Source organism: Eublepharis macularius, chromosome 2 (genome assembly GCF_028583425.1).
Source record: "Eublepharis macularius isolate TG4126 chromosome 2, MPM_Emac_v1.0, whole genome shotgun sequence".
In the NCBI taxonomy this organism is placed as follows: Eukaryota; Metazoa; Chordata; class Lepidosauria; order Squamata; family Eublepharidae; genus Eublepharis; species Eublepharis macularius.
The window spans coordinates 52813041-52919252 of record NC_072791.1 but is presented as its reverse complement, the minus strand read 5'-3'; the positions used below and the strand labels follow the sequence as shown (position 1 = coordinate 52919252).

Here is a 106212-nt window from a genome sequence, read left to right as displayed (position 1 = left end):
CTTACTCATCTGACTGTTGCACAACCCTTATGAGTAAACATAAGGTCATCTTCTGGACTTTCCTAAAGTGTCAGTGTTGGTAATCTTCGACCCTGGCAATCACACATGTAACTCTACATCAGCTGTATAACGGTGTTTACCATATGTCAGTGTGTGCAGTCTGCTGCAGCAAGGACTGGTAAAGGTTGCTTATTAAATTAAATGCTTTAATTAGTCATGCTGATGTGATTGTGTGGGGTTTTTTGTGTTTTTTTTGGTAATATAGTTAGGTATTTTTAAAAGTTTACTATAGTCGTGAACTTTAATAATAAAAGAATTGTTGACAGCTTCAGATTTCTAACTTCCAATTGTATGTAAAAACTAGAGGCTGACGTGGCTTTCAGCTTAGACAATCTAGCTTCCAGGAAAGGCAGCATAGCTTTTCTTAGTCTTCTAAAGGAAGTTGAATTAGGTTGACCATCAGGTCTTGATGCATACATTTCTGCCAAGCTTCTTTGGACATAGCTAAACAGTTTGCCAGCTTACTTCCCCTTGCAAATAGAAGGATGACTGAAGCAACCATTCTGTAGATGCTGCCACCTTGAACTCATGAGTCCAGCAGGCAGGAAGTGAACTCCCTGCTTAAACATCCTGCTTCTCTCTATGACGCTGAGCTAAACTAATTAGGAAGATTTCAGCCTTAGGTTCTAGCCAATCAGAATGCAGGACTTGCAAGAGGATGTCATACTTCTTCTGTTGTTGTTGATCATGTTAAGCATTTGCCCTCCTGTAATCTTTCTGAAGCAAACTTGATTCAGGCTGGTGAACACTTTTTTTCTTCAGTTTTAAATGACTAACCCTAGCCACAAAAGCTCTACATGAATTTATTAGGATTTTTAGCCAGATGGCAGCCTACAGATTCAGAGAAATTTCAGAAATGGGTTGCAATGTGTATGACATGAGATGGGACTGCTGTTTCCAGAGATGGATGGTAGAAAATTTTCCAATGCTTAATTTTTTTGTAGAAAATTTTCCTTTTCTGATATCACCAATGCATGTGAATAATTTATTATGAATAGATGTTCAATTGAATATTGAATATGGCTTTTGAAGAAGCTTTGCAAAATGGGATGGTTTAGTTGCTAGCACACCCGTTGCCAACTCTCCCGGATCACTGCTTCCCATCTGATGAAATCTTGTCCTTCACGACGGTTATTTGCCTGTATAGGAACAAAACATTACATTGTATTGTCGAAGGCTTTCACGGCCGGAGAACGATGGTTGTTGGGGGTTTTCCGGGCTGTATTGCCGTGGTCTTGGCATTGTAGTTCCTGACGTTTCGCCAGCAGCTGTGGCTGGCATCTTCAGAGGTGTAGCACCAAAAGGTCCTTTTGTTTAAAAGGACTATAATATGTTGAATTACTTATATTGTTGAACTTACCTGTTATACTTACCTTATACTGGAGCATTAGTTGAATTGAACATACACGATTAGGGGCTCTCACCCGACTGAGTGGTGGAGTCAGTACAGTCTAATAATTGTATAAATCGCCTTGCACTTACAACATTTACACTTTATAAAATAATTATTGATTATTATATTAGATACTTGTTTGAGTCTCCTTGGAGTGGGCTCCCTGTAGTTTTGTGTGCATATTGGAGACTCCCCCTTTGGTTTTGGTTTTGTGCTAAATTACTACTCATTTCATAGGCTGCTGCCCAGTGAAAAACAAATAAAAGGACACCCATGCACATAAAAGCCTTTGGTCACACTTAAAGAAGCTAACTGGACTGTGTCCTAAAAGGCCAAGCTAGTCATTACAGGGAAACAGGGTTTCCAATCCCAACCCTGTATTTCTTAATAAAGCTGAAATGCATTTGTAAGGCAACATTGGCAGGTGGGACGAAGTATTTTCCTGGGTGTTTAACTATTTTTAACTTTTCTCTGATAACACCTTCTGGCACGGATTTAAATTTATTTTCCCAGTTAGGATTCAAAACAAAATGAACACAGCTTGGAAAACGGCCAGGGTGTTTGCAGGGGAAAATCAGCCAGCAATGGAGCAGTTAAGCAATCCTTCCTCCTGCTTGTCAGCCATTCCCTGGAACAGCTTCTCTTGGCTATATTGTCATCTCAATGCAGTGGGATCTCACATTTACCAAGATAACATGTATTTATTTGATAATTCTGTGCTGCTTCTCCAGGGAACATCTGCTTTGGCCTTTTGTGACAATTGGATATGTGACACAGTTTTTTAGAAACACAACTTTGATGGATGTTATGATCTCATGGTATGCAAGGGACTCATTAACATGGCAAAGCTGAATTGTTTTTGTGTGCACATGCTTAAATTTGTTTGTACCCCAGTCCTAAAACACAGAATTGTAGTTTTCTACTTGAACAATTTCTCAGCATTGGTAAAAAAGAATTGTTCAGGAGGACATTTCTGTTAAAGTATGGATTAGGGCTACAGTAACATCTGTAAAATTTATTTTAGGCAGTTAGTTGCATATATAATACATTTGGGTGGTGGTCTAATTTTTATAATCTGATTTCATTGCATTATTGTATGTATTATACTGTCCTTATTTGCATTTTTTAAACTGATTCTCTGCAAGAACAGTGGAATATAAAATAAATACATACATTTCTGTACATGAAATAATTTTCACAGGTAGCCGTGTTGGTCTGCAGTAGAACAGCAGGACATGAGTCCAGTGGCACATTAGAGACCAACAAGCTTTTCAAAGTGTAAGCTTTCGAGAGTCAGAGCTCCCTTCTTCAGACACGAGTAGGAATGGAGATCCCTGAACCTTTATATCCTAGCCAAAGGTGGGAGAGGTGTTGCAAGGGACGGCAATGCAACTTGATTGGAGCAGAAATTAGCATCTGTAGTGAGATAACAATCCTAAGTCTCTGTTCAGAGTTTGTGTGGGTGATTGCATAAACTCCTTTTCAGCAATTTCACATTGTTATCTCCCCTCCAAGTTTCTCTGAGGACAGCCACTTTTATGTCAGCAATGGAATGTCCTGGAAGATTAAAATGTTCTCCCAGTGCTTTTTGAGTGCTGTGATTTCTAATGTCCATCTGATGTTAGAAATTTGACATTAGATTTCACAATATAATCAACTGTTAGAACATTCACTGAGCGAAGTACAATAATGAACATGAGTCAGGACATTCAGTGAAAGAGATACACAGTGAAATCCTAAGGAGAGTTACTCTAGACTAAGCCCATTGAAATCACTACCCATGATAGCATCAATATTTATGTATTAATATTGTATTTATTAATAAAGTATTAAATTATTAATATGTATTAATATTTATTTACTCACAAGTTTTTTACCCCACCTTTCTGCCCTGATAGACTGGAATATTATATATATTAAAACCTGTTCTTCTCTCTGCAATACTTTTTCTGTATAATTATTGCAAATAATTTTCCTCTCCAGGCTGCTAAGACAGCACAGATGCAACTGCTACCCACAGAATTCAAGTTTTGCTTTTGCTGTTCAAAAATGCTGGGGAGGTCTTATGTAGCCCTTTGTACAAACACAAATGGTTAGTATTAGCAGCACTTTCCCTCTAATCTCACAGCATGTGTCTTTTAAGGCTACATATCACCTCTATTATAGTAGCATTTGGGTAGCAGAGATTAAAACCACCCTTCATCAGCATGGACAAAAGAGGGGGATTCCCTCCCTCATCACATCTGTTTCTCCCTGGGGTCTAGAAAAAAACAATGGAAAAAATGCCCGCAGTATAAATCTGCAAGTTCCAAAAAGGGGTACAGACCCATTTTCAACTGGATGATCTAAGTTTCATTACTATCTTACCATGACTTGTGGTTTGAATGGATTTGGATTAAGCTGAATGTAGCATCTAACACAAATCATATTTATTGCGCCGTTGCCAGTTGAATTCCAGCAACATTGTGAAGGCACAGTAAGCTATATGTTCACCTAAGTATATGGTAAAGCGGAACATGACCTGTTCCCCTTATGTCCAATTTAGTTTGGGTCCATTAATATTTACATAATCTCCATACTCATGAGGTCAAAGGATGACTAATTCACACAACTGTGCTGTCAAGAATATGGATTTTGCTGCCATCAAGCTTCCATTTTTCTGGGCTTTTCCGCTCACCTCCCGTTTTCCACCCCCTGCCACCACTCACCTGGCCTGCAGGGGGGAAAGGCGGGGGAAGAGGCCTCGCAGGTGTGCTCCTGGTGTGGCACAATCCTGTCACTCCCAAAAATGGCATTGCACAAGACTCAAGAGCACTTCTGCGCTTCATATGGGTTGTTTGGGGCTCAAATCGGCCCGGTGCCAAGTGTGGGAGTGCTCCCGGGCCAGATACAACTTGGTGTCATCCGCATCTGTTGCCCATCTGGAGGTTAGCAACTCTACTAACCGTAAACTTCTGCTTTAGAGTCTAGCTCATGTTAGAGCTTTGCTTTCCCCCTTCTCGAATGGAGTACATTGTACAGTGTTTGTTGGTGCTTGAAATATTTAATACGGATAGCAGTGTTGCTGTATGTTTAGTGTTATTGTGACTGCTTCACTTTACCGATTTCTCAGTCCAACTGCTTGAATATTATTTCCGATAATAAACTTTCTCTAATTTTACTCTATTGGAATTTCCAGTAATAATTCTGCACTTTGCTACATGGTCAGCACATCCCTTTATAGCCACCTGTGTGTGTCTACCTAGATAGGGGGTGCTCCTTAAAACAGAATGTAATTCCTTTAGCTTCTTTTGTTTAGGGATGAGGGGCATCAGCACAAGGCTTTTCTTCCTTAAACTCACACTACTCTAGTAAGAATTTATGCTGAATTGACAAGTGAGTCCATTGCCACATTCATGCAGAAACATTTATAGGATATGCATATGACACCACCAGTTATCCTGTGTACCTCAGTGACAGAGGCGCTAGTCTTGAAGGTTTTGCAATGTACTCAAAACATGCTGAGCTAGCTCCTCCGCTTTCTGTGTTTCCCGGTTTGGCATGCGCAAGTAACCATGGGAATGTGTCATAAGCAAACTGATTCCAGTGGTCAAAGAATGGAGTAACTTAACATAGAATTTCACTCTTAAAATACAAAAGTATTGACAGAAGGCATATCAAACGTTCTTTCTACAAAGCATTATTTAATACAAAAGCAATACATTGAGGATATCTGCCAGAAATATTAATTATCCATCTATTGGCTTAAAATAAAAGTGGTAATACCATAAAATCTTTTGTAAGGACTGGATCCTGGGAGGGAGAGAGGGAGGTGGGGGAGAGAGAGAATAAACATAGCAAATAATAAGTACTATTACTTAATTAGGAGTGAAGGTGGCATGGTATAGCCTGATCCCGCCAGATCTCAGAAGCTAAGCAGGGTTACTACTTGGATGGGTAACTACCAAGGAATACTGCAGAAGAAGGTAATGGCAAATCGCCTTTGTTTTTCTGTTGTCTTGAAAGCCCCTTGCTGGGATTGCTGTAAGTCGATTTTGACTTGATGGCACATACACAGCACTTAATTCTCCCAAAGCAAGTACTGTGCATTTGGTGCCCCCATTAGTCCTTCAGGCCAGCAAGGTATGTCATTTACTATCTATCAATGTTAATGATAGGACATTTTGGAGGTCTTTCATTCATAGGGTCACCATAGGTTGGAGGTGACTTGATGGCACATAAAACACACACATTTTCTGATATTGCTCTTTGCTATTAGTCACATTAGTTTACTGGGGAGAAAGTAATTCCCATCATACATACACTCAGCAATGATACATTCATATTCTCAAAAATTTCAGCCACCAATTTCAGCTGTCTGCAATCTCTTCATTTCTGTTCACATAAGATGAGCATTATCTTGATGTGTTGCATATAGGAGCAATTTACATATTGGATCCTATGCCTGGCATTCGTTACTTCAGTCTGTTTCCTCCATCCATGTTGGTGTTCAACGATCAAACAAAGACATTACCAGAGATGCACTGGCATAACAGAAGCAAGGACAGATGGGAGGTCTGGAGTTTCTCAGGAGGACCAGGCAGGCCAGCTCTTTTCAAATATGCTGCTATTATCAGGACTGCCAAAACCGTCTTGCTGTGATGTAAGTAATTGCTGAGACAGTCCAAAAAGCTGGCAGCTTAGTTCAGCTCTGATAGCAAATTGATAGGTCGTGTTCCTCAAATGGAGATTCATGCAATAAACCAAACATCTTTCATCATTAGAGGAAGCATTTCAAGGGCTAGAGCCAAGCAAAAGTGCAATGAAGTAGCACCACATCCTCTTCTACCATTCAGGGTTGAAAGTCTCACCCTATCTTTACTGGTTTGGGAATCGCCATCCTCAAATGTGATGTTTAAACTGTTAAAAAAATTAATCTCCATTTCCTCTGATGTTCAATCAAGGTCCCCTATATGTTACTGCTTTTAAAAAAGAATGTTTCCTTCACTTTTGAATAGCATTTAACTTCTGATCAGAATTAGGTAAGAAAATGTCTTACAGAAGAATTTGAAATATCTACCATATTTTATTAAATTGTTGTGTATGCTGCTATTACTCACCTTGGGTCCTGAGATGCTTGGAAGAAAGGTGGGTATATAAATATTTCAAATAAATAAATAATGTTTTGACTTTGGCTGACGTCAAAACAAGGTTGACTCTGTCATGAAGCCAACTATTGTGATCGCACGCTGGAGCTTGCGATCTTCCTTGCTCCCACTTTAAAACTAGAGATGAGCATCAATTATAAGGGCTTCCAAAACTATCGCAAGATTCCTTTCTTTTTAAAGAGTGTGGCCACAATCTTTACTGCTCGGGCAACACGGAAACAAATATGGTGACCTGTACACATTTTGAAAGACCTATAGAACTCGTGTGGCTTGTTACATTTTTAAACAGGACAAGGGGAGTGAGAAGACAAGGATTAGATGTTCCAACTCCTGGGTAGTGGTGGAGGTGGTGCATTGGATATAAGTAATATCAAAACTAGTTTTTTGCCTCTCTCCCATGACTCAGCAAGGAGAATATCTTCCCAGATCACAAGGGTTGCATTACGCTACAAACAATCATTTGGAGATTCAGATTATCATACTAACATAATTAGTACAAACCATGGTTAACAAACTAGCTTCCAAATGTTTGTATAGTAATGTGCACACTTTTCCTTGGGGAAAGACCTAGGTAGCGAGTGGAAATTGGAGCCACAAGAAAATTGTAAGGTTCAGGAATGAGCCACGAAGATAATAAGTTGTCAAAAGAGGGGAACAAAATAGAGGGCTACGCTTCTATCATCATGTCCTCTAGCCACTGGAAAGAAGAGGATGACATCTTGCCTCCTGAATCAAAACAAAATAAACTGTACTAGTAAGAGTTGAGTACAAATAAGTTTTTGCAGGCGAGTGCTAAATGGGGGGGGGGGAGAGCGGGGAGGGGGCACGGCAACAAGAAACACTCAGACACAGTGCTGGAGGTAAAGAGGCCACAACTTTATTGAGATTACAGCTCAGGGAGCAAAGGCGCGCATAGGGCACAGATCCGGGCATCGGCTGACCCGCCTGCCAAGCCGATGAACCACCCACCCCCTCAGACCCCTGCTGAGGGGGGGGGAACCATGGGATGACAGCCAGTGGGATGCCAGGTGGGTGTACACCCCTGTGTGGATCATCCCCCGTCACCTGGGAGTGAGGCGGACTGACAGCCCCCGTCTGGGCATGCACCGGCCATTCCTCACTCCCCAGACCCCTTATGGGGATCCCCATAATAGGGAAACTGAGCCTGAGGGCCCTGTTTCCCCCCAAACGGATCGGTGCCCAATGCCCCAATCCGCAGCCTGCTCAGTCCAAAGTTGTGACAAAAGGGAGGGCTGGGTGGGATGCCGCCACAGGCCAAGTGCTGAGGGGTGGGGATCAGCCACTTGACCAGGGGCCCACGCCGGATGTGCCTGGGTGGAGTCACCTGGCCCCTGGACACTCCCCACCCCTCCCCAACATGGCGGCCCCCATGCCGCTTCCCCGCTCGCCTCCCCCCGCATCGCCCGCAACTCAGGCCCCCAGGTGAGTCTGGGAGCAGTTATTTATTGCCTGTAGCCAGTTGCATGGAACAGTATTTTGTTGCATTTGCAGATATTATATTGTACCTCATCTCTAATATGAGCTACTGTATGGGAATTTGCTTTTCTACTTACCTTGATGCCGCTGCAGTTCTAGATAACTTGCTTTATAAAATGAACTATTGTGTTGTAATCAGTGTTCATACAACTGAACAGCTAAAGCGTGCCTAACTTTGACAGCAACATAGTAAGATGTTTCCAAGGAATGAGAAAGCAGGAACAATTACAGAATGGAAATTACTTTTTAATTTAATGGTTTGATAAATCCACTTTATACTTGATTTGATGGTATTGTTGTTGACGTTTGTGTGTTGTGTGCGTGAGTTTGAGAGTTGGCATAGGAGGCAACTATTTTCCAAATGGCCTTAATTTGGTGCTTCTTCTAAATGTAAAAACAAAAGAGTATTGTGGGACCTTAAAGCCTAACTGATTTAGTGTGGCAGTACATCTAATGAAGTGTAATTTAATTCATGAAATTTTCTGATGAATCTGTTAGGCTTTAACTCAAGAATCCTTTTAATTGTTGCTGCAACAGCATAAATTACAATAAGTTATATCCTAATGCATGATAAATAGAGGGTAATTAGCATTGAGGAAACACTTCCATTATCAGAGTGGTAGAAACATACAACCCATTATTGGTTAACATTAAATATAAATGGGATATAAGAAGGTTTAATGGCTTCTGACTATTAGGGACCCATTCATACTATCGGAGTTCAGGGAACATTCTGGGCTTGTTGGTAGCCAGGAGGAGGCAGGAAAGAAGCAGCTGGAGCTAGTGCCACAAGTGAGGAATGTGATGTCCCTTCCTCCGCCCCCATGGCGTCCTCAATCCCTTCTTGTTAAAACCAACCTACAATAGCTAAATTGTAGTATAAACTATATTTCTGACGCATGCAGTTTTAAAGACAATCCTAATATACTCAAGTTATTAAAAATAGCAAGAACACAGATATAAGTGAAGAAAATTAGCTTTTATGTAAATTAGAAAATGACATTAGAACTTTGTTCAAATGGTTAATTCTGTACAATTTACAATGTTATGTACAAACTTTATAGTAAAATACAGTACACTCTTCCTGAGTCTCAATTTTGCAGATGATTTTAAAATTCTTTAACAGAAATACTATAATGTCCAAGTGTTTGGTTTACTTTGGGTAATACTGGCAGGATAAACAAGGTAATGGTTGCCAATAGAAGTCCTAAAATAAGTCATAGTTGTTGAAATTAACAACTAGACTTTGATACTGAAATATGATCCATTCTTTAAAAAGTACAATTTTGCTTTGTTTCTTATGACTCAGCCAACTGCACATAACCTCACTTTTCTCTATAATTAATATGTATATGAATAATTATGGTCTATATGGCAATTTGACCCAAATTGAGAACATGAAAAGAGCATGTCAGATAATAAGATGCCTTATGTAGAGACACTGCATCAAAACTTACCCTCTTCTGAACAAGATATGCAAATATTTGATGTCTGCCTAGCATGATAAATATGGAGGCACACATTTATTGAATAGGTGGGGCTTCATAATCAGTAATAAGGCCACAGTGCTGCAATTCTCTCTCTCTCTCTCTCTCTCACACACACACACACACACACACACACACGCACACAGAGGCTTAACATTGTAAATATAAATCCTCCAAATAACTGCATGTAGCAGCTTTAAAATTTACAAGAACATAAAGCTATCAATAATACTTTAAAACATAGTTGGATTTTAGACAGTAATTTTACTCACACTATGGTCTATGAGAACATGTAATAATTTTTCCCTTAATGATATAATTTGCTAAAGTAGCAGCTAGAACCAATTACAATATTGAAGTAAAGTTAGTGTTCTAAAATGACAATTCAAATGTGATAAACATCAGTATTTTTAACAACTATTGCAGCGTAATAATTAAGACTAAAAGGTAATCTGAATGCATCTGAGGCAATATTCCCTTTGTGCCAACTCAGGTGTCTCCTGGAATGGAAACACTATGCCATGTGTCCCTGCAGTGTTTTCAGTGCAGCTAGTCTAGGAATCCCATTCCCCTAGTGTGGGCCAGGGATTGCCCACTCCCAGTATCCACTCCCTTGCCACCATTTATCTGGACAGCGGGGAGGGGGGAGGTATGGAGAACAGGCTTGGGAGCTCCAAAGAACTTCCTTGTCATGCTGGGAATGATGTCATTCCCTGGCATGACAGGGAATGTAGAAATTTGATAGAAATTGGCCCCCAACACTAGTTCGGGGGATGGTTTTTATCAAATTGACCCCGCACAGGGGCCTTCACTTTCTTGTCATGCTGGGAATGACATCATTCCTGGCATGACAAGGAAGTACTCTGGAGTAAGTAAGTTCCCTCTGTGTGTGCCCTCCATGACCCCCCCCCCTCCCCTGGTTTGGGCCCCAGGGGACTTGACTATTCTAAGCTAGTCAGACATTCTGTGCAATGAGAGAAAGGGAGAATTTTCACATCTGTGATTTAAGAAGCACATTCAACACACTCCACGGGAGCCTATAGTGAACATACATGGAATAATTCTTGATAATTTTGTTCTGGAGCAGCTCTCCTTACTAATCTTTAAACTGCTTTATTTACACGAGAGTTGCTACATCAAAAGCAAGAAATCCAGATGCATGCATGATTCTGGGCACGTGTGTGCTGGCTTGTCATTCACATTATTTCTGTCCCATTCATTTGTGCTAACACTGAAGTGCCATATAAGTTTGCAGTTTTATTAATGTAATACTATTTGAGATTCTGACGTATCTAATTAATTCTGTTGCATTTTACTCATAATGCCATTGTGTGTTTAGAAAGAAACATGGAAAAGTGACAGAGTTTTGTTTTGCTTTCTTTTAAAAAATAGAAGTATACGTCCTGTACAAGCAAGAGGCATCTCTTCTTGACTGTGAACTATGAATGCAAATAGGTACTGCATTGTTAGTTCTAATTTCCACATTGAGTACCCATGGCTTCAAGCACAGTAGAATGCCAACCATCTGATCAGTAAGTACTCATGCGCAAGTGCGTGCAAATACTCCTCTGAAGTGGTGCCATCATGTGCTAGTTTTCAACATGGAAAAGTCAGAAACAAATCTTCCAGTTAATGAGAATAACAAGAAATGAAAAAGGACTTTTTGTAGTGTTATCAAAGTGCTTTAGGGTTTAAAAAGTTTCACAGAAAGTTGGTCTTTAACTGAATACTTGAACTTTTACCAGCAGTCTTTGCATGCTTAGATGCTGTCTTGTCTTTCAGGCTTTCCTGGTTGCCCTTTACGGCTAATTCAAGCCTTGCCTTCATTGGTGGAGAAGAAGCCATTAGTTTTTTAAAGACTGAAGAATACTGTGGACCAATCTGCATCAAATACTGCAAAGCAAACTCATGTAGATTCCTTGCTGAACTTGTGGCTGATCCAAGGGCATTCTCATCCAAAAGAAATGAAATTAGCATAGGTAGAAAGCAAGCCACTAGGTCAGTACCTGTGAGAAATAGTTTGCAAATACTAATTAATGCTACTAATTTCACAAATAGAAGTAGTTCAACCATATTATGATTTTAGCTACTTATAGAGGGCATTATTGTTCTGATAGATCTTTCCAAGGCCAGTCTTGCTTTGATTGTGTGCAAAGGAAAGATCTACACTGCAACACCGTAAGCTAGTCTGAAGAAGCTGACAACTCCAGAAACAAGGAGAAAAAAGTTTTAGATCTTCAAGTTGCATTTGTATTAAGAAGTTGCTTCAATTATAAATACCTTAACCAAGTGCTTTCATCTGTTCCAAAGTAAACAAAAATTATTGGTGCAACCTGAAACTCAAGCAGTTGAACTGAACTGGTTAATCAAAATACACTTTCAGAATATGGGTGTGTTCCTCAATTTACAATCTTAAGGGCTGGATCCAGACTAAATTCCCCATCAGTAGAATCTCTCACACACACACACACCAACCAATTGCAGCCCGTTAATCTCCACAAAATGTTGCTCCTGAGGAATAGGAGCCTCTGAGGAATGACATGAGGGGTGTCTGCAGCAGAAAGGGGAAATTGGTCGAAACTGACAATATTGTTTGGTTCCAACTCTAAAAATATTGTGATATATTTTATGAGTATTGCATAGAATTAAACAGCTGAGCAGGGTTGGGATTACGAATTTATAATTATTTACTCTGACTAAACTGAAGTCTATTGTTAACTGAACAATCAACTAAAAGAAACAACTTGATGTTTCAAAATTAATTTTTCAATTACATTTGATCTACATGAATGTTTTTCTGTATTAAAAACAAGCGCTTCAGCTCTGACCCACAGATCCTCATATGTAGCAACAGATTATATGCAGAATGATCTCCCCCACCTAGCAGATCGTTGCTGATGTCAGTTTTTACAATGTTGATCTATTTTTTTTAGATCAGTGGGAGAGAGTGTAGGAAGGATACATCTCGATCAGTCCTTTCTACTCTTAAAAAAGGTGCTACCAGATATGCTGGCCAACTAAACATTCAGAAATATAGGTGGATGCCCTGCCACGCCCCCAGCATTAAGGAGGGTAAATCTGTAAAGATCTCCTGCTCACTGTATTCAGATCACCCTTGCTGGATTGGGCCACTAAAATTTTGTTCTAAATCCAACAAGACAAAAATGAAGCAGCTCTCTTGTACTGAATCAGACCTTTAGTTTATCAAGATCACCATTTTCTACTCGACTGGCCGTGGCTTTCCAAAGGCTCAGGCACATCACCTACTACCTGATCCTTTTAACTGGAGATGCTGAGATTGAACCTAGGACCTTCTGTATGCAAAGCCAATGCCCTACCACCGAGTCTGGGCCTACCCCAGTCAATTAACATTGATATCAGGAGTACTGAATATACTTTTACAAAAGATGTCTTTCACTGAAATCAGCATAAAGATATATTTTAAATGTATATTTATTTATTTTGCTCTATGAATGGTACTTACGATGCTCCTCCTTGGCAATGGCTATAACAGCAGCCACCACTTTTATCCCTTCCTGAATAACTTGGAGTTCAGCAGAATTCTCAGGTTTAGATTTCTCTGCTTCTTGCAATTTGCCCACAATTGACGGTACTAACGAATGAATGTAAGGATATGAGATCGCTTGGTTTGGATACTGAAAAATGGTAAGAAGCAGTTGGTAGCATTTAAGTTGTACCTAAAAAGAATGAGGAAAATCCAGGTTCACAAAGCAAAGTTAACATTTAAAAATTATATATGAGTGTTTGGGCTAAGGATTTGGCTTCAAGACTTTAATCTGCTATGCATGACCATTAAGACAGAGAGAAGCTGGGTTTTATTTTCCCTGCTACCAAAAAAATCCTCCAGTCCAGACCTGCACTGACTTTCTTGTATATTATAAATGCAGTTTATCAGAAGAAAAAAACCTATGTAATATCAGTAGCAACAAACAAAATGAAAATCCGTTGCTGGATACAGCAGGAATGTGTTCCTTCAGAAGAAGGGAAAAATGCAAATCATCACAAGAACAAGAACAAATCCAGACAATCTTTTTCTTCCACTTATACAAGTACAAGGACTTACTTGCTCAAATAACAGTGTTTTACAAACAACAGGAGCTGCTCCGGAAATACAATTGCTCACATACAAAGCAGCTATCCGGAGTAAACAATATATACAAAATATCAAGCTTTTAATAATTCATATAAAGTGCAAAAAAGTGCTTCAGTGCTAACAGTCAATAACATCAATTAGTCCAATTGTTAACATATCCAACTGGTGGAAAAGTACAAAGACAGTTTAATACACTCTTCGGAATGCACGCAGGCATTCAGTGATATATCAAGAGAATTTTAGGTATCAGTCTCCGCAGCATACGCTTGCAACAATCCACGTTTAAGTTCACATTCAAATAAACATGCCACAGTGTAATATCAATATCCCCCAGTCTCTAGGATGCACCACTATTATCAATAGTACTATGGATGGTAGTCTTTGTAGCGTACCCCTACAGAAATCAACGTGTAGCCTTGTACTTTTCCACCAGTTGGATATGTTAACAATTGGACTAATTGATGTCATTGACTGTTAGCACTGAAGCACTTTTTCACACTTTATATGAATTATTAAACGCTTGATATTTTGTATATATTGTTTACTCCGGATAGCTGTTTTGTATGTGAGCAAATAACAGTGTTAACAAATGTAGAAAAATTGATCTCGGTGCATGATATCTTTAATGACCCATAGCACATCCCTGCTAATTCTTGCCACATGGTTAAAAACTACAAATCAAAAGAATGCTAAGTCAAAATAATACCTTTGAATTCAGTTCAGTGGAACAGCTGAACATATAACGTACATTATATGGACATACAACATAAGCAAATATGTAGTACTTACAACAGGATCTTTTGATTCCAGTGCTAATTTAAACTTCTCAATACAAGACATCTGAAGGCACTCCATGGTAGTTACTTCTTGACTTGCAGACAAAATAAATATTGTAATGGCTGTAAGCAGACTGCCTTCATCCAATTCTTGATGAGGACCATCTACCAATTAAAAAAAAAATCTTTAATTTGTGGTTTGAAGCTGAAGCTTTGAACACATCCTGGATTTTTACATGGAATGCTAACCATGTCATTCTTATGCTAAAGCAGTCAGCAAAACAGCATTGCTTGCTTATACTATAATCATAATGTAAAACTGTATGAGTGACAAGCTCCACTGAAAAAACGTGGTGGGAATAAGGGGACTAAGCTGGAAAAGGAACCAAGCAGAGACAAAAGAGCAGAAGACAGTGGTCATGTCACACAAGCAGATAAAGAACAAGCAGAAGAAGCAGGAGAACACTGATTTTTGCCCAGATGCCTGCCTATTAACAAATCCAGTCTTTTAGGTAGTTGCTAAAGAACTTGTTTTTTGCATTTTGACAATGGGATGGATCCACCAGAAGAGTTCATGGAAGGTGCTAGCAGAGTAGATCTTTTCCTACTTTATTTCTGAAGCAACCTGCTGCTTGTCCTTAAAGTCTTTTCTATGAATGCAAACGGGGGGAGGGAAAAAAGTATTTTTTATCCCTCCTCATATCACTTCTGTGCTGCCTCCCACCCCAACGGCTCATTTTGGTTGCAAGACTCCACCAGTCTTCGGAGAGGACTTTCAGAAAAACGACAAGCTGCTTGGAGGAGCAGAAGGCAGGAAAAGATGCCCTCCGTCAACTTTCTCTGCGGACTCTTCTGCTGGATCCAGTGCAATACAGGAACATGTATTATCATACCACCTCAGTTACCTGAATTCCAAAAATCAAGAACAGTAACCAAAGCACTGCAAAGTAATTCATTCCAAGCAGTTCGGCTCTTCTCTGCCCGAGCCATGGGAGAAGAGAGCACTCCCTTAAGAGCCTGCAATGATGCAGCTACAGTCAAGGATAACTGGCCAGTGGGTAACTTCACAGCAGTTTCTCCAAGGACTCCAATAATCAGGTACAAGATAGTAGGGAGAACAGCAACGCTTCCTGTAGATCAGAATAAAGGCAGGAAATGGATATCAATGTTAAGAAAAGATTTTTATTGGTGACAACTGAATAAAACAGATAAGTCATTGCTGGGAGGCGTTTGATCAATGTGTATGGTGTAATTTCATTACTTAAAGTTTGGAGGAAGAATATAGTTCTTTACTGGATGTGTAAATGAAAATCTCTATTTCTCTGCTGCAAATCTATTTAATTACAGCTGTTATAAATTAAGCACTTACAAATGTTAGAATATTGTAGTAATATAATAAGGTACCAGTATAGACACAGTACTACATTATTAAAAGAATGGGATCTTGCCCGAAGGCTTACAATTTAATAAGCACACATAAAAGGCAGTGGAGGGGGGATAAACAAATGAACAAGAACTATTTCAACTAATAGAGAATTCAACAAAATACTGGCAGCCAACCTGCACATACGCATATGTACACACACATGAAACCTGCTCACAACGCTAGTACAAGTTGTGCAATCTTACACAAGTTTGCAGTTCTAGTGAATAACTTATACAAACAGATCACTAATGTGATTAGTTTTTAAAAATACACTGGCTGTTGGTATATGGTTAGAATCAGCTTTTTCCCCGTTGGTTTAGTATATTAATTTTAAAAACCAAAGACAATACAGAAAATCTTGCCTCAATATATTCTAGAAATATAATAGCAAAAGCCATTTATCTCCCCAACACTGGCTCTTCAGTTCCCCTGTTAAAATACACCACACACAAACATTTATGTAGGGACTGGATACTACCTTCTGGTGAGCAGACTGCAGGAACATCAGACAGGATAGCTAATGCTGCTGATACCAGTCTACTTCCATTTTCTGATAACAACTGAGGATTTCCAGCTGTAATTCCAGGACTACCTGTTATCTTAGGGTTAAGTTGAGGCAACTGCCTAACAAGAATGCATACACACATCTCGAGTGTTGCAAAAACTAAGGACTTTCCAGGAATCAATCCTCCTGTGTCTTTGCCTTCTCCAAACTCTGGCAATGTTTCCTTTTCTTCAGCCCCATCATCAACTAAAAAGGAAAGGAAGGACAAGAATATAGCAATCAGCTGTCCTTTAGTTGATCAAAGTTTATTCCTCAAAGCTTTGTAAACAACAGCTGGCTGTATTTCTGTATAATAAAACAAAATATAATCACCAATCCAACAATAATGATCCATATATAGAAACAAGTTTCTGTCTGCAGATCCCCTACTGCATGAAATGCAGGACAGTGTGCTGGGTAGGAAACAAACATCTCCAATTGGGCACATGGGATTGCTGCATCAAAAATGGTTAAGCTGCGCGTTCGAACCCCACAACTGCCATGAACACAGTAGGTGGCCTTGGGTAAGTCACTCCTTTTTGCCCATGCTCCTTAGCTGTGTTGTTTGGATAATAACAACACTAACTTTGTATTGTTGAAGGCTTTCACGGCCGGAGAACGATGGTTGTTGTGGGTTTTCCGGGCTGTATTGCCGTGGTCTTGGCATTGTAGTTCCTGACGTTTCGCCAGCAGCTGTGGCTGGCATCTTCAGAGGTGTAGCACCAAAAGACAGAGATCTCTGTGACACTGAGAGATCTCTGTCTTTTGGTGCTACACCTCTGAAGATGCCAGCCACAGCTGCTGGCGAAACCTCAGGAACTACAATGCCAAGACCACGGCTATACAGCCTGGAAAACCCACAACAACCAACACTAACTTTGTTTGCTACTCTGAGTGGAGCATAACATATTTAGAAGAGCAATATATAAGCACAGATGTTGTTACCACCACCACTGAATGAATGATCCAGTACCATCAAAACTGACCACATATGTTCAGTGAAGAAATCTTTGCATGTGACTCTGAAGAAAAATTGTAACATTAGCCCTTGGCTGCCCTCACAAAGCATATACACAGTATTCCACACTCTGCAACCATTAGGATTAAAGCTTGGGCATAAATGCAGTGGTGATTTCTATGGGCAAAAGGAATTTCCATCTGTGGAGTGCAATTTCCCCACCTCCCCACTCCCTTTGCAATCTAAAATGTCCCCCCTCAGCTGCTGCTGAGAGATAGGCAATCCCCCCCCCCCCCCCAGAACACAATGAGGTAGGAGTTGGAAGTCTCTAATGAGACCTCCCTTTCTGTTCATGGAAATATATTGCTGGATCCAAGACTTGGCGTGTGTGTGTGTGTGTGTGTTTTAGGTAGACTTTGCAAGCTACCTATATGAAATACACATAGATTTAATAATATCGTTTTTCTAAATAAATATTTATAATAATGCACCCAGTTGGTCTGCTCAGCATGAAAGCTAAGAATTGGTTTTTTAAAAAAAGCTCCTTTGGTTTGATAAGAGTTGGAGGTAAGGGATTAATTTACTAATATGTACCTTAGGCATTTTGCTTATGTATCTGTTATAAGGCATACAATTGCAGAAAGTAATTTAACTTGTTTACTTCCCATAAACTAAAAGTAAAAGATCTAAAAAAGGATCTTTTTGCACAACACCTGTCACATATACCATGAAGCTATTTTCTAATTCATTTATGAGTACCATATAATTAATATTATGTATATGTGTGTACACTTGTGGATGTATGTATTACACAATCCCCGATTCACTCTAGCTATATGTACAGTAAAAACCCAGAGTGCTTTTAGATAAGTTTAATGGTTATGCTATCTCCCAAGAAATCCTGGCAATTGTAAATGTGAATATACAACAACAACAACAACAACAACAGGACAACTTAATGCCCACTCAGAGCGGTTTACAAAGTATGCTATTATTACCCCACAACAATCACCCCGTGAGGTGGGTGGGGCTGAGAGAGCTCCAGAGAACTGTGACTCGCCCAAGGTCACCCAGCTGGCTTCAAGTGGAGGAGTGGGGAATCAAACCCGGCTCTCCAGATTAGAGTCCCGTGCTCTTAACCACTACACCAAAGTTCCCTGTTAGACAGCCCTAGCTCCTTTACAAAATTAGAGTTTCTAAAGTTCTTGGGAGGGCAGAAGCAGAAGTTAAACCATTCTGATCTGCAACATAAACATGCCTTTGATTTAAACAATCTGATTCATTCTAGAAAATACATACTATACATAATAACTGCCGTGACCTGGATAGCCCAGACAAGCCTGATCTTGTCAGATCTTGGAAGATAAGCAGTATCTGCTTTGGTTAGTAACTGGATGGAAGACTGCCAACAAAGACCAGGGCTGTCGAGGCAGGCAATGGCAAACCACCTCTGTTAGTCTCTTGCTATGAAAATCCCACCAGGCGTCACCCTATGTCACTACGACTTGATGGCACTCTATACCAGGAAAAAGAGAGATGGCTTACTTACCATCACCACAATGCCCCCCATCACTTCCCCCAGAGAAAAGTTACACTCTAATACAGCAGGAGGAATATGGAAATTAATATGGAGTACAGATTCAAAATTGTATTAATACTATGCAAATGGCAATGAAAACATTTCTCTCCCCATACAATAAGCCACTTTCATAGTTAATTGGAAATTATTATCATGGTAAACTATACCTTCTGCACTTCTCCGTTTTTCCTTGATATGTTCCTGAGCTGCAAAAAGAATCTGCCGAACAACTTCTAGAGCAGCAAGTTGAATGTCAGGGGACTCTCTGGTCAGTGTAAGTCGATGCAAAACATTCAGCAGCTCAACACTCAGTTCCTATTGAAAGAGATACGGGCAAGGCTTTTTCCACTAACACTTATGTTCCATTTCAACCTCACAGTATCTTTGTGAAGTTAAGTCACATTATTTTGATTCATGACTAGGGATGCGTGCCTTGGGATTCGGGTTCAGTTTAAATACCCAAATTGAGCCTGATACGGGTAGATTCGGTATTCCCAAATCGGGGCCAACATGCTGGCCCCGTTTCAGAAATACTGAAGCCGAGCAACCCGAAGTGATTCAGGTCGCTTCGAGTTGCTTTGGGTCAACCGGGAGCACTTTGCTGCCTGTTTGCACATGCAACGAAAACAAGAGAAGCACCCCTAGTAACAGCAAGCAGAATATGCAGTGGAAACCCACAGCTAAGGGATTTAAAGAAACACATACTGTATATAAAGAAATCTTTTCTGTTTATAAACCATATAAAGTGACACAGTGCAATTAAATAGCTTAGTACAAAAACAGATTCTCAGACAGTACATAGGTTATCATTGACAAGTAAAGGCAAACGGCCAAATAGTACGCAGTAAATAAGTACAGATATTATTATTCTTATCACATTCAGCAGAATTAGTCCTTCATAGGTGTGAGGAAACCGGAACGGTAAGAAACAATAACATCCAAAGTGGTATGTCTATTTCTTAATAAAGAAGAAAATTATCTTGGTATTTTTCTTTTATGTCTTTGTCTTTTTGCAGATGAACGTGAACTGAGATAGCAAGCTATCAAGGACCATTTGACCCCTGATGAAGTGTTCTTCTTGGAAACAAGCATCTTTGATGACCGGTTCTTTGTTGGGTCTACGGGCTGCTGTTACTGTTTTAAAATTATTGTTGTTGGGGTTTCATTTTCCAGTTGTTGTTGGTGGGGCTGCTGTTACTGTTTTAAAGTTATTGTTTTTAGGGTCCCAGTTTCCAGTGTTGGGGGGGGGCTGCTGTTACTGTTTTGAAGTTAATTGTTGTTGGGATGCTGTGTGACACCCACCCTGTGCATAAGTGCCCCTGGGAAGAGAAATTTAAAAAGTTCTCATCATAGGGAATAATGGAGAGTGGCTGGCCAGCCAGTTCTGGGAGTGATGGAGGATTTTGGGGTGCGTGTCTTTGCTTCTGTTTTGCTTTCCCAGGGATGAACTTGCATCAGAGGCGCATGCCTGTGCTGTGTGGCACCCACCCTGTGCATAAGTGCCTCTGGGAGCAAAGTCTGAAAAGTTCTCGTCATAGGGAAGAATGAAGAGTGGCTGGCCAGCCAGCTCTGGGGGTGATGGAGGATTTGGGGGGGGTGTCTTTGCTTCTTTTGGGGGGTGGATTGTGAGTAGGACTGTGACTACGGCCACTGGCAGCCACAATCCATGTGTTTCTGCTGTGTGGGAGTTTTCCCCACAGTAGAAATATGGTGTGGGATGGAAACCACCTTTGGGGGGGGCATAAAATGGCTCCCCCAGTCTCCCGGAAAGCCAGGAGCATGTTCCTCATTGAAAATAATGGCTGAATCCTTCCTAATCATACCCGAAGTGAACTGAATTGCTTGATTCCAAATCTTTTTCCCAATTCAGGTAAACTGAATCACCCTAGCACTGCACACCCCTATTCATGACTAAATGAGTTCAAGTCTCCAGCATACCATCTGCTATGCCACTTCACTTTTAAATTAAACAGCTATCTTTTTTAAAAAAATAAATTTTATTAAGAATTTTTAGAACCAGAAGATAAAAACTAACAAAAAAAATTTAAAAAGAAAAGATAGTAATACAACGCAGAACGTAAAAAAAAAGAAAAATATAAAGAAGTGATTTTCGATTTTCTCTATGACAAACGTAAGTAAAACCACAAGCTTAACACTTACAAAATTAAAAAAGAAGGCTATCTTTTACTATTACACAATTCCGCCCCCATCACTGGATCCACAAATCATCAGTTCACTTTTTCCTATTTCATGCAAAAGGTCAATAAGGGTTTCCAGTTAGCAATAAACGCATGTAATGTCTTCTCTCCATTCAAAGAAGTAAGTTTAGTAATCTCTGCAAGTTCCATTATCTTTATCAACCATCCCTCTGCTGTGGATAATGTTGAACTTTTCCATGTTGGGATGTAAAATAATCTTGCAGCCATTGTCATATATAAAAATAAAGTTCCATGACTTTTTTTCTAGCTGTCTATCCATTAGTATCAAAAGAAAAACCTTTGGTTTCATTTGAACATTAGACTTTAAAATTGTCTGGATTAATTAATGTAACTGTAACCAAAAAAAAATTGGTTTTATTACACATCTAAATTAAACAGCTTTCTAACTGTGGGTAAAACTGCTCAACTGCTTAGAAACACATCAGCAACTATCAATAAAGTTTCTCATCCCTGGTTAGAAGGTTTTGCACCAGATAAAGTCAGACAAAGCTTATGTAGTTTGTTTTAAATCCCAAATGGATGGCAAACCAGAAAACAAAAGTATCTTACAGTGTTTCTAAACTAAGGCCTCAGATTATATTTATTGTTCCCAATAATGGTCTGAAAGCATATGGCAAAACTCTGCTGATGAAGCTGAACAGGTTTGGCCCACACGCTCAAAATGCAGACATCAAAAGGCCTCCTAAGCACAGAGTGAAGCTTTTGGCAAAATGCCGTAATTCTTATCTCCCACAGAAATCGCCCAAATACATGTAACTGGATACATCACCTCCATCTCCCTTCTTTCTCTCTATTTTAGATTGTAAGCTTCTCAGGGCTCCATCTCCCTTCTTTCTCTCTATTTTAGATTGTAAGCTTCTCAGGGCTATGCAAAGTATCATAAAACTGAGGACCCCAAATAAAATGATAAATCAGTGCCACAGCCAAAAGGACTGCTTCTCATGACACAACCATCACAGCCGGGGCATAACAGTGTTCCACACAGTAAGATGCATTGTATGTAGCTAGCAGATATTATGTGCAGAAACTCTCTTTCCCAATATTCCTGGACCAATTTATGTAGAAAGCTAGTGCGTGAAGCAGTGCTCCCTACCTGGGACAGCTGTATCAAAGAAGCAGTTTCAAATGACCTCCACGTTACGGCTGTATAATCAGACATCAAGATGGGAATAATGGAGGAGGAGGTGCCATCCTTGGCCAGTTGGACAAAAGCTATTACCTTAACAAACTTATTACTGCTACCATACTTAAGATCCCCAAATCCGATTGCTACCTGATCACTACCAATCTTGGACCTTGGCCAAGGGACATCAAGAAGTGCCTGGAGTGCGTGAAGACAAGCAGTAATGTTTTCCATCGCAGCATCTGACCGAGGAGAACAAAGGAATTCCACACTGATTCCTATAGGAGGTAGGAGAAAGTGCCATTATTATAAATACTAATTTTATGGGAAAAGGTAGAATTAAATGATTATTACCAGCTACCAGCTGGTATGATTAATACCGCAGACAAGTAACTACTGTGGCTTCCCCCGGTAATTACTAGCAAAAAAAGAGCGAGAGAAAAAAGTCCCGCCCAGGGGAGAGTAATAATAGTTGATAGTCAGAAAGACCAAAGAATCATATATAGAGATATATAAAGATGGAAGTCCCAAGAAGATGCCCATAGGCCATCTTCCCCTTGTTGCATTTCCATCTTCTCCGTACCTCTAGCTAAAAAGACAAGAAAAGACGCAACCATTTAAAGTGACATAACCTCAGAGACTTACTTGGTTATTATTTGCATTTAAACCCCTAGAACTTCAAGAGTGGGACTCTTGTTTGTTGATTATATTTATGAATTGATAGACAGTCAGTTGCAAACATATTTATTACTATTGTTATAATTATACACTGTTAAAGGAAATAAGCTTGTCACTTACACATTGAACATTGTATTGTTAGTGTATGATTTAATTCTATATATGATTCTTTGGTCTTTCTGACTATCAACTATTATTACTCTCCCCTGGGCGGGACTTTTTTTCTCTCGCTCTTTTTTTGCTGGTATGATTAATACCAGCTGCCAAGTTACAACAGGAACATATGCAAATAAAGTGACGGCAGTAGACCATACATTCCAAAATACGGGTTTGCAGTCTTGCTGCCACTGTGAATTGACAAACCTAGGCAAAGATACAACAGTGGGCTAATAATTTCATCATAATATTCTGCAATAATCCAGTACAACAAAAGTTCTTGTATGATGTGATATTCAGCATTTTGACATATTCAAAACAGCCAAGACCAATTTCCAGGGGCACTTGGCAAAGATTACCTTTGAAATCAAGAAAAGGTCAGGCACTAACCTAAAACAAGATGAAATCTGTCAGTATTCACATCCTCAGGTGATTTTATAGCAGCCCTTGACATAGAATCTTGACACATAGTAGTTGGAGTGACAGGCCGCGAGAGATTGGTTAAACCTTCATCAGAATCACCTACAAGGAAACCTGTGCTGGTAAGCCACAATGCTGTAGCATGGAGAATAGGAGCCCAGGAGTTTTGATAGTGTGGTCTCGAATTTTCCATTGTCTCGGCAGTATAAAAAGCACCACCTACAAGAAGAAAGCCATAAATATCTGGCATTTACCAAACAGCCTAAAACCACTTTGTATTTATTACTAAAATCATGTGTGCTTAATGTTAAAGCTCTAAGAGTCTGAAAAATTATTTGTTACAACTATTCAAAGCAAAATCCAATAATGTGTAATCTGAAAAGTATGTTCCAATTTAAGTATCTGCAAAAATAAATAAGTAAATCATAAACTAGCATCGTACTACATAATAGTTTCAAAATGCAGTACTCAGGTTCTAGAAACAAAGAGCTGAAAGAAATCCAAAGAGTCCTCTAGTCAATCCTCTGCACAGTGACAGAAATTCACAGCTACCTCCCTCCCTACTCTCCCCCCAGTGACCCCTGCTCTATGCACAGAGGAAGGCAAAAAACCTCCAGGATCCCCAGCCAATCAGGTTAGATGAAAATTCCTTCCTGACCCCAATGTGGGGGTCATTACTCAGGGCATATAAGAAAAAGCCACAAGAACCTAGCACCAAGTTCATCCCTTCATGCCCACCCTAGCCCAATTTACCTACATTCATATTGAGTCACAAAATCATCATTTCTGTCAGGTGACTATCTAGCCTCTTCTCAAAAACCTCCAAAGGAGAACCCACTACCTCCCGAGGAAGCCTGTTCCACTGAGGAACTGCTCTGACTGTCAGGAAGTTCTTCCTAATGTTTAGCTGAGAATTCTTTTGCTTTAATTTGAATCCATTGTTTCTGGTCTGGTTCTAGGAGGTGTCTGACTCAGTGTGTTCTTGCTAGGTGCTTCCTGGAGAAACTTTATAGATCGGTTTGCTTTCCTACCTTCAGCAGGAAGCTGAGGGGCATATTCTGGAGGCAAAGTTAAGAGGGCAGAATCCTGGAGGGCTGCAAGCCAGAGTTTGCTCAGATTTCCCAGGTCCATTTGGACTAGCTCTAACAGTTCATCTGCTGACGATGCTTGATTTCTATCGCTCTCATCTGTGGTGTTTATGACCAAAGGAGACCTTTTCACATCACTTTGTTTTTTCTGTCTTTGAACTGCAACTATGTAAACCTGTTAGAAGAGCAAAAATGTAAGAAAAATCTTATTGCTAGGTCATTGGAACAGAATTTGAGAAAATCAAATAAAGTACTAGCTATAACTCAACTCCCCTGTAGTATAAAAACATTTAAAAGAACTTCCTCTTCAAGTCCTGGTCAGTTTCATTATTTAGGAGGTTAGATTCATATTTACTGTGCCCAGAAACTGGTCAGTTTCATTATTTAGGAGGTTAGATTTATATTTACTGTGCCCAGAAACTTGTCATAATCTTATTTTTCTAGTACATTATTTTACCCTTCTTCCAAAGAGCTCTATGGTATATGCTGTTCTCCCTTCCTAATTTAATCTTTATGCAGTTCTCTCTTCCTAATTTAATTTAAACTGCTCTCAGACAGAAGATGTCATTAATCCAACTTTTTCTCGCCCCTTTTCCATCATGACATTTGTCTACTGAAGAATTTCTCCTTCCCTACTGAAAGCAAAAGCATCTTGAGGAAGCAATTTTCAGCAGAAGAAACAGAGTGGATTAAGAAGCTCCACTTTCCCTCTGTGTGGATCTTCTACAAACAGCAGATCAGTGGCTGTTCTGTATTTTTTTTTAAATCACGGAACTAAAAGTAGCGTGTAATTTTGCCCAGACTGAGGCAGTTTTTGCCAGCAATTGGGAGGTAAAAGAGCAAGAAAAGCAGACAGTGTCAGAGAGGATAAGGCAAGGTAACAGTAAGACCAGTTATCACTCAGAAAGGAAAGGTGCTGAAGAGCTAGGAGGTAGTTCTTTAACCTCAAATCACTACCCTCCAACCACAAACCTCTGTAGTACAAATCATGCCTTAGCGTGCTCTACTTACCTACATGTAAAAAACTGTAAATTCATTTTTACATCAGGTGTAAATACTGAGATCTGCTAAAACCACTGCAATAACATGTTTTTACTAGCCCAAGTTTACATCAAATCATGGGGCTTAATTATCCAGATATAGATATCTACTTTAAAGCAACACTTCTAGCTAATATCATACTAATGTTACAAGTTGGTGACAAAATAGACTGGATAAAAAAATCTTACAATCTCTTCATCATCCTCTATCCATCCAAAAGCTGATCTGGAGCAAACCTAACTCCCGTCCTTCGACGATGGATCTAAATATATTTTTAAACTCCATTCAGAAACCAGCTAACACCTAAGATATCCATGAATGCCTCATTCTTGGCTCAAGAACGGTTCCCCCTGGTATGAGTAAAATCTGGAGGCAACACAAGACAACATGATTGATAGACATTGCCACAAAAAATGGAATCCTAGAAAAGACAGAGCTGGAAAGGAAAGTCCAATGGAAAATCCCATGGTATTACTACCTGCAACTTAAACACATGACCACGCAGATAAAGATAGCGGAAATACTGGAAGAGACTGAAACAGAATTAGAACTACTAACCAAATCAAAACATACTTGTAAAAACTTAATCTCAAAATTATATAGAATACTATAAATACCAATAAAACCAAACCCTTAAGCTGCCAAACAAAATGGCAACAAGGCGGTGGAATTCCTATATCAAAGGATCAATGGGAAGCAATCTGGCCCTCAAGTCTCTTAAATTCCCCAATGATCAACACTAAATTACAGTCTTATAAATTAATAATGCACTGGTATTGTACCTCCAAAAAGATGGCAGTAATATCTTCAGCAAAATCTCCCCTATGCAGGAAAAGTGTGGAGAGAGAGGCATATACGCCCACTGCTGGTGGAAATGTAAAAACTTCTGGAGAGATATTCTTGAACATATAGAATATATAACTGGATATACAAATCCATTGAGACGTGAACTAATCTTCCTAAACCGATGGCAAAATACTAAAATTCTAAAAATCAGACGAGACCTAATAACTTTCTTAGTGGCAGCCAAAAGAGCAATAGCCTTAAGATGGAAATCACCAAAAGCTCCCACACTGAAAAACTGGTATTCAAATGTTTGGGATCATTACATTATTGGAAAAAAATCACAGATGGTATTCAACAAGCTTATCTATTTCCCAGAACTACAGGATTTACCAAAAATGGCCCCCCCTTCTTTGAATACATCACCAAAAATGATGTACAACCAACTAATCAATCTTATCAGTCACTCTTAATCTTATAACTCTAGACAACTGAATTCATTCTACTCATGTTCTTGAAAACTCAATTAAAACCATCAATCCACAAGGCTTAACTGAAAACAGAAAGAACATTATAATACAACGGACAACTAAAGAGATATGTAGCAATACTAACAATATCATTGTGCTCTAATATGACTGATTTTATTGTTATATCTGTTACTGTTAAATTGATAAATAAAGGATTAAAAAATCATGAGGCATCTTCCAATTGTGCATTGTGGAAATAAATTTGCCCCTTAAAAAGTCTCTAGGGGCCAAATTTGAAAAACAATGTTTAAGAATTGTTATCATATAGTATATAGGGGAAAGGGTTCTACATCAGCTGATACAAAAGAAAACAAATACAATTAAGCTTAATTACTCAGTAGTACTGCCAAGATCCTTGCTATAAATTGCATTGGCAAAAAACAAAAAAAAATCCTCCTCATTCTAATGCACTACAGTAGGGTTCTGTGCCAAACCTAAAGGAAGAGGCCATCGGGCTAAAATCCATGATACATAGCCCAGCTAACAAAATTCCAAGAAAGGCTGATGCTATTTTTCAGATTTACTGTGGTTAGTCACAAATTCAATTCCACAGCACTACAGCAAACATTAAAAAGTACCTCTGCCCAAGCTTTTAGCACAGCTAGTATTTCCATAGTCGAAGTCCCTTCATTGTACAGTTGATTTTGTGCTTCTTTTCCAATCTGTATTTTGTTCAAGGACATCACGAGCAACTGATGGACCCTCTGAAGGTCATTAAGGTCACTTACTACACCACTTGCTATCCATGCACTGCAAACCTGCAAACAATCATGAACACTGTTACCTTAGAAATGCTGGAAACAGTATTCTCAAGACAGGCAGACAGACCAAAAAATAGTTTGTATTTTATAACTCCGTAAGGCAAGGTTTTATTTATTTATTTCTGTCATTTATATTTCGCCTTTCTCATTGAGACTCAAGGTGGATGTGAAATTACCACAGTCAGTATCAAGGATAGTTCAATAAACAATGTCATAGGGTAAATAAATGCAAGTTTACAAAGACATAACATTAGCAAAAATCCAGTAAGAGTTGAAGAAATGCTGAAACAGAGCATAAGCAATTCTAGGACTGACATTAGACAACCTAGAACTACCCAATAGGATCATACTTAAAGTAACAGGTAGTACATAGATAGGAGCACATACTTAAAGCAACAGAATGTGGAAGCACACTTGGGCACAAAGACAGCTCCTTCTCTGTAACCAGATGATTCCTGATAGTCAGGTTTAATGCTTGAAAGTGTGGTAGTTTCAAATAGGCAACATAAATAAAATCTCTGTATATTCTACCAACTTTTACTCTGGATTGCTCAAGACTATGAAGGATTTGAAAACTTGCCTGACATGCTTTTGCTGTTACATCAGGAGGAGTTTCTGGGGCAAAAGCTGGTCTTAGTGCAGCACCAACCTGAAGAGAAAAAAGGAGCATTTATAAAATGATTAACAGTGCAATCCTAAGAAGAGTTACTCCAGTCTAAGCTCATTGATTTCAATGGGCTTAGACTGGAGTAACTCTTCTTAGAACCTTTACAAATATCTACAATCTACCAATATCATGGCCTTGAGAGATGAAAGGTTAGATATCATGCATCAAGTAATAACAAATTACATTTTTTGCTGCTTAAATAAAACCACCTCTAGAAAAGAATAATGCAGCCAGTCTCTCCCCAAGGAGACTCGTCTGTCTGTTTCTATTGCCATCTTCCACCAGTGCATCTTTGTTTCGTTTGTGTCCTCTCAGTAATCTTTCCTTTCTGCCTAAAGTTTTAATAGCTGTTTTTATGTTTTTGTATGTATTTTAGCTCTGGTTTTAAATCTTTTAATTATGTGTTTTTGTTGGCTTTAAAGGTTTTTAAGATATGATTTTTAATGAATGTTTTTAAACTGTAAGCCATCTTCATGGCTCTGCTGAAGGCAGACAAGGTGTAAGTCCTATAAACCAACCAACCAACCAACCAACCCCTGGCATATAACTTGCCCTTCCAGGATAAAATGATAGAAAAAGATGTTGCAGAGAAACTCCGGGCTTTCCTGGATAAATCATCTGCCCCAGACCCCTTTCAGTCTGGTTTCAAGCCAGGCAATGGCACGAAGATACCTAATGGTTTATTTCCATCTAATTGTAGATAAAGGTGATTCTTCTACCTAATCTTATTAGACTTATCCATAGAAGTAGGGATTAAGGGATGTGTTTTGGATTGGATTGGATTGGATTGGCAGGAGTCAAAAAGCTGCTGTTGAGACCAGTTTTCATTTGCAAGAGAGCTGCCTTTTGGGGTTCCATAAAGCTCTATCTTGCCCTTTTCAAATTTCATGTAAAGGCTTTAGGGAAAATCATTTAAAGCTGAGGAATACTGTGTCATTAGTAGGCTGATAACACCCAGCTCTATATTATTTTTTATCTACCTAATGATGCTGTAGAGACTCTGAACCAAGACCTGATGGCTTTAGTTAAATGGCTAAGAGTAAATAAGCTGAAACTGAATCCTGACAAAACAGAAGTAATCTTGGTTGAGAAGGTTGAGGTCCTAATGGACATGATGCTCCCCACTTTTGATGGAGTCGAGTTGACTCTTGCTGATTCAGTTAAGAGCCTAGGGTTGACACTTGATCCACCTTTATTGCTGGAGAAGCAAGCTGATGCAGCTGCAAAACAGGCACCCTACAAACTCCACTTAGCTTGAAAGCTGGTCTCCTACCTCAGCTCTGCAAACCTGGTCACATGGATCCATGCTATGCTTTACCTTGAGGCTAACCTACTAGAATGTACTGTACATGGGTCTGCCCTTAAAGACAACTTGGAAACTACACTTAGAACAGAATGCTGGGGCCTGGCTACTATCAGGCACCAAGTGGAATCTGCATATCCCTTTCTGCAGACATTTCATGGATTGCCAATCAGTTACAGGGTTCAAATCGACAAAGATGCTGTAGCATAGAGGTTAGGTTGTGAATCAGCACTCTGCCGGTTTGAATCCCACTACTGCAATGAGATCAGTAGTTAGCCTTGAGTAAGCCACTCCACTCAGCCCCACCTCCCCAGCTGTATTGTGGGGGTAATGATAACACTGACTTTGTTTACAACTCTAAGAGGGGCACTGATCTGTCTAGAAGAGCAGTATATAAGCACAGTTGTTATTAGAAGGTGCTATCATCCTCAAAGCCCTTAAAAGCACTGAATCTACATACTAAGTTATGATGCGACAGCACCGATCATGTGACCAAAGCCTTCTGCAGGTGTAGGGTTGCCAATTCCCCACTGGGGGGGCGGGGGATACCCCGCTCCCACCCTCCACTTACCCGGCTGGCGGGGGGAGGCATGGTCTTCATGGGGTGCACTCCCAGGTGGCAAAGCGCACTCCCTTGGGCCTGATCTGGCCTGGATCAGGCCTGAATCGGCCTGGAACGGGCTGCTGTGAAGCATGGGAGCACTCCTGTATGGTGCAGCAACCTGTTCCAGACCGACCCTGGCTGATTTGGGTCCAATCTGGGCTGATTTAGGCCTGAATCAGGCCATTGCGGAGTGCATAATTACTCCCACACTCAACAGCAGCCTGTTCCAGGCCAACTTGGGCCTGAATTGGGCCACTGTGGAGCATGGGAGCTCTCTTGCGCTCTGCAGTGGCCCGATCTAGGCCAAATCCAGCCCAATTTGGCCCCCTGTAGAGAGCAGGAGCGCTCCCGGGGATGGCCGCGCCCTGTGCGATGACATCACTTCCCGGAAGTGATGTCGTCGCATGGGCCCGGGAGCACGCATGCAAGAAAAAGAACATAAGATAGGTGCTGGGTCACCTGCCTCCTGCTGAGAGGACAGGGGGACCTGGCAACCTTAAGCAGGTGCCACCCTGCAAACTTGTAAAATCAGCAATTGCTTGTTCACATGCATTCTCTGTGATGGCTCCTATATTTTGGAATGGTCTGCCTGAAGCTATTAGGAAGACCCCCAAGCTTCTATTGTTTTGCAGAATGAGCAAAACAGAAGTATTCTTAAGGGCATTCTTGTAGAGGGAGCAAAACTACAGAATAATTGTTCTGCTCAGGTGACTTATTAGAGATAAAGTCCTTCCTACACTGGCTGTCTTGTTACCATAAGCAGATAAATTTGCATTTATTGTTCAGGGTTTTTCCTATTCTATAATCCAGGCTCAACTGCCATTGTCTTACTAGGAATCTTTGTTGTTAGATCCAAATGTTATTTTGTAATCTGCTTACTGATTGAAAAGTTTTTTTTAATCATACTTGTAATCTGCCTTGGGTTTCAGTGGGAAAAGCAGACTATAAATGGAAATAAATAAATAAATGCATAGAATATTTATAAGGTTAGATGAAATCTTACTAACTAAATTCTATGAGCTTGCATCCTGTCAAAAGTTATCAGAGGTGGTAGGATTTCTGCCCTCAGAAATTTTCTGGAAATTTTCTCCTCCCACTGCAGCCCAAAATGCTGCCAGAAATGCTGCTTCTGGGGGATGTGGTACCCCCAGGAACAGCATGAGCAAGGAACTGGAAAAAACCACCCACCCCCCTTTGGACTTTTGGATCTGTTCCATGTTATTCAGCCCATTGGCTTGGATCTAGAAAATTGTTGGAGAAGCAATTCCTGCACTCCATACCAGGTCTTCACAATGCATCCCATCCATTGGCTTTAGGGAGCCACAAAGGGCTGCAGCAAAAAGAAGGCCACAAAGATCTGCTGTGCTGCAGAGAACTCATAGTTCTCTTGATCTAGGCCAATATCTTCCAAAATTGCTTTATTTTAGGCAAATCCATACAATTTTTTTATATGTTAATAGCACCCTTTCTGTAAACTCTGTTCAGTCTGGGCAGAGTACAATAGTAGTCACGTCGTATTTTATAGCAATGCTTAAAATTAATGCAGGGTGATGGGTGACATCTGACCAAAAAGCACCGAGAATCAAAAAGCCCCTTACGTTTGCTTGATATTGCTCCAGAATTACATGACCGGGAAACTCTGGTTCTGGTACAGCAGCAAACTTTTGAACAAGAAGTAGCAACATCTGAAGGCCAGAAAGACGAAGCCGGTCACTGTGATCAGTAGCAGCCATAAAAGCCATGCGGATCAAGTCTGCTAAATGCAATACTAAGAAATCATCTAATGATGAAGCCAAAGAGAAACAGACAAGAAAAGAAATCATTTCCTAATATAAATATTGTCACTTGATTTTGCAGTATGGGCTCCTAAAAGCCCCAAGCCAATTTCATTCCTCTTCTCTACCTTCCTCAGAAGCATGCACCTATACATACACAAATTGTTGCTAAAGGAATGACCAACAACAAGCACAGGTTGTCAACATTTTGTATAAAGTTTGTTTCATCTAGCATGTGTTGCAGTATCTGAAAAAATGTGCCTAAATAGTAGTGCTTGTGTTAAAACACACATAGAAGTTAACAGTAACTGATATTAGAATGAATTCATGCTCTATTCATCTTAGTGTATGCAGTGGTAATAGTAAAGATCCTTATGCTAAATACCATTAAGCCAGTATTTGTCAGAATTAATTTTAATTTCACTTTGAACTCCATGACTTTCTAGTTTTTAGCACATACCTCTTGAATCCCTTTGCTTCATTTCTTGTGCCAAAGCTATGTCAAAGTGAACAACCCCGGCTTTCTCACACTGGCCAATTATTTTACAAACACATTCTGCAGCAAAAACTCTAGTAGACCATCGTGGATGGGGGAACGGGTGAGATTTTTCATCGTTTCCCAAGGCTAATACCAATTCATCATCGCCTTGAGCTCCTTCTTCTTCTTGGGTGGTATCTACAGAAGCCACCGTTGTGAAATCTGCATTAAGACACAAACGGGGGACCAACAGCTTATTGAGGGGTGTAACTTGTATCGCGGATCAGGGTGGCTGCAGAGGTTAGTATAACTTATCATTTATTTACATTTAAAATATTCGTATGCCACCATTCCACCCAAAAAATAGGGCCCCCAAGGCATCAAACAGATATAAATACAGTAAAAACATATCAACATATACACAATCAGGAGGAGGGTCAATAAGAGGTGACTGCTTGCTTTGATTTCTGACCAGCCCAGTTCATCGATAACTAAGCAAAAGAGAGAAGCAGCCACACACAGGGAGACAAAGGGGTACAGGGTGAGGGGAAGAGTAGGGATGTGAGCAGAGTGAAAGACTTGGAAGCAAAGGACATTCCTCCTACTCTTTGAGAGTTCTGTCAGATCATTCTCTACTCACCCATCCTGCCTTTGCATTTAAACTCATGGTCAAAATTTTAAAAACCCACATTAGCACTTAGAAATAAAATCCAAATTAAATACATTACACACAAAATATTACGCTTCATATGACAGAAAAGTAGGAAGAGGGGCACAGGAGCTGTGTAAGCACATAGTGTTTGTACACAATGCCAACAAATCAGTGTTTAATTCATATATTGTGACATATGAACATCACCTTTGCTGGTGTAATGGGACACATTGGCAGAAAGCAAGACAAGTAAAGAGACCAACCTAGTATGATGGTCAGAGGATTCTTTTCTGACGTGGCAATATATATACTATAGGCTTGTTTCTAGGTAGATATTAGCTCTTACCAGTAGAGGCGGCTAGAACATCTTTGCATAGCTTCATCCAGAAAGAGAGTTTTTCAACAGCCATTGTTGTGAGCATATGGATTAAAGTTTCTCTTATATCTTGGCACAGTTTTAGATCCAATTCTTTGTCCAGTAAAATCAGCAATGCTCCTTCAAGGCCTACTTCTCTGATATTCATGTCTGTCAAGAAGAGAGAGAAAGAGAGAGAGCTTAATACTATTGCTTTCATATGACCATGAACTTGAAAGAGCAAGTGTGTTGTTGTGGTAACAGTGCTGAGCAGAAGAGGGGAAATATGGGTTCGAATCCATACTGTGTTATGTGCTGTCAAGTCACCTCTGACCTATGGCAATTCTATGAATGAAAGACCTCCAAAATATTCTATCATTAACAGACTTGCTCAGATAACTGCAAACTGGAGGATGTGGCTTCTTTTATTGAGTCGAGCCATCTCATTTTAGGTCTTCCTCTTTTCCTACTGCCTTCTACTTTTCCTAGCATTATTGACTTTTCCAGAGCATCTTGTCTTCTCATGATGTGACCAAAGTACGATAGCCCCAGTTTTGTCATTTTAGCTTCTAGGGAGAATTCAGGCTTGATTTGATCTAGTACCTACTTATTTGTCTTTCTGGCTGACCACAACTCTCCTCCAGCACCACATTTCAAATGAATCAATTTTCTTCCTTTCAGTTTTCTTCACTGCCCAGCTTTCACATCCATGCACAGTAATGAAGAATACCATAGTTTGGATTATCTTGATCTTAGTTCCCAGAGTGAATTCCCAGAGGTGAAGTGAAAATTGGTGGAAGGAACATTAACAATTTGAGATATGCAGATGACACCACGCTACTGGCAGAAAATAGTGTAGACTTGAAACGACTACCGATGAAGGTTAAAGGAGAAAGCGCCAAAGCAGGATTACAGCTGTACATCAAGAAGTCAAAAGTAATGACTACTAAGGAATTACACAATTTTAAAGTTGGCAATGAGGACACTGAAATTGTTCAAGATTTCCTATTCCTTGGCTTAATCATCAACCAAAAGGGAGACTGCAATGAAGAAATCAGAAGAAGACTGAGACTTGGAAGAGCAGCTGTGAGGGAGCTAGATAAGATCCTTAAAGATAAAGATGTTTCTCTGGGAACCAAGAATCCAGACTGTACCATAAAGGTAACTTTGGGCCAATCACTCCGTCTCAGCCTAAACTAAAGGCTAAAGCTTCTAAGAGAAAGGGTGAAAATAAAAATGCAGTAGGTGGATAAATAAAAAAGTTTTGAAATAAAATGTTAACTTTGAAATAATTTTTAAAGAACTAGTTCTTCCCCATACCTCTCATATTATAGTACATAAGCAGAGAATAAACACAGGACACTGCACAGTTCCAGACCCAATTCTTCTAAACTTTTGTCTAATTCCATATAGTAAGGAGAAAAAACCATAAAAAGCTAATGTGGAGGAATCTATAGGATTATCTACAGGAAAGCCCTTCAAGATCATTTTTATTTGCCAGTGGATTCAATGGGATATAAACTGCAGGAATATTTGGGGGAAGGTGCTGTTTGCAGCTTTATCTTACAGATTTTAAATTGAACCATGAGGAAAGGTGGGATAGTTATTTTAAGTTGTATGCCCATCTGAAACTTGAAAATATTTTCTATGCAACGTCATTTATTTCTCTTATTTACAGTCTGTCTTTCTCAGTTAGACTCAAGGAGGATTACACAGTGTGAGTCAGTACCGTCAACTTAAAAGATATTTCAATAAACATGTAACATGCAAATTTGCAAAGATTTAAAATGCAGCATAAATCCAATACAGGGCTGAAGAAATTCTCAAACAGAGCATAGGCAATTCTAAAACTGACATATTAAACAACATAGGATCATATTTACAGCAATAGTAGTAGTGTCTGTGGTCTCTCATACTTACAGCAAGTCCTCCTTTACCAATTGATCTCTTTGAGATCACTTCTTACACTACAGCCCTCCTATCTGAGTAAAACAGCCCTCTTGAAAAGTTCAGTTTTGCATAAGAAATCTGAAGAAGCGAGCTGTGGCTCACAAAAGCTCATACCCTACCACAAATGTTGTTAGTGTTATAGGTGCTACTGGACTCCTGCTCTTTTCTACTGTTACAGACAGACTAACACAGCTACCTATCTTAATCAGTTTTGCATAGTTTGCGGAAAGACAGGAGAGTGGGTGATTTCCTAACTTCTTCAGGTAGACCATTCCATAAAGTAGGGGCCACCACAGAGAATGCACATGTACAGGCAGCTGTTAATTTTGCCCATGTGCAAGGTGGCACTAGCAGAAGGTCTTGTTCAAATAAGCGAAGCTGCCATGATGGAATGCATACAGGATTTTATCTGGAAAGGAAAGAACTTGCACAAGACCCAAAATAAAAGGAGAGAAAATGAGATTTTTCCAAGTTGGTCAAATGCTGTAGTTGTACCTGGATTGAAATCTTCTCTGTTGTCTTTAGCAAGGGAAATTGCATGCTCAGATACTTCAGCTGCCTCTCTCTGCACAAGCTGCCGTAAACAAGCTAGGACTGCTTGCCTCAACAACAGATATGAACTAGAGAGATTCACCTGAAATAGACAGACAAAAGATATGAACCTTTGTAGTTTTCTGAAATGCAAAAATCTGATGCTTCCTGAGCAATAATAATGGTTGAGACAAAATGGGAAGTCATATATTAGAAAAAAAAAAGTCAAAAGAAAGGAAGAAAAATTCCAATATTATTGATTTGTAAGTGCAAGATTCCTCTCCCTTTCCAGAAACCCTCAAAACACAGAACTGTTGATTGAAATTCCACTAAGCAAGAAAAATAATTAATTGTGAAGACTCTGAATGCTTATACAATAATGACTGATTGTGGGATCCAAAAAAACTATGAGAGGAGTTTCACTTAGAGAGTGGGTTTTTCCTGCTGCAGCCCCTTGAGTCTCGGTGAGAAAAGTAGACTATAAATAATGTAAATAATGTAAGTGTTTAGAGGGAGGGACTGTCAGTGTGGTGTAGTGTTGGACTAGGATGAAGATACCATGTTCAAATCTTCCCTTACTGTGAAACTTACTGGGTGACCTTGGCAAGTTGTTCTCTTTCAGTCTGACCTATCTTATAGGGTTATTTTAAGGATAAAACAGAGGAGGAGAGAACCACATACACTGCCCTGAACCTCTTGAAGGAACTGCAGCATAGAAACACGTGTGAGTAGTACGAGAGTCTGCAGTTGTAGGGATAATTCACAGAAATGAAATATTTCCCCTTGCTTTAAAAGATGTGTCTGCTGCTCTCTCAAGGGGAAGACTGGATCCAACCTTTATCTCTGTTGCAGTGATTATTATACACAATCAAACCGCAATTCTAAAGAACTGTGTTTATACCACGGATATAATGCATGTTTGATAAAACTTGAAAAGATCATAATGTAGCAAGGGACAGGAAAATGCTTATAATACTTATAAATATTTATAAATACTTATAAAATAAGGAAAGACGAGGCAGCACAGTGAAGATTAAGACTTCTGTGAAATAACAAACAGAGATATGGGCTCAGAAGTTTATCAATTTTATGTGACAAGCCTATTATTGAAACTTTTCTTGCTCTCTTAAATTAGTCTCCAAAATGCTGCTGTGTTAACACTACACTGGTTATATTGTTTTCTTAATTTACAAACTGAACAGATGACAAAATTAAATTGGCATATTTAATATGTGTTAATATAATGGATTCTTTTTTTCTAAATTTAAGGTTAGTTTTGATGGAATCCACATATATAACAAAGCCAGCATTTAGCCAAATTGGTAGTACTAAAGCAAAAAACCAGGCTCTAAAAGTTATGATGAAGGAAACAATTAAATGAACACAGAATTAAGTAAGCATTCTTTTTTACCATTTGTACCCTTGTACCCATTAAAATGTTCAATATTAAAACCTGAGAAATAGGCAGAACTGAGAGAGCCTGTGGTAGAGAAGCCATGTTGGAGGCCATGTACCTCATTTCTCAATTTAAAGGCATTAGAATGAAAGATTGAAAAAGGAGATAAAATGGATACAAAGAATAAAATCTTTGGAAATGCAGTTAATCAAACCAAGTCCATGTCTATATTTTTGTATGTTCCTGCATGCACACTAATTTCCAAGGTCACACAACACATACAAAAATATGCCCTGAAAATCTTTAAGTCAAGAACATTACTGTATCTTTAAAATGTTTGCTACAAGAAATTCAAGTATGCAAATGGTTACTTTATTCAAGTTGACACACATTGTCTTGAGATTTAGGCATGCATAAAAAAAACTGAAGTTTGCCAGTTTTACACAAAAAAAGCCAGAGCACACAAACTGAACTGCAAGACAAAGCGAAATGCAAATTTTTGATCTCTTTCATTCTCCCATAGTTTAAAGGACAAGGAAAATGGCAATAAATAGATACAGAAAATGCAAGCAATACAAATAAAACACACACACACACACTCATCCCAGAAAGTGTTCTCTTGTTTGGCACTGAAAATGTTAAAAGTCAAACTAATGCAAAAAATAAAATGTACACAACAAGTTATGGCCAGTTATAAAGATGTTAAAGAGATAATTTGATTAGGCTAAAATAAAAAGTCACTCAACATGCTAAAAGTGTTTTATTGACATTAATGGTTAAACACAGGAAAAAATTAAAGAAACAGCACTGAAAATTGCTGAAGTTTTAACAATGCACAGAGACCTACCAACACAGAATTTTCCAACAAGATCTCCTGCACAAAAACAAATGATAATCCAGTCACGATAAACCCCAGGTATCAATACCATAGTGATCCTGATTCCAGCAGGACAGAATAAACCCATTGTATTGTTCTATCTCAAACATGCCACGAGACAAACACTAACAGTGCAATCCTAAGAAGAGTTACTCCAGTCTAAACCCATTGAAATCAATGGGCTTAGACTGGTGTAACTCCTCCTAGGATTGCGCTGTTAATTGTATTCTCATCACCGAATGAAAACTTACATCCTTAAAATAAAAAAACAGCTTCCTACACTAGTATCTGCTCAAAACTATGATGCCACTAATACAAAACCTAATTAGAAATTACTTATAATTTTATATCAAACAATGTGTTGCTTTTATAGAAAAAAGCAGACTAAAATCTCTGTAAACAAGGTGATAAAAATGTTAAAGACCCATGCACAAATGCCAAGGGTGGTCAATCCTGGCCTTGTTAATTAGGAACAATTCAAAACTACATCTGCAGTGGTGCAGTTAGATACTTTAAAACTCTGGACTTAACTGTTTTATGCACCTTTCCAGATTTAAATGATGGGCTGTCAAATGCAAACTTATAGGCTCCTTTGGGGAGCCCCTCTACTAAGCCTTTAGTCCAGGGCCCTGGACCTCCAACCTAAAGTCTTGCCCTGATGGTACCAGTACACACCCAGAAATTAAGTGCTAAATTTAGAGTGTTTAATACTGGATGCTACATTTCCATGACCTACTTTTTCTTGCCAGAACTAACCTGTAGTTAGCTGTAAAGCATTACAAGCCAGATCCCCAGAGAAAGATCAGTCCAAAAGAATTTATACAAGGACAAATCCTCTTATTTATACTGACTACATACTCAAAAGTGTATCCTGACATAAATATGAAGAAAGCACTCACTGTATTTTAATAGCTTTGATTCTTACTCTGTATCTACTCAGAGCTTAATAACATCAGCTGTATCACACAGGTTTTTATTTATGTGGTCACCCTGCAATGTGACCTATGCCATAATATGCTAACAATGCCCTCCTGCTGCTTACACAAGACAATAGTACTATCTATATACAAAAAAAAAAAAATAAGGATACAAAACTGACATTAAAAGGCCTTATATTTCCCAGAAATCAGTGGGGGAATATTTCAGTCTTTCTGGACAACCTACCACAGAGCTAAAATTCACCATACATCACCACCAACAACAACTTCAAGGGGAACCCAAAGTGCAATTGCTGAACTAGAATTTATCCATAGATTTGATTCTATTTAGTGGTGTTTTAACTGCTTCACAGAGGTTTTATTCTGGTTGCTTCACAGAGGTTTTGTTTGGTATTCAAACTAGAGATGGATTTTTTTTTAAAGCATCCACATGACATCATTCCCCAATTGTCTAGTATCCAGATTCCCCCCCCCCCCTGGTTTGCTCCAATCCTTCCCAAACCTGGACTGATAAAATCTTTTGGGAAATACCACAATCAAAGTGTTTTTGCATGCCGTGTGGATGTGAAGGTGTACATTTTTACAGGTCCCCTCACATCAGCACCATTTTCCCTTGCCTCAGCCATTGCCACCCTTCCGTCCTCCTTAGGACCACCAGAGACCTTTTTTTAAAAAAAAGGTCACTACCAAAGTACTGCAGACAGAGTTAGGCTACAGTGATATGTCAATTAACCATTTTAAACTGTAGTGATATATCAGTTACATTTAGTAACTGGCATATTGCTATAGATTAAAATCACTAAATAGCACCACTGTAACTTAACACTATAATGGTATATTAATTACTTTTTTTAAGCCTAAGGAAGTCCTCCAGTGGCAGAGAGGGTGGAATAGCGGCTGCACAGTCGCTGTGGCAAGCAAAGTACAGGGCAAGCCACCATACAAACACTGCATCGCCTTTGCTTTTATGGTGGCAAAGAGAGCTCAATCAAGAATAGTCACTGTGCGGAACCAGCATGGGACCATGGGGTTGTTCTCCCAGTACGTGTAGGAAATTAGCCTAGCAAAGCTAGAAATATTACATTATCATCAATTACTGCTGAAAAGAATAGTTGCTATGCTTATCCTGAATATATCTGAATACTGAAGTGGAAGCATTGCAGATCTATTAGAACTTGCCTTTCACAGCCTTTTGGTTCCCACTCATTCCAATTTTTATTCCTGGTAGTTATGTATACACGTTTGAATACATACATCTACCAACTTCATACATCTGACAAGGCAGTCTATAGTACATGAAACCTCATGTCACAAAGCCACTGGTCTTTTAAAGTTCTGCAAGACTCTTATTTCACTATATTTTCAAGTGGGTAGCCACATTGTTCTGCAGTAGAAGAGCAAGATTCAAGTTCAGTAGCACCTTAAAGACCAACCAGACAAAGGGAGCTTTGACTCTTTAAAGCTTTTATCCTGGAAATCTTGTGGGTCTTTAAGATGCTTCTTGACTCAAACCTTGCTGTAACGGAAAATGACTTATTTACCTTGTTTGAAATGTTCTACTAGGTTTGTGTTGAACAGCTGTTTTCCCTTAAAGTAGATCCCTCTGTTTTTACAGCAGCAGTCTAACTGCACCAGTTCCAAAGTCACAAAACAGAGCAGACTGGAAAAAGCATTTTAAATTTATACTTACACATAAGCACTTTACAAGGCTAGACAAGTTTACATGACGTGGAGCAAACATATGAAGTTGCTGAAGGCAAGAGATGGCATGAGCCTGAACAAGACAATCGGGACTGTCTTGCATCAGTGCACAGCCCAGGAGACAAGATGCCCTTAACGCTGAGACTGTAGTGTTGCTGCCTACAGATAAGACAAAGAGGAAGAGAACAGGCTTACCTCTGTCATCGTCAGTAATCCAATAACATCATCAAAACTGAAGTACTGTAAAGAATATGCTTATGAAATTACCTTTAAAATTGCCATTTTTAATAAAAGGTCCTTTATTTAGTAGTGTGGTACTGATGGAAAATGTGCAGCATGACTGCTATATCTCAACGGCTTTCCCTTGTCCAATAAGAAGCCCCTCTTCTGCCCCTGCTTGTAATGAGCCAGTTTATATTCCCACTAGCTCAGGCTTATTTCCCTTGCTGATTAGAATATGCAAGTATATGTACATCCATGCACAAGGGGCAAGGTGGATTCCAAGGATAAAAGGAAGCCTAGCTTTGCCCAAGTAATCCTTCTTGCATTCACAGTAGGATTATTCTTATCTACGTGAGGAAGTAGTTTCATCTAACAGGATATAAATTTGCTGAGAGTTCAAGACACAGAAAGGTTCTCTTGAGAGGGAAGATTTGATTCATATGAAAAGCTCAAAAATGGAACTCGTAGGTCACTGTCTTTATCTCTAATCAATGAACTTTGGAGGGTGACAAGCTATGTACAAAATGATCTGATAGATTTTTGGTACTACCACAATCTGGACATTTTAAAGATGATTCCTCACACTGTTCCCTACAAATGCTCTTAAGATGAAAACTCATGCCACAGTTCTATTAAATGAACAAGTCTCAACTACATAACTTTCGGTGCAAAACTGCCTCAAATGTATGCATACCTTGCAACTCAGGACCCAATGTAGTAATAAGTGCATTTAAACAGCGACCAAGGCTTTGATGGACTTCAGCATAAGCAGGAGGTACAGTCAACAACAACATGAGAACAAGAGAAAGGGTAGGTTCCACATGCATGTGATACAGAGGGCCAGCGGAATCAATGACCAGTGATAAGGAATGCAGTGCCCAGGTCTGTAAAACATCAAAAATGTAGCGCTGTCACACATGTGCACACACAAGCATGAATTATATAATTTGCACACTGAATAAAAAACTGAGGGCAATTCAGTGAGAAGGTGATAAATAGGACACTAATGATTTTGCACAATAAGATGATGAGGAACTACACAATATTTAAGTTGAATGCATCTAATTTCTCCTGGCAAAGGTGAGCAAAGGGCTGAGAAGGTGAAAAGGGCTATTTCTGGCACATATGTGTACACACACACTCTTTATCTTCCCTGACTTCCTGAATGTGCAAGAGCAACTTATTTAACACAATCTACCACAATGTGAAGAACAAAATGGGGAGGCAGCCCAGGAAAGGGGAAGGTTTGGTATGTGTGTGACCCCCCCCCAACACATGTAAGCAGTCCCCCATGCTAACTTAAGAGTCACGGAAAGAAGAAAGTAAAACTACATTCAGAAAGTGGAAGTTGATGAAAAGAAGGACAATGCTTACTTTGTTCATTGCCCATAAATTTATTAAACAAGATCTTCTGCAAGCAGAAAGACAAGTGGGGGGATACAATTAAGTTTGACATAGCACAAGTGGCTACCGTGGTCTTTTTCTTGCATTTTCACTTGCAGAAATGCTCAAGTGCAAGTGAAAATTTTGCACTGGAACAAACCCATTGTATTCAAGTGTTTGGCAAACATTTGGGAAAGAAAGTGCACACTGAAACAAAATACCTGTACTTCAGGTGAAGTGCTGTCCTGAGATAGTGTATAAAGTATTCCAACACATGCATTCAGATGCTGAGTAGAGCTTATACCTCCTAGATATCTATAGAGAGATCCCAGAGCCAAAGAATGCCCTGCTCTTGATATCACATCCCTAGCAGATTTTAGCCTATGAATTGTAAGGAAAAAATTATATTTAAAAGAGGATCAAAAGTCCGACTTTACAGTAAGACTACACAGAATCAAAGATAATATTATTTTGCATTTCCTCATAGCAAAATGGTCACTTCAATCCTTTGGTCTGTAACCAAAAACGCAATGGCACTATGTTTTCAAGTTCAACACTATCCTCAACAAGGTATGGCTACAGAAAAGCCATCTCTGTTGACTACAGGTACTGGGGCAGCACTCATCTAACAGATGTTAGTAGCAATCCTAAACAGATCTACTTTTTCCCAGGAAAGCATACTTAGAAGTGCAGCCGTTGTTGACTGGTATGCTTGTAGATGTATGAAGGCAGAATACGAAGGCTCCTGATCCAGAACTGCACAGATTCTGATGCCCACTTGGTACTTCCACATCAGTGATGAACTAAATAGGGAAAGGGGGGGGGGTCAAGAAAATGCTGTTTGCTAATATTCAGTCCCATTGCACTACGAAGGGATGAAGTGCAAACATTTATATTCATGTTGGGTATCAGCATACATAATCTTCTCCCAGTAAAAAAAAAACTCAAGGTCAACTGAGGTGTTCTTCGGTATTTTATGTTAAAGTAAGTAAAACAAGTATAGAGAGGAACTGTGGCTCAATGACAGAGCACCTGCTTTATATTCAGAATGCACTGAGTTCAATCCCAGCACATCCAGCTAAAGGGCCAGTGGCAAGTGATGTGAAAGGGCTCTTCCTTAGACCACCGCCAGTTAGAACAGACAGTAATGACACACCAATGGTCTGTTTCAATATTAGGCAGTTTTATGAGTTCACAAATAATGATCAGATTCACTATTCATGCCTTATTCTCACAGGTTCTTAAAAATTATGCCAAATCATGTAGCAACAACTTGCATAAATACCATTTATGCATTGTACAGACATCAGATCCCTACCTAAGTAATCACTGGCACTACTAAGAAAAAGGATATAAAATAGGAACAATGTAATGTAATAAAACCATATTAAAAGAAGTGCCTTACTTGTCAAAGTTCATTTGTGCCAATCCAGCAGTGAAGGCACTGTCAGCAACTACCTGGGTAAGTCTGGCAAGGGATTCTGCAGCAGAACACCTTAAAAGCGGATTACTACTTTCCAAGGCATTCATCAGTAAAGTCAGAGCACACCTTCGGATTTCTTCAGAACCCAAATTACCCTTGCAACTAGCCAAGTTCTACAACAGAAAGAAAGCTGTTGTAATTTTAGTTACCCAACTGCAAACATTCCTGCTATTTTCTAATAAAATAACTATATTGAGTTTGTTTCTGTTTTGGAAGGATAATGAGTATATTTGCAGGCCAGTGCTGAATGGGGGAGGAGAGCGGGGCGGGGGGCAAGGCAACAGAAACACAACAGACAACAGTGCTGGAGTTGATATTACAGCTCACGGAGCATTGGCACTGCATAGGGCACTGATCCAAGCATCAGCTGACCTGCCTGCCAGCCAATGATCCCCATGCTGAGCCCGCCTCTAAGGGGGGGGGGACAAGAGAAGACAGTCAATGGGATGGTATGTGGGTGTACACTCCTGTGTGAATCATCCCCTGCCACCTGGGAGTGAGGCAGCCCCTCGGCTAGGCATGCACCTGCCATGCCTCACTCCCCAGACCCCTTAAGGGGATCCCCATAACAGGGGAAAAGGGAGGGCTGAGTGGGATGACAGCCAAGAGCCAAGTGCTGAGGGGGAGGGGCCAGCTCCCCAGACCAGGGCCTGTGGATGTGCGTGAACTGCAGCTCCCCGCTCTCTTGAGCAACATGATGGCCACCATGTCCCACCTTGCCCTCCTCCCCCACACAGCCTGCAACCTGGTCCCCCAGGTAAGTCTGGGTGGCCAGTGTTTCGTATTCAGTTATTCCATCATTCTTAGCTGCTTCAATTTTGAAAGTGATCCCTAAGATTGGGGGGGGGGAGTATGATTTTGGGATACTTCTTCAATTGGATACTAAAAATATAACTCATTCTTACATGCATTAACATCTTGTGGCTTTGTGGAGACTCAGTTCTGAAATCACGGTGCAGGCTCCACAAATCAGCAAGGTTGTTGATACAGGGTTACAGAGTTTCCTTTGACATTTTAATTTTAATATACATACTAAATAACAAAACCACATTAGTACATACAAATACCAAAACAGTATCTAAACTACAGCCAAATTGTGTTGCATTAGTTTCTCTTAATCTCTCTTTTTCCTTTAATCTCATTACCACCAAATAAGCTCCATATTGCAACTCCCTGTCAAGTGTCCCCTCAAGTCAAACCTGACTTATGGTGGCCCCCAGCAAGGGGGCTTTCAAGGCAAGTGAGAAGGTGGTTTGCCATTGCCTTCCTCTGCAGATTGTTCCTTGGTGGTCCACCATCCAAGTACAGTCCCTGCTTAGCTTCCAAGATCTGATGAGATCAGGCTATACCATGCCACCTTCCCTCCTTGCAACTCTCTAATTAGATATAATTTAATACTTCAGTTTTAATCTTATCTAAAGTGTTGTCCTTATGCAAAAAACCACTGTGCTCCTAATGTATTAGGTTTTGCAGAAGTATAATACAGAGGTCCCCAACCTTGCTGAGTCTGTGGGTATTTTGGAATTCTGAGAACAAGATGGGCAAATGTCAATATGTTGGGAGGTTCCCACTAAAGAATCCTCATATGATGGAGGGAGCTGTTTCTGAACAGGTGCTCCCTGCTGGCACAGAGGTAATGCTTCCTGAGGCAGATGAAAGGACAGAGGAAAGGCAGGATTTACTTTGTTAAGAGGTGGGGGAAGAAAGTGGGTGTCAGAAAACACAGGGGCACTATATTAAGTATCACTTAATATGTATCCACTGAAACAGTAATTATATTACACACACAAACACACACATATATAAGCCTGAACACAAAAAATAGGGTGAAATCAAGTGGATAATGAACAGAGAGGAGAATAAAAATTTTAGAAGGAGAAAAAAAACTAAAAACACACATACGTAAAGCTGCATTAATATAATTCATATTCCCATTTTCCCCAAGATTCTTATAATAGTTTGAAATTTACAATCTTGATTCCAGTGAAGAATAAGGAGACAAAATTTAAATAAAGGGTAAAATGGATGTTTTGAGCATATCTAGCATTACATATGAACACCATAGGAATATTTTTTGCCAAAGAAACAGTTATTATAACAAGGGGAACCTCTTACCTTCAGAAAGTTAGAAAGGGCAGATACAACATTGTGTTGCACTATCTGCTGCCGTGTTCCTTTTGTTTGTTTTATGGATGTTAATAATTGTTCTAATACTTGCAGCCTAAAGCACCCACACAGAGTGAGAGGAAAATAAGTACTCATTTATATTCAATAGCCAAACATCCACTGATTCTTTTCCTTTTCTAATTAAAAAAGCTGCTTAATATATTTCTGTTCTACAAATTTTCCATTGTTGTTTACCCTTTATTATTTATTTCCTTTGATATATATTATTTTGTTGATTTATGGATCACTTTTCTGTTTCTGAAGAGTAAAGACATGGACAATCCACATACACAGTAAAACAATTCTAAAAAAAATTCCAGCAAATCAGACAATCATAACCATCAGTCAATCCAAGGCAATAAAAACAGTAGCTAATCAATAGAAATAGCAGCAGTCATAGAACGTCAAAGGCTTTCCAGAATAAATAGGTCTGGAAGGTCTAAGGGTTCATGGCCATCTTAGCTCCTCATAGAGGGACTTCTACAACTAGGAAGTGGCTGCAAAGAATCTCTTTTGTTAGTCCCTACCAACCAAATTTTGCACAATATAAGTTTCAGCAGGAAGGCTCCATCCACTGATCTAAAAAGCTTTGGGAGTTTGTTATAAATGGAGGCAGCTGTTTGGGAATGTTGGACCCAAGCTGTTCAGGGCTTCAAATGGTCAAATATGGCAACCTTACTGACATCTTATAAAATGCACTGGTAGTGCTGTCAGGTTATGGCTGACTTATGGCAACCCCTGCCAGGATTTTTAAAGCAAGAGACTAACAGAGATGGTTTGTCATTGCCTGCCTCTGCATAGTGACCCTGAAATTTTTTGGTGGTCTGGTCTCTTATCCAATTACTAACCAAGGCTGACCCTGCTTAGCTTCTGGAATCTGATGAGACTGGTCTAGCCTGGACTATCCAGGTCAAGGCATAGCACTCACTATCCTATATCAAATGACACAATATACCATCTAATAATGTACATACAACAAAATCTTATTCATGAATCTTCCCACAACAATTCAGAGAATTCCACATACTATGAAACAGATATTATCTTTATTTTATGCTTATTTGACTAAAATATACCAGAGAATGTTAAAAAAAACAAACCAATTCTTGGTAATTTTTCCAACCAATGTATTTATTTGTTTATGTTATGTATTAAACTATTTATATTTCACCTTTCATCTTGGCTCAAAGTAACTAAACCAACACAAAATTTATATTATACTCATTTTACAATTATGATTATAAAATTCTTATGAATATGAGCTATTTTTACTTACAGGAAAATTCCTTACCTAAACATTTGTAATTGTGCCATTTTAAATTCACAATCATGAATAGTTTACCTTTGCAATTCGGCTACATGGGAAAATATTACTCCAAAGAGACGAGTTGCTGCATTGATAATGGATAATGTTAGAGGTAGAGGTTTAGGCACTAAATCACCTTCTGAAGATTTCTCATAAACTGAATATGGGTCATACTCCAGGCTTCCAGCTACACTGTTAACTAACAGTAGCTGCAACAGTGAGAAAAGTACAAATGTTAAATCTTTCTGGCCAAATCACAGTGCAACAGCCTCTTTCATGTAAATGCTATGAAACTGCTAAAGTAAATACCTGCTCCTCAATAAATCTGTGCTGTGTTTCCTGTAGCAGAGGACCAAGTAAAGTAAGTTCATTCCGATGACAGAGAGAAGGAAGATAAGAAACAGATGCTGTCATCTGGTTATCGGGCTGAGTCAAATCAGGCACTAGTTCTTTGAGAATAGCAGAGAAACATCCTGAAAATAATGGAGGCAGAAAAATACTTTTACTCAGAGCTGGTTCCCATATATAACAACAGTGTTTTGATAGATAGATATAGATAAGAGATATGGTATTTGTGCCTGACAAAAGCTGAAAAGTCACAGAACTGAGTAAGTTCAATACATCACAGTGAAACTTGAACTTAAGAAATTTCATATATTCTACTGAACTATTTTTGAAAATGACCATTACTTAAGAGTAACTAGCAGTGTCATCCTAAACAGATTTACACACACTTTTCTAACCTCACTGAGGTCAATGGACATAGTCTAATGTAACTGTGCTTAAAGTGGCATCATTAGTCACCCTTTCTCCATGTTGCTTGAGAAAGAGAAGACAAGAACCAGAAAGGGAAATAATTGTTTGGCTCTTGTTTTTCTACTTTTAAGCTTTCAATACAAAATCTGCCACATTTTGTTGAGGCATAAAAGTCTGGTGGAAAGGGAATTCTTGAAAGGAATATGATCAAAAGCTGAGTTATAGGCTTCCTCCTTCAGGTTATAGATTCAAACAAACCCCAGTTTAGAATAGCAGCAAAACCAAATGGAAGATATGTGTGTTCTATATACCACACGTTCCAGGCTTAGAGCTATGCAAATCGAACACGGGAAGTTCGAACACGGGCAGTTCGAACATGGGAATGAAAGCATTGATAATAAGATGCAAATTGATTTCTCCTACAGTTTTTGTTACTGGATTTAAGAGCTGCTATAAGGAGAAATGCAACTAGCTTAGTAATCTAAGTCATTTCAAGGGTGCACCCATATTACTGTAATTTTCTGTGTCTCTTCCATTGCCACTTTGAATGCAAAGGCAATACCAGCAGCGTTTTCCCTGCACTTTCCTTCCCTCAACCACCCATGGCTGTCATTCTTCCTCCCCCCCCACTAATGTTTTTTTCAGTTGCTTTTTTCTTTAAAATGCTGTAGTAATATGTCTATTTTTTAAAGCCCCAAAAAGACATCTGGTGGTGTGGTGGCATGGCAGCCATGGAAGGCTGGGTCAAGAAAAATGGCACTGTTATGGAATAGATATGAAAAAGGCATACATTTGTCTCTACACAGCCCACAAAGACACTTGCCCTGAAAGATCATAACCAAATCAGGTATGGGAAAGACTGCAACAAAGTGGGAAAACACAGAAAGTAGACAATTGGGGGATGATGTTGGGTGGATGCTTATCTCTGCAAAACTGAATTATTAAGGAAGTCCTTCTTACACAGGTAATAGGGCGGTGATGTAAAGAAATGGTTCAGAGAGATGCATTGGTAAGGATAAGTATACTGCTGTGCACCGCCTGTTGCTGCAAGTATGCTCCGAATGGACAGTTCTGTGTTGTTTAATATATCGTATCAATCTGCTTATATTTTGTTTCAGCATTTTCCCCCAACTTTGTATCAGACTTCTGCTTGTTTCCAAATTTTTGCAACCCATCGTCTCTTGTACTGTTTACTGAATGTTCCAGTCATTGATTGTATTTATTTACATGGTGTAATCTGCCTTGAGTCTCAGTAAGAAAAACAGACTATAAATAATGTTAAATAAATAAATGCATGAAACAGGAGCAAAACTTCTATGTGAAAGTAACTAAAATTAAAATAAGATTAACTTTACATTTCTAAAATGTAAAGACAAAAGAGATTATAATAAAGAGAGAACAGTGTAATTATTAATATTCTGGCACTACATTGAAAATACTCATATTCAGAACTAGCATAGTGCCCCCATACTGCAGTATGTAAAAGCTGCTTCAGTAAGAATCAGATCATAAATGTATTATGTGGGACAAAGGGGTTTGCCATCAGGCTGAAGTCTATAGTCTCTTACATTTTTATTCTGCTGTTCCACATACAGTTATTGTACCAGCTCATACATCACACCAAAACATGGCTAAGGAAGTTTAACTGTGCCTTGAGATCAACCAGCAATTAGTAAGGCATTTGATAAGGTTCCACATGATATTCTCATCGACAAGTGGTAACATGTGGTTTGGATCCTATTTCTGTTAGGTAGATTTGTAAGTGGTTGACAGATCGCACCCAAAGAGTTCTAGTAAATGGTTTCATATCCTCTTGGGAAGGAGTGACAAGTGGAATTCCTCAGGGATCTGTCCTGGGCCCTGTATTATTCGATATCATATAAATTACTTGAATGAAGGAATAGAGGGGATGCTCATTAAATTTTCTAATGATACTAAATTGGAAGGGGTTGCAAACACTGTAGAAGACAGAAGAAAGATTCAAGGTGATCTTGATAGGTTGGAAAACTGGACTAAAACTAACTAAATGTCAAGAGAAATAAAGTTCTGCATGTAGGTAGGAAAAATCAAAGGCAAACTTATAGGATGAGGGAGGCTTTTCTTGGCAGTAGTACATGTGAAAAGGATCTAAGGGTTCATGAATTAGCAGCGTGATGCTGTAGCTAAAAAGGCAAATGCAATTTTAGGTTGTATCAACAGAAGTATCGTGTCCAGATCACATGAAGTGATGATATTGCTTTACCCTGCTCTGATTAGATCCCACTTGAAATACTACGTTCAGTTTTGGGCACCACAGTTTAAGAAGGATGTTGACAAGCTAGAAAGTGTCCAAAGGCAGGCCACAAAGGAGAGCATGTCTTATGAGGAATGGTTGAGGGAGCCGGGTATGTTTAGCCTGGAGAAGAAGCGACTGAGAGGTGATATGATAGCCCTCTTCAAGTAAATATTTAAAAGGCTTTCACATAGAAGACGGAGCAGAGTTGTTTTCTGTTGCCCAAGAGAGTTGGACCAGAAACGTGTTAAAATTAAAGCAAAAGAGTTTTCAGCTAAACATTAGGAAGAACTTCTGACAGAGCAGTTCCTCAGTGGAACATGCTTCCTTGGGAGGTGGTGGACTCGCCTTCCTTGGGGGTATTTAAGAAAAGACTAGATGGTCACTTGACAGCTATGATTCTCTGACTTAATATGAACATACACAGATCAGGAAAGGGAGAGCATGAAGGGAAGAGCTGGTACTAGACTCTCATGGCTCTTTCTTATATGTCCAGGCAGGGTAATGCTGATTGCCACTTTGGGATTAGGAAGAAATTTTCTTCCAGGCCACATTGGTCAGGGATCCTGGAAGTTTTTTGCCTTCCTCTGGGCATAGAGCAGGGATCACTGGGGGAAGCGAGGGGAGGAGTTAGCTGTGAATTTCCTGCACTGTGCAGTGGGCTGGACTAGATGACTCTTGGGTTCCTTCTAGCTCTATGTTTCTAAATTATGGCTTGTAGTGGGTTTGCGCTGTGGTTTAGATGTGTAAATGGAGAAACTACTATTGTGGTCACTACTCTTCCTATAATAAGAAATGCTATGCAAATGAAAGCAGGCAAGTATATGAATTGAAATCCAAAGTAGGCAAGCAGCACATATTTTCCTTTCCTAAGTACTCTACCCTTAGATAAAGCAGAATCTTTACTCAGTTAAAATTCACTTTCTATGAAAAGCAACCTGGACTCATCCTCACCAATCCAACATGTAAAGCCTCCCTGAAATCTTACCTTTCTAAAGAGCAACTCTGTCAGGTAGCATGCTGGCATGGATACTATACCACATTTGACAACTCCATAAAATATGGATTCATAATAGGAGGATACTTTAAGTTTGTACTGAGACAAGATTTGTTATTTGCACATTTACAGTCAAACAAATATGACAACAAGGAAACCATTAGGGTATCTCAGGGCAGGTTTTTTTTGGGTGAGAAAATATGTACCTTCATAAGTCTTGGGAGGTAACAGTGTAAGCAATTCATAAAGTCTTTTCCTGTAAGTCACTGATGATGATTTTACTGGATTGCCATAGGTTTTATTTAATGAAGGAAGCCTTAAAATAAAAATTCACAAGTTGAAGTTAGACTGAGGTAAAAGTTTGAGGTACAAGTTTGAGGTAAAAGTGTGCAGCTCACTGGTTTGCTTTGTACTTTACCTGGAAACCTACAAACTTAAGCCACCATACAAGACTATACAACTTCAATTATTTCTAAAGAACTTGTACTCATTTCACTGTTTAATAATGTAGGTATATAAACTGTTTTATACAGATCCTTTAAAAAGAGGAAAGAAGCAATGGCTGCCACAATGCAGAAAACATTTCAAAAACATGTTAACTAGTGTATACTATAATCATGTAAAGTATAAATAACATTGAATTTACAGGCATTTATAAATTAGTCTTGGACTGTCACATTGGGTATTACAAGTCTAGTACATTTCTCACTCACAGAGTAATACATTAATAGACTTTTCCCCATTTTAATTTTATTTAATTATGATTAATGCTCTCTAAGTTGACATTGAAATATAATAACCAATAACAAACTAAGTTTTTAAAAACCCAAATGACATATATCCAAACACTTCTTGAATATGAAACCACAGCTTAAAAATCCTAATGACATTATTGGGGTCAACTAATAGCTTCAGAAAGATTTTTTCTCCACAATACTTACTGTGTCAGTAAATCAACAGCACATGGAAGAGGAGGTAGAAGACTCTGAATAACTTCATCGGTAAGTAGCCCCCCACAGTGGACAATAAAGCTTTTGATAGCTGAGGAAAAAATAGAGTGAGTAACTATTAATAAATTAGGAGTTCGTTTCCCCCCCATCTTTTTAAAACAAAAAATAAATTGGGGTGGATCCTGTCAACTTTTCTGCTTGATCACTTCCAATTCCCTTCCTCACTGTACCCTCCGACTCACATGGCTTTGGTTTTTCATTGGTTAAGCTGGTAAGACATCACCTTGTACTATCTGTTCAAATCTTAATATAATTGTTCACATACTTTAAAAGTTGGCATAGGTAACAGCTGAAAGATTAATAAGGAAATGGAAGAAAATTTGTTCAGCTATTGTATAAAATAAAAATCTTAGCCATTTATGGTAATGGCAGTAATTAAATGTTCAAAACAATGGGAGATACATATTTGTAGACCCTTTTGAAGTATAAGTTGCAGGTGTGGCTGAACTGTGGCTCTGGATCCACATGCTGCTCTTTAAAATGTAAGATTCAGCTTGCAGGCTTTTGTTAGCACACATGGCACTCGGCTGCCATGTCTCCCCGCCCCTCCCCCCCCGCCGGGTGTCTGGACATTTTTCTGTCCTCATGCAGCAGCCATGGTCCCAGGGCTAAAAGTGAACTGAAAATGGATCCGGTCAAGATGCAGGTGTTGCTAGTCCATGAGGCTGAGATCCCGGAGGGTATTGTGCTTCCCACATTTGATGAGCTTCAGCTAATTCAGTTAATAGTTATGAGTTATATTTGAATCAATATTATTGCTGAGAAGCAAGTTAGTTCACCTGAGGAAAAAATGCTTTCTTCCACCTCTACTTAACATGGAAGGTGGCTTCTTACCAAGCCAATTTGGCCTCATGGATCCATGCCACTGTAGACTTGAGGTCAAACTACTGGAACATTGTCTATATGGGATTACCCTTAAAGACAGCATGGAAATTTCAAGTGAACAATGCTACAGCTCAATTAACATCAGGAGTTAAGCAAAGAGATTATAAAACACCTATTCTACAATTGCTCCACAGGTTACTGATTTGTTCCTAGGTGCTGGTTGTTAACTATGAGGGGAGGTCAATTCTAGTGCTAGAAAAGGCAGTGTGGTTTGAAAAGCGCATAGCTGCTGCTGTTCTGGGCTTGATCCCAACAGAGATTGGTTTGCTTCACTGGTACTGGCCTCCACCTCCTAGCTCTGGATCAGCCTGAGCAAGGCTGCCCAGTTTGGACAATGTGGGGGACGAGCGTTAGATTTGGGTGGTGGAGTTACTCCCCTTTTAGGCTTCCCCATGTAAAGACTTCCCTGTGTGTTCATTTTTCATTTTTTTAAAAAAAATCCGCCTTTATATTGGTACAGCCATCTATGCACAAAAAGGGAGGTACTGTGACATCACCGATGACCACATGCTCAGCTGAAAATCCTGATTATTTAAGGCACATGCGGAACAAAACCAACCAACTCTGCAACTGTAAAAATGCAAAGGGAGGGCAGATGTGTGGAAGAAGCATACTCATACTAATTCCAATGCTTGGGGTTCAACAGCAAAGAAAATCAGGAATACATCAATTGTACAGATAAGCCCTGTGACAGAAAACCAGGAATTAGTCCTGTGACAGCTCTCTGCTCATTTGAGTGGAGCCTTCTGGAAGTACCATCAGTGGCTGCCTGAACTCATGCATTCCTACTTAGTGGGATTTCTCTGATGAGGAAGACTTCCACACTGATACTCTTTCAGACTATGTTAGACTGAACTACTTAGAAAGACACTTTTATGAAGATGGAATTCTGTTGTGATTAGTTTTCAGTTTGCTGCACGTCTGATAGTTGTTACTGTTTTTATTGTTGGTTTTTAATTGTTGTAATTTGCCTTGAATCTTGATGAGAAGGATGGAGAATAAGACAGACAAGAAATATTGCAATATATAAATTATCATTAACTCTATCACAGCATCTGACTCTAATATAACAATTTCTCACATCTAAAAGCACTTTTGAAGCTCACAAAAGCCACTGAGGTGTAGCAGTTAAAGTGCTAGAGTAGGGCTGGGGAATCCTGCATTCAAATCCCTACTTTGCCATTAAGTTCACCAGGTGACCTTCGGCCAGTCCTTCTTTATGTCAGTCGAATGTGCCTCACAGGGATAAGGGGAGAACCACATGCAGATGGCCAAACAAAAATGTGATATGATGGACAAAAGTAGTGAGTCCACTCAGATTAATACGCAGCATATTTAAACATAATGAAAACTGAAGAATAAAAATAACTGGCTTGAATTCCATGGAAAATTTCTACCAGTGGAATGGGCCTTCCTTGCCTCCCTTGTTCTGCTACAGTGAAAAATGACCTCCAGGAAAAGCAAGGGTCAAAGGTCTGCAGCTGGAAGGGGGGAAATCGGCTAAAAACACCTGCTCACAGAAATCATCTATAGGATCCACGCCATTTTCTTTTTTTTTTTCCTGTTTGCCTTCTGAAAGCACATAAAACATAAGCATGACAAAACAGAAGTGATGCTGGTAGAGGAAAGGTTTGACCCAGGAATGGGAATATCTCCAGTTCTAGATGGGGTTGCACTCCCCCTAAAGGAGTAATTTTGTAGCTTAGGAGTAGGTTTGTAGCTTGTAGCTGCTGAATCTGGGCTCCTGTTGGATAAATAGGTGGCGGCAGTGGCCACAGGTGCCTTTTATCAGCTTGAGTAGTGAGCCACCTGCAGCCCTTCCTGGGTGGGAAAAAAATCTTGCCACTGTGGGGCATGCCCTGGTTACATCCAAATTAGATTACTGCAATATGCTCTATGTGGGGCTGCTCTTGAAGACTGTCAGGAAGCTGCAATTGGTACAGAATGCCGTGACCAGAATGTTGACTGGTGTGGGTTGTAAGGACCATATCACTCTAATCTTGTTCCATCTGCACTACCTACAAATTTGCTTCAAGACCCAATTCAAGGTGCTGGCATTGACCTATAAGGTTTGAGGACAGCATACCTTAAGGATTTCCTTATCCCTTACGAACCTACCTGTCAACTCCAGTAATCTTCTGAGATCTTGCTTTGGGTGCCCTTGCCATCTGAGGTCAAATGGCAAGAAAGGGATGCCTAAACTTTGGAACTCCCTCCCCAAGGAGTGAGACAGGATCTGCCTGTCTCACTCTGTCCTTGTCTTCCAGCAGTGTATGAAGACTTTTCTGTTTCATTTGGCATACCTCAGTAAACTCTTAATTGGTCCTCCTCTCTTGCTGTGTTTGTTTATATGTCAATATGTTTTTACTATATTTATGTATGTATTTTAAATTTATTTTAATGTTTTAATTATCTGATGTTCACTGCCCTGGAGACTCTATTTTGTGTGGAAAGGCAGCATATAAATAAATATTTTAAATAAATAAACAAGAGACACCCCACACCCCATGAACTCTGCCTACCACAGAGAGCGCCTGCACGGCCTTCCAGCGTCACTTGCCAGGTAAAAGAATCGCCCCGATTCTTCTCTGTTTCTAAATCTTTAGGAGACAGCGGGAACACACACTTCCACAGTAACAGCATTCTTGGAAGATGGTGCTGGACAACTGCAGGACCTATAAGATGGGCAATTTTAATATCATGAACTACAAATTTTAAAAATCATTTTATCAGCAACTATGCATGCACCCTCAAAGAACTCATATGAACTGCTAGATGGCTACAGCTGAGATTTTCTGCCATGCTCTAAGACCTTACTATTAGTGATTAGTAGCATGACCTGCAGTTAAAGTTATCTCTGGTTACTTGATTAGTTCAAGTTAGATTTCTTCGTTCCAACTGGAAAACCCAAAGATGGTATTACTTACGATTTTTTACAGAACAGCCAAAAGGATAGCCAGAAAAATCTGGGACTTATATATGATTCATCTTTCATTAGTCTTTCTGGACTGGAAGGATACATGTCCAAATTCAAAACCTTATAGTACAAAGACTATCATGTCATCTGATCAGGACTGAACATTTCAGTGGCACAACTGATGCCATGAGGTGAACTGATGGGTAATTATGGCCAACATGCACCATTCATGCCTTTCCGTTTTAAACCATTTCTTTTAGTCTTTGAAATATTTGGAAATTGCTTACAACTCCTAACAACTTTCTTTAATGTTTTTTGCACAACATTAATTGAAAAACATAGCTTGCCTATATCTTGATTCACCATACAATTCATTGTTATAAAATAATATGAAGAACCTCAGAGTTCATATGTCAACATTTTAGCTAAATTATATGCACTTGGGTTGCCAGCCAAAAGAGTGCACATTTAGCAGCTACGATACAAATATACAGCCCAGAAAAATAAGCCAGGATCTGTTTGGCAATGAAGTAAAAGAATGGATCTAGAATCCTAGAATCTGTCCCCTGCCCCAACTGCTAATCAGGGGGATTCTAGTTTTGTTTACTGGGCTGTTTTTATGTAGACCTAGCTCATTTGAAGTGACACTGGCTTGGATCCACAATCCATCAGCAGAAGATGCTGCCCAAGACCAATTTTCATCATGTTCCCCTCTCCCCAGAAAATATTATTCCTAAGGCCATTGGACCTATGGGAAAAAACTTGTTGTGCAATTCAGAGGGGGTAATAGTGAGGAGTGGGAAGGAGGTGAGATCATCTCCTTCCTGTTCCATCCATGAAGATGTAGTTGCACAATAGGGAGGAGCGGCAAATACACCTGTTTCCTCCTCACTGCATCCCCCCAAACAGCTTGGCTGATGAGGTTGCTGTGTCTCCAGAAATCATCTTTCTGAGGATCATAAGAGACAAGAGGAAGAGAAATCCAGTGGAAAACCATGGTCTTTCTGTAGTCATATTACTGGACACCTGCCAATATATTCTTTTACATAATGAAAGAGCTCAGAATAACTTTCATGGTGTATCTATTATGCACTCTTCAGGCAGAATTTTCTATTCCAACACAAAACCAAATTAGGTGTGCTGATGCCAAACTCCCTGTGGAAAAATAAATACTTTGCAGATTATTATGCATCACTTACACGTCACTTTATTTCTAAGATTTAGGTTCCCCTGATGCAGAACCTGAACGTGGAAGGGAGGTGGGGTGATGGCAGCAGCACCAACCATAGCTTATGAACATGAAGTAAGTATACAGGACTGATACACATATTATTTTAGATACAAATTCTCATTTAAAACACATAGTCCACCCATATATACTCTACAGGGGTCCCCAATGTGGCACCCACTGATACCTTTCCTGATGTCAGCCAAAAAGCTTTTAGTAGTAGGGAAGGGGTGGGGGGGGCATCTGACTTGCCAGGCTTCTGATTGACCATGGGAGATCTGATTGGCTGTGCAGATTTTTAAAAAATTGCTTTGGCAGCATATGCTACCACAGTATAAGGATCTTCACTGCTTGTATGACTGAAGATAAGCTGTGTATATGCAAGGCAATATTTTAAAACAATGTCAATTTAAAAGGCATCCTGTCAGACAGAGCTTCTGCCTAAATTGTTGAAGTTATTATTAGAATTATGCATAACCTCACTCCCTGATATTTTGTGGTTGCGCTCACCGCTCTGTGTCAGAATTCCTAAGGTGCTCACTAGCTCGAAAACACGGGGGACCTCTGCTCTACAGTGTACAGGACAACCAAAGGGATGTAAAGGGATGTGTCAGAAGAGTGAGAACTATGATAGTTTAGCTTTTCTGTGTTTCTAGGACTATTTGAAAGAATATTTTGGTGAATTATTACAATACAGATAGCTAAGATATCTTCCTTTGCAAACTACAACAGATACGTATAGGACAGAACATGTTCAAATACTGATATATTATGAAAAACAAGGTAGCAGAGACAACATCTCAACTGAAGAGACGGGTTTTGGTGAATACTCTTACCCAGCGTCATTAAGGCTCCTATCAAAAGCCATCCGGATTGTATTCGTTGTACTGAAATTCGACTATTCTGAGAAGCAGAACGCAACAAATCCTCTGCTACTGTCATGATGACCTATGGAAAACAAAACCGTAACCATCTAACACACACATTTGTATATACATTGCAGGCATTCCGTCACCATCACCTATCTATGAATGCAATGCAGGAGGCCAATTCATATATCTAATAAAGTGGACTTTGTCCTGCAAAAGCTTATACAGCAATATATTTCTTAATCTTTAAGATTTACATAATTACACACAGAGGGGCCTTGGACAAAGAGCTCTGGTGCAGAGGGGATCAATCTTGTCAGTTTAACCCTGGACCTTGCATAAGCTGCTACTTTCAGGATGCATTACGAGGATTTCTTAATATGTTTTGGGGAGCTTTGCATTAAGATGGAGTGTAAGGTATCACCTCACTTTGTTATGTATATTTATTTTGAATTGTAGCTCTCTATGTCCTGAAATATCCAGCCATAACAGAAAGGCAGGGCTTTAGAACAGGGACATGGCCTGAGAAATGGATATGGCAGCAGATATGAAAGCTGCCCACTCCTGACCCAGTAAAGTAGTGATGAAAGACAACAGTAGAGAACATGTAGATTCCTGCCCTGAATGCTTTCACAGTTTCCATAACAGAGAGCCAGCTGATCTGTGGATGTACTTCTAATTAGCCATTTTAAAAGAAAATCTTTTCCTTGGCAAAGCCAAATAGATTTCAGTTGCATTATCCAAGAACACAGCCATAGATTTTTCTCTCCCACTGACAAAGCTGTGATGTCTGTGGGAAAGGGTGAGTTATGGTAACCTGCCAATTTAAACTAAATGACAAGCCAGAATAAGGTTATGGAGCCCTTGAACCACTTAGAAGATTTTTTCCTCTAACACACTCAAACACAAACAGAAAAAGAACCCCCTATTTGTAAAACTTGAATTCTGAAAACATAAGTCCTGGGTTTTTCCCTACACTTCACAAAATTAATTCTCATTTAAGTGTTACTAAGGATTAGGAATATTACATTTAATTATATAAAAATTATAGTAGAAGAGCAATATAGTAGAGCGGTAAATAATCTTTACATGTATTGTCGAACGCTTTCACGGCCGGAGAACGATGGTTGTTGTGGATTTTCCGGGCTGTATAGCCGTGGTCTTGGCATTGTAGTTCCTGACGTTTTGCCAGCAGCTGTGGTTGGCATCTTCAGAGGTGTAGCACCAAAAGACAGAGATTTCTCAGTGTCACAGTGTGGAGAAGATGTTGGCAGGTCATTTATATCTACTCAGGAGGGGTGGGGTTGAGCTGAGTCATCCTGTAAGAGTTCTTTTGCATATGGATTGGTGCTTGATGTGCTAATCTTCTCTGCAGGGCTATTGTCGGGTATAGAGGGTTTTGTTAGCCTGGTGTTTTTCAGGACTGGAAACCATGCTCTATTCATTCTTAAAGTCTCTTCTTTCCTGTTGAAATTGTGCTTATGCTTATGAATTTCAATGGCTTCCCTGTGCAGTCTGACAAAGTAGTTGGAAGTGTTGTCAAGTACTTTAGTGTCCTGGAATAGGATACTGTGTCCTGTTTGAGTTAGGCTATGTTCAGCCACTGCTGATTTTTCAGGATGGCCAAGTCTGCAGTGTCTTTCATGTTCTTTTATTCTTGTCTGGATGCTACGCTTTGTGGTCCCGATGTAAACTTGTCCACAGCTGCAGGGTATACGGTATACTCCTGCAGAGGTGAGGGGGTCTCTAATGTCTTTTGCTGAACGTAGCATCTGTTGTATTTTTCTGGTGGGTCTGAATACTGTTTGTAAGCTGTACTTTTTCATAAGCTTTCCCATCTGATCAGTGATTCCTTTGATATATGGCAAAAACACTTTTCCTGTGGGAGACTGTTTTTCCTTAGTTGTTTGATTTATCCTTGGTTTACTCGCTCTTCTGATTTCATTTCTGGAGTAGCCATTTGCTTGAAGTGCGTGGTTTAGATGATTAATTTCCTTGTTGAGAAAGTGCGGTTCACATAATCCGTCTTGCACAGTCTACTAATGTTTTTATTATGCCTCTTTTCTGTCGAGAGTGGTGATTGGAGTTTTTGTGTAAGTACCGATCCGTGTGAGTTGGTTTCCTGTAGACTTTGTGACCTAACTGAAAGTTTGCTTTGCAGATGACCAAGGTATCTAGAAACGGAAGTTTACACTCGGTTTCTTTCTCCATGGTAAATTGTATGTTCGGGTGGATATTGTTGAGGTGGTTTAAAATTCTTCCTCACCATGGCTCCAAATGATAAAGGTATCATCCACAAACCGGAACCAGACTGTAGGTTTGTGGGGTGCTGATTCTAGAGCTGTTTTTTCAAAATGTTCCATGTAGAAGTTTGCTATAACTGGGCTGAGAGGGCTTCCCATGGCCACCCCATCTATCTGTTCATAGAATTCATTATCCCATTGGAAGTAACTGGTTGTCAGACAATGGTGGAATAAGGCTGTTACATCCTCTGGAAAAATCTGATTAATAAGTGCGATTCCAGGACACTAAAATATTTGACAACACTTCCAACTACTTTGTCAGACTGCACAGGGAAGCCATTGAAATTCATAAGCATAAGCACAATTTCAACAGGAAAGAAGAGACTTTAAGAATGAATAGAGCATGGTTTCCAGTCCTGAAAAACACCAGGCTAACAAAACCCTCCATACCCGACAATAGCCCTGCAGAGAAGATTAGCACATCAAGCACCAATCCATATGCAAAAGAACCTCCTCAGGTTACAGTGAAGCCTCCCTCCATTAGCATTCCACACCCTGGGAAACTCTTACAGGATGACTCAGCTCGACCCCTCCCCTCCTGAGTAGATATAAATGACCTGCCAACATCTTCTCCACACTGTGACACTGAGAAACCTCTGTCTTTTGGTGCTACACCTCTGAAGATGCCAGCCACAGCTGCTGGCGAAACATCAGGAACTACAATGCCAAGACAACGGCTATACAGCCCGGAAAATCCACAACAACAATCTTTACATGGTAAACTCAGTAATGAACTACTGTCTTGGTGACCGTATCCCACCCTATTAAAGAAAAATACAATAATTTCAATTAGAACACTATAAAATATTGTTAAGAATTAAAATTACATTTTCTTTATGATACATGTCTGTTGTTCCTGCATAACGTTATGGACTATGGGAAAATGAGCACACATATAGACATGTAAAAAAATAGATCATCCTCTTGCAAAGAAAAGATGTAGCACAATATTTAAATCATGTTTAATCTGTCTGTTGCTATACATGAATACATGAAGCTTTCCTATTCTGAGTCAGACCACCAGTCTTCTATCAAAGTCAGTATCACCTACTATCTGAATCTGTTAATTGGAAATTGAACCTGGGATCTTCTCCATGCAAAGTTCTACCACAGAGCCACAGCCCTTCCCCAGGAGTTGAATGGTACATGACAACATACAACTGTGGCAAAGCTACAAATAGTTCTGTTAATTACCTTCCCTTTACAATGTGGAATTCCCAGAGGACACTGCTTGACTGCTCCCAGCAAAGCAGCAATAGCAAAGCTATAGCCGGTCACTGCTTCTGGGGAGGATTTCAGTGCTGTGAGCCTCTCAATACAGCGATCCAGAAGTGGAGTGAGAAAGCAAGGAAGGGCTACAGCAATACAGCGTAAACACCACGCTGCTGCTAGCTGAACTGAAATGCTGGGGTGAAGAATAATGGATATTACCACATCCAGGACCCCTGAAAAGTCACAGAAATTTCACAAAATCAAAACATTTTTCTTTCAAGGCAGACAGTTTGAAAAACAAATACATGGTAGAGTGCTAAGCAACGCTATATCATGGATATATTTAAAGATCATTTTTCTCATGTTTCTCTCTCTCTCTGTTGACATTACCAAAATTTTACTTCATTCTCTTATTCCCTCACATATTATGCAACACTCCTTTTTGTCGGTCTCCTTTGTTCTACTCTTAAGCTCCTCTCTTCTAAGTCCAGAATGCTGCCACTTTTTCATACTGTTTTCTTGGTTGGCATCGTCTTTTGTTGTCTTCACTTTAAGCTTCTTGTACTTAATATTAAACTCCCCCCTAGTCTCACTTCTCTTTCCTTTTCTCGCTTGAGCTATTATTTCATAGGAACCAATCTAGAAAATTACATTTTCTTTCCCCACCTTCATTCATCTTCCCTTGCAGTTGCCAACCACTGGTACACATAAAACGGCCCCTTGGTTACTCACCGTGAAGGGTCCTTCTCCTCTGAGGACAGGAGGACATCTTGGGTGATTCCAACCGTCCAATCGGGGAGGCAGGAAGTTATTAATCTTGCTTCCTCTTCCTCTAGTAGGTGGGGCCACCCTCTGATCCCCAGTTCTTTTCCTGCCTCAGGGGAGAGCAGTAGTATTTAGGCTAGCTTAGCTACCCTGTCTATCTATTGCCTTTACCTAGTGTCTTATCTTTTGCTATACCTTTCTCTTTAGTCTTCTCTTCCTACCTCTATCCTTCACTGACCTTTTAACCCTCTCACTGTCCCTTTCACGAGGAGCCCTGGTCTCCTCAGAAGAAAAGAATGTCCACAAGGGAGTCGTCGGACTCTGAAGAGTCCTTTATGGACAAAGCGGACAGCTGCAACCTAGGAGCCATTCTGCCGACGGCGGGAGAAGGCTCAGCAGGACCAGACGCGCCACGGAGGCTCGATCGGTCCCCAGAAGAAGGCACTTCCAGGAAGGAAGGTCAGCCTTCAAAGAAGCGCCCCCGTCTGCCGAGCAAGACGTCAGAGGGGGCTGCAAGAAGAGCCAGGTCGACCGGAGGCGGCAGCAGAAGACGCGGCTCAGTTTCGGTGGGAAAAGCGGCCAGACGCGATTTCCCGCCAAAAAGCGGCTCCGTGCTTGCCAACCTCCCAGCGGGAGAAGTTGAGCAAAATAATGATTCCAACACGCAGAACTGCTCCGGAGCCACTGCAGGAGAGCAAGTAAGTGAGGATTGAGAGACTCTTTCCCCCCAGATCCTGGCAGCCATCAGGGCAACCCTTAGAGAAGAGCTATGGTCGCTCAGCCAGGGGCAGGCCTCGGGCCCTTCTTCCCCAGCAGCCACCCCATTGCAACCCACTTGCCAAGACCCTTCACCTCAGAGAGCTTCCTGGCCCACCAAGGCGGCCAGAAAGCAATCTTTCTGTCAGACCTCCACCAGCACCTCTCCATGGCTGGATGAGGATGGCCCTGCAAGTGAGGTATCGGAAGAAGGAGCGTTCCTGTCAGAGGAAGAACGTGAGTTTGACACCAACCTTCCCCAACAGTCTAACAGGCTTTTCCTGTTTGAGGACTATAATTACTTGCTAGCAAAAACTCTTTCTGCCCTTGACCTGAAGGGGGCAACAGAAGGGGAAGAGGAGGAGGAGGGGGCCTCCAAGGCTTCTGACCGTAAGTCCAGACCTAAGGGAAATAAGGAGTTTTTTCCCAGATCAGATGCCAAAGCTGAGGTCTTCCCTTTCCCAGACTATTTTGAGCATCAGCTCCGGGCAGAATGGGCTACGCCAGCAGCCTCAAAGCAAATGCCTAGCCTCATAAAGAAATTATATGTGCTGCCTAATTTTGTGGACGAGTTCTTACAGGTCCCCATTATTGACGCTCCGGTTGTGGCTCTACAATCCCAGGGTCTCCTATCCGAGGACGGCCAAGGCACCATCCGAGACGGCCTCGACAAGAAAGGAGAAGCCGTCCTGAAGAGGGCCCACGAGGCCACGGCAATGGCCATTAAGGCCTCAGCCATTGCCTCAATGGTGTCCAGAGCTTCGGTGGTGTGGATCAGAAGGCTGATCCAACTTCTACCTGTCAACGACAAGCGTTTGCTGGACGGGGCCGACAGAGTTCTCAAGGCGTGCACCTTCGTGGCTGACACTACACTAGACAGCCTTTCTCCTTCTTCCAGGGCCATAGCATCATCTACAGTGGCCAGACGCCTGTTATGGCTGAGAGCGTGGCAGGCCGACGTCCAGGCTAAGCTGATAGTTGCATCTTACCCCTTTCAGGGAAACAAGCTGTTCGGGGACCAACTCGACAAGATCCTGGTGGAGACCAGGGATAAAAAGAAGGCACTTCCCAAGTCCCTAAAATATGCCCCAAGGAAACCATATTTCAACCAGCCCTTTCGCTCTCAACACACTCTGCCGAGAAGCAGACAAGACTACAAGCGTCCATGGAACCCACCCAGGAATCAGGCCAGACGTTCCAACTTCACTTCAAGATTCAACCGCACCCAGGGCTCTCGTGGGAACAGGCATGAGTCAGAGGACAAGGGGCAGAAGCCCTGACTGTCAAAGGACCTCAGTAGGGGGCAGGCTCCTCCTCTTTCGTCAGGCCTGGGTGGAATCAGAGGCAGACGCTTGGGCCTTAGAAATCGTCTCCAATGGTTACTCCATAGAATTTGCCTCTTTTCCACCAGAGCGCTTCGTTCCTTCTCCCACGAAGAGGGACCCGCACAAGAAGGCCATAACCCTACAAGCTGTGCAACATCTCCTACAGAAAAGGGCCATCGAACCGGTGCCACCACCCGAGAGGGGTCGCGGCGTCTATTCGATCTTCTTCACCGTGCCCAAGCGAAACGGAGATTGGCGGGCCATTCTCGATCTCAAATACGTCAACAGACATATCCAACTACGTCATTTCAGGATGGAGACTCTCAGGTCGATTGCCGAAGCCCTTCGCAAGGGAGAGTTCCTGACGTCTATAGATTTGACGGAGGCATATCTTCACGTACCAATCTCCACATCACACCGAAAGTTTCTCAGGTTTTACATCCAGAAGGAGCACTTTCAGTTCAGGGCACTCCCTTTCGGTCTGGCTACGGCACCCCGGGTCTTCACGAAGCTCCTGGTGGTTCCGATAGTCAAGCTGCGAGAGAGAGGCATTCACGTGCATCCATACCTCGACGATATTCTACTGAGATCCGCCTCCAGACAGGGCGCAATCAGGGACACGGAGTACACCCTACGCTTCCTCGAGAGCCACGGGTTCCTAATAAACCGCGAGAAGTGCTCTCTGCTCCCATCCCAGCGGCTGGAGCACCTGGGCATGACCATAGACACCATCAAGGGCAGCCTTTTTCTTCCAGAAGCCAAGAGGTCCAAGACCAAACAGCTGGCACAGCAGGTGATCAAGCAACAAGCATCTCCGCTGATGGAGCTATCCAAGCTGATGGGACTCCTAGTGGCCAACTCAGAAGCCCTATACTGGGGAAAGTTCCACGCCAAGCCGCTCCAGATATTCCTGCGTCCCTTCCAGTGGCAGATCGGCTGGAAGGAGAACTTCAAGGTTCCTGTTCCCTTAGAGGTCAGAAACAGCCTGAGATGGTGGACCAGGGACCACAACCTGGGTCAGGGCAAGAGTTTTCTCTCACATCAACGCACTCAAATTTTCACAGATGCCAGTCTCAAGGGATGGGGGGCATCCTTGGACAGCATACCCGCCCAGGGGGTTTGGTCGACGCCGGAAAAGGGCCTTCCGATCAACGTCCTGGAAATGCGCGCAGTCTACCTGACCTTACTACACTTCAAGGACCAGATTGCCCAGTCCCACATCCTGATACGGACAGACAACGTAGCAACCAAAACGTACCTGAACAAGCAAGGGGGAACCAGATCGTCGCGCCTCCAGAAGGAAGCAATCAAGATCATGAAGTGGGCGGAACGCAACCTGGCATCCATTCAAGCGGAGCACATCAGGGGTGTGCAGAACGTTCATGCCGACTGGTTGAGCAGGGAAGCTCTACATCCAGGGGAGTGGTTCATCAAGAAGGAAGTCTTCGGGATCTTAGCGGAGCATTTCGGCTATCCAGACGTGGATCTCTTCGCGACGCCTCTGAACAGACAAGTCCAGAGGTTCTTCTCCAGGTACTTCCACCCCTCGGCGGAGGATATAGACGCCCTCACGGCCCCCTGGCCGGATGCCCTCCTGTACGCCTTCCCTCCTCTGCCGCTACTCCCACGACTGCTTCGGAGAATCATGGACTTGGGTGCCACAGTCATAGTGGTGGCACCCTGGTGGCCAAGGAGACCGTGGTTCTCAGCCCTTCAACAGTTATCGACCGCTGCGCCCTTGCGCCTGCCAATCGTACCAGACCTGTTACAGCAGGGCCCGATCTGGCACCCTCATCCAGAGTGGTGGGCCCTAACCGGATGGAAGCTGAACGGAGCTGCTTCCTAGGCCTGGGTCTCCCACATCAGGTGGTTGACACACGGATGGCTTCCAGAAAGAAATCCACCACGCGAATCTACAACTACACGTGGAAGGCTTTCCACAGACGGTGCCGACGCAAGAAAAAGCAAGGGGCGGAGTTATCCTTACACTCTGTGCTAGGCTTCCTCCAAGAAGGCCTCGACAGCGGCCTGAGCGCGGCAACGCTGAGGAGACAGGTCGCGGCCATTGGTTCTATATGAATGGACGAGAAGGGCGCTCCTCTATCCTCTCTCCCATTAATTCGAAGATTTCTCAGAGGGGCCACACTACTGAAATCCCCAATGGTTCACCGTTTTCCCACATGGAGGCTTAACGTGGTCCTTTCGGCGCTGACTAAGCCCCCTTTCGAACCTCTCCGAGACATCCCTATCAGATGGCTGAAACTCAAAGCGATATTCCTGGTGGCAATTACATCTGCTCGCAGAATATCGGAGCTGGGTGCTCTATCTATTCGCCCCGATCTGTGCGTCTTCCACAGAGATAAGGTGGTACTGCGCACGGATCCGACTTTCCTTCCTAAAGCGTATTCCATCTTCCACCGATCCTAGGAGATCAGCTTGCCATCCTTTGCTCCTAACCCTCGTCACCCAAGGGAACAGGAATGGCATACCTTAGACGTCCGAAGAGTGCTCAAAGCGTATCTAGTCCAGATGGAGGACTTCAGGCAAACGGATTCGCTGTTCATCAATGTCTCCCGTCCCAGGAAGGGACAGCGCATGGCTCCCGCAGCGATAGCCTACAGCATCAAGTCATGCATAAAGGAATCCTACAAGGCCCTCGGTCTGGACGCACCGCAGGGCATTACGGCACATTCCACGAGGAGTGCGGCTACCAATGCGGCCCTGAGAAAGCACGCATCTGTGGAAGAAATTTGCAAGGCCGCCACATGGTCCTCTCTATCTTCCTTCATCCGACACTATCGCTTACACTCAAGCGCTTCGGCTGACGCAGCATTTGGGCGGAGAGTGCTTCAACATGTGCTACCAGACGAAGAGGCATTCCCACCCGATGCCTAATGTACTGCTTTGGGAGCACCCAAGATGTCCTCCGCCTCAGAGGGAGAACGGCCCCTTGGTTACTCACCGTGAAGGGTCCTTCTCCTCTGAGGACAGGAGGACATCTTGCCCTCCCATTGCTCTTCGTCCCACGCTGCCAGCCCATGTTCATTCTCATGTTTTCTACTCATGTTGTATTGCTTCCACACCTCCGCCTTGCCTGTTGCGAGGTGTGTGTTTTGTCTGACTACGTATGTTGTTCTCTACGTGTTGTTTACACGTTGCATGCTAATCACCTGTTTTGAGTTCTATCTTCCTAGTTTGTTATACCTTTTACATGAGGGAGATACTGATACTGCTGAGGGGATTCACCCGAACTGGAGATCAGAGGGTGGCCCCACCTACTAGAGGAAGAGGAAGCAAGATTAATAACTTCCTGCCTCCCCGATTGGACGGTGGGAATCACCCAAGATGTCCTCCGCCTCAGAGGGAGAACATCCTATTCTTGTTTCTATTACCACATTACAGTTTCTCCTTAAGAGGCATTCCCCCCTCCCCCAGGAGCTTCCAGACTTTGCTTACTTCTTTTTTATCTTCACTCTTCTTTCTACAATGACTATACAGGACGGTCTTTTAATTTTTGTAGCATTTTGAACATGTTATGCAGAGTAATATTATTTCACAACATTGTTGCATCCTATAAGCTAGGGGGATCCTGGTAGTGGCTTCTGCATTCCCTTTTCCTGTAACATGCAGCTACTCTGCAAAATAGCACTCAAAAATGAAGACTAAACACAGTTTGGAACTCTGGTTTGCAGGAAAATCACAAATTCTAATTATTTGTTTGGACAAAAGGGCAAATTATGGTTTACCATAGAAAATAAAAGTAATTAATTAGTTGGCAATGTGAAAAGAAAGGGGGGATATGTACACCCAAGGATCCTCCAGATTCATAAGACTTAGAATAATATACACTAAATTAGCTTTCACAAACGTGGGAATGTGGATTTGGGACTCTGGCTCCCTGTACTTGATGGGGCAGTGCTTACAGAGTTAGGAGCCTGGGGGTGATTCTGGATGCCTCCTTGAAAATGGAGGCCCAGATCATGGCGGTTGCCAGGTAGTCGTTTTTCCATCTTTGACAGACCAGGCAACTCGCCCCCTATCTCTCGACTCACGACTTAACTACAGTGGTCCAAGCAATGGTCACCTCTAGGTTAGACTACTGTAACGCGCTCTACAAGGGCTTCCCCTGAACCTGATCCGGCGGTTACAACTGGTCCAAAATGCAGCGGCGCAGGTCATCACCGGAGTGCCTTGCACTGCACGTATAACACTGGTATTGCGCCAGCTGAATTGGTTACCGGTGGAGTACTGGATCAGATTCAAGGGTTTGGTACTAACCTATAAAGCCCTATGCAGACTGGGACCGGCATATCTACGGGACCGTCTCTCCCTGTATGAGCCCCGGAGGATGCTTCAATTCAATGATAAACAGCTGCTACTGGTCCCTGACCCCAGGGAGGCCCATTTAGCGTCGACCAGAGCCAGGGCCTTTTGGGTCCTGGCTCCAACCTGGTGGAACGCTCTAAAGAGATCAGGGCCTGGCCGGATTTGCTATCCTTCTACTGGGCCTGTAAGACAGAGCTATTCCACCAAGCATATGGTTGATACTCTGGGGCTCCCTGCCGGCCACCTAGAGAAAGCTGTGCCCCTATAAAGGGATATCTACCACCTAGCCTTTGCCATATATTTCTGGAGGTGGTTGGGTGGCGATTACTGATGAAATCTGCTGCCATATGTTTTTCACAACCTGCTGCTGTACTGATTGTTGTGTGTTCTTTTTTAAATATTTAAGATGTTTTATTGGTTTTAAAGATATTGTATTTTATATTGTTCTATTAATTGGAATCCACCCTGAGCCTGTTGGTGCAGGGAGGGCAGAATACAAATTCAATAAAATAAATACATATATACATACATACATACATAAACAAAAGAGAACGGACTCTCAAAATGATGCTGAAAAATATAGATTTTCCTAGGCACCATGAAAACTGAGCCTAAAAGTCCATTCATTATGATTCTCAACAATACTCTGAATGAATGGAAGATCTTTCTTTCATAAGTACATTTATAAGAAACCACTACTGGAGAAGCCAGAACCCTCCCTTGAGGAATGCACCTCCCATGTTAGTTCTTGTGATAATTCTGCATACTTTATTACAGGCTGAGATATCCAATTCATACTCTGCTTTATTTATTTGCATTTTTAATACCAACAATCTAACAGCTCAAGAATTCAAACTCATATTGATATAATCACACAAAAATAAGTGCCATACATTACCAGTACTAGAATCTTGCAGCACTGGTGCAGCTGTAGTGCCTAAGCCATGTATGAGGTTTCCAAGCTCTTCTAGGGCACATATAAGCATATGCTGGATACCTATTACATCTTTTGTACCAACATGGTTTTCCACATTGGAGTCACTCGTTGCAGCATCTAGGAATACAATAACATTGATTATCTACTCTTTATCATATTAAGTAAAACAAAGTATTTCAAAAATGCTGGGATGAGCGAAATTACATGTACCATATTCAATACAGTTTTATGATTAAAGGGAAAGCTCATGACAACACTGAGTCAGAGGCAAGTATTATGCAAAAATGAACCAAGCTATACATATTCCTTTTGCAAACAATTCTAGAGAACTATGCAACATTTTTGTATGATATTACATCAGTGTTAGAAATATGATTACTCCATATCCTTCCTGAGTAGATCAGGAAATGATAAAAGCACTGGTGAAAGGAGGAAAGGGGAGGCAGAGGGGCACATAATCTTGTTAGTCCCATACCCACAACTTTCTTCAGTTTCCAGATGGCTTGACAAATCTCCTTTGCAGTTGCAATTTGAGCTTTCTCCCCAAGAAGGCCTCCTACAGTAGCTCGGAGGATAAATGAAACACAACGGCGGCAACAGATTGCATCCATTTGACTCTGAATAGCTTTAGGGTGCAACTGAGAGACTAAGTGTAGAACATGGGAAAGCAAGACTGAGAAATTCCTTTCAAGCCATGGACCTCCTAGTGTGGAGATAAATACCACATATGCCTGAAAGACAGTTTTGATTAAAAACATTTTAAATCAAAATACTCTTTTAAAAAACCCGTGCATATTCCCAGTTATAAAACTTCATTATACAGGTAGCCGCTGCTAAAGATTTCTATAATTAAACTTATGCTGCTATCATTCCATTAAAAGCAACATGTTTATGATTCAAGATGGAAAAAGAGGCACAACACGTTTTTCATTTCCAAATTCAGAATTTATGCTGAGAAAATTGTTTTAATTAGAACAGCAGAATCAACCAAGTCTTATTTATAAATTAATTTGACCTACTTTAGTGCTTTATTACATTGCCGAGCAAGAGAAACAGTAGATACTTGTTACGTAAAACATTACATTCAGCTTCATTGAACAAGTGCTTCCAGCTACTTAACATTCTGCACATGGAACACAAATTTAATGTATGAATGCATTTTAAGAACTATTAGATTATGATGACCTGCTACCTTGTGAGGAGTCAGGGACTCGTCTCCTTTTCAGACATCTCTCCCCCTTTGTAGATTTTAATTAGAGAATGTTTGCAAATACTGAAATATTTCTTCTCATTACAAATGCAGTTTAATTGTCTGGCAACCACGGGAGTCACAACAGAACTACAGAATATACAGCTGCTTCACAAATCTATTGTGAAGGTCATTTATCTTGCTGTGTATCAACCCTTAACTAATGCTTAACGGGTAGTTTACTTTATAAATACTGTATGTGCACAGATAATCAGTCACAATGGGAAGTAAGTGCATTAAAATGCAGATACACACATTGAGTATTGTCCTAGTTATTAAAAGAGTTATTTTGAGGCCAATCTCTTCATTTTTAAATAATTTTTAATACATTTAACCACTGTTTTATTTAAAGATAAAGAAAAAGGATAACTCTAATCAGACAGTACAATGTCTGATTGTATATGAAAAGCCAATTATTTCAGGGGCACATTCTGGGAATCACACTACTTTCATACTACAAGAAAGCTAGCACATGAATCCATCTTTCAGAAAAAAACGCATCTTCTGAGGACAAGGTTTCTGTAGTTCTCCTGAACATTCATTTTCTAGAGATAATGGAAGAGATTCACCTACCCGCCACCTCTGCACTAACCATTTGCAAGTTGCAACAGAAATAGCCCTAAAGCTTTCTCCCAGCAATCTGCTACAGATTGCTACAATGATCCAGGTGAAATAATTCTATTTAAGAAAATAAAGAACAAGTTGCAGCATTTTGCTGTTTAGATGTGATATTGCTCAGAAAGATAAAAAAATTAGCAAGAGGCAAAGCCTGTTTTTCTGCTGGATTTGTGTTGTTGCTTTTTTTAACCAAAAGCAGTATCAGAAATTTTCCATGCATGAACTCCATTGACTTGTCCAGGCACTGACTGGCTAAACACAGATTTGCTCTTCTAGTTTTATCTCCTTTCAATGGTATATAATCTAGATGACTTATTGAAAAGAAATGCAATTATCCCCAGCAGTAAATGATGAAGAAAAATGCAGTGAGGTTACAGTGGGGCCAATCAAGTTGTTTCTGCATGCTTGATCAAGGAAAATTCTTTCAGACATCAGTTGAGAACAATTACTTGTTTAAAGAGAGACCAGCTAATTTGCACTGCTTTTGTGGTATCTGAAAGTACATAACATTGCAAACTGTTCAGTATTCCTTTTACAAAAAGAACCTTTTCTTTTTATGTTAGGAAGCAACTTACAGTGCAATCCTACACAGAGTAACTTTGGGTCCATTAGAATCATCAGTCATAGAGTGGACTAGCTCTGCATAGGTTTGCACTGTTAAACTATTTGTATTTAAAAGATAATGAACTTATTCAATCTTCAGTTTTTAATCAATAGCTGGACCAAGAAATTATGCTATTTTCAACATCATGATAGGACATTTTAAATAAAAAGTGACAGTAAATTCCTACCAACCATTTTAAAACATTAACAATTAAGCTACCATCAACATGTGGGGTAGAAGACTATGAAATATTAGAAGAAAAATAATCAGGTTGCTGTAAGTAAGTGTATATATATATATATATATATAATATGTCAAACCTGCGTTACTCCAACTCTAACATCTCTGCTTACTGAACTGGTCCCTTTCAGTATGTCTCCACTGGCTCGTAGAAATCCTGAACTCCCGCGTAGGAAGCCTGTCCCCAGCAATTCCAAAGCTTCCTCAAATGAAATTTTACGAACATTTTGTTTGGCAGATGCTTTATTGTTGAAAAAAAATGGGAATGTCAGTACCAGTCACTGAAAGAGTTTTATACATTTTCTACTCTGTTCTACCACTTTTTCTTACAGGTAATAGAATTAGATCCAAATATTGAAGAATAAATTCTTAAGAGAAAGTTTCTGGGCAAAGAAGCTGAAAAATGCTGTGCAGTCCAGGTTTATGTATGTTCACTTAGACATCCTGTTGTATTTAGTGGCACAAATATATATAGCATTGAACCTTTAGAAGTGGTAAGAAGAGAAATTTTAATTTTTAATTTAATTTATTATATTTATATTCCGCCCTCCCCGCTTTCGCAGGCTCAGGGCGGATAACAAATACAAACACCATTAAAAAAAACAGGGTCTCTCACCTGTAACTGTTGATCGTCGAGTCTCTTCTGTGCAGACACACATTGGGACTGCGCAGGGCAGGCCAGCCGTGGAAAAGATTTTTCTAGCTTCCAGAGATGTGAAGGGGATGGTCGGACCCACCGTGCATGCGCGCCAGTGTTCCCGCCAATTTTGAATGTATATATATATATCTGAGCGTCCCCGCCATTCCCTCAGTTCACCTGAGCCGCTGGAGAACCAACTTAGTCAACAAAGCACTCACAGCGGGGTAGGTGGGAGGGAATGTGTGTCTGCACAGAAGAGACTCGACGATCAACAGTTACAGGTGAGAAACCCTGTTTATCGTTGTCGTCCTTCTGTGCAGCCCCACATTGGGAGAATAGCGAGCATCTCACCAATGGGGGCGGGTGTGAGTATATTACTGGAATAAGGAATGCAGGACAGCCGTGCCAACAGCTGATTCACGCCATGCATTCACGTCCACAGAATAATGTTTGATGAAAGTGTCTGCAGTGGATCACATTGCGGCTTGACAGACGTCCTGCAGCGGCACTCCCCGCAGGAAGGCAGCAGAAGCAGCTTGCGCTCGAGTAGAGTGAGCGGTAAGCAACAAAGGACACTGGACTCCAGCTTGCTGATAACAAAGTTTAACTGTAGACACAATCCAACGAGAGATGGACTGGGCAGAAGCAGGCAAGCCCTTGCGAGTGCCGGAGTAACACAAAAACAGAGCAGGAGATTTCCTAAAACATTTGGTGCGATGTAAATAAAACAATAAAGCACGTTTCACATCCAAGGTGTGTAGCGTCCGTTCCCCTGGGGACGAGGGTGTCGGAAAAAAGGAAGGGAGGACCACCTTTTGCTGCAGGTGAAATTTGGAGACCACCTTGGGCAGAAATTCCATGCTAGTGTGGAGCATGACCGTACCAGGGAAAAACTGCAGGAAGGGAGGGTCACACCTCAGAGCAGACAGCTCCCCTAACCGTCTAGATGATGTGACTGCCACCAGAAAGGCTACCTTTTGTGTGAGTAAAGGCAAGGGACAGGTGGATAGGGGCTCAAAGGGCCGGAGCATCAGCTAGGAGAGTACCAGAGACAGACTCCACTGAGGAATCGGAGGGGCCCTAGGAGGGAAGGTCTTGAATAGGCCCTTCAGGAACTGCTTGGAAAGCCACTGTGTAAAAACAGTCTTCTCATCAATCTGCTCGTGGAAAGCAGAGATCGCAGCCATGTGTACCTTAATGCTCGAAAAGGCAAGACCCTGCGAGCACAAGTCCAGGAGGTAGTCCAGAATGATAGGTAAGGGACAATCAAAGGGAGAAATCCCCTTGGGGGCCAACCACCCGGAAAATCGGGACCACTTCCTCTGGTAGGATAGACGAGTTGATAGTTTCCGGGCATTCAGAATAACCTTAAGAACCTTTGAGGAGAGGCCTATGTCGAAGCGCACAGGATCCAGGCAGCCAGGTTCAGAACCGCCACATTGTGGTGCCTGACCCCGTCCCTGATCAACAGGTCCGGGGCAGGTGGCAGTGCTAGGCATCGTCCCTGTGAAAGGGAGAGTAAGAGAGGGAACCAATCTTGACGAGGCCACCGAGGGGCAATCAGGATACAGTGGGTGTTGAAGGCCCTGACCCTGGAGAGGACCTTGTGCATGAGTGGGAAGGGTGGGAAGGCATAAAAGAGACCTGGGGACCAGGGTATCTGAAAGGCGTCCCCTAGCGAGCAACGGCCAACACCAGCCCGGGAGCAGAACAGTGGAGCCTGCTTGTTGTGGGCCGTGGTGAAGAGGTCGATGAGTGGAGTACCCCATGTGCGGAAGACTTGGTGGAGGTAAGCCCTGTTGAGGGACCACTCGTGCTGAGGCAGAAACATCCTGCTCAGTGTGTCTGCTGCGGTGTTGAGCTCCCCGGCAATGTGAACGGCCCTGGGAAGGACGTTGTTGACAATGGCCCAATTCCAGAGAGTCGCAGCTTCCCTGCAGAGCTTGAGCGAGACCGTTCCTCCCTGCTTGTTGAGATAGTAGTGGGCCGTGGTATTGTCCGATAGGACCTGAACCCTCTTGTCCCGAATGACATCTGCAAAAGAAGCAAGGGAGTAACGGATCGCTCTAAGCTCTAAGAGGTTAATGTGCATGTTTGCTTCAGTTGGGGACCAGATGCCTTGGGCTGACAGTTGCCCAAAGCGACCCCCCCCATCCCAAGTTGGAGGCGTCAGTAAAGACGGTGACCTCTGCCAAGAAGGGGCCAAAAGGACAACCTTCGGACAGGTTTTCAGGGACAGTCCACCAGGCCAAGGAACGCTGTATCACCCTGGAGATGGAGAACTTCTGATACTGGCCCATAGTGAGGGGGTTGAATCTCCGGATGAACCAGTTTTGTAGAGGCCTCATGCGCAGGCGTGCAAAAAAGACCACCCCTATGGAGGAGGCCATAAGGCCTAGCAATGTCTGAATTAAGAGGGCAGGTTGGAACCGGTCGTGCATGAAATGACGGGTCAGGGAGGAAAGCCTTTTCAACCGATCCGGGGGTAAGTAGGCCCTTCCCCGTGGCGAGTCGAAATGGACCCCTATGAATCTAATGACTGTGCCCGGAGATAAGACAGACTTGTCCCAATTCACCACTAAGCCCAACCTAGTTAGTACGGACAAGGTGAGCGTAACATGGTCCCGGAGAGAGTCAGCCGAGGGTCCCACCAGGAGCCAGTCATCTAAGTAGGGGTAGATAAAGCATCCCCTTGACCTCAGATACGCCACCACAGTGGCCATGCACTTTGTGAAAACCCTGGGTGCCGAGGCCAGCCCAAAAGGCAATACTGTATATTCATATACAGAATCCCCATAGACAAACCGCAGATACCTTCTGTGGCCCTCAAAGATGGAGATGTGGAAGTAAGCGTCTTTCAAGTCTAAAATAGCTAGCCAGACGCCCGCTTCCAAGAGCTCTATGACCCTTGTCAGGGTCAGCATCCGAAATTTCTCAACCTTTAAATAGATGTTAAGGCCCCTAAGGTCTGAAATGGGCCGAGACCCTCCATCTTTCTTATCTATGAGAAAGTGTCTTGAATAGAATCCCCAAGGGGAAGTAGCGACATTGACCACTCGAACAGCACCTTTGTTCACCAACTCCATAACATTATTATGTAAAACAACATCCCAACATGCAGAACAACGGGGAGGGTGCGAAAGAGGAGGTGCATCAGAAAACAACAATTTGTAACCACGGGCCACAATAGACAGGACCCAAGCGTCAGAGGTAATAAGTTGCCAACAGGGCAAAAAGGGCCGAAGCCTGTCCAAGAAACGGGCAGTAACAACAGTGTCCTTGGAGGCCCAAGGACTGGGCAGCATCCAGGCCTAGTCAGAAGACAGAAGGCTTCTGCACGGATGTAGAGGGTTTAGGTGAGGGGGGCTGCTGCTTCCCCTTGGACCGGCCAGAGCGCCTGGAAGAATGACGCTGCTGGGACGGGTAGGATCGGTGGCCATATGACTGGCCCGAGAAGAACCGTCCTTGACGCTGTTGGTATGGCTGGTAAGGGGTCTGTAGGATCGGAACCGACCGTAACGATACCTCGGTCCCGACGGCTGAGCAGAAGGAGCGACTCCCAGGGACTTGGCCATTTGCTGGTTCTTTTTCATCAGCGAGAGGGACTCTTCCGTCTTTTCTGAAAAAAGCTGGGGCCCCTCAAACGGGAAATCCTCCACCTTTGCCTTCTTCTCCGGTGGCAGGGCCGTGGACCGGAGCCAGGCGTGCCGACGCAAGACCACTGAGCAGTCAGCGGCGTCCTTGCCCGCTGTCATCTGCTGCTTCGACAGCTTCATAGCCTCAGCCTGAAGGGCCTTGACCAGGTGGCGGCAATCTTCCGGGAGGTTGGAGAGATAAGAGGACAGCTGTTTCCACAAGAACAAATTGTAGGACCCCATTATAGCTTGGAAATTTGCTATGCGGAATCCTAAGGAAGCAGATGAGTAAAGCTTCCTGCCCATGCCATCCAGTTTCCTGCCCTCCTGGTCTGCCGGAGCTGAAGAGGAACCGTATTGGAACCGAGCCTGACCTTCCTCCGCCAGGATGGAAGAGGGCTTAGGGTGAGTGAAAAGGTATGGACAGTCCTCCTGCTTCAAACGATAGTACCTTTCGACCTTCTTTGCCGTCGGCGGCAAGGATGCCGGGGTCTGCCAGAGCGCAAGAGCATTATCAACAAAATCCTCCACAGGAGGGAACGCCACCGAGGCGGGGATCCCGAATACAACGCCTCCAGCAGCTTGCTTTTAGGCTTGGAGGTCGTGGAGGCAACATCTATCTCCAGCGCCATGGCCATCCGGACCATCTGCTCGGCGAACATTCTGTAGTCGTCATTTGGGGAAGACGAACGGAGCTCTCCTACGGTGTCATCCGCGGAAGGGTCAGAAGCCACATCCAAGGAGTAATCGGACGGGGATGCTAGGCCTTCCTCATCCTCGGAGTTGGAAAATTCCGCCGGGGTCTGTGTCGGAACCAAAGCTGGGCGTCCTGCCGGAGCCGATGTGCAAGGCCCGGGAACCGAGGGATGCAATTGCACTCTAGCCGCAGGAGCAGGTGCAGGTTGCATGGCTGACTGAGCTGGAGCGGAAGACAGTGGAGCTGATGGATGTTGCAGGACGGGAACGGATTGCTGAAACCAAGCCACAAAATCCTGCCAGGAGGTCATGTTCCCCAGCCCAGGGACAGGCTGCCAAGGAGGTAGAGGAGCGGGCATCTGAGCAGGCCAGTGAAACGGCGCCGGAACCGATGGGGTAGGCTGCATCAGAACGGAGACCTCAGACGGTGCTGGAGCGGATGGCAGGGAACGCTCAAATGACTGGTATGGTTCCAAGAGTGGCGGGAACGGGACATAGTCCTCCAATAGTGCCAGAGGAGGCGTACAAGGAGGCGACGGGGTGTGTAGACTCACCATGTCGTCGTCAATCAGAACCGGCCTGGATGGCGAACCGGGTCGCACAATCGGGGTCGGAGATTGGACACGACCCTTGGTTTTTGACTTGGACTTGGCCTTTTTAGATGGGGGCTCCGAAGAAGCCTCGGCGGCCGAAGTCTTTGACGATGACTTCGAAGATGATTTCAATGAGGAACGATTCTTAGCCTTCCGGCTAGAAGGGCGATCCACAGAACCGGAGTCAGATCGGCCCTCCGGAACGGGTTGCCCCGTCGGTTCCGAGGGGAGCGGCTCCGGCGATTTCCAAGACTGTGCCGGCGATGGAGCGGCGGAGCGGGGCTTGTCTCCCGATGAACCCAACGGCTTGGGGGGGAGAAGGTTGGCATCCCACAGGAAAGCCCAGAGCCTGGCCTTCCGATCACTCCTCGCTTTCGGGTAAAGGCCATACACACCGCACAACGCTCCACAATGTGCCCCTCGCCTAGGCAGATGAGACAGAGCTCATGGACATCCGAGTGGGTCATCTTCATGCTGCACTTCAGACATTTCTTAAACAAAGCTGTCTGAGACATCTCGGAATGATATTTCCCACAAGATGGAACACAGGAAAATATCGTACAGCACAATCCACGACGAACAAACTCCGAAGAGACACAGAGAGAAACAAGTAACGCTAGAATAAGAACCTTTCTGAATGGTGGCGAAAAAGGAACTGAGGGAATGGCGGGGGACACTCGGATATATATATACATTCAAAATTGGCGGGAACACCGGCGCGCATGCGCGGTGGGTCAGAGCATCCTCTTCACATCTCTGGAAGCTAGAAAAATCTTTTCCGCGGCTGGCCTGCGCCTGCGCAGTCCCAATGTGGGGCTGCACAGAAGGACGACGACGATCATTTAAAAACATTAAATAATACATTTAAAAACATTAAATATTACAGTTCATGCTGCACAGTGGTTCATACATGCCTCTGTGTTCACATGGGGGCGATGGTTTAACCCGCCCTTCACGGGGGGGGGGCACTGCCCGGCGTCAGCCATATGCCTGGCGGAATAGCTCTGTCTTACAGGCCCAGCAAAATGCAAGCAAATCTTGCCGGGCCCTTGTCTCACAAGACAGAGCATTCCACCAGGCCCAAGTGGGCCTCCCTAGGGCCAGGGACACTTAAAAGATGTTTTCCACCAGAGCGGAGAGTCCTCCGGGGCTCATATGGTGAGAGACGGTCCCTCAGATATGTTGGTCCCAGTCCGCGTAGGGCTTTGTAGGTTAACACAAAAACCTTGAACCTGATTCGGTACTCCACTGGCAGCCAATGCAGCTGGCGTAGCACCGGTGTAATATGCTCCCACACCGATGCTCCAGCAATGACCCGCGCTGCTGCATTCTGTACCAGCTGTAACCGCCGGATCAGGTCCATGGGAAGCCCAGCATACAGCGCGTTACAGTAATCCAACCTAGAGGTGACCATTGCTTGGACCACTGTAGTCAAGTCACGGGGAGACAAATAAGGGGCAAGCTGCCTGGCCTGCCGAAGATAATAAAAGGAAGACCTGGCAACTGCAGTGATCTGGTCCTCCATCTTCAGGGAGGAATCCAGAATCACCCCCAGGCTCCTAACTCTCGGGGCCAGTGTAAGTGCTGCCCCATCAAGTGTAGGAAGCCGGGGATATTATTTTAAAATACATCCTATATTCATGTAACTAGCACTGCAACTAGCACTGTAACTACCACTGCAGTACTCCAGTCAGAGCTCCCGGAAACCAGTGGGCATCAACTGGAGTAACTTTGCAGGGGACTGCACTGTAGGATGCAGTTTACAGAGTCCTTCATTGAAAAATGCTGATTTAAGGCACTAACAGCCCAAGCGTACTACTGGTACACATTATGCCAGCCTCACACTTTTGCAATCCAAATCGTTCTGCATTGCTTACTGTATGTCCCATCCTATTGACTTACACTGTGTTATCTGACTTGAGTCTCAGTGAGAAAGGCAGATTATAAACAAATAACAATACTACAATAATTTGGATATCAATCCATATGAATGCTCTACCTTGGCACATCACTCATCATGCCAATGTTGCTGACTCCTTTTTGTAAATCATACCCACATTACTTGGGGGAAGAGGAGATTTTTTAAAAAAATTATTCTTTACCTGCACAAAGGCACACTAATGAGACAAAGGACTGCTTAGCACAAGTATGCTTCCCTACATAGGTGGGGGGAAACCCATATACATCACTGTACACCATCATAACTTATAACAATGGCATATATTTCGGAGGACATTCACAACTAGTTCAGCTTGCCAATTAATAATCATCCCTACACAACATACGGGTCACCTTCTTGCCTATTTACTGTTTTATCCTACTCTAACCTTAAAAAACAGGTGAAATAGCCCTTGTTCTATTTTTCTTGAGAAAACCAGAAACTGTATAGAACTCCTTTGCATCAAAATACGCACAGCATGAGAACAGGATGCAAACGCCAATGTACCAGAACTGTTTCTTGGTTACCTTAAGGGCAGAACATTTTAAAATAAAACAACAAACATCTTACCTGTGCTTTGTTTTGATGTTACAGCACTAAACAACACATTGCCTAAAAGATTAGAAACAGCAATTCGTACATCGTAATTGGAACCTTCAAAAGACTTAAAACACAGAGTCACAACACTATCCAGCTCTGAACTCCACATAAAAGTTGCTTCACTCTGAAGTTCAAGAAGACACTGCACAAAAATGGAAGACGAGAAAAAAAAAGCTAGGTTCAAGCTCAAATAGTAAATTAATAATTGTGTGCTGTCAAGTTGCAACTGACTTATGGCGACTCCCATCAAGGGGATTTCAAGGTAAGAGATGTGCAGAGGTGGGCTGCCATTGCCTTCCTCTGCATAGCAACCCCAGTCTTCTTCGGTGGTGTTCCATCCAAGTACTAACTGTAGCCAATCCTGCTTAGCTTCCAAGCTTTGACAAAACTGGGCATGTTTGGGCTATTAGGCTGCTATATTACTGAACAATCTGATAAATCAGATTACAGATACAGTCTCATTCAGTCTCAAAAGTATAACCAGTATATTATTTCTAAATGACCTATACATATCGTTATGGCTATAATGGTTAATATCTGAGCAGATAAACATAGCACAACTGAATTTACAATTTCTTCCATAATTACATATTTTTCGTAGGAACGCAATACAAGCCTCAACTGTTTACTGCTTCAGAAAGCAAGGACTATTCCCTTCCTTTTAAATGGGAAAATTGTGCCTCGGTTAGCCAGGTGTGGAAAGAGAAAATGTAAGTAAGCCAGATGTCTATTCACAAGAGCCAGTTTGGTGTAGTGGTAAGAGCATGGGACTTTAATCTGGAGAACAAGGTTTGATTCCCTACTCCTCCACTTGAAGCTAGCTGAGGGACCTTGTGTCAGTCACAGCTTCTAGGAGCTCTCTCAGCACCACCCACCCCATAGGGTGTTTTGTTGTGAGGATAATAACAACATACGCTGTAAACCGCTCTGAGTGGACATTAAGTTGTCCTCAAAGGCAGTATATAAATCAAATGTTGTTATTGTTACCACCATCATCATTATTACTTGGATTATTCCTACAAAGCTTCAAACCTGATGTGCATTATTCTCAATCCCTCCGAAGTAGGGGGAGTCTTTTGTTGGGGAATGGAAGATTTATTACTTACCGAGAAGCTTCCTTTCTTGGTGGTCCAGGAGTGGGGCAGTCCAAATGCTGGGTAGCTCCTCCTCCTTCTTTCGCAGGGTCGGACGAACAAAGTTGTGATCCTAAGAGGGAGGGGCTCCCAGGCTCTCCAGTTCCTTTCCAAGCCCTCACAGTTCCCCAACAAATCAGACCAGGCTCTCACCACCTGAATAATACAACTATAATACTAACAAGATAAACTTTATTCATCGTTAAATAACACAAGAACACCTCAACCATCAAGAGAACACAAACTGGTTCACTTAGGTCAGTTCTCTCAACTGCTCATTCCTTCCCCTTTCATAACTGGGTGGGTTACGACTGCCCCACTCCTGGACCACCGAGAAAGGAAGCTTCTCGGTAAGTAATAAATCTTCCATTCTCCTGTGATCCTGGAGTGGGGCAGTCCAAACGCTGGGATATATTCCTAGCAGCGAACCATAGGGTGGGTGACTAAGCTTCCAGGACGTGCTGGAGCACCCTTCTGCCGAAGGCAGCATCTGCAGAAGCAATCTGATCTATTCTATAATGTTTGGTAAAGGTGTGCACTGACCTCCAAGTCGCTGCCCTACAAATCCTCTCCAAGGATGGGAAGGACCTATATGCGGCCGAGGCGGCCGTTCCTCTCAGAGAGTGTGCCGTAATCCCTTTAGGAGGGGTTACTTTCCTAGCGTATGCTAAACCTATACACTCCCTGATCCACCTGCTGATGGTCGAAGAGGTCACCTTGCTCCCCATTGCACTCTGTTTGAAAGAGACGAACAGGTTTTCTACCTTACGAAACTGCCTGGTTCTATCTATATAGAAACTCAACACTCGTCTTACGGCCAATCTATGCCACTCTTTCTCCTTCTCATGCTTAGGGTTGGTACAGAAGGATGGCAAGACTATATCCTCCCCCCTATGAAAAGCAGAGTTTACTTTGGGAATAAAGGAGGTGTCCATTCTAAGAACCACTTTATCTTGATGGAATGTACACAATTTCCTATTTACTGATAGGGCTCCTAACTCTGACACCCTTCTTGCCGAAGTCAGGCCCACCAAAAACACTGTTTTAAGAGTCAATTCCTTAAGTAGCCATGGGCTCAAATGGTTCTTTTGTGAGTGCGTTTAGAACTAAGTTTAAGTTCCAAGTCGGGAAACGATGCACTTGGGGCGGGTTAAGCAAGGCCGTCCCCCTCAAAAAGCGTTTCACATGAGGATGCTTAGTAAGAGAGGTCCCTCTCTTGGATCCCCTGATGGCTGAAATGGCCGCCATTTGTCTCCTCAACGTGCTAGTACTGAGTCCTTTGTCCAGTCCATCCTGTAGGAATAGAAGAATCTGTTTTATGGATGCCAACACAGGGTTCAGTCCTTTCCTCTCACACCACTCATGAAACACCTGCCATGTCCTGTTGTAGCTGTGATTAGTGGAACCTTTTCTTGAAGCTAGCATGGTGCAAATCACCTTTTCAGCGTAACCTAGGGCCTCAAGCTGGCCACGCTCAACTTCCAGGCTGTTAGCTTTAGCGCCTTGGGGTTTGGGTGTAGGATCTCCCCCTGAGTTATGAGATCCTCCCTGCAAGGAAGAGTCCACGGTTCTGCGCACGCCAGTCTCTTCAGTTCCTGAAACCAAGGCCTCCGTGGCCAGTTAAGGGGCGACTAGTATGACCTCCGCCCCCTGATCCACTATCTTCTGGATTACCCGGTGAAGAATTTTCGTTGGAGGAAAGGCATATAGAAGTCCCCGAGGCCAGTTCTGCGACAGCGCATCCACTGTCATGGCCCCTGGGTCTCTGTATCTGGACATGAATTGTGCCACTTGGTTGTTTTGGGCCGAGGCGAAGAGGTCCACTCCTGGCACCCTGAACCTCTTGCATATCTGTGCGAAGACCCTCTCGTTCAGCTTCCATTCCGACTGGTCTATCCTGTTCCTGCTCAACCAGTCCGCTAGGACATTGTGTTGCCCCGCTACGTGGCTTGCTTTTATGGACCTTAGATTTCCTTCCGCCCACCGAAAGATCTTGCCTGCCTCCTTGCTCAGGGTCCTGGACCTGCTGCCTCCTTGCCTGTTTATATAAGCCTTCGCCGTCATATTGTCAGTGAGGACCATCACATGCTTCCTTCTCTGACCGTCCACAAATTCCAGGAGCCCGTTCCGTATCGCTCTAAGCTCCAGGAGGTTTATGCTGGCCTCTGCCTCTTTGGGAAGCCACTCCCCTTGAGCTATCTGCCCCTCCATGTGAGCACCCCAACCTTTCAGACTCGCGTCTGTTGTGAGAGTCACTCTCTTGGGTTCCCTTAGGAGAGAGCCCTCTGCAAACCTGCCCGGTTCCGTCCACCAAGACAGATCCTGCGACAGTGTGATAGGAACTTCCACCTTTCTGTACCACCTGTGAGTGATGACTCTTTGAAAGGGTCGCAAGAATCTCTGTAGAGGCCAGGTATGAAATCTGGCCCACTGCAGGACATCCTGACACGACACCATCATTCCTTGTAATTTGGCCAGTTGCATAACCTCCATCACTTTCCTTGTCTGAACTGTCTCTGACATATTCAGGATCTTTTGTTGTCTTTCTGGAGATATGAACATCTTGCCCACCGTGGTGTCTATTATTACCCCCAGGTGAGAGATTCTCTGTGTCGGGGTAAGTATTCTCTTCTGGCGATTGATGATGAAGCCGTGATTCTCCAGACAGTTCATGGTGGCCTCCACCGCCCTCTGGGCCAACACCCGAGACGGCACCTTTATCAAGATGTCGTCGAGGTAGGGCGACAGGGCTATCCCCTGCACCCTGAGGAAGGCCACTAGGGTCACCAGGACTTTTGTAAATAACCTTGAGGAGGATTTCAGACCAAAGGGGAGAGCCCTGTATTGGTAATGCTTCCCGTTGTAGGCAAAACGAAGAAATTTCCTGTGCGAAGACCTGACAGGGATATGCAGATAGGCCTCTGACAGATCTATGGAGGCCAAGAAGTCCCCTTGCTGTAAGGCCCCTGCAGTGGACTTCAGGGTCTCCACCTTGAACCTCCTGGATCTTATATGAAGGTTCAACCATTTCAAGTCCAGAATGGCCCGCATGTCCCCGTTTTTCTTTGGGACCAGAAAAAGGACCGAGTACACTCCCTGCTTTTGAGAATGTGCAGGTACCGGTTCTATCGCTTTGATCTGAAGGAGGTGCCTGATAGCTTCCACCATTTTCAGGTGCTTCGTTAGAGATGGATTCCTGAGAACTTGAAGAAAACGCCTTCGTGGCACCCTGTCGAACTCCAAGGAATAGCCCTTGGATACTACTTCCAGTACCCAGTTGTCTGAAATTGTAATCCTCCACTGGAATATAAAGCCCTGGAGACGGCCTCCGACCTGTCCAAGCGTCCGCTTTGTCAGATAGTCATGCTTGGCTGCCCTTCTTTTGTCCTTTGCTTTGGGTGGACGACTTTCTGAAGCTGAAAGATCTGCCATCTGACCTAGGCTTAGGTTGCCATCTGCCCTTGAACGGTCTGTCATTAGTTTGCCTGGCAGGTCTTTTATAGTCATGAAAGGAATGTTTCCCTTTAAACTTGGAGTCCCTTTTCTTAGATGGCAGGACCTTCTTTTTCTCAGCATCCTCCACCAAGAATCTATCCAGGTCCTCCCCGAAGAGTTTAGTGCCAGAAAAGGGAATCGCTGCCACCTTACTACAAGCTGGCGGGTCCACATCCCAATTCCTGAGCCATGTGTTCCGTCGCGCCGCTATGTTAAAACCCATGGCCCTAGAGGACATCTGAAAGGAGTCCAGTGTGGCATCTGCCAAGAAGGCTGCCGCCAACGCTATTTTCTTTGCTTCATTTCTGATTTCCTTTGATACCTCCTTACCCACAGATGCCAGGTCTGACGCCCACATAAAGGCCGCTCTTGCAAATAAGGACCCCATCGCTGAGGATTTTAGAGATGCTGCAGATGCCTTGAAATTCCTGCGCAACGCTTGCTCAATCTTTTTATCTGAAGGGTCCTTGGGCATACCCTCAGCATCCATAGGTAGTACCGAAGACGTTGCCAAGCTGGAGATGGGATCATCTACTGTGGGGAGTTTGATCTTCTTGGAGTCGTTTGCTGACAAAGAGTAGAACTTGTGGAAAACTGATTGATACAGCTTAGGTTTTGCCAGGTTATCCCACTCTGTTTTCAGAACATCATGGAAAATAGCTGGTAGCGGCACCCCTACGTGCTTCGGACCCCCCTTAAGCAGAGCTCTTTCCAAGCCTTGGGGGTATGAGGGTTCCACTTCTGTAGCTCCTATAGCAGAAGGAGAAATTTCTAGAGTTCTCAGTACCTTTGCCAGCAGCTTAGAAAACATTTCTGGAGGAAAAAGCCTGGTTTGGGACTGGTTTATTTCCATGACTTCCTCTTCAGACAATTCTCCTTCTTCAGCATCAGAGGATTGCTGAGACACTTCAGAGCCCCAGGGGGACTCATCAGAGTCACTGGAAATGTCCTCCAACAGGGGGTCCGTTCTCCTCTTTTTAGGTTTGGTCTGTGTAGCCGGAATTGCAGGCCTTTTGCCTTTCGAGGTGCTAGGCCACTGCTGGCTTTGTTTCTGAGGGACCAATTGTGCCTTAAGATCTTTGACTGCTGAGTCCAGATCTTTCTTGATTTCTGTGCTTAGCCATGCTAGAACGTTGTCTTTGGCATCTGGCCCAGACAAATCCAGGTCACTGCTCCTCAGGTTCTCCCCTTGATTGGGGTAAGTAGGCCTTGAGGCCATCGAAGACTCTAAATTGCTGGGCATTGGATGAGCCTCCCTTGCCTCAGATATACTGGCTTCTGAAGACATTCCCGCCAAATTCTTCGCGCCTAAAAGTGAAAGTAAGCAGGAACCATTTTAAAAGAAAGGCCCTTTCTCTCTCTCTCTCTCTCTTTTTTTTTTTACAGACTTTCCCAAACAGCACTACTGAGGACCCAGATAACGAAAAGCCCGTCCCATCGGAGAGACTATGGACTCCTTTAGCCAACAGGGTAATTCAGTCCTAGACCGATTAGAACCCAGCCGCAACGTACAGGGCTATATCTGGCTTCACCAGCACTTTCCAGCCCTCCCAATCCATTTACCTGCGGCTTTCCCCCCCCCCCTGCTTTTTTGCCTCGTCAGAGGCTTTAAGCAGGCGAAAGCCTTCACTCACAGTTTTGGCGCGGCAAACGAGGTTTCTGCCGCTTGGGAGACGATTGCCTTCCTCCCTGGTTGCAGCAGCGGCAGCAATCTTCTCCCGCTCCCTTGTGCCTCAGCAGATACCGGGGCCTAGCTGGCTAGGCTCATCGGCTCTGCGGCTCGTTCCCCGCAGCTTCTGCCGCAATTCCAATGCTGGGAGGGGGGGAGGGGGGGAAAGGGGAAGGAGGAACCAGTCCTTCCTATATCCCCACGAGCCCGCGCCTATCTTCTCCGAATGTTCCAAGGATCGCTGCTCACGAAGAGCGAAGAAAATTACATCCCCTGCAGAGCAGGGCTGGACAAAAACTGGAGAGCCTGGGAGCCCCTCCCCCTTAGGATTGCAACTTTGTTCGTCCGACCCTGCGAAAGGAGGAGGAGGAGCTACCCGGCGTTTGGACTGCCCCACTCCAGGACCACAGGAGAAGGAAAGCAACACCTGCCAGTCTGGAGTGCAATACCACTTTCCAATACATAAATTCTTAGCGGCCACAACAACAGTTGAACAGTACAATCCTAAACCACATTACACCCATCTGAGACTATTTACATCAGTGGTCTCAGAAGGGCCTAACTCTGCTTAGGACTGCACTGGGAATCACGAAAACTATGTGTGTCTCAATGTCACCAATAGAGAGCTAAATGGGGACAACTGCAGTGAAGAGTGTAAATCATACACATCCAGATGACATACAGGACTTGCAGCCACTACAAAACAGAATGTACACAAAATGTACAGAAGTGTCAGACATTTATTTCTTGCTGGAAAAACTTCTTAGTAAATGCATACAGGGTGACAGGTTTGCGATTTGCCAATCCGATTATGTTTATTTCTGACAAAAGTCTTTTCTGTGCCACTGGAGGAGAAAATAAATTGATTTTCTTTTATCACCCATTTACCATATGCAATTGGACATAAGATTAATTACTTGAAACAACTAATTGGGTACTTTACCTTTGCAGCAGCACAGCGAACTGCCATCGATCTATCTGTTAAGCATGAGCGAGCAGCTTTGTAAATATCTCTATGACATGGAACTGCAGCAATTCCCAGACCTTTCAATATATTTTGCAAACTTAGCATGATTTCATACCGTCCTTGAGACTGACAATACAAGACAACAGAAAAAGATCATTGCATTTTACAACTAGGGAGTATTTCATTTGTTCATATATTACATTTTTATGTCACTTATTTGCAAAGGAATTCCTGGCACACTTGCCAGATAAGTTAGGTTGATCAGATCAATGTCTTCATTCTAGATTGGGGATTGAACCTAAGCTTCCTCATAGCAAATCTCTGCATCCTAGCTACTGTACTTTGGTGCGTCTTTCTGAACACACATGGACAGTAAAGTGTGAATAGGATTGTAACCTATGCAGCAAATCCCACAAAGGGAATGAAAGAAGAGATTTTTGGTTGAAGTCTGCACTTAGAAAGCAATAACAGTAATTATTATAAAGAAGAGCAGTACTCTTTTACAGTAAAAAAATGAACTTGTTGACAGAATTAAAATCTGACAGAAATAAAAAAATAGTATGATAATATACCATTCCAAAATTGAAGAGAGATTTTTTGGAAATTGAAAAAATACTTAGAAAAAAGATGGGATGTTAAAGGACAATTATGGTATTTTGAGTGTTATTAAGATAAGACATAATGTAAATCTTTACCATTAAATTTAAAATGACAACTAAGAGATAGTATTTGTAACAGAAACGGGGGGTTGTAGTGCTGTTGGAAGTCAATAGAGGAAAGGGGGAGGGGAGGGGGTGGGGAGCATACACTATATCTATAGGGGATAATTAGTAAGTAAGATGTATTAACAGTATATATGTTATGTTAACCATCCAATAAAAAATTAAATTCAAAATTGAAAAGAGATTTTCAATAACAGTAGTATTTTACCAGTACTTTTTTTAAAACGAAAAACCACCAATCTCAGCATGTTATTTTTTTACTGCTTTTCAACTCATAAGCTCCTTACCTCTGCATTCTTCATTGCTTTGAGTATGTTCCCTATGGTATCCACAAAACTGTTGCCCAAAATTCTTCCCAGTTTTTTGTACAAATAGCCCAAACAAACCACTGCTGCACTATTTAATGAAAACATTGGAAAGAGGAAAAATGTAGCAGTCAACATATTAAGAACATTTTTGTTTCTTAAGTTTGATGGCTTTGCTACATACAACTACATACAATCCTCAGTTACAACCCAGACCCGAATTGTTACAAAATGTAAAGTAGTTTAGCACAGAGAGCTCAAGCCAAGTGCGGTAAGGATGCAATTCCTCACAAGGTATTTTAAAACAGTTGTGCAAGATCATGTTCTTGTTGCCGTAACTCAGAAGCAAACATCTTCAGCTACTCCATAAAATCAGGGTATTCCCACCATCTCCTGTTTTGCAGCTCTCTTGCTTCATTGATTGAATTATTCCAGCCTATTACCTGATATAGAACCATCCCTACAAAGGGAGCCAAATGAAAAAAGGAATGGGATGAGCAAAAAAAAAACAAAACCTGCCTATGTGCATGGAAAAGACATTATATTGGGGAAAGCTGGGGACCCAGTGCACCTCTCTAGCCTGAGGCCCAAAGAAACCTGGAGCTTGTTCTGCTCTTGCCTACAAAAGTTTACGCTCTGATCTTGTTAGTTTTAATTTAAGATGCTGTGAGATTCTTTTGTTGCTTTCAGTAAAAAAAGAGAATATTCTAATATGGCTTAACTAGAGCCCAGAAGATGTACTTACAGTTTTGTGGGTAGATAGCTTGGTGAATCATCTTTACTGCGAATAAGTTCATTACATTTGTCAACTGTCTGGTGAACAGAAAAAGTGTCGCCAGAACTATAAGTTATAGCAAGGTTCTTTGCAATGAGCTGTCTAACAGGAGGTCCTGGTGAGCTGGTTAATAAAGATGTTAGTTGTTCAATCAGTTTGTTCTGTTTTTCCCTTATATCAGCCTAGGAATAGAAGAACAAGTTAGAATTCAGTTTTTATTTTCTGTTACATCTAATGAGACATGTATATTGTCCCCCAATATGCTTATCAATTATATAATCCATCAGAGTAATCTGCTTTCTGTCAAGAAGCACTGTCAATGCCACATAGTACTTAAACTACACTGACCATTTAAAAAAATCTTTAAAAATAAAAAAAACATTATTTGTATATTAAGACATTAGCAACAAAAGTTGCTCTCTTCTTATATTACTTGGCATTTAATTATTATTGAAATTTGCTTTTGTTCCTGCAAAATATTAGTCAAAATGGGGTTAGTAGGTAGAATTTGATTTGTGGAGAACAAACTTGATAACAATACTTCACATTTGCATAATGCTCTCAAATTTTCAAAGAATTTTATGTGCATTATCCTGTCAGACTGTTCCATTTCACCCTCTACATACATTTAACGTGGTCCTTGGCCACAGTTCTAGGCAGCCATAGCATGGTAGAGAAGTGAGCTGGTAGCACTGTTGAATGCTTTGACTGGTCACCATATTTTTTATTTTTCATTTGCCCATTCTATTGGATGATCATCTGCATAAAAACTTTCAAAAAAGTTTGGGTTAAATTCTTCCCCACCCACACTATAGTTGCCTAGGATTTCAGCCCGCTTGAGGCACAAAAATATTAAAGAAAGTTTTCTTGAAATGTAACATTTAATTTCAGTTTTATGTAATACTAACCCGACTTGTAGCTGGTAGAAGTTTTTCCAAAAACCTCAGCCACTCAAAAATAAATTCTGCTTTCTGAAATTCACCCAGCTGGTTGTAGATTTCTTCATTAAGTAGTAAGCTGTGAGCCAACTCCATTGCTTAAAGTAACTCCTTCTTCTATTTGAAAGTCACTCATTAACATGCAAAGGACTGGAGCTAAGTAGATGGGGTTGTTCACCAATTGAATGAGATGCAATATCTGAATAAATAAAAATATATAATTTTTTTCTAAATCACAAAATGTTTCCATTTTAATACTTGTATAAAAATTAGGTACAGAGGCTGCTCCTTTAAAACATCACAAGCTGTGGCAGCACACCTGCACCAGACACACAACCAGGATCTTGTACACATACACATACTGAGATGCTAAGAATGATACCACAATGTCATGCAAGCTGCTAGAATGGACTTTATTTATTCAGTTATGCAGACGAGTAGGAGCAGAGCACTATGTTGCTAATAAAGTTTTATTTTCTGCATATTTAACTGCAGACATATACCTTATGGGCACATATAAGACATATTTAAAGTATTCTTTTTGTGTATAATTTAGTATGTATTAAATAGTGGGTTCAGACTTGAGGTAAACCAACAGCTCTTTATTCAGTATAACTACACACAACACAAACTGAACAGAAACCCTCAATATATATATACAGCAGCTCCTACCCCTGAATACTGATAGCCAATGAGAACACGCATTTTACAATACCCTCGTTTGCATAACCATATACAATGTAACTTATTTACAGCTCAGTGATTGGTCTTTATCTTGCCCTTCTGATTGGCTGCCACCCGTAATTATTAACCAATGATAGCATAGCCTTGAGTTCTCTTGCAAGCTAGAGTTCGACCAGTACATTACAGTATGTCTATATAAATGACTTGTTTTTGGAAGACATAGCAGAGTGTGGGGTAGGGGGAGATACAGTGGTAGGAAAAGAACAGGCCAAGGGAAAGTGACACCTGAAATTTGTGTTCTCTTGAGTAGGTGTTTTGCCTTGGGCAGGGAAACGGTGTAGGGACCAAAGACAGTCCTGTTATCATGGATAGTTAACTACTTGAAGTTTAGACTTAGACGGATACCAAGACTCCACAGGGGCAGGGGATCAATTAAGATCTCTGTAGCCTGATGGATCTGATTGATTTTCAGATGGCATTAGGGGATTTTCCTGCTGATACAGTCAGTGCTCTTGTTGACATTCTGGTTGACCGCTGGAATGACAAAATGACCCAAGCAATTGACATGATTGCACCCAAGCACCCATTCTCAGGTCTAGGAGACCAGGCAGACCGTTAGTTTACTGAGGGGCTGTGGATGATGAAAAGACAAGGGAGATGATTAGACTGACAGTATAGAATGACTTGAAATATAACAAGTCAAAGGCTAGAGCTGATTTTAAAGTATGTGCTGGTGATAGCAGCAAAGAAACAATATTTCTCCACCATCATTACAGTTGCACAATGTAGATCTGCAGATCCAGGTGTTTGGGGGACTATTCGGTTCCAGCTCAGAGGAGGAGGTGGACGGCTCTGCAATAATTTTGCTAACTGGTATACTTTGAGGATAAAATCTCTTGCATTCATTCCAACTCAGACTACATTAATAGCAACAAAATAAGATGGTCACACAGTACCAATTTGTCCAGTTGTATGGGATACCTTTCAGATTGTCCAGTCTGAGGATGTGGACAAGATTTTTGGAATTCTGAGACCTTCCACCTTGTAGTACAACCCTTGGCCCACCTGGCTGCTTAAATCCGGGGAGGGGGGAAGCAGACCAGATCCAGGAAACAGTAACTGCCACCTGAGAGAGGGAGTGGTCACTCCTGCCTTCATGAGTGTTCAGGTGGACGATGGTGTATCCAGAGAAACCTATTCTAGACTCAGGAGGGTTAAATAACTACCACTCAATCTCAAATATATAATTCTTGAGCAACGTGATTGAACAAACGGTGGCTGGCCAACTTAAAGGATTCCTGAATTAAGTGGATTGTTTGAATATGTTCCAATCTGGTTTCAGGCCTAGTTCCATGACTAAACAGGCCTTGATTGCCCTGGAAGATGGCATGTACCTTGACCTCTCAGCAGCTTTCAACATCAACCATAGCATTCCTCTGGATGGCCTTTTGGGACTGGGACTGGATGGCACTGTGAGTTCTGGACCTACTTTGAAGGTAGGATTCCAAGTGTGGTGCTGTGGAAGTGCTGATCTGCCCCTTATTCTCTGGCCTCTGGGGTTCCAAAGGTCCCATTTAGTCCATCATGCTTTTCAACATGTTTGTAAAGCCACTGGGAAAGGTCATTCAGAGAATTGGGCTTAGTTTGTCACCAACATAGAAATGACACTCAGCTCTATCTTGTGCTTCCTGCAGATCTCAGACAGGCTGTGAACAGAAACTGTGAACAGGTGCCTGGAGGCACTTTTGGAATGAATGAGGGCTAACAAGCTGAAACTTAATCCTGACGAAATGGAAGAATTACTGGTGGGGGAAAAGTTTGACCTGGGAAACGGGTTCTCTCTGGTTCTGGATGGGGTTGCATTGTCCCTAAAACAGCAGGTCCATAGCTTTGTGGTACTGCTGGACCTGGGCCTTCTGTTGGAAAATCAGGTAGCATTGGTTACTAAGGATGCCTTTCATCAGCTTGGTGAGACAACTGCAGTCCTTTCTAGGGGGGAAAGATCTTGTCACTATGTTGCATTCCATGGCAACATCTATATAAGATTACTGTAATGCGTTCTACTTGGGGTTGCCTTTAAAGACTGACTCAATTGACTTTTAAAGCCATATAGGGCTTGGGGCCAGCATAACTTAAGAACTGCCTTCTCCTATATGAACCTATCCATTCACTTCGGTCATCTTGGGAAGCCCTGCTTCAGGTGCCCCTGTCATCTGGGGTAAGACGGGTGGCAACCTGAGAAAAGGCCTTCTCCGTTATGGCACCAAAATTCTGGAATTCCCTCCCCAGGGATTCATCTGTCTCCATCTATTGTTGTCTTTCACCAGCAGATGAAAGCTTCTTGTACAGTCAGGCATACCCTCCCCCAAAGAAAAATCTGTTTCTGCAAGTACTTCACTGTGAGAATTTTGGGCTGGTTATCTCCAAAAGTGAAGCCAGTTTCTTTTATTCTCTTCTGGAAGCTTATTTCTTAACAAAGATTAGCTTTTGGTTTTTTATGTATGTGTATCAGGTAAACAGCTAGGAAGACAAAAGTCTTCTTTATCGGCTGCAGGGATACCTTCTTTAAATTGATTTAAATGCCTCTATATAAAGTTATTTATTTATTTAACTTATACCCTGCCCTTTTCGCAAGCAGGCTCAGGGCAGCTTCCAACAATATTCCAATAAAAATACAATAAAACATTGGGGGACAGAAATCTGGACCCTAATCAGAGGCCCGGCGGAACATCTCCGTCTTGCAGGCCTTGAGGAACTGTAATAGGTCCCGCAGGGCCCGGATCTCCAGTGGGAGAGCATTCCACCAGGCTGGGGCCAGGGCAGAAAAGGTCCTGGACCTAGTCAAGGCCAGCCGAATGTCCCTCAGGCCGGGGATCACCAGATACTAGACGGTGCTCTTGGATATTAGACAGTGCTCTTGGAAAAAAGGGGAAGCTGACAAAACTTAGTAAAGTTAGAGTTTGATATGCAGTGGCATTAGTCAATCTATCAAATAATCAATTTGAATTTAAGCTGTGTGGGTTTGATAATGGATACCACCAGTGCATTGTTATCAGCACACTCTTTCCAAGTTCAACTAATCAGGAAACAGCAGCTTTCAAACATTGATTAAGTCAGCCTTTCATCAGCTCACACAGATAATCAACACCTTTTATTTTATGCATCTGCCATTTTAAAATATTTATAATCTGTGGCAACTTCTAATACTATGAATTAATAGCAGAGAGGAAGAAATGTCTACTGCTGATACAAACATGAAAGCAACTGATCACCTGAGTGTCCAATGAGATCTGGTTATCTGATGTAGTTCTATAGAAAGGTCTTTTTAATTATTGATATTGTTATACTAGCTGCTTTCTAAACATGGGAATAAACTCTAGTGTGCAATTTAAATCCTTAATCATTCATACTTAGGATGTCTCTCTCTAAGCCTACTTTCTAGAATTAAGTACTACTGAAATCAATCAAGCTTGCTTCCATGTAAATGTATTTAAGATTGAAGAATGAGAAACATCTTAGGTATTGGTAAAAAGTCCAGCAATTTTAGATGACCAATCATCACATGTATAATTACATATATTTTAAACTTCTGGAACTACAGTTTTTATAAGACACAGGCCTTCCTACAAAGGTGGAAGTCCTTGAATGGTTGAATTTATTGATTTAGAAGGCTTGCGTACCAAGCAGATGGGTGTGTGGGTTGTAATATTCTTTGAAGCATTCTTGATATTTTATATTTCTGCTAAGATCCAACTGAAACTCTCCCTATTAGAAGTACTTAATAAAGTAAAAGTATTTTCCATCACTCTTAAATGTTTCTACACAGAGTAGCAATTTAATGCAGTTACATTAGTAACTGTGAGCATGAACTGCAAAGCCCTAAGAACTGTCAGGTTCCCTAAGAACTGTCAGGTGTAAGAACTGTCAGTTCCCTAAGAACTGTCAGACGCTGAGACTGTTTTTTAATTTCCCAAATAGGTCTAGAATTTCATCTCATGTCACCTCAATTTGATTTAGGACTCCATTCCTGAATGCTGTTCTGATGTTAGTTCATGCCCTACACTTTCCAGGTTGAACAAAGATGCAAAGAATTCATTTAGCTTCTCTGCTGTCTCCCCATCTTACTTCAGCAATTTCTTCAATATCCAATGGCACAACTGCCTCTCTGGCTGGTTTTCTGCTCCCAATATATTTAAATAAATGCTTCCTGTCTCCTCAAATTCACTTTTTGCATGCCTAATTATTAATTTACCCTTCTTTTGTCTGAACCTGTGCTTCCTTCTGTTCGCTTCATTGTGGACAGATATTCTACTTTTAAAAAGAAGATTTTTTGCCTTTTATGGCTTCCTTGACTTGGGACTTCTCAGTCATACTTTAGAACCTGACAGTTCTTAGGGAACTCAAATGTGAAACTGCTGACCTACTAAGCAGTATGTGGAAAATGTCACTAAAATCAGTCATTGTATCAGAGGACTGAAGAGTAGCTAGCAAATGTTACATCAGTTTTAAAAAAGGGGTCCAGAGGGGAACTAGGAAATTGCAGGCCAGTTAGCCTAATGTCTGCCCCAGGCAAATCAGTAGAAACAGTAATCAAAGATGGAATTGTTAGGTGCATACAGGAATAAATCCTGCTGAGGTGAAATTATCGCGGCTTTTGCAAAGGCAAGTCCTGCCTAACTAAAATTTTGAAATTCTTTGAGAAAGTAAACAAACTTGTATCTACAGTGATCCAACAGACATTATACACTTGGTCTTTCAAAAGGCTTTTGACAAGGTTCCTTACCAAAGAGTCCTGCATAAGCTTAGAAGTCATGGGATAAGAGAATGGGTCCTTTTATAAATTAAAAATGGCCTAAATGAAAGGAAGGAGAGAGTAGGAATAAGTGGATAGTTCTCTCAATTGAAGGAAGTAAGCAGTAGAGTCCACATGAGTTGGTATTGGGACCAATGCTATTTTATTTGTTTATATATTGTTTGGAACTGGAAGTGAGCAGTGTAGTGGCCAAGACTGCAGATGACACAAAATTATTCAGGATGGTGAAAACCTAGACTGACTATGAAGAGTTCAAATAGGATCTCCACAAATTGGGTGAGTGGGCAAGAATGTGGTAAATGAAGTTCAATGTAAGTAAGTATGATGCACTATGGAACAAAAAAAAATCCCAGCTTCAAGTACAAACACTAATGGAGTCTGAATTTGCTGAGAGTCTGTAACTTTCAGTTAGAGACAACTAAGTCTGTAACTTTCAGTTAGAGACAACTAAGTCTGTAACTTTCAGTTAGAGACTGTAACTTTCAGTAAGAGACAACTAAGAGGAAGTATGACAGAGGTTTATAACATTATGTATGGGACAGAGAGGGTAGACAGAATTTTTTCTCCCTCTTCTCAAATACCAGAACTCAGGGGCAGTACATTCAGGATGGACAAATGTAAATAGGGCACATGGCAAAGTGCACATGCCCTATAGAGGCTTCTATCCTCAATGAGTGATAAAAATGTGGAATTCATTGTCAGAGTACATAGTGATAGCCACAGATATGGACAGCTTTAAAGGGGGATTAGACAGATCCATGGAAGATAAGATCTAACATTAGCTACTAGTTATGGGGACTAAAGAAAACCTCCCCATCCAAAGGAAGTAAACCTCTGAATACTAGCACCAAAAGGCGACTTCGGGGGGAGGAGGCCTCAGCCTCTGTGCCCTGTTGTTGGCCCTCCAGAGTAACTGGCTGGCCACTGTGAGAGACAGGATGCTGGATGAGATAGATCACTGGTCTGATCCAGCAGCACTCTTCTGATATTTTTAAAACAGATCCCACATGCACTCATTAAACAATATGAAAATTAATGGTGACAAACCTGGAATCAATGAACACATATATTGACAATATAGCTTTTAAATATGTAATGATTCACCTTTTTGTTGAAACCAGATGAGCTGAAGGCCATTGGGTAAACAGGATTCTAAAATGAATATTTCTGTACTATAAGAAAGAGTACCATTCTTTGAAATCTGTTAATCTAGCCACTTTATAGTTCAATTTCTTCATTAACTGTGGCATAAATGTACCCAGAGTACAGTAGCATTTCCCAAGGAATCCCAAGACCTCTGAAGACCCAAGAAAGAACTCCACAGGGTCTGCAAGTCATCTATATGGGCAATCCCTTCTCAAACATATCCACCTACAGTGAAAATAGAATGCTATCAGTTTTCTGAGTGAAATGGACTCTCCCCTTAAGGGGAAAGGGATAATATAGGCTCATATCCCCCTTCAAAATGCAAGAACTCACATTCACCTAGATTCCAGATCTCCTTAGAGCACTAGACAGAAAAGGTGTGAATTAGATGATGGGAACCAACAGCTCATCCCGAGGAATCCTAAATTCCAGGAAGAAACAATCCTAATCATATTTATTTCAGATATAAAATTAAACTGAATTTCACAATAGATTGAGATGCCACTCTTTAACCTACAGAGGAACAACTAATTGTCATCGTTTTCAAATCAATCCCCAGTGTTCAGGGCGATAGTGGTATTTTTCTCTTTCTATCAGCCACTCTTAAAGTCTTTCTAGGCCCCTTCTCACCTGTTTCCATTAGCCTCCATGATTAGCCAATTAGATTAGCAATTCCTGAAGTCTTCAATACAGCCCCTTTCAATCATGAAGAGAATGGTTAGAGCTTGAGACCTCCTGAATTGTGATCCTACACAATAAACTATCCTCTGACATCTGACCTGTTCAAGATGATGTGGTTCACACTGTATTGTATTGATGACATTAGAGGACAGAAGTCTCTATAGAGCACATGCACTTTGCCATGCACACTTTGAAAAGTGACTGTCCAGCTTGTGGCATCTGCGTATGGGGGAGGGATATGAGGGTTTGGGGATTTGCAACAATATTTTAATCAGAAAAGTACTTTTCATGTTGCTAAAGTTCAAGAAAAACTGGATTATAGACTTAATCTAATAATCTGGGCTCTTCAGAATGGGTAACACGTTTGAAACCTTAATACATATCCCTTTTTCAAATGTTTAAATTTTTCATCTGTTGAGTCATCTAAATATGATGAAAGTAGCAGCAAGTTTAGTGTAAGAAGAAAAGTGTGCTGTCACGTCACAACAGACTCAGAGACTCCAATCCCAGGGTGTTCCAGGCAAGAGAGGAGTGAAGGCAGTTTGCCATTAACTTCACTATTAATCTGTACAAAATGGTGACAGTGCCATAGGGGAAAAAAAGAGCTGAATTGAAGGCAACCGGGGGGGATAAAAGGCAACATAATGAAAACTATAACCAAACCATTAAACATTTAAGGTTCTTAATCTATCAGTACGTGACTGTTAATGTGTTTTCCAGATACTGATATTACAGATTGCTTTTCTACAGCAAAGCAGGGCCTTTTTTACTCTATGTAGCAATTTTAAAACTCTCACTCCAAGGAGCCACATCAGCAACTACAGATTACGGCTGTAGCTTGACGGGCTCCAGTTGTTTTTACAAAGCTGGGGGTTTTTTTGCTCTGTTCCCCTCATTTTGCAAAGACCCGTAATATTGTTCATGTTGCCATATACATAGTAATGGTTTTAGCTTGCTGATGTTACAAGAAAGGAGTTGAACTTTATTTTAGAAACATACTAAGTATAAAAAACCCTAGAAACGGAAAAGCAATGTGTGCTTCAACAAGCCAATAGGGCTGGCTGTCAAAAGCCACTTTAAGAGGGAAAAGACCCCCCAGAAGTTCTGAACCCAGTTATGCACTGCCACAAAGACCAAGTGACTCAGGCAACTCAATCATCAAGAAGAAATAAGGACATCATTTAGACAGCACTGAAGAGATATTAGTTATTATAATATTATTATTATTCTGAGCAAGTGGTGAGCAGTATTCTCCTTTGCTGGCTGTCAAAAGCCATTGTAAGTGGGAACGGACCCCCGGAAGTTCTGAACCCCCTCCCCCCATTTTGAGACTGCCTTGTGGAAGGTCATATGACCCCAGCTAAAAATAACTCATCCAGTTCAAAACTATTTACTAGAGCTGAGTTTCCAAGGCCTCAGTTTAAAGTATTTCCAAGTCCTGCTACTAGAGAGCTTTTTTTTAAAAAAAAGGAGATGTAAGATACGTTTGTTAATACAAGTAATATGTCTTCTGTGTAAATCATTTTTTAAGATACATATTAAAGATCTCTCAGAAATGCTCCCTAACTCATTTTTAGAGAGCCAGTGTGGTATAGTGGCTAAATTAATGGACTAGGATCTGGGAAGTTGCTGGAAGTTGCTGGATGCCAGTCACATACTCTCAGCCTATCCCATCTCACAGGGCTGTTGTGAGGATAAAATGTTGTAAGTTGCTTTGGGTCCCTACTGAGGAAGAAAGGTAGGATATAAATGAAGTACAGTTAAAAAAACAGATCAGTCTTAGCATGCTCACAAAGTTCAATGGGAGATATACGGGAATAAGTATGCATAAGACTGCAGTCTCTGAGAACTCCATTTGTGTTTAAAGAATGGGCTTTCTAAACACTTTCCATCTCTGTTTATGTATGTATCATTTGTTATTCTACCCTATATTGATAACTGAGTAGAAAACCCAGGAATGAGAATCAGTCCAGATCCCAAGCAAAGGTGTGAAGTATATCTTCTAAGATTCAGTCGTGTAATAGCCATTATTCTATTACGCAACAAAATAGGGAGCAGCCAAATTCCCAATCTGGCTTCATCTATCATTCATTATGAGCATGAATTAATTCCACAACTCCTAGGCTATGTACACATTACACCCATGTACTTCATATTAATGGATCTAGAATAACTGCTCCACTTCAATTCCATACTTGTAATCCATGGGGCAGAGTAAGAATATGTACTCACTGACACTCATATGGAAATGGACAGAAGGGATTCATTAGTCATGATGAGACCAACAAAATTTATTCCAGCATAAGCTTTCATCAATCTGAGCTCAATGATAGAAATTTATGCTGATAGAAGCTTGGTTGGTCGTTAAAGCGCTAGTCAAAGTGCCACCACCGAACTCCTGTTTGGTTTTGCTACAACAGACTAACATGGGGAGATGCCCCTTGCTGTTTTGTGCTTCTGTTATGCGAGCAGGCAGGAGTGGCTGGTGTTCCTTCAACATCCTCTGAGGACCCAAGCAGTTATGATGACCTCCATTTACACTTTCTGCAGGGGAAACGCCACTCTTTTTTCCCTGGCTGGAAACTCAAGAGCATTGGTTCTTTTCCACACACGCTCCCTCTTCTCCTTTTATGCATGATTTCTGACAGGCTGCCCTTGTAACTGTCTTTCACCCTCTCCGTTGTTCTGAGGAGTCCCGGTAGAAACCCTACAAAACTTTTTTTTTCCAGTGAACGCCTCCTCTGCCTTTTGGGAAATCCATTCCCAAAGGGAGGCTCCAAAGGCGCCTGCCCCCTTTCGCCCCCCGCCCTCCAGCCCTAGCCATTTGATTTGTTACGGGTAACGATGTGCGAGGCGCCTCTGTCCATACAAGGGAACGGCATGTCCCGAGCCCGGCTGAAGAAAACCCCTCACGCCCTGCAGTCGAGCGGCACGACTCCCCCGGCCAGGCGCTTCCTTCCAACCACCGCGCCCCAAGCAGCCACAGCCCTTCACTCCGTCCCGTCCGTCGCTCCAGTTACCTGGCCTGCGGGGAAGTCTCGGGCCGCGCAGGGTGGGGTCCTGTGCTGCCCGGGCTGCTGCTGCTGCTGCTGCTGCTGCCGGCTTGGGATTCTCTCAGCTAGGCGCTCCTTTCCGCCCGCCTCCTTCCCGACCCAGGGAAACCCGCGCTCCCCCGCCCCTCCCCAGCGAGTAGGAATCGCTGCCCCCGGCTCCCTCCTCTCTCGCTTGGGAGGCGGGCTGGAGCGGCCTCTCAGGGCCGTGTAATCAGCGCCGGAGCCATCGAGCGCCCGCTGAGGCAGAACGTGGGTCTGGTGGCTCAGCCGGAGGGGAAGAAGCGGCGGGGGCGGCGGCTTGTGAGGCGGAGCGCCCCTTGCTCGCCGCCGCCGCCGCCGCTTCGGGAATATGGAGGGGATCAATTTCTCCCTGCCCCTGCTCGCAACACGACCTACACCTCCCGTTCTTTCTCCGCTGCCTGGGTTACACTCCCATTGGGTTACACTCTGTTGTTTTCAGGCGTCTAGGGCGGATTTCAGGCTTGCTCTCTGCAACCGTTGCCGCGTCACAAACGCCAAAAAAGCTTCTCTTCCCACCCCCACCCCTTTTTTCTTTCTTTGCTCTTCTGCGCGCACATTCCTTTCCTTAGCCAAGGCTGAAAAGAAACACTCGTCACAGTGAGCTCCCGCGAAACCGCCCCAATTACTCACAGGCGCACAGCTCTAGCCTGCATCGCAGCTCCGGGCTCGAAATCGAAACGGGGACGTTTGGGCCCGTTCCTTTTCAAAGGGTGGAAAAAAGGAGTGGCGGAGTCCAGTGACCATGGGACAGTGCCTATAGAGACGGTCGATTTGGTAATTGAGATTTTTATTAAGCTACAATATATTGGTTTTTAAGGGGCTACTGGACTTGAATTTTGCTCTTCTGCTGCAGACCAACTAGCCGTATTCAGAATTCAACTAGCCACATGCAGAATTACGTTTTATCCATAAACCAATGTTTAAGTCCATAACTGCTTTTTGTGATATATTCAGAAACATAGGAGTATTGTTGGAATACTCAGGTATTCCAATATTGTTCTCAGAAATGCAGTGACCTAACAGTAATACAGGATGACCCCATGAAGTTGCCTTATTGAGCCAGGCGATTGGTTTATGAAGGTTGGTGTTGTCTTTTCGGACTGGAAACAGCTCTCCAGAGTCTCAAGCAGAAAGCTTTGACACCACAATCTCATTCTCTTATGGTGGCCCCATCCCTTCCAGACAAGTTTTTTACAAGACATTGTGCCCGTTTGGTTAAAATAAATATGAATATATTTTTATTCATCTTTTGTTTCTGAATATGTATTAAAATAATGTTTAACAATCTGCTGTGAACAATGCCTGATCTTGTCTGCCATCTCATCAGAATATTTTTGCAGATACTACTGATTAGGTTAATTAGATTTGCACTAAGAGCAATCTTAACCAGGTCTAGTCAGAAGTCTGTTCAGGTCTATTCAATGGGATTTATTCCCAGGAAAGTCATTTTTGGATTACACTGTAATCTCTTCCAGGGTGCTAGCTCCTTCTATGCTTATGCTGTATATTAAAAGTGTTTATTATAGGGTGTGAATCCAGTTCTACCCCTGCATATTTGGATATTCAATAAAGCTTATTCTCAAGGAAGTATGCATTGGTTTGTTGCCTTATACTTCGAAATACTCTAAGGATAGGTGTTAGTATGAATCACAGACATCCAAGTAGTAGTATTGCGGATTGATTGGTAGAGCAAAATGGGCTGTGGCAAAGGAGGGGTAGAGTAGGGAAACTTGTGCAAAAGAGATGGCACGTTAAAAAGGGCCCAGTTTCTCTGCAAGATCGTTACATAGTTCAACGTGCAAGTTTATTCCAAGCTACTCTACTATTCATCTAGGGCTGCCAACCTCCTGGAATTACAATTGATTTCCAGGTGACAGAGGTCAGTTCCCCTGGAGAAAATGACTGCCTTGAAATGTGGACTCTATGGCATTAAACCCAGCTGAAATCCCTCCCATCTCCAAACCCCACCCTCCCCAGGCTCCATTCCCCAGATCTCCAGGAATTTCCTTCCCTGAAGCTGGAAACCCTATATAATCCATCTGGCTGTTGTGGCTGAAATGATGGTTCTTCTTTACATGAACCTGGCAGATTGTTTGCTCACATCTGCTGCTACCTGAGCTAGGGATTTCAGTCCTATCTGCTGGACCCCTGCTACTTGTGGCATAATGAATCAGTTGTTCTACTATCCACAAGACCTCAGAGCTGTATTTGTTGTGATACGGCAATCCTTCCTTTCCTATCAGAGGGACTTCCGCCCAAGTAAATGTGTCTTACTACCTTATTCTACAGCAGTAGAAAAGAGCAAGAGTCCAGCAGCACCTATAAGACTAACAAAATTTGTGGTAGGTATGAGCTTTCATGGGCCACAGCTCCTGTTTTGCAAAAAGTGAGTTATCTTCATGTTTTTTTGGTAAATGTAAATTCTTTGCTTTTCATCGCTAGCAAAACAATCAAGTTTCAAACGTATCTGAAATCCAGTTTCTGTTATCAAAACACGAAGAAAAGGCATGGAAATATGCCATCACCTCTGCTTTAACTGCTGCAGTGATTGGGTTCCACCATTGAAACTGTTCATTCAATCCCTTCCAGCTGGTACAGACAATCTTGTATTAATAATTACAGTATTTAAGGAAGTGTGTGCATTTTCTTTGATTCCGTTTCTGTTAAAGAAGTTAGCTTCTGATGATCATCAGCAACCATGGATAGTCACGTGTTACACTGAAATGTTCAGTTTGAAACAAATCTACTTACATGCCTTTTTTAAATTGAGAAATTATGTTCTAACTAGTAACAAAGCCTGTTGTGGGGGAAAAAATACAATGGGCTCTAGAAAGGGGAGGGCGGGCAGGTAGGCATTGCCTCTTCTTCTGTGACTGATCCGGGCTGGATGAAGGTGGGGGGCAGACATTGCCACCTGCACCACTCATGATCCCAATTGGGTAAAAGCAGGGCACGTGGATTGCCACCTGCACCACCCCTGGTCCCAGGTGGGTGATGGTGAAGGGATGGGCATCATCACCTTCTCCACACCTGTTCCCTGATGAGTGAAGCCTGGGGGAAGGTATCGCCACCTGCTCCACTACTGATCCCAGCTGGGTGAAGGCAGGGGGGAGGGTGGGCATCTCTGCCTGCTCCGCTCCTGATCCCAGCTGGGTGAAGGTGGGAGGTGGTCATTGCCACTTGCTCCGCTCCTGATCCCAGCCTGGTGAAGGTGGAGGGCAGGCATTGCTACCTGCTCTGTTCCTGATCCTAGCTGGGATAAGGCGGGGGCTGGCATTGCCACCTGCTCCGCACCTGATCCCGACCTGGGCTTTCCACCACCACATGCTCTCTGGAGTGATGGGCTGCCTCTTCTGGGCTTCCCTCCATGGCAGTGCCCTCTGGAGGCACACCAGGGTAGGAAGTGAGTTGTCTGGAACACGGTTAGCCTTTTATATAGCAGGATGCTGGCTACTCCAAAATCTAGTGATGAAAGTGGCAATGATCTGAGGGAAAGGAAGGCAATTATGATCAATAATATGGTCAGGCTATTCATGAAGATGACAGATGTCTCCATTCTGAGGTAACCAGTTTCTCCAGCTTTATCGGGCGCAGCAACCCTCTATCTTTATTCCAATGGAATCTGGAGTCTAAACTAGACCTGCAAGCAATGTGAGGATGACTTTTTACTGACTTCATCTTCAAAATGTGAAACAATGAATCACCAACTTCATTCACTTGATAGTTATTAGTCATAATGATCTAATCAGAAAGCCTGGATTCTAATGTGGAGCCGTTTCCCCACATTTCATAGAATCATAGGGTGGGAAGGTTCCTCCAGGGTCATCTAGTCCAACCCCCTGCACAATGCAGGAAATTCAAAGCTACCTCCCCCCGCCACACCCCGAGTGACAATTGCTCCATGCTGCATGTACTTGATATTTATTAATTACTGCAATGTTCATTAAGGATTGATGATGTTATACTTTTGTATTTCTATAATGCTTTGCTGATTTTAATTATTTTATTTGAAACCACTATAATCTCAGCTGGGAAATGGTATACAAATCTGAGAAGTGCATTGAAACTAAATAAATATTCCCTTGTTAAAAATATTATTATTCCACCTTTCTCACTGAGATCCAAGGTGGATTACACAGTAATACTAACTCCTTGAAATATTTGCAGACATGGATTCCTGTTTCCCCTGGTCAGCATTAACCATAAATTTAGACCCGTATATGTACCACTGTTAACCATGTTTACTAGCCTGGATTCGTTCTACCCATTGTGACAAACCCACTTAAAACCATTGTTTCACTCTCTGGTTCACAAAGGATTCACTGTTAAGCTAGCTCAGTTTGTAAACCATGATTTGCAGAAAGCCAGCACCAGACCATAGTGATTTATAAATCTCCAAGGTGGTTCTAAACAGGTATCAGAGCTCTCATGTTAGTTCTAAATAATAATTTTTTAAAAGCACTGTTACGACCCTTTCTTTCTCTTGGGTAGATTTTTCTTTTAATCTTTCTCTTACACCCTCTGTGTAGATTGCTGCCACCAGGAATTATATTCCAAGATATTTTACTTAAATTTCCCCTTTAGTAACGTGCCCAAGCATCAGGCTCCTTTGTGGTACTATGTGGCCCTGAGGATAGGAATGGGATATAGGAATGACAGATACTCTGGGATGTTAAAAAAAATAAACTTTTATTTTTATAAGAAGCGTATCGGTTTCATATTATTTCTTAAACTTGGTTTCAAAGAGTGCTATTGGTTCTTAAAGTTTCTTTTCATAGACACAGTTACACAGATCTCTCAGACTTCACAGTTTGCCTGCTTCAGATATCAACCTCTCACTCAAATACACACAGACTTTCTCGCTCAGGCGT

The 106212-nt window shown here is 42.0% G+C and overlaps 1 protein-coding gene across 1 annotated transcript; it reads right to left on the bottom strand.

The window, feature by feature from the left end:
• Positions 1–9057: 9057 nt before the first annotated feature.
• HEATR5A (HEAT repeat containing 5A) lies at positions 9058–91039 on the bottom strand. The gene is made up of 35 exons (XM_054971822.1): positions 90914–91039; positions 89976–90187; positions 89213–89321; positions 88180–88329; positions 80910–81081; positions 72917–73077; positions 70601–70856; positions 70087–70242; positions 61999–62249; positions 58469–58580; positions 56010–56162; positions 52534–52633; positions 51799–51908; positions 47877–48040; positions 47604–47776; positions 46211–46316; positions 44018–44208; positions 42834–42993; positions 41924–42113; positions 40997–41166; positions 36060–36198; positions 33606–33785; positions 32590–32829; positions 31953–32134; positions 28361–28429; positions 27598–27777; positions 24609–24840; positions 23548–23796; positions 22474–22601; positions 19149–19296; positions 16379–16651; positions 15380–15604; positions 14488–14639; positions 13069–13282; positions 9058–11590 (listed from the first exon to the last, which is right to left on the bottom strand). Exons 1-35 carry the CDS (start codon positions 91037–91039, stop codon positions 11286–11288), a joined length of 6138 nt encoding a protein of 2045 aa, XP_054827797.1. The 3' UTR covers positions 9058–11285.
• Between the last annotated feature and the right edge of the window lie 15173 nt (positions 91040–106212).

What these genes read in the sequence shown, in the direction of transcription:
- HEATR5A (XM_054971822.1), bottom strand. Translation starts at nt 91,039, where the DNA reads ATGGAGTTGGCTCACAGCTTACTACTTAATGAAGAAATCTACAACCAG. An exon ending in CAGAGAAGATTTCAATCCAG is followed by an intron (nt 33,786 to 36,059) that starts GTACAACTACAG and finishes TCTTCTTGACAG; the next exon opens with ACATGAATATCAGAGAAGTA. An exon ending in TCTTGATTTTTGGAATTCAG is followed by an intron (nt 14,640 to 15,379) that starts GTAACTGAGGTG and finishes TTTAATTGGTAG; the next exon opens with ATGGTCCTCATCAAGAATTG.